Raw genomic sequence first — 143,121 nt, forward strand, 5'->3', positions numbered from 1 at the left:
TCCAGTTTTTTTCACGAAAACTTAACACGTAGCCTTATGTGTGGGACAAACTTCAAATACGTTTTTCTCAGCTTGCTGTTTTCCATTTAGGACATTTATGCGAACATGGGCAGTTCACACCTCTGAATCTGCTTTCTCTTTCTCGTAAAAGTTATTTATTTGTCATGCGACTTATAGCTGGTTTTTTAGGCCTACCGCGCGATGGCAGCTGACATATTTTGCAGGATCAATGTCAGCTCGAGCTCGATCTTTGTGTCTTTTATGAATTTTTTTACACAATTTTCTTTGAATTTTGGTTCAAATTGACACAAATCTTGCAGATGCCTTATTTACGCATTTTTTAGTTTGTTCTTTTTTAATGAAAATTGCAGTATTTGAAATATGCGTGTACATTGTTTCATTTCCATTACGTTCCACAAACGTTCCACTTTTTGCAGGCAGGCGGGCAAACTCCCGCCGGCATCAGCTGTCATCCTTGCGCTGATTTGTTTTGTTTTGTGCAATTTGTGCAAAAGGAAAAATCCGCCCCGGCAGCATCAGGAACCGGCAACTTTGTAACAGCAAATTATTGGATTGCTGCAACTTGTCCAACAATGATGGAAACGACCACAAACGCCGCCGGAGGAGAGCAGCTGCCGGGCAAGCGGTGGAACCATCTGCGCAAGATCTTGGAACGGTCCGGCCCGTTTTGTCCGCCGAACTTTACGGCCTCGACGGAGACGCTGGACTTTTTGCTGAATACGTGCAAGATTCTGGTCATTGGTAAGTTGGGCGAGTTTTGAGGTTTATTGTGTTGTTTGATTGATTTTATTTGTCTATGAATAGGTGCCGGTGGGCTGGGTTGTGAGCTGCTGAAGGATCTCGCCCTGATGGGCTTTCGGGACATTCACGTAATCGACATGGACACGATTGAGCTGTCCAATTTGAATCGGCAGTTTTTGTTCCGCCGAGCGGACATTGGCCGGTCGAAGGCAGAATGCGCGGCGGCGTTCATCAATGGGCGCGTTCCGGGATGCACGGTGACGGCGCACTTCTGTAAGATTCAGGACTTTGACGCGAGCTTCTACCGCCAGTTTCACATCATTGTGTGCGGGCTGGATTCGATCGTGGCCCGCCGCTGGATCAACGGAATGTTAATCTCAATGGTGGAGTACGAGGAGGACGGGTCGGTGGACGAAACGTCGATCATTCCGCTGGTGGATGGTGGAACCGAGGGATTCAAGGGCAACGCTAGGGTCATCTTGCCCGGGGTGTCGGCTTGCATTGATTGCACGTTGGATTTGTACCCGCCGCAGGTCAATTACCCGCTTTGTACGATTGCCAACACTCCGCGCCTTCCGGAGCATTGCATCGAGTACGTTAAGATCATCCAATGGCCCAAGGAGATGCCCTTCGGAGCGGACGTGTCCCTCGACGGGGACGATCCCCAGCATCTGACCTGGGTGTACGAGAAAGCCCAGGATCGGGCCAACACGTTCAACATCACTGGTCTGTCCTACCGGCTGGTTCAAGGTGTCCTGAAGAACATCATCCCAGCCGTGGCAAGCACAAATGCCGTCATCGCGGCCGCCTGTGCCACCGAGGTGTTCAAGATTGCCTCGAGCTGCTGCGAGACGCTGAACAACTACATGGTCTTCAACGACAGCGACGGAATCTACACGTACACGTACGAAGCGGAGAAGAAACCAGACTGCCTGGCTTGCAGTCAAGTTCCACGTCCGGTCGAGGTCACCGATCCCGCGACCATGACACTGCAAGATCTGATTCAGCACCTGTGCGACAACGCCGAGTTCCAGATGAAGAGTCCCGGGCTGACGGCCACCATCGAGGGTAAAAACAAGACCCTTTACATGGCCACGGTCAAGAGCATTGAGGAGGCCACGCGCAAAAATCTGACCCTGTCGCTGGCCGAGCTGGGACTGCAGGATGGGCACGAGCTGATGGTGGCGGACGTGACCAATCCGAACACGATTCTTATCAAGCTCAAGTTTGCCGGCAATGAGGTGGAGATGGCTTGAGGGAAAGTGAAGTGATATGAAAATACGATAAGGGAAGCGTTAATAAAATATTTCATTTAAAATGGAATGAGCTGTTTTTTTTCGATTGATTTTTTTTTCAAAAATAGGTTTTTTTTATATCTAATTAACCGTCTTTGCCAAAGTTTTATTAAAATCTATTTTAAGGTTTTCAAACTGCTTTTTACATTGATATTTTTACATTCGATTGAACATAAAATTTGCAAAAAAAAAACAGGGTGGCTACTCAAGTCGGGAAATCGGGAAAAAGTCGGGAATTCGCCAAAATCTGTCAAAAATCAAGAAGGTCGGGAATTTGTATTTTTTTTTTTTGTCAAAAAGTCGGGAAAAGTCCAGAATCCCAAGCATACTTGATTGAAAATTATTTTTCGAATCCTGAACATTTTTGGAATATGTTGTTAATTTATGGTCCCTTCATTCATCAACGTATTTGATAATGAAATGGCTATTTAAGGCATTTGACACAGATTTTCATAACATTTTATTATGAATCAAAAGATTTTTATATTTTTTTTGTTTATCAAACAAGAGGTAACATCTAACTTAATACAAAAACCGAGTTAATAGAAAGTAAAGCCTGATTTTAACGATTATGGCCAGCGTAAAGTAATGATCATGTTTCATTTTGTCACATTAATTGAATATTTGAAAAAAGATTCCAACTTGAGTTTGGCAATGTTTTTTTTGTGTTAAAGTTTTTTAATTGTTTAACTAAATTCAAGAATATTTTCAAATTTTTTTTTCCATGTGTTTACGTCGAATATTTTTGTTAAAATAAATTAAATACTGACAACTAAATAAATTAACATTGATTCAAAACTTCAACATCAATTTTTACAAAAATAAAAAGGGAACTTGAAAAAAAAACCTTTTTTAAAACGAATTCTTTGATATTTTTCTAAATTCTTTCCAGCAATCATGTTTTAAGCGTTTTTTTGATTTCAAATATAATAATATTAAAAATACATTAAATTCAGTTATGTTAACTTTTTGCCAATTCCAAATATCAAAAAAATATACGTTTGAAAATGTAAACTGAAATGATAAATATTGTTAGGCTTTCGGTTATTTTTCGAAGACTTAACTGTTTATGTTGCTACTCTGAATCAAAATAAAGAGTGCTTCCATTTTTAAAGTTTTTTTTTTTAATACATATTTTGTTAAGTTTCTTTTTTTTACGAAAATTGTGAATGGTATTTAAAAAATACAATTAGATTTTTTTTCCGATGGTCGATATTGATTTTTTTATAAAGATTTTTCTTTTTTTTTCTAATCATAAGAAAAAAATCGAAGTTGGCATTATAGCTGTCGACCCTAGCGTCGGCCACTATTGCTAGTACCAACCACTATACTAGTGTCTTCTTTTTAAACTATATGAACTTCGTCGCCCTGGGCTCCTAAGAGTTTGAATACAGCATGGAGTGACGGCGCCGGATACTCATATTTACACTTAGAATTTTGAAAATGTAAGAAATACTTATTATTTGAGTTTCTGGAAAAGTCAGGAATTTGAAAATGGGAGTTGAGTGGTCACCCTGAAAAAAAAAGGAGGAAGGTTATTCGACAAACGCTGTTTTTTTTCTAAAAATCTAATTTTCAACGAAAAATATTTTTTTTTGCGAATCCAAAAAACTATGAAAAAATACATATTTTTTCTCATATTTAGTTGGGTTAAAAAAAATGTGTTGAAAATACATATAAATTTCAAAACTAATTTCATGTTATAGCTTTTTGAGGGTTTAAGCAAAGAAATGATATTAGGCTTTTTTTGATTTATTAAAAGAATCCAATCATACATGTATGTCCATCCCATTTTTTCTCCCAATTTTTTAAAATTGCGGGAAGAATTATCTACAATGTTGATTCTTGGACTTCAACCTCGACTTCAACCTTATTTTTTTCAAATAATGATAGCTCGACAAGTTTTAGTTTGATTCTAAATGCTAAAAATTAAATCTTTTCAAAAAACGAATTTTTGCACGAGGTTTTGCCCTGTTATAAGGCATGATTCTGAAATTAAAAAATCCGATGGATTTGAAATATTTCACAAGGATTTAATTTATTAACATTCGAAATCGGAACAATAGTTGACGATCTTTTATTCATGGGATAATGAAGGCTAATTAGAAAACACCTAGCAAATGTATGTATCTTTTTCACTATTTCAATTGATTGCCAGAAACTATTTGAGCAATTCTCCATCAAAACCAGAAATGGATTTCATTTTGATTGTTTGATTTTGCTCAATCTTTATAGAACTCTCCCTATGACCAAAGAACCCATGTTGTGTCATTGGTTCGCCCATACAAAGCTTCATACAATTTTGCAGCTCGCAACTTTTCAGTCACAGAGAAGTTGCCGCCGATTCTCAAATTTCCCGATGTTTGGAAATAAATGTGCATTTCGGAAAAAATATAAATTTATCTCAATTCTCTAACAAGCATTCTGCCGTTCTACGCATAATTGTCCCATGTTCAAAAAAGTGCAACTGAGAAAAACGCGATTGAAATTTTTCGATCGATTTCTGTGTTTCTACGCATAATTGTCCCGTGGGTTCTTATTCGTCCTATGTGTCCCCAATCGCCCCAGTTAATAGTTTATCACTCTTGTTTATGATCCTCTTGCTATACAGTATGTAAACAAGACTCAATGCTTCGTATAACTAATGATTCCGTGAAAGAAAATACTTGGTGGGACAATTATGCGTAGAAGTGTAACGATGGGACAAACAGACTTGGTGTTGTTTTTGATGAGTTTCCGAACAAAGTACTAGATTTTATGGGTTTTTCGAAAAGTATACGACAAACTAAACTTAAAAATGTCAAAAGGTCACAAGCGTCAAAAAATGACATGGGACAATTATGCGTAGAACGGCAGCATTGTCTTTAAAAATACATTTTTATAATTTTCATGTTGCAAATTATTAATTATAAGTAATCCTGACATTATTTGACCGTACGTAGGGTGGCTCGACACGATCGATTTTCAGAACAGGAAAATGCAAATAGAGCAATTTTCTACGAAATCTGTCTTTTTTCTTCAATTTAAATTTTTATATTTTTTAATCCGACTGAAACTTTTTTGGTGCCTTCAGTATGCCCAAATAAACCATTTTGCATCATTAGTTTGTCCATATAATTTTCCATACAAATTTGACAGCTGTCCATACAAAAATGATGTATGAAAATTCAAAAGTCTGTTTCTTTTGAAGGAATTTTTTGATCGATTTGGTGTCTTCGGCAAAGTTGTAGGTATGGATACGGACTACACTGGAAAAAAATGATACACGGTAAAAAATTTTTTGGTGTTTTTTTATTTAACTTTTTGTCACTAAAATTTGATTTGCAAAAAAACACTGTTTTTATTTTTTTTATTTTTTGATATGTTTTAGTGGACATCAAATGCCAACTTTTCAGAAATTTTCAGGTTGTGCAAATAATCTTTGAGCGAGTTATAAATTTTTGAATCAATACTGATTTTTTCAAAAAATCGAAATACTGGTCGCAAAAATTTTTCAACTTCATTTTTCTATGTAAAATCAAATTTACAATTTTGATAAAGTGCACCGTTTTCAAGTTAAATCCATTTTTAGGTGACTTTTTTGAAAATAGTCGCAGTTTTTCATTTTTTTAAATAAGTGCACATGTTTGCCCACCTTTGAAAAAAATATTTTTGAAAAGCTGAGAAAATTCTCTATATTTTGCTTTTTGAACATTGTTGATACGACCCTTAGTTGCTGAGATATTGGCATGCAAAGGTTTAAAAACAGGAAAATTGATTTTTTCTAAGTCTCACCCAAACATCCCACCATTTTCTAATGTCGATATCTCAGCAACTGATGGTCCGATTTTCAATGTTAAAATATGAAATATTTGTGAAATTTTCCGATCTTTTCGAAAACAATATTTTCAAAATTTTCAAGTCAAGACTAACATTTCAAATGGGCCAAACATTCAATATTACGCCCTTTTAAAATGTTAGTCCTGGTTTAAAAATTTTGAAAATATTTTTTTCGAAAAGATCGGAAAATTTCACGAATGTTTCATATTTTAACATTGAAAATCGGACCATTAGTTGCTGAGATATCGACATTAAAAAATGGTGGGTTGTTTGAGAGAGACTTTGAAAACATCATTTTCCTGTTTTTAAACCTTTGCATGGCAATATCTCAGCAACCAAGGCTCGTATCTAAAAAGTTCAAAAAAGCAAAATATAGAGGATTTTCTCAGCTATTCAAAAATATTTTTTTCAAAAGTGGGCAAACATGGGCACTAATTTAACAAAAAGAAAAACTGCGACTATTTTCAAAAAAGTCACCTAAATATGGATTTAACTTGAAAACGGAGCACTTTATCAAAATTTCACTGGAGTACTTTTTGATTGCAAATTCGGTTTTACATCGAAAAATGAAGTTGAAAAAATTTTGCGACCAATATTTCGATTTAAAAAAAAAAATCAGTATTGATTCAATTCAATTCAATTCGGTTTTATTGGTGAATTATCAATATACAATAAGTTCTTTTGAAATACATAACAGAGTTTTGGAGTTCCTTTCAGCTGTGTGTTACATCATAATCCATTTTGGAACAATTGTTGCTTGTAGTTAAGGGGTTACCGAAAGTAAGAAAAAGATTAGAAAAAAAACTTACTAAAATTGCAAGGGAAAGGGGATAGAAATAGAGAAAGCTTAAAACTAGATCACAATTTTTTATCCTTTATAGATATGCTTGATCATCAGCTCCCCGAGGGCCAGAAATTGCTCCGCCTTGTTACGGCAGGTCCGAAACCGCGTCATCATCTCCCCCGCGAGAGCAAAGAACTCCGGCAGGGTAAAGAGATCTTCCCCGGTGACTTCTTGCTGGGCCGCATTGCCGCTACCGGCAGCGACCACGCTTGCAAACGACCGCCCCCATCCAGGAGGGATCGCTGGGTTGTCCGCTGGAACCGTACGCTGGCCAGCTGCAGGAACGGCTGCGCTCGTACTTCGCTGAGGAGGATGGGACGCTGCTGCTTTCTTCTTTCTCTTTTCCTGCTCCTCGAGGTAGGACTTCCGCGCGACGCATCCGCGGTAATTACCGGTATGATTACCGCCGCAGTTCGCGCACTTTACGCGCGGCTTGGTTTGTTCTGCATTTTCCCCCAAGTCCGCCTTTCGTGGCAGTGCGCACATCTCCGAGAGGTGTGACTCACCGCACTTCACGCAGCGGGGCCGGAGGTTGCAGTTCCGCGAGCCGTGGCCGAATTTCTGGCATCGGTGACATTGCGCTGCGTCCGTCGGATTTTTTGAGTAAAACCGCCAGTTTACCCAAAAACCGTCCAACGCCTTAGTCCGCCGCAGGTCTTGAAGTTTGACGGTGCCGCGATCGAAGTACAACAGGTACAGTGTGTGTGTACCTGTGACTGTTGTCTTCCGCGAGAGGACTTTTATGTCTCGCGGCGTTATTCCGACACCCGAGAGGTGCTCCTTGAGGACGGAGGTCGGGCGGTCTTGGTACCCCTGCAAGACGATCTTAACAGCGGTCTTCTGCACGGGGTCGAATGTGTAGAATTTGAAGTTTTTACGCTTCAATTTCTCCACAACTAGGTCGAAGTTCTTTTGGTCAAATGTGAACACTTGCACTGACGATTTACCTATTTTGAGGCAGTACACGAGGCCTTCCAGCTGCTCGTCAACATCGTCCGCCAACGTGTCCAAAACGAAAATTGGTGGTGGTCGTCGTTCCTTTGGAGTAATTACTTTTTTTGGCGAAATCACTTTCTTCCGTGTACGACCATCGTCGTCGTCGTCGTCGGTAGTGCTACCGTCGGTGTTGTTGTTGTTGCTTTCCTCGTCACTCAGTCTCGCGAACTTGTTACTGGTGGGAATGTTGGCGGATGTTGAAGCGCCATCGGTCGACGGATTGCCGGAAGTAGCTGAACGGAGCCTAATAGGGCTGCGATCCTGGACGCGGTAATTAGCGTGTAATAATTTCGGGTCGAATCCTTTGGCGCACACACTCCCCGGCGCGATGGCGGACGACGCGGCGTTGGGTTGTTTACCTTTTTGCACACGGCCGGTAGACGAACTTCGCGGGTTTTTCGAGGCCGCACTCGAACTGCCACGGCCACGGCCGGCCCTTGGCATGCTGCAGGAGCAAACTCGCGGCTAATCCCGGTAAATTACGGCGAAAAATTTCGAAAAAACGATGGAGCACTGAGCACTTGACTGCTGCTTGCACTCGTGCGTACACGGAGGTGTCAGTATTGATTCAAAAATTTATAACTCGCTCAAAGATTTTTTGCGCAACCTGGAAATTTCTGAAAAGTTGGCATTTTGATAAAAAGTTAAATTAAAAATCACCAAATATTTTTTTACCGTGTATCATTTTTTTCCAGTGTAGTCCGTATTCATTCCTATAACTTTGCCGAAGACACCAAATCGATCAAAAAATTTCTTCAAAAGATACAGACTTTTGAATTTTCATACATCATTTTTGTATGGACAGCTGTCAAATTTGTATGGAAAATTATATGGACAAACTAATGATACAAAATGGCTTCTTTGGGCATACCGAAGGCACCAAAAAAGTTCCAGTCGGATTAAAAAATACAAAAAAAATCGAATGACCGAAATCTGAGAGAACTGCTCTACTTTAAAAAATTAAGATTTTGAAATATCTGCCGTAGTACTGGCAGTGTTGGCAAGAAATATAATTTTCAGCACTTATTTTGAAATGCCTCTTTAAAAAACTCTATATCTTTTTTCAGAAGCAAGATAGGACCATACTTTCTTCGGGAAAGTTTTAGAGGACATTCAGTAATATATTTCTACGGTGTTAGCTTTCAAATTGAGTGAAAAATGAAAATTATAAAAATCAAAATGTAAAAATGGGGGTTTTCCCATAAAATTTTTAATACAAATTTGAATCGCTTTTCGGAAAGTCGGGTCAAAACCAATCGCTCCCAAATTTTGGGGGGTTGTTTGGGGACCCAAATGGAACCGGAAAATGCCTGTTCTGATTGAATTAGTCCATTTAGAAAATATCCCATAGAACTTCAAGCCAGCCTACAGTGTACAGTCCAGATTCGATAATCCGAAGGGTTGAAACTTTACCAAATCAATAAACATTGTTTAAATTTATGTCAGAATTAGTAAGTTCTTAAACTTAAACCACAGGTTCGCTCTTGGAGTTGTGCTCGCACCTGCTGACTATTTCGTTCATTTGGCGGTGTTAACTTTTTGGAATCAAGATTTTGCACGGCGTTGGAATACCTGATGATGAGGATCTGGTTGGCCGCAAATGTCAAGTGTAAGGCAAACGTGTGTGTACACGCGAAATTAATTAAAATTCAGCGCTTCTCTAGTTTGTCTCTTTTCTCTGGCTGGGCAGCAAAGCACTCGCTCGGACAAAATTAAAGCGCATTCCAAATATAGCCAAGTTAATTCAACAATGAATTATTGTGGCGTGCTGTCCACGCGAGAGATGAGTCAGTAATAATCGCGCCAAAAGAACAGCCCCTTCCATTTTAATTAACAACGGATGGGAGCACTGCTCGCCATGCGTTGCTTGAAAAAAGCTTCGCAACAACAATCAGTTATCACTTGACGCGGAAGGAAAACGCAACTTGTCGGATGCTGAGTCTCGTAAATATACATCTTTGGATCTAGCTTTCCTACACTTATATATGAATCGAACAGGCACGTGTCCTCGTTGAGAAGAGAGTAAAATTAAGTGGTTGACATTGAAGGATAACAGGGCAACTAGTGCAGTGCTGCTACAATTTTCCTTTTGTGATAGTGACCACGTGACTTCATGTAAACTCCTTATTTTAAACGACCGTGTGAATTATGCCTGCTTCAATTCAATTAAGTCATTTTGAAATTATTCCATAAGTGATCATTGTAAGGCAGAATGTCTAGCCATAAATGTATTATCTGTACTCAGTTATTGGGATGTCCAATTTATCAGTATGAAGTATTTAAAACATTTTCATTTATATTTGAAAGAACTTCATGAGCTTATCAGTCAACAAAAATTGTTTCGACATCCCAATTTTCTACACAATTTATTAATTGCATTAACAAGTTAAGCGCCGTTCTAGGAGTCAACCAGATAACAAATCCGAGTCATCGTCATCTTCGTCACGTCGCGTTGTTGTTGTACGGCAGGTTCTAAACTGGACAGCAGCAGCAGCATTCTATGCTAATAAATAATGCCTTATACTCGGAACGAATCTGTTCCAGGCCTGAAGCCGAATGCATTCACCCGGTCGCTCGCGAGCTCGCTCGATAATAAGTATAAAATTATTATTTTCCCAGGCCCGGCGGATCAGTTCGATCTAACTGTTCAACCGGTCAACAGAGTCCGGAGTAAAAGGTGACGCGGAAGTTTTGGGTTTTGTGCTTGGTTTAGTTTTGAAAAATTGCCGTGAAATATTGGGTGAGTGAATGAGTCACAAAGGAAAAGCGAAGTAAATCTGGATTTACATAACAAAAAGTTGATGAAGAAAAGTGATAAGCTTGTGGAAAAAAATATCCATAAAAAATCAATACGTTGAGCGGTGCTCTTCGAAAGCAGGATCCGGATTATCCGAAATTTAACTAGATGCTTTGGATATTCGAATGAACAAAACAATCTTTTCTCTTTTTAACATCAAATTCGAGTGATGCGACCCCATTTTAGTCAAATTTGTGTGTGTCTGTTAGATTATCAAATTAATTTTCTAAATATTTCATCACCGCCATTTAACCGCCATGTTGGATTTATAATTTTTAAATCACTTTTGAGTTGAGCACGTCGGTATTTTTTTCGTTAGTGGATTATCCGTAGTGATTTTATCCGAGGACGTCGGATAATCGAGTATGGATTATGGTATGTTTTAGCAGACCCAAAGTGAGAAAGCTTTGCTTGATTTAAACAGTGATTTTTGAAATGTTTCAGAAAAATTAAAATCAAGAAAACTATTGATTGGATTTTTAATGTAAAAAAATTAAACTGTTATGAAATTCTCTAATCTCTTTTATTTTTTGTTATGATTTTAAAATAAAGGCTAACATTTCAAAAGGGCTTAAAATGTATTTTTAGTGAAAGAAATACTAAGAAATGTCATTTAAAAAAATATTGCCATCAGTTTTTTTTTATGTAAAATTCAAATTTGCAATCGAATGGTACTCTAAAGAAATCAACACAAAGTTTAATTTTGACAAAACAAATCAGTTTTTCAGTTAAAAAAATATTGACCATGTGTCTTAAAAATATGTTTTCAAAAAGTTCAGAATATTAAATATTTTTTCAAGAAAAACTGAAAATTGTACATCAGGTCGCTGAGATACAGCGAATAGAAGAAAAAAGAAACAAAAAAATAATCAAGCTTTTTGAAGTCTCACCCAAACAGCACCCCATTTTCTTATACAATTCTGTTAGCAACTAACGGTCCAATTTTCAATGATAAAAAAAAAGTAAAAATATCGATGCCATCTGTGCTCTCTTCTATTAAGCATACTGGAATTCCTATCCCCTTAGAACAATACTGGAGTTTTTTTTTAAAAACGTCCAATAAACCAAATTTTCAGTTTTAGCTTTTTGGGTGTTTTTTAATACCCCTGACTCAGGGCGGTTTAAAAAACACCCAAAAAGCAAAAACTGGAAATTTGGTTTATTGGACCTTTTAAAAAAAAAACTACAGAATAGAAGATAGAGACATCGCTTTGTGAAATTTTCTGATCGCTCTTCATATTTTAATTTTTTTAAATTGCAAATTCAAGACACAAGAAAGACTTGATATGACCGTGCTCTATGGCCAATTAAATGTTAGTTTTAAGTTTTAAACGTTTTAAATATCTTTTTCGAAGAGATCACAAAATTTGACATTTTTTTCTGAGTATGATTTCTTTATTTATTTTTTTAAAAATAAAACATAATATAACTCTGCTTTAATTGTTTTTGTTAGGGCATCAGTTTGGCTCAAAAGTAGCGGGGTTATTTTTAATTTAAAATAAAACGGACTTTCGTTGTTTGATTTTTTTGTAAAAAAAAGTTTATTTAAAAATCTGGAAATTTCGCCAACTTGGCCGAAGACACATAGATCAGAAAATATATCCAAAGAAACATACTTTCGAATATTTATGCACCATTTTTGTATGGACAGCTGCCAAAATTGCATACAATTTTGTAAAATACGAACAATAAAATAAGACGAATACAAAAAAATTAAATTCATGAAACTGTTGATTTCGTAGAGAATTCTCCTGTTTTATAATGTTCTTTCAATCGTAAAATAGTATGCTGCTAAAACATTTATTCATTAAATAATAATTATTTTTTTTAAAGTATTTGTCGATTTCTTGTTACTTTTTAAACATCAACAATTAATTTTACACAATTTGAAAAAGATTGTTTTGAGAATTATGATGGGAAATATGATTTTAAAGGATCATACGAAATTATAGTTTAGTTTTGGACATTTCGGATTTCTATCATTTTACTTCTAGTTTTAAGAGCGAGTCCACGAACAGGGCAATACTCCTTTGTATGGGACGTCGTTTGGATCTCACCAATCTGCCTGAAATTTTCAAAGGTTGTTTGTACATATGAAACTAGCATCTGGCCAAAATATGAGCACTTTAGGTCAACGGGAAGTGGGGCAAATTGGGACACAAATTTTAAAGGTCCAAAAACGTCAAAAATCTTAAAAAGACTATAACTTAGGCAAAATTCTATTTAATTTCAAAATTCAAAATGCATCTGAAATCCAAAATGCATCTGAAAGGGCTTAAAAAATGCAACAAAATGCAAGGAGAAGCATCCCAATTGATTAAATCTAAAGGGAGTTATTGACATTTTAGTAAAAAAATAGCATAATTTTCAAACTCAAATAAAAAAGTGTTCCATCCAGATATCAACTCGGTTCGACCTGCAGCTTGTATTCGATTCACATTTATTGAAATTCAAGTTCGTTTCCAAGGATACTAGATGACACCAGAATAAAGCAGTTTCTTAATTTTTTACAAAATAAGCATTTTTATGCATGTTTCTATTGTGAAATTGTCTCAGGAACACGAATATGATAAAATTATCACCAGAAAATGGGATCTAAGGGGTCCCCCGAGCAAAAAATTACAGCCAAAAATTTCATTAAAAATAAAAGTCTATTTAATATGTTAAACTTCCTTACCCAAACCATTCTCAAGCTCAGATGGTAGTCCCAGATGTCCCCTACAAGCTGCAGGTAGATCCGAGTTGATATCTGGATGGAACACTTTTTTATTTGAGTTTGAAAATTATGCTATTTTTTCACTAAAATGCCAATAACTTCCTTTAGATTTAACCAATTGGGGTGCTTCTCCCTGCATTTTGTTGCATTCAGATGCATTTTGAATTTTGAAATTAAATTGAATTTTGCCTAAGTTATAGCCTTTTTAAAGATTTTTGACGTTTTTGAACCCTCAAACTTTGTGTCCCGATTTTCCCCATTTCCCGTTGAACTAAAGTGCTCATATTTTGGCCAGATGCTAGTTTCATATGTACAAACACCCCCTTAAAATTTCAAGCAGATTGCTGAGGTCGATGGGTATGCTTTGCTCGTGGACTCGCTCTTAAAGTAAAACATTTGAATCAGAATCAGAAGATAAAGGATGATGAACAAAGAAATAAATTATTTGTGTCGTTTAAAACTGACTGATTCATAAAAATGCAATAATATCGCCAGGCTCAAATCCCATGTATTATTCAACAATTAAAATCTTGATTAAAATTCTCTAAACGTTTGACGCATTTCTAAACCGGCCCCGCACCGGTACCGGTAGTTTTCCATCGAATTTATCAAATCGTCATCGTTGATCTCGATACTAAACGACACAATGTGAGTTTAGTAGTCGCTAATTCCAGTTGCACTGTGCAAAACATGATTCTTCAAACTCTCAAACAACAATGCAACGGGGCCTGCCCCTGCAGTCTGAGAATTTAATCGTCGTCGACGTCGTGATCGTAGGTAGAAAAGTAGCTTTAAAACGCATGGTGAATCATCGCACTGACTGATGGGAACTACTTAAATCAGTTTTATGAGCAACGACTCAACCGGGAACATGTGGCGGCACTAATCACGCGTGAACGAGATAAGCTCCGCCCATGTTCTCCAAACTAACCGTTTTAAAACATTCATCGTTTATAATGTTTCAGGTGCAATGAAGCTGTTGCTAGCACTGGTGCTGGCCGTGGCCACGCTACACCCCGTCCGAGGGTTTGATTTTGGTGATCTTGCCAAAAAGACGGGCGATGTAGCCAAGGTTGCCGTGAAGACCACCAAAACCCTGGTGGAAAAGGCTCCGGAGATCTTTTCGCCCGAGCAGCTGCTTGAGTTTGGCAAGCAGTCGATCGCCGGCGTGCCGCTGGAGGCGCTGGCCGCTACCATCAACAAGATTTGTTAGTTCTGCTTGAGGAAGAGGGAGAAACCGATCGGAGATAATAAAGTCTTCTTGATTTTTAAAGGTTCCATAGCCCTGCTGTCGAATGCAACCGAGTCGGAGAACGCGGTCAACGTAACCGAAATGAACTACGTGCTGCTGACCGAGGGAGACAACGTAACCATCCCACTGCTCGAGTCCGACGACCTGTGGAGTAATCCGCTGTTCAACGATTCGCACGATACCGTCATCCTGGTCACCGGCTGGACGTCGAACATCAACGGATCCAACAAGGCCATCGACACGATCTACAACGCGTACCGGGCCCGCGGCGGGTACAATTTTGTGGTTATCGATACGTCCGACTATGTTGACACACGTAAATTACGTTACAATCTAAGTCAAATTATTGCAGGACTTATGCTTTGAGACGATGAAAGAGCATTTATTTTTCTTTTTTCTAATTCGTGTCAGTGTACACTTGGTCGGCCTTCAATACTAACGATCTCGGCGTGGAACTAGCGAACGGATTGAAGGAACTGATCAAGTACCTTCCGGTGGAGAAAATTCACCTGATCGGTCACAGTTTGGGGGCGCACATTGTCGGTGCCGCTGGAAGACGCTTCCAGGACTTGACCGGACAAATGATTCCCAGAATCACCGGACTGGATCCAGCCAATCCGTGCTTCAACGAAGGGGAAGCCTTGAGCGGAATCTGCCGAGGTGATGCCGAATTCGTGGACATCATCCACAGCAACGCGAAGGTTCTCGGCAAGCGGGATCCCATCGGGGACGTGGACTTTTACCCGAATGGGTAAGATCAACAACAAAATCGCACCAACTTTTCAATAAACTAACCGTGTCATTTTATTCCAGTGTGGTATCCGTCCAGCCCGGCTGCCTGAATCCATCCTGTTCTCATGCTCGGGCCTGGGAGTTGTACGCGGAGACGGTCTACCCGGGGCAGGAGAACAACATGCTGGCGGTCAAGTGCAATTCGGTGCTGTCGCTGGACACCGGGGCCTGCCCGGGGAAGTCTATCCCGCTGGGATTCGCCTGTCCCAGGACGGCCAAGGGAAACTACTTCCTGAAGACGAGCGATCAGACGCCGTTTGGGAAGAAGAGTAGCTGAGTGATGTTTTCTTTGGATATATTTAACGTTGCTATCTAAGTCAAATTGCTGAAATAATTTTGTTTAATGAAGTTGCTACAACTATTTTTTTTATATTTATGATTTCGAATTCCGTTAACTCTTCAATAGAATATCAATCCGACCGTGCTACAATGTCTTAGTGGCATGCACCGGCAACGAACCGCCATATTTCTCTTAAAACAACGGAGAAAAATCAGTCGGCCTTGCATTAATATCATCGAAAAAAAAAAATATAATTACACAAGATTCTAGGGATCTACCAGATTATGCTTTCATTCTTAGGTATTAAGAATTTGCAGTCACTTTTATGCTTTTTTGTTGGCTTCTGTGATCAGCACGGAAATGGAAAGGAACGCAAAACTCCATATAAAAAAATGTTCGAGAAAAGTTCGATTTGAGTGCGTTTGTTACGGTGTGTGCGCTTGAGGTTCTTGGTAGAAAAAAAGATTAAAATATTTAAAATTCAAAAATTAAATTCAAAGGCTAAATAAAAATAAAAACTGAAATAAAGAATCTAAAACCATAAAATTATTAAATCCTCAATTTTTTTTAATTTATAGGTTCTTAGATTCTTAAATTCTTGAATTCTTTTTTTTTGAACTTTTGAATATCGTATTTTAAAATTTTCAGATTGGGTAATGTTTGTATTTAAAAAAATAGATTTTGTAAGTAAATGTTTAAATTTTTGATTTATTTAATTTCTTAATTTGAATTTTTATCCGCTAAATTTAGAAATTTTTCCATAAATTTGAAAAATAGTAAATTTTAGATTTTTTTTTAAAATTGTTTAAATTGTTGAGTGTTTGTGTTTTGAGTTTCAAAATTTCTGAGTTTTTGAGTTTCGAATTTTAGATTTTTCAATTTATGAATAGGTATTATTTAATTTTTAAGTTGAAAGTTTTTGAAGTTTTTAATTATTGATTTTCTTTTTGCCAAAAAATGCTCGGCAATTCAAGATTTTATTTTTTGTTTTTTTTTTGTTTTAGAGGACTTAAAAAAGACATGAGTCATAGTGCGTGATGGTGCAAAATCTGGTTTAAGAAATATACAATTTATATTATATTTTTTGAAAAATCGTGTTTTTGGAAAACGTCGAAAACCTGAAAAAATTAAATTATGTTTTAAAGCAAAATTGAACTAGCCATCGAAAAGAACTTTAATTTTTTTTTTAATAAAATGTATCGTTTTCAAGTTATAGCTATAAGGTAGGTATATAATTTTGATTTCTGACGATATGTCGGAAACTTTTGATACGATTTTTAATGTTTTTAAAACTTTTACGAAATTTTCTGATTTTTTCAATAACATTTTTCAAATTAAAAAAAAAATCAAAATTCAACAACTTCAACTGTTTTTCAACATTTTAAAATTCCTAAGAACTTTACTTTTTCAGGACTTTACAGTAAGGATGGAGTTGCATGAAAAAATCTTGTTTTTTTTTGGAAAATATTGAAAACTTATACAAAATAATAAAATAAATCAAAAGCACCCTTAAAAAAGCTTTATTTTTGAAAAAGTCTTAAAATTGATATTTTTACTTTTGAAATATTTTGATTGAAAAGATCAGAAAATTTCGCAAAAGTTTACTTTTTTTACATCAATTTGGACCCAAACTTTCCAAGATATCGTCAGTTGAAAATTACAGGCTACTTAAAAAAATCATTTTCATCGATTCGAATTCTTTGTAAGGCTGTAGGCCTGATTTTCAAATTCAAGAGAGAAAATTGCAGGATTTTTTTCAGCTTTACAAAAAATATTTTTTAGGGGTGCTTTTGATTTATTTTATTTTTTTGTATAAGTTTTCAATATTTTCCAAAAAAAAACAAGATTTTTTCATGCAACTCCATCCAAACTGTTAAGTCCTGAAAAAGTAAAGTTGTTAGGAATTTAAAAATGTTGAAAAACAGAATGCAGAATTGTTTAACTACTAAAATTAAAAAAAAATCTGATACTTATGAGACTTAAAAACTAAAAAAAAAAAACAAATAACACAGAATTATAAAATTTAAAATAACAGGACCCGTGGTGAAAGGGCATGCGTCGTTGCCTCTCACATAGTCGGCCTGGGTTCAATCCCAGATGGTCCCGGTGGCATTTTTCGAGACGAGATTTGTCTGATCACGCCTTCCGTCGGACGGGGAAGTAAATGTTGGCCCCGGTCTAACCTAGAGGTTAGGTCGATAGCTCAGTCCAGGTGTAGGAGTCGTCTCCCTGGGTCCTGTCTCGGTGGAGTCGCTGGTAGGCAGTTGGATTCACAATCCAAAGGTCGTCAGTTCGAATCCTGGGGTGGATGGAAGCTTAGGTGTAAAAAGAGGTTTGCAATTGCCTCAACAATCAAGCCTTCCGACAACTAGTTTTGAGCAGGAATCTCGCAATCGAGAACGGCAAGGCAATGCTGTAGAGCGAATAATGTAGATTTAGATTTAGAAAATAACAAAAAAAAATCATCTTCATAAAATTCATAAATTAACAATTTCTTTGATTCACAAATAAGAGTACAAATTAATAATCAATAAAAAAAAATGTTTAAAGAAGTGCAATAACCCAAGTTCTATAAAACTGTTACACATAGCACGTTTTTACACTATCAATCATTCGGATAGCTGATAAATTATCTACAAATAAAGGCCTTACACCATTGCACTAGATCTTCGTATAAAATAACGCTGAATCTTGCCAGATGATCGTTCTGTGATCAACGTAAGGTGTTGGAAAAAGTAATAGCAAAAGGTGAGTAGAGTATGCTGTTAAGAAAAAAAAAATAACAAAACAACTTAAACCTGACCAGCATTGCAGTCGCCATGACCAAGTCACTTCCGATTATTTTGCTGCTACTGGCCACGGCCACGAGCGGCGACGCCGTCAACTTTGGCAGGCTGTCCGGCCGGGTCGGTCAAGTTTTCACCAAAGACACGGCCACAATGCTCGGCAAAACCGCCAAGGGGCTGCTCGTGAGCGTTCCCACCGTATTTTCCCCCAAGCAGCTGCAGAATTTTGCCCAGCAGTCGATTTTTGGCGTCCCAGCGGAGGCCATTGCTGGCACGGTGAACAAACTTTGTGGGTTTTTTTTGGAAGATTTGTTGGGTTTGTTAAAATTATATATGATTTTTTCACAGGTTCTATGGCCTTGCTATCGAACGCAACCGAATCGAAAGTGTCGGTCGATGTGGACAGGATGAACTACCTATTGTTGACAGAGGATCAGAATGTTTCGATTCCACTGGCCAAGCCCGAATTACTTTGGGGCAATGCGTTGTTCAAAAAAGAATTGGAAACCGTAATTTTGGTAACAGGTTGGAAAACAAACATCGAGTGGGATCGTGGAATGAAACCAATTAAATCGATTTTCAACGCATACCATAAACGTGGCGGGTACAATTTCATCGCGATCGATACCGCCAACTTCGTAGATACGTTGTACACTTGGTCAGCTTTCAATACCAACGATATTGGTGAAAAGTTGGCCGAAGGATTACAAGAGTTTATCAAGACCGTTGATGTGGCCAAGATTCACCTGATCGGTCACAGTTTGGGGGCACAAATTGTCGGTGCCGCTGGAAGGCACTTCCAGGCCATGACAAGTAAGATGATTCCCAGAATCACCGGACTGGACCCAGCCAATCCGTGCTTCAACGAAGGAGAAGCCTTGAGCGGGATCTACCGCGGCGACGCGGACTTTGTCGACATCATTCACAGCAATTCGATGGTACTAGGAAAACGTGATCCCATCGGCGACGTTGACTTTTACCCGAATGGGTAAGATCAACACCAAAATCACACCATCTTCTTCATGCTTTTACTGTGTTAATTTATTCCAGTGTGGTGTCCGTGCAACCTGGTTGCATGAATCCGGCGTGTTCCCATGCGCGGGCCTGGAGATTGTACGCGGAAACGGTTTATCCGGAAACCGAAAATAGCATGCAAGCGGTCAAGTGCAATTCCCTGCTGGCGGTTCGGCTTGGATCGTGCCGTGGAAAGCGTATCCCGATGGGATTTGCCTGTCCCAAAACGGCCAAAGGGAACTACTTTTTGGAGACAAACAAGGACAGTCCGTATGGGAAAGATGGGAATCAATGAAAAAGTTTAATATCCACCGGAATTAAAAAGGTATTCGTTGTTTTTTTTACAAGATTTTAGAATTTAAATTTAAAATAAAAAAAAAAGGTTTTTGGCAATAAAAATACATTGTAACAGCATAAACATACCTGTTCCGGAAAACACATTACACTTTTGTACCCGACCCTCTCCGATTTCAATGAAACTTTGTAGACATGTTATCCTAGGCCTATATAAGCCATTTTTGTGTATATGGAGCCAATAGTACTCGAAAATAACATTTGAGAAGGGCGTAAGGTTTTTTTTAAATATTTTTGTATTTTGCAATTTAAAAATTACTGTATCTCGAAGCCGTTGCATCGTATCAAAAAGTGGTCAAAGACAAACTTGTAGGAAATTGGACGGGCTTTCTGAAAAAAATACACTGAAACAAAAATACACACCACTTCTATGAGATTTTTTGATTTTTAAGTTTAAAAGTTAAATTTCAAGGTGATGTCACGATTTTTTTTCGCTCAAAATTTTTGAGGAAATGGCCTAAAATGTTACAAAAAGACTCACTAAAAATGCAGGATGGTATGTCTCTCCTAAAAAAATACAAAAATCATTTACTAAAACTGTTTTTTTTGAAAAGTGGTCTAAACGTCAAAATTTTCAAAAACCGATAGTGGGAATCGATTTCCCAGACAATTTTACATAAAAGTCTCCATATTGACCATTGTCCTAAGTCCAATCCTTGGAAAGATACAGCGGTTTTAAAAATAAAAATGATGAAAAACTGTTTTTTGGTGGTTTTTGGCAATTTTTATATGACAGACTTGGTTTTTTAGTCTCGTAAATATTTTTACCGGAAAGCTCGTCCAATTTCCCATAAGTTTGTCTTTGACAGCATTTCAATTGGATGTATGGCCTTACAGATATAAGTTTAATTACATTGCTCATAACTGTAAATAGAATATTTTTTTCAGTGTGGTAGAAACCTGGATAGTAAATAAGCTTACATAAATAATAAAACAAGCTAAATTGACAAGCTGTAAAAGGCAAACTTATGGGAAATTGGACGAGCTTTCCGGTAAAAATATTTACGAGACTAAAAAACCAAGTCTGTCATATAGAAATTGCCAAAAACCACAAAAAAAAAAAAACATTTTGACGTTTAGACCACTTTACAAAAAAATAGTTTTAGAAAAGGATTTTTGTATTTTTTTTAGGAGAGACATACCATCCTGCATTTTTCGTGAGTCTTTTTGTTTCATTTTAGGCTATTTCCTCAAAAATTTTGAGCGAAAAATAATCGTGACATCACATTTAAATTTATCTTTTAAACTAAAAAATCAAAAAATCTCATAGAAGTGGTGTGTATTTTTGTTTCAGTGTATTTTTTTCAGAAAGCCCGTCCAATTTCCTACAAGTTTGTCTTTGACCACTTTTTGACACGATGCAACTGCTTCGAGATATAGTAATTTTTAAATTGCAAAATACAAAAATATTTAAAAACCTTAAGCCCTTCTCAAATGTTATTTTCGAGTACTATTGGCTCCATATACACAAAAAATGGCTTATATAGGCCTAGGATAATATGTCTACAAAGTTTCATTGAAATCGGAGAGGGTCGGGTACAAAAGTACCAGAAAAATTCCTGATTTGAGCTGGAATTGCTCTATGATAAAACTACAAGCAAAAAAAAACTTAAAAAACTAAAAATTAGGTTAGAGTACATCAAATGATCATTGTATAAACAAAGAGAAATAACTTAACTTAAAAACAAATGATGACTTCAACAAGAAGAATTCAAGTGAGAAAATGAACTGGTCAAGAAACTGTTTCTATCAAGTGTTCCTTAAATATTCCCTACACTATTGCTTGAAATCACTAATAGAAGTAAGATTTTTCAGACGATGAGGCAAAGCATTCCACAGACGTGCGCCCCGAACTACGAATGAATTCCCCAGATAATTAGTATGATGAGTTGGAATTAGAATGTGGATCGCAGCAACCGTGCGCGAAGTCGGAAGCGAAAATTTTTAGCTGTCGTTTTTTTACCCATTTTTTGTGTAAAAAGTATTTTAACATTATGAAGATCAACGAAAAATTTCTGATGATGGCCAGTGGAAGTTTTGGAAGCGGAGCTTTCGCGATTATCTGGACCAGCTCTCTTCAATTCCTCAAGTGTCGTCGTCGGATGAAATGGCAGTTTTGGCTAGATGAGGTCTGTTTTTTTTTATCAAGAATTTAGGGTCTGACGATCGGGACCCCACCCACCTGGCTGTGTTTTTTGAAGATTTGCTGTTCCTTGGTGAGAGCTTTCCATCATTATTTGCTATTTGACTATATCCCCCTTTATTATAATATAATATTATAAATTCAATAACCCTCCTTCCCCTTTCTCACTGTCCCATTTCCCAATCCCAATTTCCCCAATCCCAATTTCCCCAACCCCAATTTTCCCATTTCCACTTCCCCCCTAAAAATATAAATAATTGCCAATTTACACTAACACATCACACCCAACTTATTCGGAGAGTTTGGTACGGTATGTCCACGCATCCTTCCTCCCCTGTTGATTCTGTGAAATGTGGTCCGTTCACAGAATCTGTCTCTGCGGTTAATGCAACGCAGTAGGCCTGGCCGCTTTAATTTTTTTCAATACATTTTCGGGGTAACTCGGATGTACTGCAATTATTAATATTGACAAGAAAGAACTTAGGGCATAATCTAACCACAAGTTCTTCCAGGATGCTTTCTTCGGACTGGCTGCGCTTGTGTTCGATTAGATTAGATTAGATTAGATGATGAGTTGGAATTAGAATGTTATGTGTACGTTGTGATCTACTAAAGGAAAGTTCTTCATATAGATAAGTTGGCTCTTTGAATTTAATAAGTTTAAACAAAAATACAAGAAGCTGCAATTGAAAAGGCGTGGTCGAATAGTTAAGCTGTCCACTTTGTAAACGGATGATCATGGGTTTGATTCCCATCTGCTCCAACCTTCCATTGGATGGGGAAGTAAAACGTCGGTCCCGGCCTTGGTTGTTAGTCGTCCCCCTGCTATAAAGACTTGCAATCCAAAGGTCGTCAGTTCGAATCCTGGGGTGGAAGGTTCCTTGGAGTAGAAAGAGGTTTGGGTGCTCTCCCAATTCAAGCCTTTGAACTCCTAAGTTCGAGCAGAAAATTGCAATAGAGACCACAAAAGACCTGGGGGTCGTTATTGTGGATGGTTTGATTTATTTTTGACATTTAAATTTATAGTAAGTAGATAATTTAATTGCTAAAACATAAATTCGCAATTCGCAATTTTCAGTGAAAGAACAGGCCTTAACCTTAAAACATAAATAACACTGACAAAATAACATTGACCAAATCAGTATTCAGAACTGTTTTTCCCAAACTCAAAAAATGCTTCAATAACCACCCCACGCCGTGCCTAGTAGGCCCTACCTCCCTAGCAACGGTAACTTCGCGCCAAACACATGCAACGCGATCAGCTGGTGCCGTCCACGTGCTTGCCAGTGCGCCGTCTCCGCGTGCATCCGTTCGTTGCACAGCGCGACCGTCGCGACGCCCTGACTTTCCCTAGCAACCGTCAAACAATAACAAATCGAATTTCACCCCAAAAGTGTTCGCTTTTCACGAAAGGTGCTTCAATTTGCTCTCAAAACTGTTTAAATAGTGACCCCGCCATGGACTGGCGGTACATGCTGTCCGTGTCGCCGCACAATCTGGCCGACACGAGAAAGGACGGCCTGGCAGCGGATTTGGGCGCCGTTCCGACCGACCTGAAGCTGGACAGCAAAAGCTGCAAGAAACTGTTCCGGCTGGCCCAGGTGGTGCTACGCTTTCGCAACGAGCAGGTATTTTAATGAATGAAGTGGGGGCGGGTGCTACGCTTACAAATTTTTGTTGTGAATGAAAGTGTGCTGGTTGGTGGTAGTGTTGTAACCTTAACCTTGCGGTTTTTACTTGTTTTATGTTTTGTAGGTTGCTGAACTAAAGGACGAGCTCGAGCGACTTTGCCAGGCTGAGCGGGAACTGCGAGAGGCGCAAGGTAAATGTATCGTTTTTTTTTAACAAATTTGGTCAAGAATAAACTTAGAAGCTGATGTTTATTGATACTTAAACAATGATTCGATCGAATCGGGCCGTTGTGTCAACACATGTATTAGCAGCATATTGGGTTACAGACTGTTAAAAAGCTAGTTTAACACAGTTAAACAGCACTAACAGATTGCAACGGTCTCACATCCTTCAATACTTCGTTCGCTTTACCTTCGAGTAACTCGCCATTTCGCCATCGTCGTCCGAATCGTCCGAGTCACAATCGATAGACAGCACACCGTCACTTCCGTCCTCGTCCTCCTCGAAGCTCTCATCGAAATCGGACATAAACCCGGAATCCAGCGGACGTCGCTTCCGGCTGGCAGTTTCCTTGGTGATGAGCATCGCCCGCCAGTCCATCAGTTCCCGCGTCAAGCTTTCGACTTCTTCCCACGGAAATCCGGTCATTTCGTGCATCGTTTCGTTCCACACGGTCAGCACCGGGACGCACGACCTCGCGCAGGCCACACACGCCGCGGACAGCAGCGAGGGCCGCACGTTCGTCATCTTGATGTCGGTCAGCGTAATATCCAGAAACTCGAGGGCCAGCTCGATGGCGCGGGTGCGCCGTTGGTGAAACTGGAACTCACTCAACGGACCGCCAAAGTCCGCCGAATCGACAATGTACAGAAGCCAAAACTCGACGAAGGTGGCCGTCGTAGGGATGATGAGGTTCCAGTTGAAGAACTTCAGCAGGAGCACCTCGAGTACGGTGAAATCCGCGATCGGATATTGATTTTGGACCAGCTCGTTCAGCTTGGACAGCGATGGAACGCTCGGTTCGTTTTCTTCAATCTTGGCCGCCAGCAGAACGCACGTCAGGGCGACCAGATTGAGCCGGTTGTCGGAGATGTTGTGGTTGTCCATGAAGGCATCCAGCATGTACACGGCCAAATGGATCGTCGTTCGCCGCAGCTGCTCGTACTCGCCGACGCTGCGGATAAAGTTGACCATGACCTCGCGGTACCGCAGCTGGGGCGAAGTGTACCGCATGGTCAGCCGGCACAGTTCCGCATCCTGCAGGATGTAGATGATGTCCTCGCTGTATTCCGTTTGCTAGCGCGAGAAGAGTGCCAAGTTAAAACACAGGACATAAATCACAACCAAATTCCAATACCGTTGATATGTAGTTGCTGTAGCGTTCCATCGGTTCGGGGTTTCTTTTAAAGTTGCACTTATTAAAGATAAATTAAGTAAACTTAACATCTAAACTGGTGCTGATTCTCGCATGTTGCGTTTTTTCACCTCACAAGAATGTTCGCGCGATCGTTGACAACCGCGGAGGATGACAAAGTAAACACAACACGTTGACACAAACTCAACACTTTCATGTGGAAGTACTCATTTAATTTGATTAAAATCAATGTGCGACACTTTTATGAGGAGTTGTGAACATTGAATTTTAAATATGATAAGAACAGACAGGCAAAGACTCAACAGACAGATCACTAGAAAACGATACCCCCTACAAGCTCCAGGTCTAATCGAGGCAATATCTGGAAGGAACTCTGTGGCTTAACCCTTCATTTTGTTGCATTTTTTAAACCCTTTCAGATGGATTTTGAGTTTTGAAATTTAAGAATTTGGCCTAGGGTGCACATATTTGGCTAGTTTTATATGACAAACAACCCCTGAAAATTTCAGGCAGATTGGTTAGGTCGATGCGAGATGGGTATCACGGACGGACGGATTCCCCGTTAAAATTACAAAAAAATACTTTACTTGTGCTGAAAAGATCAACTTTCACAAAAAAAGACTTTTTCAAAAAAAAACATATTTTACAAATTATTTTTAAGTTACTACCGCCAACTTGGAAAAACCGGAATACAGTCTGAAAAGGTAAGGAGATTTTAAAGCAATAAATTTAAAAATCGGTGTTCTGTGAAATTGTTTTGTTCTGTTTATGTTTTAACCAAAGTCATTCAAAACATTATGCAAAAAAAAATGTCTAAATAGCTGTTCGTTTCATTTGTCCTGATTTGCCTAAAATGCCAGTGTTTGATGAAAAATAATTTGATTTGATTTTTTTTCAAAATTTTTAATAATAGAAAAACGTAGCTATCTCAATCTTTTTAAAGTATATAAAATGAAATAGAAAACAGAAATTTTAACTGTTTTCCCTAAAACACCAAATCAATGCTGATATATGCCGAATACAAATTAAAATGATTCAAAATGATTATCGATTATGATGTATTCATCTGTTCATCTATTTCCACAACCAAATCTGTTTTTTTTTTTTAAATTTCGGGAATTCCCGGGACAAATCATAAAAAATCCCGGGATTCGGGAATTCCCGGTATTGGAAAAATCCCGGGAATTTTGTCCCGGGAATTCCCGGGATGGACGCACTAGTTACGACTAAGGGGTTTTAATGTTGGTTTTGGCTGATAGGTTTTATAGCGGTTGTGACAGCTTTGATAAAGCCTAAAATGTTACTTGGGTATCCTCTTGCGCAAAATGGCTTGTTTCAGCCTGAGCCACATGGGAGGGAAGAAATGAACAGCCAACAATTCGCGGAACGGTCCCAAATCGAAGCCCTCGTTCTGGTCGACCCCGACTCCGGAAATCTTCTTCCGCGAAATGAACCGAGCTTCATTTTTGGAACACGTCGAACCTCGCACTTCCGTCCCATTTTATTTGAATTTGCTACGACTACGGACGAACACGCAACGCACCACGCAAATCGACGACGAAACTCAGAAAGCAAACTGTCAAGTGGAGCAAACTGTCAAATTTTGTTTTGACATTTGCGCTCGCGTTCTGAAGGCAAGCCGAGGAAAAATAATAAAAAGAGGAAAAAGAAGACCAGCTTCAGAATCAAAATGCTGGTGTCATGTCCGTTCGTCCGTGTGGGTATGCTTTGTTCGTGGACTCGCTCTTGAGAATTTAGTAATTTAGGAATTTAAAACTTTAAGAATTTCAAAAAATTTAAAAATTTAAGAATTTAAGAATTAAAGAATTTAGGAATTTAAGAATTTAAGAATTTAAGAATTTGAGAATTTAAGAATTTAAGAATTTAAGAATTTAAGAATTTAAGAATTTAAGAATTTGAGATTTTAAGAATTTAAGAATTTGAGAATTTAAGAATTTAAGAATTTAAGAACTTAAGAATTTAAGAATTTAAGAATTTAAGAATTTAAGAATTTAAGAATTTAAGAATTTAAGAATTTAAGAATTTAAGAATTTAAGAATTTAAGAATTTAAGAATTTAAGAATTTAAGAATTGAAGAATTAAAGAATTAAAGAATTAAAGAATTAAAGAATTAAAGAATTAAAGAATTTAAGAATTTAAGAATTTAAGAATTTAAGAATTTAAGAATTTAAGAATTTAAGAATTTAAGAATTTAAGAATTTAAGAATTTAAGAATTTAAGAATTTAAGAATTTAAGAATTTAAGAATTTAAGAATTTAAGAATTTAAGAATTTAAGAATTTAAGAATTTAAGAATTTAAGAATTTAAGAATTTAAGAATTTAAGAATTTAAGAATTTAAGAATTTAAGAATTTAAGAATTTAAGAATTTAAGAATTTAAGAATTTAAGAATTTAAGAATTTAAGAATTTAAGAATTTAAGAATTTAAGAATTAAGGAATTTAAGAATTTAAGAATTTAAGAATTTAAGAATTTAAGAATTTAAGAATTTAAGGATTTAAGAATTTAAGAATTTAAGAATTTAAGAATTTAAGAATTTAAGAATTTAAGAATTTAAGAATTTAAGAATTTAAGAATTTAAGAATTTAAGAATTTAAGAATTTAAGAATTTAAGAATTTAAGAATTTAAGAATTTAAGAATTTAAGAATTTAAGAATTTAAGAATTTAAGAATTTAAGAATTTAAGAATTTAAGAATTTAAGAATTTAAGAATTTAAGAATTTAAGAATTTAAGAATTTAAGAATTTAAGAATTTAAGAATTTAAGAATTTAAGAATTTAAGAATTTAAGAATTTAAGAATTTAAGAATTTAAGAATTTAAGAATTTAAGAATTTAAGAATTTAAGAATTTAAGAATTTAAGAATTTAAGAATTTAAGAATTTAAGAATTTAAGAATTTAAGAATTTAAGAATTTAAGAATTTAAGAATTTAAGAATTTAAGAATTTAAGAATTTAAGAATTTAAGAATTTAAGAATTTAAGAATTTAAGAATTTAAGAATTTAAGAATTTAAGAATTTAAGAATTTAAGAATTTTAGAATTTTAGAATTTTAGAATTTAAGAATTTAAGAATTTAAGAATTTAAGAATTTAAGAATTTAAGAATTTAAGAATTTAAGAATTTAAGAATTTAAGAATTAAGGAATTTAAGAATTTAAGAATTTAAGAATTTAAGAATTTAAGAATTTAAGAATTTAAGAATTAAGGAATTTAAGAATTTAAGAATTTAAGAATTTAAGAATTTAAGAATTTAAGAATTTAAGAATTTAAGAATTTAAGAATTTAAGAATTTAAGAACTTAAGAATTTAAGAATTTAAGAATTTAAGAATTTAAGAATTTAAGAATTTAAGAATTTAAGAATTTAAGAATTTAAGAATTTAAGAATTTAAGAATTTAAGAATTTAAGAATTTAAGAATTTAAGAATTTAAGAATTTAAGAATTTAAGAATTTAAGAACATAAGAATCTAAGAATTTAAGAATTTAAGAATTTAAGAATTTAAGAAGTTAAGAATTTAAGAATTTAAGAATTTAAGAATTTAAGAATTTAAGAATTTAAGAATTTAAGAATTTAAGAATTTAAGAATTTAAGAATTTAAGAATTTAAGAATTTAAGAATTTAAGAATTTAAGAATTTAAGAATTTAAGAATTTAAGAATTTAAGAATTTAAGAATTTAAGAATTTAAGAATTTAAGAATTTAAGAATTTAAGAATTTAAGAATTTAAGAATTTAAGAATTTAAGAATTTAAGAATTTAAGAATTTAAGAATTTAAGAATTTAAGAATTTAAGAATTTAAGAATTTAAGAATTTAAGAATTTAAGAATTTAAGAATTTAAGAATTTAAGAATTTAAGAATTTAAGAATTTAAGAATTTAAGAATTTAAGAATTTAAGAATTTAAGAATTTAAGAATTTAAGAATTTAAGAATGTAAGAATTTAAGAATTTAAGAATTTAAGAATTTAAGAATTTAAGAATTTAAGAATTTAAGAATTTAAGAATTTAAGAATTTAAGAATTTAAGAATTTAAGAATTTAAGAATTTAAGAATTTAAGAATTTAAGAATTAAGGAATTTAAGAATTTAAGAATTTAAGAATTTAAGAATTTAAGAATTAAGGAATTTAAGAATTTAAGAATTTAAGAATTTAAGAATTTAAGAATTTAAGAATTAAGGAATTTAAGAATTTAAGAATTTAAGAATTAAGGAATTTAAGAATTTAAGAATTTAAGAATTTAAGAATTTAAGAATTTAAGAATTTAAGAATTTAAGAATTTAAGAATTTAAGAATTTAAGAATTTAAGAATTTAAGAATTTAAGAATTTAAGATTTTAAGAATTTAAGAATTTAAGAATTTAAGAATTTAAGAATTTAAGAATTTAAGAATTTAAGAATTTAAGAATTTAAGAATTTAAGAATTTAAGAATTTAAGAATTTAAGAATTTAAGAATTTAAGAATTTAAGAATTTAAGAATTTAAGAATTTAAGAATTTAAGAATTTAAGAATTTAAGAATTTAAGAATTTAAGAATTTAAGAATTTAAGAATTTAAGAATTTAAGAATTTAAGAATTTAAGAATTTAAGAATTTAAGAATTTAAGAATTTAAGAATTTAAGAATTTAAGAATTTAAGAATTTAAGAATTTAAGAATTTAAGAATTTAAGAATTTAAGAATTTAAGAATTTAAGAATTTAAGAATTTAAGAATTTAAGAATTTAAGAATTTAAGAATTTAAGAATTTAAGAATTTAAGAATTTAAGAATTTAAGAATTTAAGAATTTAAGAATTTAAGAATTTAAGAATTTAAGAATTTAAGAATTTAAGAATTTAAGAATTTAAGAATTTAAGAATTTAAGAATTTAAGAATTTAAGAATTTAGGAATTTAAGAATTTTAGTATTTTAGAATTTATAAGAAAATCATATTTCGTTCACCAGATGCCTCAATACTGGACCAGCTGCAGGATCAGCTCCTGGACCAACGGCGGCTCGTCGAAAAGCTGGAAACCGAGCGCCACTCGAACCGTGCTAAAATCAAGGAACTATCCGAACAAATCGTCCTGCTCCAGAAGAGGAACGCCGAAAGCAGTCACTTTGGCAGCGAGGGCGAAGACTCGCCGGATGCTCTGTCGGAGATTGACCGCCAGCAGGAGCTGTACAACAACATTAGCATGAAGAACAAGCACATCAAGCGACTGCTGCGAGACCTCGACGACCTGGAGAAGAGGAACCGCTTTCAGATTGATACGATCAACAGCTTGCAGGTGAGCTTGAACGACGCCACTAAGAACCTGACGACGCTGACGGACGAGTTTGAGGAGATGAAGGCCGTGTTGAAAGAACAGGAAGTGATGATCGAGGAAGCGAACGAGAAGATTCAGAAGTCGGAGGAGCGGATCAGTGAGCTTGAAGAGGAGAAGACACGCTGCGAGGAAGACTTGGAGGACTTTTCGAAAAAGCTGGAAGATAGAACGATCCGTTGGAAGGAAGTTTTGGGAACAAAGCAGGCCGAACTGGAGGAAATCCAGGCAAAGTACGCGGAACTGCTGGATCGCTTCCCGGGGTATGATGTAGAAGCGGAAAGGAAGGAGTTTAAGAAGATGGCATCACGCTTGCACGAGAAAGATGAGTTGATCGAGCAGCTCGAGCAGAAAATCACCCTTCTATCACAGGAGATTTTAACATCTACCGAGCTGATGAATCGAATTTCGCAGGAGAAGGAAGTCGCTAGCAAGGAGACGGTGAAGGTGAGTAACTGTTGCGAGGGCAGCCGTCAACTGCTGGACAAAGCGAACAAACGGTGCGAAGAGCTGCAGGAAATGCTCGCCGGTGTCGAGGAAGATAACATGCTCAAGTCTCGCCAAGCGGTCGAAGCTATCGAAGCGCTGGGACGGTACGAAAGCGGCGAGGAAGGACTGGCAACGGCACTGAAAAAGATCAACCGGCTGCACGAGAAGGTGAACGTGCGGGATAAACAGATACGGGAGCTGGTGGCGGAGATCAACCTGGCGAACGAGATCGCGATGGAGAATGCTGTGTTGAGGTATTGATCATGGAGAAAGAAAGTTTTTTTTAGGAGGGTGATACAGTGAATTATTTTCAGAAAACGACTGGGAATCAGCGATGACGAAGCAATACCAACGCATTCCGTGCTGTCGAAGCAAAGAAAGATCGAGAAGGTGAACGAGCGGCTCGCACTGAAGCTGCGTGCATCGGAGGAGATGCGATTGCAGTTGAAGTTGGAAAAGAATGACTTAAAGTATGTTTTGAGGATTTTTGCATTAGAACTTATAAAAATAAAGTGATGTTTGTTTCAGGAGAAAATTGTTTCAAATATCTCAATCACTGAGCAGCCAAAGAAGCTCCGACAAAGAGAAGAATGATCAAGTGGAACCAAACGCACAGGAAAGTGAAGCAAATAACGATCAGGCGGATGCGGACGAGGTGTCCAGGATCAGTACCGTTGACGATGTGAAGTTCTGTGAGAAGTGTATGAAGCAGTACAACGTTCACGATAGTATGAAGTACTGCAAGGCGTGCATTTTTCGGCAAAGTTTCAGCTACTGCGACGGATGTATCAAGAAGCTGAAGGTCAATTTCAATAGCGAGGAGCAGTCGCTTCCACGGAGAGATAATGGTATGCTGGAGGAAGTGGAGAAGAAGTACGCTGCGGTGGTGGAAGAGAACGAAAACTTGCGCATAGGGATGCACGAAATCCTTCAGAAGCTGCGAGACTATGACGCAATGTCCAGCCAGATAACGATCGATACGTCAACGTTGGAGAGATTGCTGCATGCGCTGGACGCACGTAGTGTTAGTGGTTGGTATCATCCGGCGATGCGTCTACAGAACGAACTGCTGGCGACCAGAGAGCGCGAGTTGTTGCTGAAGGAACGCTTGAGCAAGCAGAGTACATCTCTGTCGATAGGAAGTCGAGACGATTCGGGGAATGTGTGCGATGATGACACGGCGGATATGGACCAGCAGATGGCGATTGTTGAGCCGACAGACTTCAGTGAGCAAGTTTTGTTAAAGTCAGTGGAGATTGATCGATTGAACGAAGTGATTGAAGAACTTAAGAATGAGCGAGATCGGTTGGTACAATCCAACGATGAACTCGCAGTGACGAAGCGGATGTACGAAGAACTGTTGCAGTTTACAAGATCAACTGACGATGAGAAGGACATACTACTGGTTGAAACACTGGACCGATTGAAGCACATTGAGTCGAGCATCTGCGCATATCAACGAAAAATAGACTACCTCAAAGCTGAGAATGATAACCTGCACAACGCGATGCGGGTTATCAAGGTGGATCACTTGAACGTTCTTCACGGGTTGAAGACGGAGCTTGCACGCAAGAGCAGTACGCTGAGGAAGATGGAATCACATTCGGAGTCGGTTGAGAAAAGTGGAAGCAGTTCAGAGTTGGATTCGATCGAGAGGTTAGAGGGAGAAATCGAGCGGATGAAGCTGGAAACTGCCAACTTTTACACGATCTTCCTGAAGAACATTCAAGAAGTGGACAAGGAAAATATGATTGAACTGGAGTATGATACATTGTCCAGGTTCGGCTTGGTAGATGCCAATTTAGCTATTGAGTTTATACCGAAGGAAGAGTTTAAGCGAACCAAGCATCAGCTACAATCAATTGAAGAGGACTTGAAGAGACAAACCATCAAAAACGGTCACCTGCAGGAACTGCTGAAAGTATCCCAGGAACAAATCCGTTCGCAGCAAACGCTGCTCTCGAAGTACGCTGACGAGGAGATCAGTCTGCGTCATTTGGTGGCCGACTTGCAGAGTTCTTCCAACGAGAAATATCTGCTGGCAAAGATTCAGAAAGAGCTAGATTTGGCTGTTGAACAAGTTGAGTTTCTGAAGCTGGATAATGCCAAAATGAAGCAGTCGCTAGTGGAAGCTACCTTAGAACTGGAGAAGGCGAAGGAACAGCGAACGCAACAGGAGTTGGACTTTATCGATCGGCAGAAGGATAACAGCCTGAAGATCAAGTTTCTAACCAAGAGCGTAAGGATCCTTCATGACAACTACAACGCATTCACGCCAACGTACGCGGTAACGGACTTTGTGAAACAGTACGCAAACCTGTTGGAGCAGAAGAAAGACTTTGTTCGGGAGCGGTTCGAGAGCCTGAATCGTAGTAGACACGAAGAGTACGAACGACTGTTTAGCAAGCTGAAGGAGAATCTCGAGGGGAGTCAGATTCAGGATAAGATCAATGTGAGGGACGAGTCGATTCTTTATGTAACTTGAACTTTAGCATTCCTTTTGTACTTTTAGTTGATCAAGTTTGAAAGCCAGTGTGAGTATCTGACAAAACAGTTGATACTGGCGCAGGACCAGGTGGAACAGCTACAGGAAGAGAACTCAAACTTGAAACTGAAGAACGTTGAAAACACTCAGCACTGGGACACCATTGAGCTGATATTCAACGGTGAAGGAAAATCTACGAAACAAAAGGACAAGTACTTCGACAAGGAAGTTCAGGTATCAGTTGGTAAGTAATGGCGATTACAACAAACTTGAGATATTAATGAAGATTCTTTGAACAGAAATCGACCACAAGTGCATCAACACCATACCGATCATCGACGACAGTCTGGCGGAGAAGCCTCGGATGGCAACGCCTCCAGCTACGCGTAAAACCTCCGAAGCGGCCCAGATGACGGATGAAGAGCTTAGCGATCCAGTGTCGGCTCCACCGGTCACGGTAACGATCACGAGCGTACAGCAAAGGTCGCTGGAATCCCAGCTAAAGCAAGCTATGATGCTGGCGTCAACCAGAAGTGCCCTGCTGTTGGAAAACGAAAGTCGTCTGATGGCATGCCACGGCAGGATCAAACTGCTGGAGAAGACCTTGGAAGATAAGGAGGAGCAGCTGCGGAGGGAAAAGTCCGACAGGGTTGCGTCCGGCGGCGTAGAGAAGCTGGACGACAATATTCTGAGCGTTAGTATGGTATGGTTTGTACGGAGAATTGTTTCAAGAACGATTTTTATTCCAGACGACAATCGGTTCGCTGCAGGGACTGCTGCTGGAGAAAGACACGACTCTTTCGAGGTATCAGGAATTGCTGCGAAACGAGCGCGAAGAACACTCGAAAGCATACGACGAGCACGTGGTCCAGATTAAGGCACTCAAGAAGGAGATCGACGAGCTGGAGCAGAAGGTGTACGACAAGCAGAAGCAAACGGACAACCTGCAGACACAGCTGCGGGATTTGAACGAGTATAAAATGCAGCAGGAGTCGGCTGCTGGCGAGCGGGAAGTTCAAGTGGTAGATAAACAATTAGAGAAGCCTGAACTGGTGTACACGGACAACATCATTGAGAATATTTATGAGATTGATCAGAAGAAGGAGGAGGAAATTGAGGCGTTGAAGGTTCAGGTTAAGGCAGTGGAGAACAAACTACGAAATGCAGAAGAGGAATTGAAGAAAGCACAAGTTCTAATGAGGGAGAGTGTACTGAAGGAGAAGAGACTGGAACGAGTGCTGAGGGAGAAAGAAGCGGAGATTGTGGCACTGAATGATAAGCTTGTAAGAGAACATGAAGACTACAAGGAACTGACGGAGAACGTGGCCAGTGCGCAGGAGATCGAACAGTTGCGCGAAATGCTAGAGGAGAAAGATCGTCACATTCAGGATTTAACGGAAACCCTCAGCCAATTCCACGATGATCAGCAAAAGTTCATGAACGATACGTCACTGCACTCAGCCGAGCAGGTTTCGCAGTTGAGTGCGGATCTCAACCGTAGCGAAGCGTCTAATCGTGTGCTCAAGACGCAGCTCGAAGCACTGAAGCGACAAATCTTGAGTGTTCAGCAGCGCGAAAAGCAATCTCGGGAGCTGGTGAAGACGTTGAAGAACCAACTGATCAAGCGTCCCGTCATTTCAATGAAGCCGGAGCGAACAACGACACCGCGCGAGGATCAGCTTGCGCGCAAGGTCCAACAGCTGGAGACGGAACTGCTGGACACGAAAGACGAGCTGCGCAAGCAAGTCAGCATCAACGAGAATCGACGCGCAAAGAACGCGGCAGAGCTGGATCTGTGGAACAAGCAGAAACGCTGGCAACAGATCGCCGAGAAGCTCAAGGCGCAGCTGAAGGAGCGCGAGATCGAGCTCGACAAGCTGAAAGTCCACTTCAACTCGGCCAAAGCAACCATCGGACGGTTGGAGCGTGAGAAGGCCCTGCTGGAAGGACGGGGTGCGGTTCGTGGAAGCAGCGGTGGATCGGGCACGAGTGCAAGATTCGTCGGATCCGACAGCAACAAGTACACGACGGCGGAATCGCCGGATTCGTGTACGACTGAGAGTACCGGTTCGGACGATGCCTGTACCGAGCTGAACACGTTCGCCCAGAACAGCAAGGAGATTATCGAAGCGCTGAAGAGTCGGATCGAATCGCAGCAGCGGCGGATCATAGCGATGGAGTTGGAGCGGAAGGTGAGATTTCGTTCATCAAGCTGTGAGTGTGATCCTAACCGGTTTTGATGAATTGACAGGGCTCCAACACGATGACGCACGAGTTTGAGAAGCTACAGGAGAAGATATCTAGTTTGGAGGCGCAGAACATCCGGCTGGAAGCGAAGACGCTGCAGCTGCAGCTCGACAACGATATGCTGCGTAAAAGTGACGAATCGGAGCGGATGAGGGGTCAGATGAAGCATCTCGAGGAGTAAGTATACATAAATTTAATTATGTTAGAAACTAGAATGACGAAGATGTTCTTCATAAAATGAGTTTTACTGAGCACTCACTCAGAGAGAGATTTGAAAGAGAAAGAAATAAATCTTCTCTCTTCTGGGAAACAGATAAATTGATAGCTCAACGAATGATATCAATGACCTACAAAAATTGAAAAAAGGCCGCTACATAGCAGCACTTATTTTAAATGGACAAGATAGGACAGAGTCAGATTTGCCAGCAAGATTTTCCACTTTTGCTCCTGAAAATTCTGTGGTGGATGTGATAAAGAGAAAAAACCGAAAAAATCATGGAAATTTAATATATGATAAAACGGTACAACCTAACCTCTAGGTTAAACCGGGGCCAACATTTACTTCCCCATCCGACGGAAGGCGTGATTACACAAATCTCGTCCCGAAAAATGCCACCGGGACCTTCTGGGATCGAACCTAGGCCGACTGGGTGAGAGGCAATCACGCTTACCCCTACACCACGGTCCCGACGGCAGTATTAAAAAAACACAAAAAGCAACAAAAAAATATTGACCTAAAAAGGAAGAATAATTATCACATTTTGTCAAACTTTAAAATAAATAAGTTAAGGAAAGTTAATTGTCTCATCTGTTAAGTCTGTGGTCATGTTTATCATATCGTACACGTTAAAGTAAATAAGTGAAGGGTGTTGTTTTTACTCAAAATTCCATTCAATTTTAATGATTTTGATTATCAACTTAGCCAGGCCCACAGTGTGATGTTTACCGCAAAGATAATTCTTTGGAATGGAAAGAATTTCAAAACAAATGTTCAGAATGCATTAAATTTCGATTTTTAAGTCAAATTAAAAAAATAACAAGAATTTCTTCATTTTCACAGCTACATCCAAATCCTAAAGGACGAGTTGGCCAAACCCGCCCAGCCGGCCTCCATCCCCCAGACAATCAACGTAGAGTGCCAACGATGTGCCCGGGCGGCAACCAGCGGCGGCGAAATTTCCGATTACAGCTCCAAACTCGAGCAAACCGTAATCGCCCTTCGGCGGGTCGTCGAAAAGCTCAAGGTCGAGAATAAGCAACTTCGCGACGGAAGACCCGGCAGCAGCGGCACCACCGCTTCCTCGCGGGATAGCTCTAAATCCGGGTCGCCCTCGAAGGAAGGCTACGATCGGCTGAAAAAAGACCACGAGAAGCTGCAGCAAAGCTACACGGAAGCGCTGAACCGCGTTGCGGCACTGCAAGTCGAGGTGGAGCTGCTTTCGAGTGCCAACTGTCCGCGCTGCAGCGAAGGGGAAAAGGGACGGAGGGACGAGGGTGAGCAGGACAACGAGTTGGAGCGGACGCTGGAGAAGAAGACGCAACTGTTGGAGAAGGCCAAGATTTTGCTGACGCGGGCAGCCGCCAAGGAGCGGTACTTGAAGGAGCAGATTGCGCTGCTGAGAAGGAAATGTTCAGATTTGCAGAACGTACCTGTTATCGATGAGATCAGCGAGTAGCGACGATGAGGATGACACTGCCAACAAATTTGAATCTTCACTTTTTTTTGATGTTTTGTGTGCGTTTTTTGTTGGGTTTGTTCACTCTTTTTTTCCTGCCACAGTCACTGAAGAAAAGGCACTTTCTCACTTTAAGGTGATCGCAAATACACGAGTACATGTTAGGAGTAACTTAAACAAAAATCAAGCGTGCAGAGTTATTTCTTCACATATCGCAAGCCTTAATTTAGAACGAAACAGAAAACTCAAAAGCGGTAAAACGAACGATTAGGTAGACTTGACTTGGGCCGGAATCTGGGGCAAACCGAACTCGTCCACCAAAATTCCGTCCTTGTTGGTGACGCTGTCCGCGCCCGGTTCCTTATCCGGGGCAGCCGGAGCCTTCACCACGTCGTCCAGATAGCTGGTGTCGTCGTCCAGCGCGATCTCATCGCCGAGCGCGTCCAGCTCCGCCTGCAGCTCGTCGTCGTCAATTTCCGGCATGCCGTAGGCGCGGCCCATCGCGTCCTGCACCTCTTCGGCCTGCTCCAGCATATCGGCCATGTCGTCCTGGATGTCCTCGATCTCTTCGATGTTGATCTTTTTGAACTCTTTCTTCATCGACTTCATGCCGTCCTTCATGGCCGCGACCGTCGCGTGGGTGTCCTTTAGGGTCTGCGCCGCAAAATTGGCCTGCTCCATGTTGTACGACTGGTTGCGCAGGTTCTCCACCTGGCTCTCGTACCTACGAGGAAGTTGCACGTTCAAAACATTTTTCAATATTCCTTAAAATCACAATACTCACTGCTTTCGCTGCTTCAGTACCCGCAGCGCCTTGGCCTTGACGGCGTTCTTGGCCGGACCCTCGCGCATCTTGGCCATCTGGTCCTTGTACTTCCGCAGCTCGGCATCGAGCGTTTTGACCTTGCCGTCGATCGTATCGGCGCGCGCATCGACCTGGAAGAATCAAATTGAGTCAATTAATTTCCCCTCCAAGGACAGGTGCACGATACACTAAATTTTGGGATGAGTCATACTGAGGCAGAGATTGCGTTTTAAATATTTAAAATTATCACGCTGCTTACCCCCTGAATACAGTCGTTGATGCTTGGGCCGGGCTCTTTGGGTTTGGATTTGCCGAATAGACGGTTCATTTTGTAAAATTTCCTTTAAATATCAATTAAAATGCTTAAAATGTTGACTGATGAAAATTTTCCACACAAAGTTTTGTTTACTTCTGTTTTGCGTTTCAGCTGTCAGAGAAAAACGCACAATGAAAAAAAAAAGACACGTTGAGGAAGAAACTAGTCATTTACTCATCGTTAGAGTAATGTGCACGTTAATTTGTGTTACCGGTTTCTAATTTGTAATGCTACATAAAATTAAATTTTGGGTACAGAAATTATTTAAAAAAAAAAATATTAAAAAAGTTCTTTTTCTCAACTGGAACTGGGACGTGGAGAGAGTGGAAATGGGAAATATACAAAAGCCTGCACTAGGTTTAAAACTAGGTACGCAGATGAAAAGAATGGTTTCAGATATATTGTCTTTTGCAAGAAGTAACATAACCAAACTTTTCGGTACCCTCAGCAAACGTCAAATCAATACAAAATTGCGGCCGGATCTTTTTCCGGATCTCTCCCGGAAAAGAACCGGCAGCAATTTTGTACGGTTTGACGTTTGCTGAGGGTGCCTAAAAAAGGTAAACAAATCACTTCGTGCATCAGCCAATAGATTACGTACATGGTAAGGAACTGATCGAAACTCATTGGCAGCAACGGTAGCGAATGCAAGCCCGAGAGGGTGAAGAAAAGTCCCATGAAAACGCTCCCTGCCGTTTGTAAATCTGGGTTTTGAACCCATTTCTTTTGAGCAGCATTCAGAACCATAATAAATAAATACTCGTTTTTCATGAAACCCTCAAGAAAATGTGATCTTGAACGAGCTCTGGACTTTATTTTGATATAGGCCAAACAACCAGTTGAGTTGAAAATATCTCGATTAAATTTTCAAAAGGTCCTATCTGCATAGGAAACCCATGAGGGATTGGTTGTTTTGAAAATTTAATCTAGATATATTCTATTTTGATTCTATTCTTGTTCGTTCAATAGTACGAACTGTTGTTAGATTTTCTAGCGATGGCCGAACGTGCAAGCAAAATCTTGTGAACCACCCCAAGTCAAGTTGACACTTCGGAGATTTTTGTGAAATAAAATAAAATAAAAAGATTCTAAGTAATCAAAAAATCAAAATAGTAAAGTTAAAACAATTGGGTCCTCGATTGGGTCCTAAAATGAAGTTTAAATTTGTGATATTATTGCTAATAACGATAAAGCTTATTTTTCTGAGTACAATGACCCTTTGAACGACCACAAAGGATTTAAAATGGATTTTTAATTGAAATTTAAAAATTAACTTCATGGTCCTTCTTGACAGAAAAGGTCCTACTTGACAGCTCGTTCCAAGGGGACCATAGTTTATCAATCGAAAAAATGGTGTCTATAGTAATTTTTTTTTGCAATAAAAAAAGTGATTAGAAATGGTTTTTAATCGTGTTTTTTACCGTTGTACATAAAAATTGACTAGGGCTTTAGTACCCAATAAACAGACATTTAAAAATTGAAAAATTTAGGAGTCAGACTTAAGAATTGTAAAAAAGAAAGAATTGGAATAAACAAAAATACTGGAAATCAAAAATTCTAAAACTCTTAAATTCCGAAATTTTTATAATTTTTATTTGTTGAATTCTAAAATGCCGCCGAACTGTTGTTAGATTTTCTAGCGTTGGTCGAACGGGCAAGCAAAATCGTGTGAACCCAATGTGAACCACACAAGGCTTTTCCAGGATGGAGGACCCCCCCCCCCCCAAGAAAAGTTGACAGTTCGGAGGTTTTTGTAATGAAAAAAATAAAATAGCAAGATTCTAAATAATCAAAAAATCAAGATAGTAAAGTTAAAACAATTAACAGACATTTAAAAATTTAAAAATTGAGAAGTCAGACTTAAGAATTGTAAAAAAGAAAGAATTGGAATAAACAAAAATACTGGTAATCAAAAATTCTAAAACTCTTAAATTCCCAATTTTTTATAAATTTTAATTGATGAATTCTAAAATGCCGCCAGAAAATCAGATTTTTTGGAGTCATATATTTGGTCAAAACATATTCCTTGAATTTAGAATTTTTAATCTTAGATTTTTTAAATGTTTGATTCATTGTTCTTTTCGAGGTTTTTTAAATATGAAATTTCAATTTCTTAACAAATTCCAATTGGGTCCTAAAATTAAGCTTAAACCGCAGATATTATTTTTTCACAACGATAAACCTTTTTTCTTAATATTCAGAAAAAATATGAATCAAGAGTTGAAAAAAAAATCAACAACAAGTTGAATGAACTACCTAATTATTTTGTATGCACTTCGGAAGAAACCGGTCAAGAAAAATTCAAATGGGCAGCAGCGGTAGCGAAAGCAAGCCAGAGAGGGTTAAGAAAAGCCCCAAGAAAACGTTCCCTCTCTTTTTTTCTCCCGTTCGTAAAGCTGTTTCTTGTCCCTCTTTTTTTTGAAGAGCATACCGGCCCTAAAAATGGAGCGAAGATACAATCTTTGAAAAAAAAAAAAAAAACGGAATCGACGTAACACCTTATAATTTGGCCCTCTTAAACCTTGCGGTTTCGTCAACGGATCCACAGGCGTGTATCGTTCTTTTTGCGACAAGACTCCGCCTCCCGGGTCTCCTAAGTGTGAAGGTATGGCACGGGGAGAGGGCACCGAATACCTATACTAACACTTAGAATTTTTGCGTCTGCCTCGGGATTCGAACCGGCGACCTCTGGATTGTGAGTCCAGTGCGCGGTCCGATTGATCCACACAGGGAGACAACAAAGATATTCAGTTGTATAAATCGTATTTGAGTCAATTTAATGCTGCGTGTACGTTCACATTGATTCAGCACCAAAAAGAGTTTATTCGCATGAAAAGTGACCCTTTTTTCACAAACGTACAACGCGCTGACAACAACAGCGCGAGTGTTGCATCAGCTGTCAAAGCAACGAAACTTCTTTTCTTTCTGCTTCGTTTCTCGCAAATTTTGCTTTAGTCACCGATTCGCGTTTCACCCTCCCGTCACGAATTAGCTTTGGATTAATTGATTAAATTAGTTTACCTGGTGAAAATTGTCACGCGTAATTGACTGCTAGTCGCAAGACAAAATTAATCGTTGAACGGCGAATGACACCGAAATTTGGGCCAGATTAACGACGGTAGGAATTTGCGAAAATCTTCCCCGCGGGCCCACTAGTTAAGCATCAAAACAAGCACGCAGTTATTCGGGATGGTTCTAGAATCAACGACCGATTAAAGTTGTCTGCGGATGAGATAGTTTGGGCTTAAATTGTACAATTTGAAATTTAGTTGGTTGGCTTCCAGATGTAGGTTTATCGATTTTCTTTTTAAATTTTATTATTGACACAATCGGCTGGTGAGAACGGGAAAAAAGGACTCGGCCACCTGTCGGAAGGTTGCCTCAAAACCCGAAAAGCTATCAAGCCGCAAATATGTTTCGAAATTTTGTTCGTGTGTTTGTATGTTTCGATAACACACGAGATGCTTCTTATCTTTAGGCAAAAACCGCAATCAACAAAAAAAAAAAATAGTTCTAGAAGTTAAGTGGGTTGAGTAAGTTAACAGTGATTCTTCTCTGTATTTTGTAGACGCAGACGGTAGAAGCAGGATGGCCCTTTACTGCTGGGGCAGCACGGTCCACGGCGAGCTCGGCCTGGGCGGAATCGAAGAAGAGCAGGTGAGAACCAATTCACCAAATACCTTTCTTAAAAGTCAGCGAATGGCCAAGAGATTTATTTGGAGACTCGGCTCTTGGAACTGCAGGTCTCTAAACTTTTTGGGTTTCGAATTCGCTATGGTCAATGAGTTGCAAGCTCGCAACTGGATTGGCCATGTTAGCTGACCAATTCTAGGTTTTTCCTGAGCAGCGGCATGTACAAGAAGCTGGGTATCGCCAAGATGCAGAATCGCGTATTCGGCGACCAGCCAGCGAATGTGCAAGTTGAGAGTAAGAGGCCGTTTCAACTACAGCATTATCAACGTGCACTGCCCCCACGAAGAAAAACCGATGATGAGAAAAAATATTCTATGCGCCGCGTAGTACGACGGATGTCTGCGGCAGAATGTGCAAATCAGCGCTCGGTTCGTAAGGGGGAAATGTTTTGACCGACAACAAAAGCTAAGAAAGCCTACACATAGTCACGAACGAAAACGACAACCGCTGCCGAAGAATGATAGTCAGGAGCACCCATTTTCCTCGAAAGGACATTCACAAAGCCACCTGACCAATGGACAAAAACGCAAAGCGACGGAATATTGACTCAGACAACTACCTAGTTGGAATTGACATGCACTAAAAGCTGCCGACGGTGTTCAACCAACGCCAAAGCTGGCGAGCCTCTCCGTACAACATCGCGTGTCTGGAGAACGGTGATGTGGCCACAGTTATGTGTAGCGAATCTGCCAGTTGAGAAGGAACTTGGCGCAGCCTCGCTCGAGGGTGGTTGGAGCCCCATGCGCTCTGCCACACTGAGTAGTACGGTCCGAATCAGTCGAAATGATAAGTACGACGACGAGTGCCAATGGATTTCCGCCGAGAAGAAGATTGCGCAAAAATGTAGCATTTAGTCCGAGCTAACGAAACGCGGAAGTTTTACGAGAAGGTGAACCGGACCCACAAAGGCTTCATGCCGTGAGCCGACGTGTGCAGGGACAATGCGGGAAACCTGATCGTGAACAAAAGGGAGGTGTGGGATAGGTGGAAGCAGTACTTCAACGAGCACCTCAACGGCGATGAAGCGAATGGAGGCGGCGTTGGAGTCGACCCGCAGCCGATGAACAGTTCCCAGCACCTGATCTGGAGAAGGTGAAGAGAGAGATCAGGAAGCTAAAGAACAACGTAGCGGCCGGCAAGGATAGGTTACCCAGTGAGCTCTTCAAATATGGAGGAGAAACTGGCGATTTTCAAGATCTGTGAGGAGGAGAAGCTTGTTGAGCAGTGGATTGATGATGTCGTCCCACCTCGTGGGGCCAGACGACCACGAGCAGCAATAGCAGATTATGCACGAGTGCGGATTCCCGGACAAACTGACTCGACTGATCAAGGCTACCTTGGAAGATGTGATGTGTCACGTACGTGCTTCAGAAGAGTTGGCGAAACCCTTCGGATCAATTTGTGGGTTTCGGCATGGTGATGGCATCGATAAAAGTTGAGCTTAAACTAACTAATAATTTGACAATTTTGCATTTTTTCGAAATCGAACTGGTTGATGCTCTGTTCTGTTCGAAATAAATTCATCCTACATTGGCTACTCCTTTCCAATTCCAGGTCATGACGCCGCGTGAAATGGACTGGAGCCAGGCGGCGAACGTGCAGCAGGCCGCCTGCGGGGGCTCCCACACGCTGCTGTTGACCAAGGACGGCAAGCTGTACACGTGCGGCAACAACGACCACGGCCAGCTCGGCCACGACACCAACAACTTACCGAACAAGCGGCCACGTATGTCTCAGTTTAGTATGTGACACTTTTGGCGCCCCAACTTCACACTTTCTCTTCTTTTTACTCACCCCCTTTTAGTGTAGCTTTCGGTCTTTTAACACTTTTAAGGAAATGTAACGACTCCCCCGAGGGTAGCTCGATTAATCGCGTTCTCTTTTCAATTCAGAATTCATCAGTGCGCTGGAGAACTACATCGTAACGCAGGTCAGCTGCGGGCTGTCCCACTCGCTGGCCCTCACCAACTGGGGCCAGCTGTTCAGCTGGGGATCGAACGCGACCGGCCAGCTGGGCCATGATCTGGACATGGTGAGCTACCCGGCCCCGCGGATGATCAAATCGATCGCAACGAAGACGGTGGTCCAGATCAGCTGCGGTCATTCACACTGCCTGGCTCTCACCAACAGTGGCGAGCTGTTCGCGTGGGGTGCCAACGAGTACGGTCAGCTGGGCCTGGGGACCACCGGTAAGAAGGTCCCAACGGCTACGCTCGTCAAATCGCTGGCCGGCATTCCGATTGCATTTATCGCCTGCGGCGGAAATCACAGCTTTGCCGTTTCCAAGTGAGTTCTTTCGAATTACATCAATCACAAGTTCAAACGTTGTCTCCGCCTAGATCCGGCGCCATCTTCGGCTGGGGCAAGAACACCTTTGGCCAGCTCGGCCTGAACGATCTCGACTCGCGGTGCTATCCGACGCAGCTGAAAACGCTGCGAAGTTTAGGCGTGCGGTACATCAGCTGCGGGGACGACTTCTCCGTGTTTCTAACGCAGGAAGGCGGAGTGTTCACCTGTGGGTTGGGTACCTTTGGACAGCTGGGCCATGGGACGCACGGTAACGAGATACTGCCGCGGATGGTGTTCGAGCTGATGGGCAGCAAGATTACGCAGATCGCGTGCGGACGGAAGCACACGCTGGCGTTCGTGCCGTCGCGCGGCAAGGTGTACGGGTTCGGGCTGGGAGGAGTCGGCCAGCTGGGCGTGGGATCGAGCGTGAGCTTCAACACGCCGCAGATCGTGCGGGGACCGTGGGTGAGTAGTTGGATTTTGGTGTAGCGATTGGTGACCAGTGGGTGTGTTCGATATCGGTGGGAGGGATATCGTGGTCAAGCAAGAAACAACCCATATGTCCTGTACAAATCGACATCCGACATCACTACATTCAAGATTCGCTGGAACAAGGTGTGGTGAAGCTGGAGTGCGTGAGCAAAAACATCCAGATTATAATGATCTCAGCAAGCCGTTGCTGGAAGAAAGGGAAAAAAACGTTACGGAGGCCTTGGGGATGAAACGGTTTCTGAACCAACCCGTGTTGGACCGAGCAGCAGCACAATGATAGACCTCTTTTTTCGAATATGGAAGGTGGAAACGCACGTATCTTGGAGTTGCTGAAAATGTTCGACCATGAAACAGTACGAATCTACATCGTAATAAGCAGCATTCACCTGTCCGAACGCAACAAGACCGAATTGAAGCCGGTATTTAAAAGTAGACCCAAACGACTGGTATGGAGATCATCTTAAAATGCTGGAAACCGTAAGAGACAACGCCTACCGGAAGTTTCAAGATCACCAGCCAATGGTTGGGATGCGTACAAACGATGCAGAAAACACTTCGTCAACCAAATTCGCGTATCAAAGAACTAGTTACTCGTCAATCAACAGTGAACTCAAGAGCTGCGATCGGGACTCGAAAAACTTTTGAAGTCACTGATACGGCTAGGCTTCTGAACAACTCCTTTGTTCGGAGTGTGGAAAAGATACATAAAGGGATTCCACTAACGACATTTACGCCTGTAAAAGGAGTGGCGAAACTAGATGAGCTGATGAGTGAGTTTGAGCCTAAGAAACCTGATGGAAACAGTGCGGTCCCTGACGGATTGTGCTGGAATTGGAAATGTCACAAAACGGGTCATGATGGTTGATTTGGACGTGGTTGCAGTATATCTGTTGGATATCGTGAACAAATCACTGACACGAGATGAATTTCCAGACGCATGGAAGAAGACTTTAGTTGATGGCGTTCATTAGCCGAACTGGTGTGCTACTGAAAGAACATTCTGGCTTCCGGAAGCATCATTCGTGTGAATCGGTGATGAATCTCCTGTTGCAGAAGTGTAAGCAGGGCATTGAAGAAGAAAGCATTGTTCTTTCAGTCTTAGTGGATTTGAAGCGTGCCTTCCAAACCATTTACAGAAAGAAACTGATAGGTGTTCTGAAGAAAAGCGGAATTCGTGGTGCGAAGTTGAAATGGTTTATCAGTTTATCCGGTTGTCTAGGTAAACCGGAAGCAGGTAACGAGCGAGCGCGTTCTCGTCAGAAAGTAGTCAATCTTGAAGTACCAATCGAATACAACACCCTTGTTTTTGTTTTTCGTATGAAGGAATGGATGGCACCACAATACTTGGCGGAAACCATGGTACGCGGAACGGATATCCATGAGCATGACACTAGAGGAGCTGATGATCTCAGATTGCAGAACTGCACTACCAGCTTCAAGAGGATGTAAAGACAACAACCAACATCAACGAGTTTAAACTGAGCTGCAAGGAGTCTGTAAGGCAATGGCCGTTCGAGTAAAAGTGATCCACGACGGTACTGTGACGACGAGCTCGTTATGACGGTCGGCCATCTTCATTATAGGTACACATTTGCATGGGATCTTTTTGGTCAGCACATGATAAATCTGATCAAAAGTAACGCGAATCATAAACGGAAGTGAAGTTACGATTACAGGACACACTCAAAGCACGAACTACCAGCTTCTCGCCGTACTAAGACACATGACGAACTACGGACACCACAACCTTGACGCCTGTTGACTTTTAAGTGTGTAGTAAATTTGTAGAATTTCGTTCAATAAATTTCGCGAAAGGGATAATAACGGCGCGAAGTTTGAATCGTTCCAGATCGATGCGGCCCAGTCGACGCTGATCGTCGGCAAGATCTTCTCCGGCGGAGACCGGTGCTTCGTGTCGTTGCTCAGCGATGCGAGCGCCGGTGAGGCGTGCGGTTCGGCTGACTTCCGCCTCTACAGCCCGGACACGCAAATCATGTCGTTGACGGCCGACGCGAGTCGGGAGTTGGCCGCGGTGCAGGCCGAGCAGACGCTGGATATGGACCTGATATCGCTGGTGGAGACGGTGTTCAAGAGTTTGGCGTGTTTCAACGCGTCTTGGCTGTTGCCGAATTACGAACACTTTTGCTGCACTTCGAAGCATCCGGGGGTTGACGTGGGGGCGGCCGAGGAGACGTTTGAGTGCATCCGGAAGATCGAGCATGACACGCTGAAGCAGTTGATTTGGGAGGCGATATCGACGGAGTTGTTAAGTTCGCTGGTTGCGTCGCCGGCGGACGTGGAGACGTTGAGGGTGTATCTGACGCTGCCAATGTATCACGAGTTTATAAATGCTAAGAACTACGCCAAGTTGCATTCGCCGTTCAGCCAAGCGGTTCAGAGCTTGCAGAAAATTCCGCTGAAGATTGTGACGCAGTGGTGGTCGAACCAGACGAAGGAGTACTTTGAGCGGTTGTTGGAGAATTTTAAGAATGTGGTGCTGTACATAATGGAGTTCAAGTTCCCGAAGGTGGTCGGTGGGGACACGCGGCAGGAGATCCGGTACGAGCCGAACCTGGCCGCGATGCTGAATCTAATGGCGATGCTGTACAAAATCAACCATACCCTGCGAATCGAAAAGCTGCCTTACGAACAATTCCACGTCAACGAGATCGACGACATGTTCGACATCCGGTTGGACTACGTGCGGTGGGTGTCGGACACCAACGGGACGTACTTTTCGCTGTGCAATTACCCGTTTGTGTTCAACGCGGCGGCCAAAACGCTGCTTCTGCAGACGGATCAGTCGCTCCAGATGCATCAGGCCATGCAGAGCTCGGTCAACCAGACGGGCATTCTGGCGATGTTCCTTCCCGAGGTACAGACCATTGCGCAGTACATTGTGCTGAACGTGACGCGGGACAACATCGTCCAGGACACGATCCGTGAACTGGCACAGTACACGGCGAACGACTTGAAGAAACCGATCAAGATTCGGTTTCACGGCGAGGAAGCCGAAGACGCGGGTGGAGTGCGGAAGGAGTTCTTCATGCTGCTGTTGAGGGACATTCTCGACCCCAAGTACGGCATGTTCAAGACGTTCGAGGACAGCCAATCGATTTGGTTCACCGAAGATTACTTCGAGAACGAGGACGCCATGTTTGCGCTGATTGGAATCCTGTGCGGGCTGGCGATCTACAACTTTACCATCATCAACCTTCCGTTCCCGCTGGCACTGTACAAGAAACTGCTCGGCGAGGAGGTTGACATTAAAGATCTGCGCGATCTTTCGCCCATGATGGCGCAATCGATGCAGGCCATCCTGGACTACGCCGAGTCGGACCTGGAGGAGGTGTTCGATGTGACGTTCTCCACGACGCGGGACTACTTTGGCGAGATGCAGACGATCGAGCTGAAGCCGGGCGGCGAGCGGATAAGAGTCACTCAGGATAACAAGTAAGTTTTTGCGCCCACTTGCAAACCAAGCTCACTGCTAACATCCCCCAACCTTCCAGACAAGAGTTCGTCCAGCTGTACATCGACTACGTGCTGAACAAGTCCGTCGAGAAGTCGTTCAACCAGTTCCGGTTCGGCTTCATGAAGGTGTGCGGCGGCCGCGTCCTCAAGCTCTTCAAGGCGCACGAGCTGATGGCGGTCATCATCGGCAACCAGGAGTACGACTGGATCGCGCTGGAGGAGAACGCCGAGTACAAGAACGGCTACCAGTCCGGCGATCTGCAGATTCGCTGGTTCTGGGAAGTCTTCCACGAGCTACCCCTGGAGGAGAAGAAAAAGTTCCTGCTTTTCCTCACCGGCTGTGACCGCATCCCGATTCAGGGCATGAAGGCGATCAAGGTAAGATCTACCCCCATCAATTTCTACCCCGTGATGAAACCTCCAAACTCTTGCCGGTAGATCTTCATCCAGCCCACCCCGGACGACAAGTTCCTGCCGGTGGCGCACACCTGCTTCAACCTGCTGGACCTGCCGCGGTACTCGACGAAGGAGAAGCTGCGCTACAAGCTGCTGCAAGCGATCCAGCAAACGCAGGGCTTCAGTCTGGTGTAATGCGTGAGCCAAATCTCACACGGACGTGATTTTGCGTTGCTTACGAGACTAAAATCTGAACAAAATTGTAAGTAAAATATATGGGCATGAAAGGCTTTCGTGAAAAGCGAAAAAACTCTACAAAATTGCAGCCAAGTGCAAGCTTTTCTCACGCCATCGATGTATGCAAGCTTTAACCAATTATAGCGGTAGTGTTTGGTAAGGTTGGGTGGGTTGTGTAACGATTAAAAAAAATAATAATTAACGACTGAAATTTCCCGCTCCACCTTCTCACTCTTATAGGTAAGAACCGGCGTAGGCATGAAGAAGTCAATTATAAAGTTTTACTGTAGAGATTGTTTCTTTGATTTGTTGCAAAAATGAGCCTTCTCGGAACCTAACAAACTAAAAAATATATATGAACTGGAATGTTGCTAATTAAATTAAAACTGCAATACATATAATGATTTTTTAACAAAGTCGAATGCCTAATTTCTTGAATTATTAATTTTCAAACGATATGATGTTTCCGCCCGGGGTGGTTCGGTTAGAATACCTCAACTGATCAAGAACACACCATTTTGCGATGCAGTTGTTGATTAGTTGTGTAATTAAGATAGAATGTTTATAAAATGAGTTGTTTGTTAGAGTCAGTTATACTATAACACGATACAAAATAAAACGCTTATTTTTTATTTCAAACGATTTGGTTGCAGTTGGTCAAGTAAAACATATTCGAAAATCCCTATTCTAATTTATTCTTTTTATTAGTATTTCAATAAATTTTATTTATTTTTCTCTTTTATCTCTTCTTTGTGAAAGTTTTCCTATACCCGATGAAATTTTCTCAAATTAAAGGTTTTTTTTATAGGTTTTAATCCGTGGAACAACTTTGTAGAACATCGCAAAGCGCTAGGAATTTATCCCGGAAAGATACAGGTAAATTTTTAGAGCACGTTATAACTTTTTCCCATACTCCAAAAAATATCCTGTATCTTTCCGGGAGTCAGCGATTGTCCACGCTCCATACAACAAATATTTATTTTGTATGGAAATTGTCCACGAAGGGGTGGGAGGGGAGGGGGCGGGTCCACGTAGTTTATGGATGGTCCTGTACGATTTTTTACATGGATTTTTTTTTAATTCGGGGTGAAATTACACTGCCGCTCTAATCGAGCCCGTCCCATGTGTAAAAACAGCAAGCCGAGAAAAACGCATGTCAAATTTGTCCCGCCCATAAGGCTACGTATTAGAATTTCACGAAAAAGTGGATTTTCTTCGGTTTTCTAGAACAAAGTACTAAATTTTATTGGTTTTTCTGATATTTACATGATTTCGAACAAAACTGCATCATTTTCTCAAAATTGACGAAATTACATATGGGACGGACTAGCTTCCGTCCGAAGTAAATTCACTTTTTCGAGAAATTCTTACACGTAACCTTATAACCAGTACAGTTATTCCACATATTCGGAACAGTATACTAAGTAGTTTCCTGTAAGTTTTTTGAAAACTTTTTCTTACTCTTGTCTATTCCATAGTTATAAGTAATAATTTTTCGATTGAATTACGATGTAAAACACAGCTGAAAGGAACACCAAAACTCTGTTGTGTACCTAAATGAACTCACTGTAACTTGATTATTCACAAATAAAACCGAATTGAATTGAATATACTAAGTAGTTAGCAAACTTTATATTCAATCCAAATTATTTTTTTATCAGTCAAGGATGCCTATTTGGAGTTGGGAGACTGGATTTATGGTGATTTGTCAACAAATAACAGTATTTATGTAAATTTTTCGAACGGTATACAAACTTTTTTGTTGCACGTTTTTTGATTTTTGTAATAGTATTTATTATAGAACATTTTAAAGGAATCATCTTTTCATGAGCTTTTTGTAGCAAAATGTTCGGCCTGAGTTTCCGAACAAAACGTAGTACTTGGTTTCTGTCAAACTTTAAATTGTTTGCATGTTTCATCACAAAATGTGAATAGTGCCCAAGGGGTGTGAATACTTTTTTTACATTCTGTATTAGCGCTATATATAAAGCGGAATCATAAAGAAAAACTCGTCTATTTGTATTCATATAGTAATGCATTCTTCTAAAACGCTCAACCAAACCACAATTTTTGTACTGTTTTACAGTTTGACAAATAACATTCAAAAGGGGAAATTCTGGAAATGCAAAAAAAAAAAAGGAATTCAACTCGTTTCCAAACTTGATTTTTTCAGCACTCATCATATTAATGCAACTCGGTAAACCTCGTTGAGTAAATGTACGACTCGGGCTGAGAAAGCTCCATTTTGCTACTTGTGGCATAAACTTCTTATATCATGGCTCAAATTTCAATAGAATTGAATCGTGTGAATTCAAAATGATCGGAGCGATTCAGCGAGTGTAGTTTCCAAACTTCACGTTTAACATTCCAACGCCCAAGGCTCCGAAAAAGTTGGAACGGTAACTTCAACTCAATGGTTCTCGGGCATAACTCAACCAATCAAGATGGTTCTTCTTTCCAGTGATTAGTTAGGATGTCTAGATCATTCTAGAACTTTGCAGAACTTAATTTGGTCAAATCTGTAATTTTTGCGAACAAAAACATCGTTCCAACTTTTTTTTTCGCGTATAAAAAAAAAATCGCCAAAAAATCCGCGGAGGCAGTCTTTTTAAAAAAGGTGGAACGCTGTTTTCGGTCGCAGAAATTATAGATTTGTTCAAATCAAGTTCTGCAAAATTTTAGGATCATCTGGACATTCTTACAAATCACTGGAAACAAGAATCGTCCCGATTGGTTGAGTAATGCCCGAGAACCAGCGAGTTGAAGTTACCGTTCCACCTTTTTTGGGAGGCTTGGGCGTCCGTGTAAGTTGGACATGCGTTGGGCGTTCCAGTGTTAATTAAATTCAAATTGGTGTATCTTGTAGATATTTTACTTATATGTTTATTGACTGGTAAGCTTTTTCACAACAAACCGTTATCATATTAATTTGCAAACATTTTTCATTTCTTTCAGTTATAACATCCCGATATGCACATGTTCATAGAACGATTTTCTACACCACACTGTCTACTCGTCTTTCCCGCCAGATAGCAGCAGCAGCAGCTTTTAATACCTATCTGCCAACGTTATGCTGCTTTTGACACTCTCCACGACATTCGCTGTTCCCAGTACGCTTCGCAGTCAGTCCGTCGCAGCTTTGTTTATTTGCACACATTTTGAAATTCTCCCTGTCAGTACTCGGTAGGAATTCGTCTGGTAAGCACGCGAAATCGGTTTAACTGGTTGGTTCAATGATTTGGGACTGTGTGTGTGTGTTTGTGTGTCTGTGTGCTGCACAACTACCACAGCTGGTAGATTTGGCAGCAAAAACAACAAAAAATCTCTCAAATTTTGACGTCCGCGCACTGCGGAGAAAATATTGTGCAAATTTTAGCATGATTTTCGAGTTTTGAAATTAACACCTATTTGCTGGTAGAACTTTACAATATCGATCGATACTGTGCTCAGAGGTGTTCGAGTGATTGTGTGGCGAGAAGGAAAAGGGTTTTCTAGGGAATACAGCCACGGCGACGACGACGACGACGACGACGAGACGTCGCGACGTCCATTCTAAGAGTTCATTAGCGAGAGCGATATACCTACAATATCGAGCACACAAAAGTGCAGCAGAACATCAGCAGTTGCACCAGTAGTTTCTTGCTCAAGGTTTTAATCGATCTGTTATAGATAAACCATTTGCGGTATTAATAGAGTCGAATAGTTTAGAACATTGTAGAACCTCTTTCGGATAGTTGTTTATGTCCAGTTTAGGACTGCTTGTAAGTCATAATCTAATTAAGTCAGCATTTAATCTTTGTATATCAATATTTTCTCCTCAATTAAGTCACAAAATAAACGCCGCATCGCAATCTCCCACTTGATTGGGAAGCAAAAACATCAGCGCAAGCAATAATAAGTAAATATAATTTATGTAATGCGTTCGAGAGGGGCTTGGGCAGGCTCTGTTGCTAATAGCTGATGCCAGATGTGCAGTTCAGCACAGTAGGAGTAGGTTCAGTGATATGTTGTTTGACAATTCCTTGTCCAAGTTCGCCGCACGTGAACTAAATTGAGCAGGACTTGATTGTTACTATCTCTACTATGGATCGCTGTGAAAGGTTAAGGTGGACGTGAAACTGAAAGTGAGTCTGATTTTTCTTTGTTGTATAACGCAGGTTGGTGTCAACAATATTCCCAAAAAAAAGTATGTGTCCTCCAAACAGTGCAAAATCATCCTCAAAAATGGGTGAAATCAAGTGAATCTCAGTGAAAAGAGAATTTTAACTCAAGTAAGAAGAAATTCTTAAACCAAAAAATTACCAAGTCGGAAGAACACGTCAGACAGACGCGAAATATCAAGCAAAATGGAAAGTGGTTCGACCTCGGTCGTACCAAACAAGACTGCGGCTGCACTGTTGATGGATGCTGCAATTGCCGCCATCAATGGGACGGCGACGTCGACGCCGATGACGCCAGGAGACGACGATGATCAGCCGAGCATATCGATGGACAATCTGTACCCGGCGCTGATCCAGTGCTTTGCCATCATAATCTGCGGGTGAGTTGGTTTTTGGTTTTATTTTTCTTTAGATTCTTAGCTTGTTCCAAAATCGTTTAACTTACGGATTCAATCCTGAAATATTTTGATTGTTTAAGGGACCATCCACAAACGTGGACACTTTTTTGGAAATCCCACCCCCCCCATCGTGGACAATTTCCATACAAATAAAATCTTTTTTGTATGGAGCGTGGACAATCGTGGTTTATGGTGTCCACGTGGTTTATGGATGGTCCCTTAAGGGTGCTACGGTGGTCCAAATCCGGGCTTCATCGGGGCAAAATCGACCCATCACTAGGCTAAATTCCAAATTTGAGCACATTCTGACCACGGGAGAAAAAAAAACTGTTTCAGTTTTTTACCTGTGGAATACGCAATAACTACTTTTTTTTTATAATTTCAATGAAAATCTTAGTTTTGAGAATTGGTAAGAACTAGTTTAATAACTTTAAGATAGTTAGTTTAGTTTTATCCAAGGTTATACTAAAAACAGAGCAAATAGTTTTAAAACTTCGTTTTTCGTTTTGAGGCATTTTTAAGCTTTTGTTTTCTCTTTTTAAATGTCCCTTAGGCTTAGTACTTAGGGGAACAGCACACAGTACTAAATTTTGTAAATTTGGAAGTAGTAATTTAGACTGAAAAAGTGACATTACACCAGAGAAGTGGTAAAATTACATATTTTCAGGGGTAAAATTACACATCTGACATAAAATATGTACCCCTTTCCAGATGTAATATTACCATTTTTTTTTATTGTGCATTTAATTCCATCATGCACCTAATGTTGGTCGAGTGATCAATAGCTCAGTGAGAAGTATGCAAGCAAGTTTCTTTGAATAGATTTGAAAAAAAGTTATTTAAATAGTGAAAATCATCAAATTGGATGAATTTAGAACCGAATCCTCAACCTGCCAAACATATGAGAAACTCCCCTACTAAACATAATATAACAAAATTCTTATATAAATCGAAAACTATCAGGACTCTGCCGTTTAGGAACGATATTTACTGTCACTTTTTTCATTTTGTCAAGCAAGAATATATATTAGGGTGTTTCAGCCAAACAAAAAAGTTCTCAGATTACGGCAAACCGAGGTTCCCCTTGTAGAGGATACCCATAGGGACACTCATGCCAAATATCAGCCCATTAGGTTGAGAATTGGCCTGTCCCCAGCGGTTTAAAGTTTACATGTAAATTGCTATGGGATTTTTGTGCTTTTCGTTCAATCGTTCCTACAGGTCTGGGGACAACATGGATTCACTCGGAATAAAGACAGGTGTGTAGGGGATGGTCCAATGAACACATTCCAGAAGGAATTGGGGTTGTCCATTCTGTCCCCAAGGTGCGCATTGGATCGACGTCCGGTGTCTCCAAAACCAACGATTCATCCTTCAAAAGCATCGCATTTCCTTAGTATGCTATGACGGCTAGGTGAAAACCACGACGCCCCATATCAGAGTGTATTCACGTGAACAATTGAAGATTTTTACATGCTTTTGATCAGCCTAACTAACTAGACTTCAAAGGTCCTTGTACTGTTTCATCAATCTAAACATTTTTTATTGGGTAAATTTGTGTTCAAGGAATATGAAAAAGAAAACTGTTGAAAAACTTTTTTTAACATAGGTAAACTCGATAAATTACCGAAATATCCTTGTATAGTCAAAACGACAATAAAATGAATGTGGTTTTAGCAAAAAACAAAGGTATTAAAATAAAAAAAGGAATTATTTTCGTCGTCAAATTCCGTAAAAATCCGTATTACACGAAAAAATCCATGGAAAATCCATAAAAAGAAAAATTAGAAAATCGATACAACATTAAATAATAGATCAAAACTCGAAACACGTAGTGAAACTATTTCTAGGAATTCATTGCATATTTTTTTCCCTGCAAGTCTCCATACAATTTTGCATACAAAATGGGCATGTGGAATGGAATATTTGAAAATCTGTATCTTGAGAAGCAATTTTCTTATGTGTTTCGTCTCTTCGACAAAGTTCTGATTAGGACTTTTCAGGAAAAAAATACTACAAAATTTCCGTATGGTTTTATTTCACTTCATATAACTTAAATTTAAATTTCCCAAATAGTTTCAGTCCACCGCAATTATCAAAGTCCTCAGAAAATTTCACTTCGGATACTCGAACCGATTTATTTTTCGTTGTCAATTGTAATCCCAAAAATGCTCTAAAGTGATGGCGGCCAACATATCAAATCTACAACAGAACACTAATTTGGTATCTTGGGACAACTAGAATCTCAAGGATCACTGTGGCTTAAGGGTAGAGTACCCCGCTTGAGACGTGGGTGATATGGGTTTGAATCCCGTCTGTGATATATGGTATTTATTTTCGGTTCAAGAATACATTTGGAAATATAACTAACAATATACCACTAAAATTTTACTAAAATAAGTTCGCAGAATTCGTATTTAATGTTAAAAGTAATAGAAAAAAAGATTTTTGTCCACGATTCGATTATTCTAAGTTCCATCCAATTCCATCCATCAACCACGTGGACACTTTTTTTGAAATTTCAGATTCCTGCTTCTTCAATGAGGAAATTGTCCATACAAAAAAAAAAAAAACTAGTGGGTGGACAATCTACAACCCCTTAGCCCTTTATTACCCCGACCAGCAACAAAAACTTCAATAAAAAAAATTAATGGTGAAAAACAAAGATTCAACATAAGTCTTCTGTGTTCCTGAAAAAGGGTTATCATCTTGTTCCAATCGAAATCCGCTCTAGAGAACCTCTACGTGTGAATGGTTCCAAAATGAGATTTTTTACAATTCCGCACCATTTCCATTTACTTCAATGACGCAAATGCCAAAATTCCTGAAAGAATAGAGAGATGTTCGATTTTAATTTGTGTTATTTTGTACAAAAGATGAAAAGTAAGTTTATTTGGAAGATAATAAGTTGGTTCTTCCATCCAATTTGCCGATTCTTATTTTAGAACTTTATAATTATGCCAAACTGTTTACTGAAACCTTTTCAATATTTCACTTCCTACAATTTTCATTGCGAGCATCTCTAGCTAGGTGTTGAAAAACCACACCACTCGAAGTGATGACGCAGATGAAACTCGGATCAAAAATCGATATTTGCCACTTGTTGGCTGCTGCTGCCGCTTCCTGGCGCACGACTTCTGCACCGGGTTTGACTTCGTGCGTGGCTGATTGCGGGGCTGTCATGTTGGTACCTTATTTATATGCGGTTTAATGTTTGCTGTTTGGCCAGATCGCTATATGAATATCACGATATCTGACTAGGATATGCTCCGTTTCAAGGTTACTCTAGTTTGTTGTACTTTACTATCGATTGAAATTATGATTAATAATTAATTTTTATTAAAAACGTTACTTAATACACCTTTAGGTGGTTGGTGCCTTCCTCTCATTTATAGTGATTCCAACCCCCCTAAAGCAGGGGTGCTCAAAGTTTTTGGAGACCGGGCCAAATTTGAAGCTCAAATTAGCTTGCGGGCCAAATTTACAAAATAGGTAATTAAAAAAATGAAATTACTTCATTTGTATTTTAAAAACTAAAAAACTACATCTATCAGTTGAATTTTTTTGAAATTTCTGTTATTTTTACATAACATTAATAACATTTTCGTTAGTGACATTTTCGTTAATAACAATTCCTTTAAAAAAATAAAAGAAAACACGAAATGACAGTTTTCTATCAGTATTGTTTATTTAATTGTTTTAAGTATTTGAAAAAGTTTATTTAGTTGATTGTACTTGTGTTTTCATTAAATTTTAAAGGATTTTTTTACAATTCGAAAATGGTGAAATGTAATCTTTATGAAACGGCGTAATTTTATCTTTGAATTAAGTGTAACTGAAGAAAAGTCGTTTTGAGCTAGAAATCCAACATTTCAATGAAAAAATGTTTAAAATACCCGTAAAGTTGATTTGCAATCTTTATATGCAAAAAAAAATAAGATTCGACGAAAAAAAAAAACATTATTGCGAAAAACACTAACTGCATTTTTAATGGAGCACTTCCATTCGAGCAGTTTTTTTTCTTTTTTCTACAATGTATTTCTTATAGGAGAACTGTCATTTCTACCACTTGAATCCGGAGCTCCATTGATTTCAGTTGATTGCACTTAAATTTCCATTGATATTTTGAAGTATTCTGAAAAAAAAATTGCGTCAATTTGAGCCAATTTTTAAAAATGAGTAGTGAGGGGAGGTTTGGTCGACAAAAGCTTTGTAAAATATTCGCAACAGCCTTATTCCTCCGATTTCAATATTTTATCTGCCTGAATAAGATGGTAGTCAATCAGATTCGTTATTCAGCAGTCATGAGTTTGAAACCCGAGGAAAGTTTGATGGTCAGTTCATAAAAATGGTCATTATGACTTTCAAACTAATATGGAATACTTATATATTTTTTGCAATTATTACAGATTTCTACCTAGTCAAATTTGAACGTTCGATAAACATTTCCAAAAATGTTTGATGAAAGTTTTGACGATATTTACTTGTCTAACTTACATTGAAACGTGTAAAATTGTTTTAATTATTAAGATTTTTGTTTCGTAAAATGAGATCAATATATTAATAAATCATTAGTTTTTGTTTTGACAAAAAAAATATCACCTTATTTTTTTTAAACCCCTGATTTTAAAAAAAAGTATGAAATCACTTTACAAGTGTCCCACGGGCCATTTTACATGACCATTCAAAATTGGTCCGCGGGCCACAAAAAACCACCTTGCGGGCCACGTTTGGCCCGATGGCCATACTTTGGTCACCCCTGCTCTACACGGCTTTTTCGTGGCGATCAGACCCGACCAGTTGAGGTTATGTGAATTCAGACCATTTTTTAAACTGCTTGTAATTTAAGATAGGTAAGTCAGATCTTGAAAATTGTTACTCCACCTAAAAGGTCTTCTCATATGCTTTCTAAAAATATATTACATGTGAGGGTTTCATGAAAAAACCACCCTTTTTACCATAATTTTGATTTAATATGAAACAGTTTTTTAAACATAACTTTTTAAATACATGATAAAACTGCATGAATTTAAATAGCAATTTAGGGGACGTTAAGACGGATCGATTAAAACCATTCCGGCCAAAATCGGTTGAGCCTGTGACGAGATATTCCAGTGACATTGATTTGGTACACATTTCTACATACAGCCAAACACACAGACATTTGCTCAGCTGGTGATGCTGAGTCGATATGTACAAAAGATGGTAGGTCTAGGAGGTCTAATTAAAAAGTTCATTTTCCGAGTGATTTTATAGCCTTTCCTCAGTAAGGTGAGGAAGGCAAAAAAAGATTATTCCTAATCCTAGAACCATACAAAACTTATTTTTAGTACCGCCACGATGACTTGCGAAATTCAGCAAATCATCACTTTGTACTAACAAATCAACCACAATTGCAATTGTGGTCAACACCTTTTGTGAACCCACGTGCTTGACCTACACCAAAAAGGAGTATAAACACTAATTCCAATGAGTAAGCGAAATTTCCAAGTCTTTCCACAAGTACAAGTTGCCCTTCGCCGGAGTGGATTGTCAACACTGACTTCACCAAAGCAGGCAAAGCAAAAACATTTCTTCCATTTCCGTTTCACGACTGCACAGCTAAAAAAGTAGTAATCCAGCTGCGTGTAAAACGCCTGGGTGTAAAATAAATATTGCATTATTTTATGCAATTTTATGTAATTTTACACCCAAAAATATGTAGCCCATCAGTATGGGATACCTACTTGACCGAAATGTCAAGCTCATATATGCGTGTATCCTAACAGCTATTCATCGGTCTGATGGCCGAGTGGGCTAAGGCGCCAGTCCTTAGTGTTGGTGCTGGGTATGAATCCCGTCGGTTGCAACTTTTTTTTGTGTTTGCAAAAATTGTACATGCAGTGTGTAATATTAAGTGTTTATTTTGACGAAGGTGATGTGCATGCTTTTGCATGCGATTTTACCATCGGATTTTTTGCTGTGTGGTGCGGCAGATTTAAATCAATCAAGTAACGATACCTCTCTACAAACGGACGACCTTGCCTGTCAGCATCCATTAGTGGTCAATAGCCTGTCCCATTTTGAGGTCATGTCGAGGAATTTCAGGTGCTCACTTCTTAAATGATAGATTATGATGTTAGGAACAATGTTTTCTTAGACAAGAAAAAATAATAAAATACTTTCTCGCACCCCCTAGTCGATTTACTGAAAAAAATCACTTTTTTGAACAAATTTTCTAAAATCGCTTAGAATCAATGCAAAAACTGTTTCGATCAGGTGTGTATTATCTTCAAACGATAGGTTTTTGTCCATAGATTAAGATGCACTATCAATATTGGACCAAAATTTAAGTTTTTGGACTCTCCCAGGCGGATTTGTGTCGAAAAAATCGCATTTTTTCGAAACTATTTTCAGAAATGTTCATTTAATTTAGGGTAGCCTATTTTTCCCAGTGAAACCAATACATGCAGCTTGTAGGAAATTTCATGGCGAACATTTTTCCCTCTGAGAAAATGCAATTTCGACACTCCAGAGCCGAGATATTTGAGTTTTAGTGAGGAAAAAAGTGCCGATTTTCAAAATTTCTCAGAATTCAGAAGCAAGGCCTACTAATTACACGATGTAGCAAGCATATGTCTCAAAGGTCAGGGTATGCTTTTTTATAGTAATTTTGGCCGCTGAATCCGAATCTGAAATCAAATTTCGTGTAAACAGTGATGTTTTGGAGCTACACCCTTTTAGAATGTTATTTGCGTGTTTAAGTGGCAGTTTTTGTAAATATTGATCGGTTTGTTCTAGAGTTCGTATCGAGGTGCTCCGATTTGGATGAAACTTTCAGCGTTTGTTTGTCTATACATGAGATGAACTCATGCCAAATATGAGCCCTCTACGACAAAGGGAAGTGGGGCAAAACGGGCATTGAAGTTTGAATTTTCTGAGGATTTCAAATATGACAAAAGTGAGACTAAAAAGTGCCGCTATGGATGCCTACAGGACAATAACTAACGTTGTAAAATGTTTGTTATAGAAAAATCGAAAAACTGTGATTGGCCAAAAAGTTATTACCGTAGGCTTATAGTCCATGAAATTCCCTAACTTTTGAACTAAAAGAGTATGGATGGTGGAGGCTGTTGCAAAAAGATATTGAGGTTTAAAAAAAACCATTTTAACAGTAATTTGCAAAAGCTATGAGAAAAAGTTAAACCAATCCTGGATGTCTATGACCCATTTTGAAGTGCTTCAAAAGACCTTTCGAATGCATCTAAGAGAGTGGGAATTGATGAAGTTTTACTAAAATGCGAGCAATTTAATTATAAGATTTTTTATGTTTTTTACCCCACTTCCCTTTGTCGTAGAGGGCTCATATTTGGCATGAGTTCATCTCATGTATAGACAAACAAACGCTGAAAGTTTCATCCAAATCGGAGCACCTCGAAACGACCTCTAGAACAAACCGATCAATATTTACAAAAACTGCCTCTTAAACACGCAAATAACATTCTAAAAGGGTGTAGCTCCAAAACATCACTGTTTACACGAAATTTGATTTCAGATTCGGATTCAGCGGCCAAAATTACTATAAAAAAGCATACCCTGACCTTTGAGACATATGCTTGCTACATCGTGTAATTAGTAGGCCTTGCTTCTGAATTCTGAGAAATTTTGAAAATTGGCACTTTTTTCCTCACTAAAACTCAAATATCTCGGCTCTGGAGTGTCAAAATTGCATTTTCTCAGAGGGAAAAATGTTCGCCATGAAATTTCCTACAAGCTGCATGTATTGGTTTCACTGGGAAAAATAGGCTACCCTAAATTAAATGAACATTTCTGAAAAAAGTTTCGAAAAAATGCGATTTTTTCGACACAAATCCGCCTGGGAGAGTCCAAAAACTTAAATTTTGGTCCAATATTGATAGTGCATCTTAATCTATGGACAAAACCCTATCGTTTGAAGATAATACACACCTGATCGAAACAGTTTTTGTATTGATTCCAAGCGATTTTAGAAAATTTGTTCAAAAAAGTGATTTTTTTCAGTAAATCGACTAGGGGGTGCGAGAAAGTATTTTATTATTTTTTCTTGTCTAAGAAAACATTGTTCCTAACATCATAATCTATCATTTAAGAAGTGAGCACCTGAAATTCCTCGACATGACCTCAAAATGGGACAGGCTAGTGGTCAACTTATGTACGAGATACAATAAAGTCCTGCTGCAGGGTGGCCTCTGATTGGCTGCTGATCTTGCGGTGAATGTTGAGCAGCTCGCACTTAACTGGAAATATCGACATGCCAAATATGAACGTGTAGAGATGCTTAAGAACTACAGTTATTATTATTTATTTTGAATAGGTCATGTATTGCAAGATACAAAATTTTAAAATGACAAAATTCCCCAAAAATATTCCCACGAACCACCCTAATATTCCTGCGTGACAAAAGTGGCAAAATTATTGTTTGTTTGTTTGGTCCAATGCAATACCCATGGCCGGCAGCGAAATTATGGGAAAGTATACTGTATAATTTGAGTTATTGGTGCAGATTGGTTCAAAATCGTGTGCTGTTTCAAACAAGCCTACAACATCCAGTACTTTGTTCTAGAAATCAGGAAGAAATCCAGTTTTTTCGCGAAAACTTAACACGTAGCCTTATGTGTGGGACAAACTTCAAATGCGTTTTTCTCAGCTTGCTTTTTTTGCATATGGGACATTTATGCGAACATGGGCAGTATAGTTTGTATAACAGGCTTGGAATAGGGGAGAAAATCGTGACGTCAGAAATGAACTCAAAGTGACTTTAACATTTTGGCCTAGTTTGACAGCTACATTGTTCCCCGGTTTTCTGTGGGAGAGAAAAGGAGGCGAATACTTTATGAAAATCATACCTGTCAAAATTCCTAGCCTCAAAATTTTGTCGCGAGTTGCTTTTCTCCTCTATACAGCTTATCTTAGTCCCTGGTTTTTGGTATTGGCATCCTATGGCCCATTTCAGAATGGCAGAGAAGCTGGTCAAACCTGGTGGCCAAATTTCGAGGTCATCGGATATTGTCTGGCCCCTCCTAATCATAGAGCAAAAATCCGAATTTCAGACCTTTCCAATGAGAAAAAAAAGGTTGAGGATCTGACAACCCTTTCGAATCTTGTGGGTAAAGCACTAAAAAAAAAATCGCTAAAAATCTCCCAGAACGTTTGTCAAACTTCCACTTTCGAACCGCTCACCTCATGGCTTACCTTGTCAACACGACGACACTTCCCAGTACTGTTTGCTGCCTTATTTAAATCAATCTTCATTAGAGCACTTTACCGGTGTCGGTGCAATGCAATGCTGCTTGCGTTAAACAAACACTTGCTGAGAGATGTCATCGGACACTATCAGACAAAGCAGGCCACTTTTCTCGTCCGCCGATGTCCAGTTTCTAAGTGAAACCGCCTGGGGAATCTGCCAGTAGTGACCGTTAGTCATCCCAGAAAAGGGAAGCCAGAGTCGTCGGCATTGTCGTCATCACAGCCACTTATGTGCAATTTAGAAGCACTCTTGGCTGATTTATGTTTGCGTGGAAGTTTCTTTAACAATTTAAGAACTTTTGATCGAATTGTGACTCATTTTCAAATAATCGAATATTTTGTTGTCTTAAATAAGTATTGCAATTCAAATTATCGTCACACGTATGTTCATTGTAAAATATTTATATCATCTAGAAAACGAGCAAAAAAAAAAAAAAAAACGCAATTCAAATGCACTTGTATCAACAATATGGCTAACGCAGAATAAAAACAACCCAAACTGTTGTAGACTTGTGGAAAATTGCTTCCTGTCCAGACAGCAAAAACGGCTTATAATTAAGTCTGGGTAGTTTCACAGTTAACAGCCTATTTGAACAATTTTCAATTTGTGTCGGTTGGCGTAATCACATTAAGTGAAAATGCAACTTTCTCAATCAGCCCTCCGGGATCGCGATAAAGGTTGTTGCAGCGAAAAGTGTTCGCAAAATGCCGATTGACCGCACGTAAATTATTGTTTGCGTTGACACAACTGCAGTTAACGGAGAGAGCTGCTATCTATATGGGCATGAGGAATGGCTTAGGGATATTCCGGGGAAATTAAATGTATTAACTTTCAGAAAGTCATTTAAGCTACTGATGCAACTTATGGATGGATTTGGTCAGACTTCTTAAAAAAATCCTGATTTGATTTTCTAACTACTCGAACCAAAAGTTTTTTCTTGATTTAACCAGCACTGTGAAGTGCAATAATTTTTGAAAGTTCATGTAAAAATGTAAAAATAGGCTCGGAAAATTTACAATTTTTTGAAACAATTGAAGTGCATTTTCCTAGGATGTTTTGACTTATTATAATATATTTTGAATGTTTGTGAAATTTCTGTTAACAGCGGCAAACAGTTTTTTTTCACCAAAAATATTTTTTCGTTATAAACAAGATTTTGTCAAAACTAATGATTAGAAATTTAATATATATCATATATTTTTCGTTTTTTTTTTAATTTTTTTTTTAATATCATAAATATTGTAATTTTTTGCTTTCAACATTTCCTTCAACAAAAATTGAATGGATAGAAGGTTTACATATGAAAGAATACCTAATTTTGTAATATTTTGTGATTTTTTTTTTCATTCTTCAAAACATGAGCAGTTTTTTAAAGCATGAGAAAATTTTTAATCAATACAATTTTTAATGATTTTTTAGTCTTCCAAAATAATTTATTCTTGATCCTGTAATATATTTGGGCATAGGAATCTCCCTACTTCAGAAATCTTCCAATATTATTTTTCTTTGTTTCAATAATATTTTTGGTGAGTTTTTTTTATTCATTCAAACATGAGCAGTTTTTTTAAAGTTTGTTTGTTTTTTTTTTTAATTCAGACATATTTTTTTATTTTTTATATTCATAGTTTCGATTTTTTTTAGTTCTTTTACACTTTCATACGCTTCTTTTAAAAGTTTGAAAAAAGTTCTTAATCCAGACACATAATTGTATGTATTTAGAATTATTTATTTTTGTTTCCTATTTTTTTTCCAATCTTGCAAACATGAGTTCTAGAGTTTTTTTTAAAGGCCCTATAAGCTATTGTGTTTCATATGTTTATAGGACCTATTAAAAAAAACTCTATGGTTGTTCTTTTCAAAAAGTAACGATTTTTAAGTTTGACTTTGTCAATCCAACGGGGTACAAACTTCAAGTAACCAACCACCAGGGGTTGAGTGTTTAAAAATCTAGATTAAATTTTCAAAAAGTCTTATCTGCATAGGAAACCCATGACTCATTGGTTGTTTTGAAAATTTACTCTAGAAATATTCTTTTCGATAAATTTATTTTTTAGTTTTTTTTTATATTAAAATAATTTTTTTTTGTTAGTTTATTTTTCAAACTATCAAAAAAAAAAATAGTTCCATCAGCTGAGTCTGGGGGTTGAAATTTTGTAATATGAAATTCTGCAAATTTTTATGACCCAATCTTACCACTGCTGACGGTTCTTTAAGAGTTTATGTAATATTGTGGTGGATACTTATGTAAAATACCGAATTGGATTGCAATCAATGCATTCTGATACATCACAGACGTTAAAGCGGCCAGGCCTACTGCGTAAAGTTTATCGCAGAGATGATTCGTTGAAGTGGGTTGTCTTTGAGCATGGAATGTTCATACAACCACATAATTCTGAATCTACAGGGAAGAAGCGTGGGGACACACCACCAAACGCTTCAAGTTTTAGTTATAGGCAAATATTTGTTGGGAGCACCATGTTAAGAAGTTTTGGTGGTCCGGGACCCTGGGTTTTACTGCTTGGTAAATTTATTGCAAAATGATCATAAATTGTTGACAGTAAATATATTTTCTATTATTTTAAAATAATTTCAAACAATTTGAAAAGAAGTACTCAAAGTTTTTGTCAAAGTTATTTCATGTACTTTCGTTAATATATTGAAACAATAGACACTAAATATTATTTTGTAAGCTTCGGACATGTTTTAAATAAAATTCAATATCATGCTTTAGCCGCAATAAGTAAGGAGAGATTTTTGTTAACAGTGATTTATAAAAACTTTTAAGCTTATGTTTTAACTTAAAAAAAGAAAAAGAAAAAAATAGAAACATAAATTTACTGGTTTAATATAAAATGATAAAAGAAACAAAACAGAAAAATTATCTCTTTTTTATATCTCATATGAACTATGAAGACATTAAAAGCGCATCGCTGTATTTTTCCTTACATGATAAAATCATTAGCCTAAACAAGCAACCGATTACTTCAAACCGCGCAACTCTGCTGAACAACTTAGCACATGTTTTCAACAACGATCATTGTTCTATCCAGGTGCTCAAATGTCTCCACGACATGTGACAACATTAGGCGCTCACCGCGATAGTGCAAATTACATGTTGCGTTTTATGTCTCGTAACGATTGCTAACTTTTCCACCCTCTCTCTCTCTCCCTATCATTGCTTGCAGATACCTGGCCGGTCGGCTGAACATCATCACCAACACCGAAGCGAAGGGCCTCAACACCTTTGTCGGCACGTTCGCCCTGCCGTCGGTGATCTTTCTGTCGCTGGCCGAACTCAACTGGAGCACGGTCAATTGGAATTTTCTGCTCTCGATCTTGATCTCGAAAACGATCGTGTTCCTGGCGGTGGCGATCATCTCGCTACTGGTGGCCCGCCCCGTGAACTATGGCCGCGCCGGCCTGCTCGCCATCTTCTGCACCCAGAGTAACGACTTTGCGATTGGGTTTCCCATTGGTGAGTTGGTGAGGCGGGTTGGTTGATCGTGCGTTACTAAAGCGTGTTTTTTTTTCGCTTTCAGTCACGGCTTTGTACTCCAAAATACACCCGGAGTATGCGTCGTACATCTACCTGCTGGCGCCGATCTCGCTGGCGATCCTCAACCCAATCGGATACGTTTTGTGTGAGATTTCGAAGATCAAAGCAAAAGCGGCCGCGGAAAATGAGCCCATTGAATCTGCTAATGGCCGCCGGCCGTCGGTTCCACCGTGCTCCCAGATGGCGGACTCGGCCAACTCCAACCGTAAACTTCTGAAGGGCAAAGTTCTAGTCGTAGTTAAGATTATCGAGTCCGTCTTCTTCAACCCGGTGCTGTTGATGACCGTGCTGGGTGTGATCGGAGGTCGCATCTTCCAGAACGGTCTGCCAGTGTTCCTGTCTAGCATTCTGCAGGTCCTAGGCAACTCCTTCTCCGGAACGGCCTTGTTCTTGCTAGGACTGCGAATGGTAGGCAAGGCAGCTACCCTGCAAGGTCCTGGATTTATCCTACCCGGCATTCTGATCATTGTGAAGTTACTGGTGCTACCGCTGGTGACACGTCAAACGGTCAACATTATGAACGCCGGAGCCAACTTTTCCGAAACGACCGATCTCAGCACGTTTGGCTTTCTGTACGGAACATTCCCGGCCGCCCCAGGAGTCTTCGTTATCGCCTCGCAGTACAACATGGACGTGGACTTGATCGCGAGCAGCATGGTTGCGTCGACCTTCATCAGCGCACCGTTGATGTTCATCTCGGCCAAGATGATCACGATCACCAACCTCAATCCGTCCGACTATCTCAACGAGCTGGACAAGTTCGCCTTCGACATCAGCATCGTGGCCATTTGCTGCTCCGTCTGGATGCTGCTTCTATTCACCCTAACCCGAAGGGTCAAAAAGATGCCCCATCGAATTACGGCCTGTCTGATCATTTCGCAGCTGCTCTGCAACATTGGTGTGATCATGTGGTCAACCCTGGAACAGACCAGCGGTTGGCGAATGTACGTCCAGTTTTACTTCTTCACGATCGGCTGCTACAGCAGCCGGCTCTGGACCGCGTTCCTCGCAATCACCATACTCTTTCTGCAATGTCGCAGTTTGTGCTTCGTCCTCAAACTTTGGCCACTCTTCGTAAGTCAACAATCTCAAACCAACCCCAAACCCCACACTAACACCCGCATCCCCCCATTCCAGATCGCGGCAGCGTGGGGCCTCCCAACGCTCATCGTCTCCCTGCTGTTCATGCTGGACACCAAGAACATCACCCCCACCGAGAAGCGCAACCCGAGCTTCCAGTACGGCAACGCGCAAGCCGCCATAGCCGTGTTTCTGCTGGTAATGTGCTTCATCGTAACCGTGGGTTGTCTCATTCTGCACCAGCGGTTCAAGAAGCGCCACGAGCGGTACATGGCCCTCTCGCGGGAGGTTTCGTCGCCGGATGCGGACACGGCGACCGTGGTCGGATCGACCAGCTCGGTGGCCAATTTGATCCAGGAAGCGGCCAATGGAAATGGGATTCATCGGAGGAGGCATTCGGTGACGTCGAGTGATGATGAGATACTGAGGGGAGGGGATACCGATGGAGGGTGTAACGGGGGTGGAAATGGGTGCTGTTCGTCGAACAGGGGTACGGTTCGTTCCGTGGTGGACATTGAGGATCTGGTCGCGCAGAGGAGTATCAACAATGATATTGAAAAGTGAGTATTGGATGATAGTTACAACAAAATTCTTGGAATATCCTCGGGGCTACTCTTTAAAATCATCACTAGGCTAAATTCCAAAGTTGAGCTCATTCCGATCACGGGAACCCCTCCCTCAAATCGCTTGAAGTTTGTATGGGAAACTTGGTCAAAATGTATGGAGAAAAGCAACTGTTTCAGTTTTTTACCTGTGCAAGGCACAATAGTCGTCCAATCTGTATCAATTCTCAGATGTAGGATCTTCATTAAATTTAGAACAACTTTCCCGAAGACACCATATTTTTATTTTTTTTTGCTGAAAAGTTATTGTCTTCTGAAAATGACCATTTTTGTTCAGGGGGCTCTATGTCGATCTAACAGTCTTCGAAGGTTTCTTCTTCTTGTCGTCGAGAAACTTTTTCCGCGCACGGAAATTCGCCCTGTTCCTTTCACCACAGTTTGCGCACCTTACGCTCGCTTTGTGCTGCTGGACGTTTTCCCCCAGCTTGTCTTTCCGCGGGAGACTGAGAGATTGCAGTTTTTGGAGCCGAGTCCGAATTGTTGACAGCGGTATCATTGTCTTTAATTCGCCAATTCCCGATTTCTGGATTAGTCTTTTTTTGTGTGTCTCTGATCGATTACGTCACGGCACACATTCCCGTGCGCGATGGCGGTTGACGCGGCATTGGTTTGTTTACCTATTTCGACTCTGCCGGTAGACGAACTTCGTGGGTTTTTCGAGGCCGAACTCGAACTGTCTCGGGTTTTCGTAGAAGGGAAGAGTAAGACACTCGGAAGAGTAAAACAGGAATTGTTGTTTGTCTCGATGCTGTGCACGGAAAGAGGCCGCAGCCTGGCGTGCAAGCTCTTTTATTAAACCTTCAGCGTATAGAGTTATCTAAGCCCGAGCTCATGCACACTAGCGCCCCATTTGTTTTGCTGGCGGGTACAAAATTTAACCTCAATCTTTTTCGTGTACGTACACGCAATACATGCGCACGTAGATATCTCTATTCATTCCACTAATACCGTTACAAGTAAAGAGAACGTCAAATGACATTTCAACGATAGGGCGATACCTATCACTAATCACGATCAATTCTGGAGCAACATTTGAAAAGGGCGCATAAGCATTTTGACAGCTAGAACTATTTTGCAAAATCCGAGCCAACAGGTAACTATTTAACAAAACCCGCACCGTTAGAAGGTTGCTGGGAAGGCCAGCTATTGTTTAACACATCGAGTTTTGTGAAAAAGTTACCTGTTGGCTCGGAATTTGCAAAATAGTTCTAGCTGTCAAAATGCTTATCCGCCCTTTTCTCGTGTTGCTCCAGAATTACGGTGAAAAAAATCGAAAAGTTTGAAGAGCTCCGAACACATGACTTTCAACGGCTAGTGTTGCCAGTGCTTATAAAATTCAATGAATAAGATTTAATTAATAATTATGTATTTGAGCTTTTTGTAAAGTGCTCTGCCATGACTTAGAATGTCTTGCTAAAAAGATTTATTTTAGGAATATTGGCAAAAAATATTATCAGAAATTTTACTTTATAGACATTAGTCGACATTGAAAATATTCTGAAATTAAGAAATAAAATGCAAAATCACAATTATGAAAAAAACTAATTTACAAAAAAAAATTATAAAATTATTTTTTGCAATTCCGTCGTGAAACTACTTACTTTTCCTGTCATTCTTGAACGACGAAATAGCCTACTTTTCTGAACCAAAAATAACAGAATCGAATAGCAACAGTTTTCAAATTAAATGCTGAAAAGTTCTACTTTTCAGCACTAAAAAAGGTGCTGAAAAGTTGAACTTTTCAGCACTTGTTTTGAAAAGTAACACTTTTCAACATATTTTTGATTTAAACGATTTATTGACAAAATACATGAAAATTTGACTTAAAATTTCACTCAATGGGTGTTTTTCGGAAATGCAAAAAATGTTGTATGGAACTCGTTGCAAAACTTGATTTTTTCAGCACTCTTCGTATTTATCCAACTCGGTGAACCTCGTTGGATAAATGTACGACTCGTGCTGAAAAAATCCTCTTTTTGCAACTTGTTGCATAAACTACTATTTCATGCATCTGAAAAAAACCACATTATCCAAGTAAAATCATTTCAAAATACAATAAATCTTTTTAGCGAGGAAACCATCACCTCTAGCGGCATGTGCTCGGCCCAGTTCAACTGTCCATCGGCGTCCAAGCAGCAGTGCCAGTCGCTGATCGACCGGTACCGTGAGCACGCCCGCGACGGCCTGGAACCGCTCGAGTTTGACAAGAACGTCGACGAGCACCAGACGCTGAAGCACATGGTGCTGCTGATTTTGCTGCTCTGCTCGATGTTTGTCGGACTGGCAATTTCCGTCTGGACACTGATCATGGAGGGAATGTCGGGGATCTACGTGGAGCTTACGTTTTTGGACGCGTTCCTCAACTTTGGCCAGAGCATCATCGTGCTGGCGGTGTTTATTACCGATACCGGGGAGTTGCTGCTGCCGTTGCTCAAGTTCTGGCGCAAGGTCTGGTACGGAGCGAACATGCTGCAGCTGCCGATTTGGAGCGAAATAAGTACGGAAACACGCCACATTTGCGACCAGTTTACGACGCATCACCTGGAGAACTGCAGGAAGGCCATCGCAAAGGATAAGAGGTTTGATTTCTTAATGTTTGAAAAAATAAATACTGTTAAATATTAACATATTTTACCTTGTTCCAACAGATGGCGCATCAAGATCTACAAGAAGGTGTTTTACGGCAACGTCTTTGTCGACTGGTTGCTGGAGGTCGGACTGGCCAAGGATCGCTCAGATGCAACGCTGTACGCGCGCCGTCTCATCGACGGCCGGGTACTGCGGCACATCAACAACGTGTACCACTTTCACGATCGCAACCTGCTGTACACGTTCTGCGATCGGTTGTAAAGGAGGTGTTAAAAAAAAGAGTGATCTGACATCAGTAGCCAGTATTTTTGGGAATATTTTACAAGCAAAAGACACACAAAAAAGCAAACGAGGATGCCAAGCTGAAATGCAGCAGCAATTTTAAAACGGGAGAACGAATCGGAAAATGAAACAACTAGCAAGGACGCTGTTACCAAATGAAGACGAAACTGGAAAGTATTGTGATGACCATTGTTTAATTGTACACGCAGCCGGTACTCATTTTTGTTGAATAGTTTTATTTTAAGTAATTTATTTACACACCCGCTGAAGGTAGTGAGCTGTGAAAGGAAAGTTAAGTTGTAAATATACCTTTTATTTTTCGACAGATTAGTTTGAATTTTGGAAATAAATATTGATGCACAAAGTGCGAGCAAATAAAACATAATACAAAGTAGATATTTCCGCCCTAGTAAAGCTTGCTTAAAGGTTCTCAACAAACTAGATGATGCTTAGTCAAATAAAACAATATTTTAATAAGAAATATACTATGTGCATGCTTATGATACAAATTTTCAGCTTTTTTTTTATTGTTTGATGACAAGCCATAACATAAAAAAATGGTATCCGACTTTTTAATAACTGACCTTGACCTACCTTGAGATGTACAACAATTGAAGAGTCCTGCTAATCAAAAACTGACTCTAAAATTCAAATTAACTTAAATTTCATTTTAAATTTCGTTTTGCTGAAATTCAAAAACTTGCTTAAATTTAAACCAAAACCGCTTTTCAAACTAAATTTATTCATGATTTTTTGTTAAGTTCAGTATTTATCAACATTCAAAATCAATTTCCTTTCAGAAAAAAATTCTTATTGCCATAACAGAGAAAAATGTCTCAAGCCAACCCTTGATTTCTTAGCAGAATGCGGACAATTTGCTCTGAATCGGCTATATTGAATGTTGCCTTTTTCTGAAAAGTTTTATTTTTTCCATACCAAGAAGGTATTTTTGAACAACTTTTGTTCTACAAAAAACTTTACTTCTCTTGTTTTATGTTTTGCTTGTTTTATGTTTAAGTATTTTCATTTGCATTTATCTTGTTTAGTTTATGTTTGTTTCTGATAGTATTTGGCTTATTCTACCACGTCCTATCATTACCTTTTGTCTTTTTATTTTTTTCTCATGTTTTTATAGTATTTTTTTAAAAATATTCTGCTCGTTTTTCACATTTTCTACTACAGAATACCATTATCATTTACTGCAAACTTATTTTTACATAAAATATAGAAAATGTTAGTGAAAAGCAAAGGCCGTTGCAAATATTTTTAAAAGTTTTTGTCGCCATCAGGGGGCAAAAAATATTCTTTCAAAAAACTTCCAAATTTTAATGGAAAAAGAAGTCTAATGAACTGAAAACAATTTGAAAAGCATTTTCCTGCGATTAAAATCATATTTAGCATGTCTGTGATCGATCAAACATATTTAGATTTTTTTGTGAAATTCCGTTGCACAGTAATACAAAAAGTTTTTTTAGTTGAAAAAAAAAAAGGTTCGTCAATGCTTAGATATTTTGAAAACTAATGATTGCAACACAACTGTGCAGGTGTATAATGCATTTTAAAACTCTTTTATCAATAAAATGTGAATACTATGCGCCCCCATTCCTTGACTTTGGCCAGAGTCCAAAAACAAAATTTTCAAATGCTTATATCTCGGAAACCAATGTTCTCTTTGAAAAAAACATAACAAATAATAAAACAAGTTAACAAAAATGGTTGAATATTGAATGTTGAGCTTTTTCAAATGTGTGTCCTAATTTCAAACATATTTTAGTTTGTCATTTATCTGAGCAAATAACATTCGAGTGGTTGAACAAACGTTTCACTGTAAAACTTGTTTTTTAGCACTCTTCGTGTTTATCCAACTAGGTAAATCTCGTTGAATAAATGGACGAAACTAGGATAACTTAAAAACGCAAGCTAGAATTAAAACGTTTCATTGAAAAAGTTCTTCGTCAAAATAATAGAACAATCTGTTAATCCGCGATGTACAAGCTCTAAGAACATTTTAGAAAATTTGATATTTTGAAAACTAATGATTGGAACACAACTGTGCAGGTGTATAATGCATTTTAAAACTTTTTTATCAATAAAATGTGAATAATATGCCCCCCCCCCCCATTCCTCGACTTTGGCCAGAGTCCTAAAACTAAATTTTCAAATGCTGCAAACCAATGTTCTCTTTGAAAAAAACATAACAAATAATAAAACAAGTTAACAAAAATGGTTGAATGTTGAGCCTTTTCAAATGTGTGTCTTAATTTCAAACATGTTTTGATTTGTCACTTATCTGAGCAAATAACATTCGAGTGGTTCAACAAACGTTTCACTGTAAAACTTGTTTTTTAGCACTCGTCGTGTTTATCGAACTTAGTAAATCTCCAGAGTCTCGGCCCGAAACTTCAAACACGAACAAAAGCAGCGAACCGAAGATTGGCAATGACGTTTTGGAATTTTGACAGTTTGGAACGCATGAATTACCCCATTATCGATTTCCCGCATGGGTGATGTGGAAATTGTTGCACATGGCTGAATTTGGGAATTTTGCAATTTATTTCAATTTATGCTAAATTTCTAAATTTAAACACGAATCTACAGCGAATCGATGTGAAAACTAAAGATACACTAAAGGCACGATGATTTGATGTGCAATCTTGATCAGAATCGCGATAAAAGCGGTTTAAATTAAAAAATAATAATAAAACAAATTCTGATCTAGAATTTAACGAAATTTTGTCTGTTTTGTAAGGCTTAATGTTATTGCACAATGGTTATAGAATTTTTTACAAAAAAGTAAATTTTTCGGTTCGTCCACAAACAATCTCATGTTTGTAAACAAACGACGCCATATTGCCAATGTTGTTCGGTAGCTCATATCAGGCCATCGCCGGGGCCCTGTAAATCTCGTTGAATAAATGGACGAAACTAGGATAACTAAAAAACGCAAGCTAGAATTAAAACTTTCCATAGAAAAAGTTCTTCGTCAAAATTTCGTCAAAATCAACTGCCCAAATTTTTTTTTCGAAAATTTTAGTTTTTCCCGTGTTTAGGAGGTCCATTTTGAGCAACTTTTGTTCTATGAAAAACTTCACTTCGATTGTTTTATGTTATTCTTGTTTTATTTTTAGTATTTTTATTTTCATTTATCTTGTTTAGTTTATGTTTGTTTTTGGTAGTATCTGCCCTATTCTAACACCTCCTATCATTACATTTTGCCTATCTATTTTTTTCATGTTTTTACAGTCACTTTTTCAATTTTTACTTGTTTTTCACATTTTCTTCTATAGAATGGCACCACTATCATTTATTTTGTAAACAAATGCGTAGAGGCATAGTCTGAGACACTACAAAAATTACTGCATACTTATTTTTACTTAAAATATAGCAAATGTTAGTAAAAAACACAGCCAAAGTTGACCCCTGAAAAAATTACATTTTTAAAAACATTGGCAAAGTCACATAAAACAAGTAAAACTTCCAACCTTAAAATTTTCTAAAATTTTAAGAGTTCTTCTTTCTAATGCATTTTAAAGATCAAAAATTGGTTGAAAAATTGATTTTTGGCGATTTTTCAGATCGAAGCACGTCTAAAGGCGGGGTTAGGTTGTAGAGGGTTAATCCGCGATGTACAAGCTCTAAGAACATTTTAGAAATATTGATGTAAAAAGTGTCACAAAATACGATTTCAGGTACGCAATGCTTTAGCGATAATTTTCAAGACTTTAGGATGGATTCGATTGAGCTACTTATTCTCTGATGTTGCTTCCAACATTATTTAAAAATGCACAAAATAAAAAATCTCTTATTTTTGTATGCTTCCGATCACTAGCAAACAAGGTAAGTATAATGGAATTACTCACCACCTACCAGAACGAGTTGCATTGATGAAACGTTCGATGCGGTAAAAACTTTTTTTCCATTTCATCTAATCAATTATTAATTTTGCTTAAATGTCCTTGTTTACAACACCGTCCGCGCGCCCGCAGTTCTACTCCGCACGACCTTGGCCTCTCCAACAGGTGTGGCAAAAATACGATGTAGACGCATGGTCCTCCAACCGCGCAACAGTTGTCCACGTGGTTTTTTTTGTAGGGCAAGGTCATTAGTTTTGACCTAGTTTGTCTGAAACCAAGACGATCACAGGATTGTTTGGTCGTTAAAGATTTTCTTGTTCTGCTGAAATTTGGCTGGTGAAGAGTTGTTTTTGTGATTCTCGTTGAAAATTTCATTTTTTTAAAGAAAGAAGATTAAGGATTCACCTCAGTCATGGAGATTATGGAAGAAGGAAATCTCATGGACAGGATTCCGATCCTGCTCCAGCGAGACTTGGAGTATTACGAGGTACTTGCTGGGAATGACACAGTAATTGTTATGTAATTCAAACTTTTTTTTTCACCTGAAGGCCAACCAAAAAGTGCTTCAGGAGAATATCTGTCCCGGAGTGGTCGGTGGCAAGCTGGACTTTCCGCGGTCTGCTTCGTTTGCGTCGGTGAAGATCGTCAAGTGGTTGGAGGATGAATACTTTGCCGCGTACAGAAAGAACTCGGGATTGTTGGATTTGGACGACGTCCTTCGGGATAATCAGGGCAAAGAGAGCGACGATGCGGCCGGATGTGGCGGTATAGTTAAGTCTTCGGATCCAGAGAAGTTTGTACTGTTGGTGGTAAAATCAGTGGACAATATGCTGGAACATCTCCACACGTTGTCCCAGGAAGCTTTGGATCACGCTGACCTAACTGTGCTGACGGCCACGATTGGCGCCTCGGCCTTGATCAAGAATAGTTTGTTCATTTGGCTGGGGTGTGTTACCAAGAATGTGTGTCCGCCCAAGGGTGACGAGAAGGGAGGATCGTTGAAGATGAGCTACAAACAGTACTCCGAGATGACGGAAGCCCTGGCGGAACGACTGCTGGATCTTCACTGCAGGTTGTTGACCATGTACATTATACAGGACGCGGACAGTCTCCACTGGGAGAGTCAACATCCGTTTTTTGAGTCGGAACGAGGATCGTACACTGTCCAGCTGTGGTGGTTATACATGCAGGGTACCAAGCAGGACCTGTGGAGTTCGGTACCTCCGACGATGGCTCAACGGGTCTTTGCCGGCATGCTAAACGAAACGCTAACGGTGCTAACGGTACGCTATACGCAAACGGTACCAAGTCGCGCTCGGTCAACGCTTTTACTGGTGGACATTTCAAACATTCTACTCTGTGCCGGAGTTCTGTTGCCGGCGATCTGCGAAAATGGCGAAGCGTTCGTGGGACTTAATATTTCTAACCAAAGCAAGATCATACGCGACATTCACTCCAAGTGCCAGGAACTGTTTTGCTGTCTGCTGCTTCGAGGAGTCCCACTTGGTGTTTTATACAAGGTAAGATTTGAACACGATCGACCCTCAAAAAACGACACAATTTTCGGATTTGCAGATCACCAAAAAAGGCGTTAACTCGATCGCCATGTTTAACCAACGCCAGGGTCTCATAACCCCGTGGACCATTTTCGCCCTTCCAAAACTCTTTCCCACGAATCAAAACGGTCACTGGGCTACGCGTTGTTCAGAACTACCTACGAACACCGCACTCTCGCTGGAGCTTAAAGTACTGCTGGCGGCCCCGCAAGCCAACTGGTGGTTGATTCTCAAAGCTCTACTGATGAGGGAGGCCCACTTGTCTTCGCTGATATTTCACCACTTGATCAAGAACGTTCCATCGGGGGACAACTACATTAACAGTTCCAAGCAGCCGTCGATCAACCGCGAGAGCATGTCCCGCAAGTGCGATGGCTTTCTGTGCGGACTCGAGTGCAACGATATCGTGCAGTGGTCGCTGGAGCAGAAGGGTGAGTAGATTGGAGATCGTCAATCGGTACTCTTGCAATCTTATACTTTCAGATCCCATCGGTCAAACCAACTACCAAGTGTTGATGGGTCTAACCTACATCGTGATCATTGCCGGCAAAACGTCGGATGTAAACAGGACGCTCATTTCCGCGCTGGAGAAGAGCAAACTGAACGACTGGGCTTCCTGTCTGGATCGTCGCCAGGTGTGGAACCAGAAGAGACCGCCATGGTTGGAAGCCATTCTGCACCTGGTCTATCCGATCCTGGACCCGATCATCCACATGCTGGTCGCGGCTGTTCAAAACACCGCAAGTGTCTACCAGGCAATGTCCCTGTCGTTGTCTTGCTTTTCGGAAATGTGGGACTGCATTCCGGACTGTTTGTACACGGTGGTGACTTGCTTGATCGAGATTCTACCGGCGGAGATCAGGCCGCTGGGTGATTCGGTGTTGATCCAGGTGTTGTACATGGCTCTGTACTCGAAGTTGCTGGAGGCTGCCGAGAGTGAAGCGGAAGCCGAGCAGAAGGAGCAGAAAGAATCAAAGGATTCGCAGACTCCGCCGGCACCGCCTCCGGAGGGTTACGTCTCGACGATCAACATGAAACCCAGATCGGTCATTTGCCAGACGTTGGCCGAAGCGATCTGCTTCATCGACGAGGATAACAAGCACACCGAGCAGCTGAACTCGCTGATCGCGCAGGCCCGGGAGAGCCAGCGGGCGGCCAGTACGCTGGAGACGGAGATGGAGGAAGCGGTCGGGTTGAGCTTTGCCAGTACTTCCAAGATCGACGAGCTGGATGCGTTCGTACATCATACGCCAAGCGTTCGCTCGGAGGAAGAGTTCGACGTGGAGAACGCGGAGTACATTGCGGAGTTGCTGGTCAGCGATGTGGTTGTGAGTGCCGTTGGAAAACTTAGTATGAAGGTAGGGGAAGGTTCTTTGAATGATCTTATACCAGATTAAACATCTTCGAATTCTAGATGATCTATCAATACATTCGAAAGAACATTGAGTGGATCTTGCAGCAGCTGGGGGTGAGTGACGTTGAGGTGAATCCTCAGCCTAACCCCGGCCAGAACATCAAGGAAGAGCAGCAAACGCTGATCGACATAATGTTCCACATCGGGAATCAGTCCTTCGATCAGCTGCTCAGCGGTCAGCTGGACATCGATTACAACAGCTGGTTCCAGACGCCGATGTCGATGAGTGCGGAAAAGGCATGGCTGCAGGTTTCACAGCGCTGGGAGTTCCAACCGTCGGCAAAGCTATCCGTCCATGAAGCTTTGATGGTGTCTTTTATTACTTCTGTGCTGAAACCCTAGACGAATCTTGTTATTTGTAGTTGATAGAGGTGTAGAATCGATTTTAACAGCTTGTTGCACCACCCCGAACCCGAGCAAGGAATCAATCCTTGTTTCGTATGTTTATTTCCCCCCCTTTTTACAGTGAACTCGACCAACAGGACCGGTCTCATCGGTAGAAATGCCTCCCCTTTCGGAAAAGGTTTTGCCAAAAAGCGCGGCAAAAGTAAACATAAAACGGTGCGCGGTACCGACCGCCCGTTCCAGCCTAAGTATCCTTTGCATATTTTATTAACCGATTTCCCGTCAATTTAACTACCACCACTGCAAGCTGGCCAGGAGAAGTGTCCCGGAATCGAACCCTCCGGGACCCATTCCCGCAGCTTCCGCGTGCTGACGGAGTATTGTTCATGAAAATTAATGTTTTCCATTTTATGTCGGTTTCAATTTGAGCAACGCACGTACCAAACTCCACTTTGCACTTTAGAATTGTGTAGCAAAATTTTGGATGAAGCTCTAACGACGATGTAGTGATGAATATTTAATAAATCGAGCGTTTTATTGCTGTTTCATGCCTGTCGCAATTACTTGTTCGAAAAGCGTCCTTAGTTGTTCAGCTCTCGAGTGTTGGAATTAAACTTCTAAAATGACTCAGCGTCCCAGTCTAACCCTATTCTCAAGTTAGAGCAGGGGGAATGTTTCCTGCCTGAAGTTTTACTAATTAACTCTGTCTATGGCGATGAAAATGACTAGCAATTGAAGAAAGCGGCGTCGCAAGTCAAATTTTCAAATGTATTTTTTTGCCACTTGTAAGCTTTAGCAATTCATCGTTTGTTAAATTTCCTTTAAATAGGGGAAAGTGGGGCAAGTGTAACAAGCTAAGGAAATGCTCGTTATAACCCATTAAAACGTTAAAAAATCTGTCGGATTTTTTTTATAATATTCTTATTCCAGATCTTGACTAAGACTTTGAAAGAACAAGTTTTGAGGAGCGGCCGTGGCTGACTGGTTACGGTGTTCGCTTTGTAAGCGAATGGTTCTGGGTTCGATTCCAATCTGCTCCCAACGAGAAAGTTAAGAACATAAAATTTGAAATGATGAATATGAACGAAAAATCAATGTCGCTCGAGGCGGGGTTCGATCCTCCGTCCTTTGGATTGGTAAGCAAAAATGCTAACCACTAGGCCATGACGACTTGGTGAGCGTAGACTGGAATTAGGAATACTGTTACAGAGAGCGAGTTGTGGCGCTATAACCACGGCAAATAGAGTCCAGGGCATTCGTGGAAATACAATGTCCCATCCCAGAGGGTCCCGGAGTACCCAACCTTCTTAGCATGGTGCTCCCAACGAATACAACCAAATCTCGGAGCGTATGGTGGTGTGTCCCCACGCTTCTTCCTCCCCTGTCGTTTCAGAATTGTGTTGTTGTTCGAACACTTAGTGTTCAAACTCAACCCAATTACGAGTCATCTCTGCGATACGCAGTAGGCCTGGCCGCTTTAACGCTTGTGATGTTTCAATGCATTCTGATGCAATGGCGCACTACAGATGTAAATAAATGACAAGAAGAGTGCTGGCGTAATCTAACCTAAGGCACTCTCCAGGATCCCTTCGAAAGATTGGCTGCGCTAGGTTCTGTTTAGATTAGATTATTATTAGTTTTTAAAAAATCCTGTTTTTTAATTAAAAAAAATGATTTTAAAATTTTTGATTTTCCGTACGTTCTACTCAACTAGTGGGGCAAGACGAACAACCCGTTGGGGCAAGAGGAACAATGCATGAAACAACATGTTAATTTGCTAACAATTGAACTGTTATCACTTAGATACATCAGATTAGAATGTATTTGAAACGTTTCTTTAATTTTTAGATTAAATAATAATATTTTACTAAAAAATTGATCGTTTTTACGAAAAAAAAATATTACTTAGATGATAAATAGTAAATTTTCATAATATCACTATATTTTGTATGGACAATTTTTTTAAACAATTGTTTATCAGTTTTTAAGTACTTTTATGTATTTATTTCCCAATAAAATATGTTGTTGCAGCAATTCGTATTTTTTCCATACTAAAAATTCGTATGGTACACTTGCCCCACCTGAAATATTTTTTTAAAAAGCTCTCAACAAAAATAACCAAAAGTTAAATCATACTTTATAATAGGTGCAAGTCATTGGTAGGGACACTACTGATCTAGGAAAAATAGCATTTTGATAAAATGAGCCTTAAAACGAACCCTAAGCCTTATTTTGTACTTTCCAAATATTATAAGAAAACAAAGGTTTTGAAAAAAAACTTCATTAAATCTTATGCCCCGTGGCGTTTACGTCGTTTTGGCGGTTATGTGGTAGTAGAATCAGCTAATTGCATTGCTAGCAACAATTCCTCATACTGGAAATAATCAAAATTGTAAAAATTACGGCCGTACGAGCGATTGTTCCTCTTGCCCCATCTACCCCTTTATATAACTGCCTCGCAATTTTCGGTTGCGGATTTTATTACGTGATACAGTCCAGACTCGATTATCCGAAGCTTCGGTTACCCAAAGTTTCGATTATCCGGAGTTCGATTATTCGAAGGTTTGTATAGGATTTCGGATAATCGAATCGCGAACAAATATATTCTTTTCGTTTTATTTCTTTTTCTTGATTTTATACATCAAATTCGAGTTCTGCAACCCCATTTTAGTCAAATTTTAGTAGTTGATTGTCTATTAAGTAATAAAATGCATTTTTTCAGTATTTCTTTACCGCCATATTGGCCGCCAACTTGGATTTAACCATTCTAAATCACTTTAACGTAGTTTAGGGGGCATACTTAACCTCGACAATCAAAACAACTATTTTTTTTTTCTTGATTCGATTATCCGAAGTGAAATTTTTCCGAGGCCTTCGGATAATCGAGACTGGACTGTAATTGAATTTGTATAAAATATTCGAACTGTTCAAAAAGATTCGGAAGGATTCTTATCAAAATGGTTTTTGAATCTTTAATTAATTTTAGGTTTATTGACTAAAACTAAAAAAAAAATAACTTTTGAAAATGATTCTTTGAAGTTATGGAAAATGTGACTAATTCTCGTTATAGTCGGTTCTAAAATTCCATGCAACATGTAGCAAAACCATCGCAGCCATGTCACGCAACATTTTCAAATGTTGCAGCGGTTGCTCCTAGTGTAGTACTAGAATACCTGCTGCGCGACACGATACTTGTTTGCCGTTGCTTGAATGAGGATGAGAGTTCAGTGCAGCAGTCAAAATACTCTCAGTGTCGATTCGACATCTGGCGATGAAAGTTTAGCGTTCTTATGTTCAAAGTTGACAAGGAGACGCATGGTTAATTGAAAAATGCGTATTTTTGTAAACATTCGTTCAAGCTTTGATATTTTTTCATATTATAATTTTGTTAGATTCTCTTTTGCATTTTTCCATTAATTGATTATTTAAAGTGTTAAACTACTTGACAAAATATGTTTACCATAGAATGAACTTTGAACTTGGCATTGTTTTTCTTTCAATACAGCCAAAAACAAGAGAAGAAGCTACTCGTCTGACGCAGAGACACGCGAAGTGATCTAAAATTATCTGATTTCGGGTAATGTTCGCTAGAGAGCCGTACTTTGGCCGAGCTGCCGATGGCTAATGACACTTGAACCAGTCGCGAAACAATGTGCTTAATTTGATGCGATGAGCACGAGATTGCATGCGCTCTTCTTTTTCGCGGGGTGATTCTCGCTAATTAAACAGTGTATCGGCGATTGAAATAATTGAATTGGGAATGGGAAAAAGATTTGAGAGGCATTTTAGAAGGGATCTTGTGGATTTTTTTTTTAAATATTTACTGCTAAAAGAGCCTGAGTTTCATCAGTTTTTGAAACATTTATGTCATAACTAAAACATTTTTTGTACGAAATTGTACATTATGGTGACAAGAGAAAAATGAAAATTTAATTTAGAGAAAAAATTTGAACACACTCCGTTTTCCGATTCCTTTCCATAAATTTATACAATGTTTACAAGCTACAAGTTGAAATCATATTTTGTCAAATAAAACGATTTAAGAAACTTTCATAGAAATCATTAAAAGGTATAACCAACTTGAAGCCACATATTTCCGATACACAAAACTAATCACGTGGAGTTGTTTGCACACGTTTCTTTTGTTATGTTTGCACTGGTTGTTGTCAAAGGACAACTTTTTAGGGTTAGAAAACAATAGTTTGTACTTTTTCAAAATTATAATTGTGTATTTAGAGCCATATTTGTTCCGCGCAAATATTATTTTCGATGTTAATTAAAAACATATATGATAATAGGTCAAATAAAGGTACATGAAAATTCCCCAGGGTGCCACAACAGTGAAAATCACCCAACCCACAAAAGTTTCAAACTCCAAACGTAAGTAGAACGTGCATTGTATGCATCGTGACATTCGAACCCGGATTGTCACGTATTGTTGCTCAACCTGTCACAGGCTGAGACGTTTAACGTTCGCCCAGAGATTGTGAACCTATACCTACCTACAGCTGGAAACTTTCTGTCGTGTGTTCGAGAGGACAAACAACGTTACGCCCATACATTATAGCCGAGCGGTTGCAGGTGAAAGATGCAACACTCTGGTTAAAATTCTATTATCATCCCGAGCTTTCCGCTAGGTAAACAGGGAGCAAACATGTTCTTTGGAAATGCAGCTCACACACAGAGACAGGGCACACATACAAGAGCCCATACTTTTACGTAAATGCCACCGCCGGTGCAATGTCTGTGTATGGTAATGAGGGAAACGTTCGATTTCCTCTTGTCGGAAAATATGAATTTCAGCAGAAAAGACGCATAAATCTTAGGACGTAATACTGAATAAATTATGATTTTTCAAATATCATCACATTATTTTTTAAGGCCGTTATTCAAAAAATATATCTATTTCCAGAATAAATTTATAACTTTTTATTTTATTCCCAATCCATCGATCTGTGACTTCCAAGCCTTTCCGCTGCAGGATAAAACAAAATATCATTCTATAAATTATGGAACGAAAAAAGAGGCGATCAACGGGGCTGGTTAATCTCTGTAACGAAATTCGTGGCAGCGATCAATTTGAATTAATCTTCATAAATACACTATCGGCTTCGGAGTGGGTGGTGCAAACGGATAGGGTGGTTCATTCATCGCTGCACTATAGAACAGCTCCGACGGCGACGATGGGTTCAATATTGAAAAATATCGATTGATTGTGGCGTTCGTTATCCGATTACGATGGGTGTATTAATTTGGTTATTGATACAGTTAAGCGGGAATTGGGAGCCACTGATTAATGTTTAATAATTCGATGGATTTTTGATTACCGTTTCGAACGATAAGTTATACTTTACAAATGATTTATGTCTAGAGCTATGTTCTTTTTTAACCGTGTTATTTTATTTTCTTATCTTGATGATTTTTCCACAAAAAAAATCATCACGGAATATCCAAACCAGATTTGCCTTCAGTTCACAAGATCAGTGATGAAACCATAATGTTAACCGTTGATTGGAAACACAGCAAAAACAAAGTTTAATTTTGGAATGTTGAAAATTTGGTAGGTTGAATATTAACTCTTTTTTGAGTAATCCACCAACTCACACAGCAGTTGCCCCGACCCCTCTTCGATTTGCGTGAAACTTTGTTCTAAGGGGTAACTTTTGTCCCTGATCACGAATTCGAGGTCCATTTTTTGATATCTCGTGATGGAGGGACGGTACAACCCCTTTCAATTTTGAACATGCGAAAAAAGAGGTGTTTTTTTATAATTTGCAGTCTAAAACGGTGATGAGATAGAAATTTGGTGTCAAAGGGACTATTAGCATAGCATAGCATAGCATAACGGGTCTGCACCACGCTGTAGGGGGTGCCACAATGGTCAATTCAATATTCTTAGACAATTTGATTGCTGCCCGGTACAACTAGAGGGTGACGATTCTCGAGATTTTCAATTTCCCGGGAACCGAGAGTTGAATTTGGCCATTTCCCGGGAATTCCCGGGACCCGGGAGTTTTTTTTTTCTACGCCAATAGTGGCAATAATTTCTTTTCAATCAATTACTTATTCTATGAAACGTTAACTTCAGTATCCTCTTTATATGAGGAACTATATCTACCTTTTGATTATTTTTTTTCTGAATCTGCAAATGCAAGATCGTTTCTTATGATTATTGGGACTCAAAATTGTAGTTTAAATATTAACGAATCTTTATTCGCACTGAGTGATTTTTCAAAAGTTTCACAAGCTTGTTGCAAGATTTTTGTGAAGTAAAATAGCTGATATATAATTTCCCAGAATCGAGATATTTGCAATATGATAAACAACGAATAAAAAACAACAATTTAAACTTGTTTTTTTGCCTTTTTAGGGTCAACTGTATATATTAATTTAAGAAATATTTTCAGTTATCAGGAAACCCGAATGTTCAAAATTGTTTTCCAAAATATATTTGAATATTGAGGTTAACGTGAAACAAAATTCGACTTATTGATATCAAAAAAGGAAATTACCTTGATACAGCGAAATTATCCTAAGGATGATTGCTATGCTCGAGAGAGGGTAAGGAAATTGAATTTACTTTGAAAAAGCTTTTCCCTCTTATAGAAATAATAAATAAAAATAATTTAAAAAACTTTAGATTTCGTTTCTGGGGTGTAACTGCTAAATATACTTCAAGATAAATTTTGGGGTCCAATTGTTTTTGGCTTCTCTCAATTATAGTTATTGGAATTTGTGACAAGTTAAATTTTAGACTTTCTGAATAAGAAGGTCAGAGAAGCATTGGTTTATTCGAACTTGGACATAGAACATTGAACTTCCAGTGTTCTAAACATTTGAGAATTTCTCAAATAATTTTCTGATTAGTTTATATAACTTTGCTTCGATAAAATAAGTATAAAATTTCCCGGGAGTCTCGACCAAATTTCCCGGGAATCGAGAGGTCCAAAAATTGTCGATTTCCCGGGATTTTTTTCCCGGGAGTTCCCGCTCGTCACCCTCTAGGTACAACCAAGAATATCTAAGAACGCAAATTTCCACACTGTGCTCCAAGGCTACGCCCATACAGTCCCGTGGGGATTTGGGAGGGGATGTTTTTGTTGTTCACTAGTGGCAAAAGTGCAGGGAACCCATGCGACTTTTAAAAGTGAACGGAATATTTTTGGGAGGTTTGGAATGGGGGTAAGGGGAATTTCATCGGGCCGATGAAAATGGTTGAGTGCGTAATGTATTTAATGATTTGAATGTTTGTAAGTGTAAATGTGAGTCTGTAGTGTATTATCTAATAAGCATATAGTTTTGTAATAATGATAAATAATAAATATAATGAATATAGTAAATAAAATAAATATAATAAATACAATCATGATGATTCCAGGAAGCTGTAAAAAAAAACAGTTATTTAAAATATAAATGCTCCAGATGGTTCCCACGCTGTTTTAGAAAGTTTCGTTAATTTAAGCAGTTTGATCATATATGGTATGAGGAGATGGTATATTACAGGAAAGGAATAGGATAAGGAATAATATGAACATTTAAATAAATCATATAGTGAGTAGACAAATTTAAATGTAGACATTTGATTTAAAATAATTCCAGGAAGCTGTAAAAAATGAAAATAATTTTAAAACTAATACTCCAGATGGAAACACAAATAAAACAACAAAGACACAAGAATCCTAAAACGCGGCTTCGGACCTGCCACATAATTCGACATGAACACGATCACGAATACAGCACAAAAAGAACGCCACAAAAATCCATCTTCCCGGCGCTGCTGCTCACACGATAATGACGCGCAATAATATTCATTAGCACAATGACCCCCCTCACCGCATGCATGATATGAACACGATCACGAATACAGCACAAAAAGAACGCCACAAAAATCCATCTTTCCGGCGCTGCTGCTCACACGATAATCAAATTTGGTGTCAAAGGGACTATTATGTAAAAATTGACGCCCGATTTGATGGCGTACTCAAAATTCCGAAAAAAACGTAGTTTTCATCGAAAAAACACTAACAAAGTTTTAAAAACTCTGCCATTTTTCGTTACTCGACTGTAAATTTTTTGGCACATGTCATTTTAAGGGAAATTTAATGTAGTTCGAATTTGCATTAACCCAGAAGGGTCGTTGTTTCATTTAGAACAAAATTTTTCATTTTAAAATTTCGTGTTTTTTCTAAAGTTATTTTTTAGAGTGTAACAATGTTCTACAAAGTTGTACAGGACAATTACAAAAAATTGATATATAAACATAAGGGTTTTGCTTGTAATCATCACGAGTTATCGCGATTTTACGAAGAAAAAAGTTTTGAAAAAGTTGGTCGTCATTGATCATGGCCGTTCATGGTCACCCAAGACAGACACGGACGACAAAACAAGGAGAAACGCAAAAAGTTACCAAGTTAGGGTTTTCAACACATTTTTTAAAATTTCGAAAGCTAGGGGAAATATACCCTTTCTAATCAAACACCTATCTTCGTCATGAGTTTGATGCTCGATTAAAGCTCCAAAAAACTATTTAGGCTATAAACTTACCAGCAACAGCACCGCCTCAAGTAAGCACGCAAATTTATACCATTTACTGGTCAAAAAGATCAAATTTAGTGCACTTTTGATCATAATTTCTATTTTTCGAGACCATTTCTCTTCATTTTGGTGGCACACACATCCACACGCAAGATGAGAGGTTAACTGCTTAACGAAAGTCGCCATCAATATTTTTTCACTTGCGCTAACGATTTCAAAGCGCTTAAGATATAAAATTGCTTCCAACTACCGGCATCATGTTCTTTTGCACATTAGTTAGTCACTCACTTGAAAAATAATCCCGAACATGTAGATAATTAGTAAGCGCCATCAAAAAAACAAACGCGCCAAGTCTTTTGACGTTTGAATTTTGACGACCAATTCCAATCGAAGGCTGAAGAAAACCGAGCGAGAAGCGAAGGCAAATAAAGAACAAAGGGTGGCCACCAGTAGCGCCTGTTGGAGTGAGCCAGTGCTGCCAGGAAATTCTCTCTATAAATGCTACTTTGCGATGGTGTTCGCTTAAAATTTCATCAATTTTGGCAGCACTAAGCAGACCCAAAAGAGCGCTGGAAGAAAAAAAGAACTAAGCTGAAAATAGGAAAATAGGCGTGGCCCAATGAACTCGACTGATTAGAATGCATTTTGGGAAAATTTTGTTTTAAGTGCTTGTAAAAATAATAGCATAACTTTTAATAAAAGTGCAAATAAACAGAAATGTTCACAAAAAGTTGCTCTACTCGTTGGTGTACTTGGTTTTAGTAAATTTCAAGGAACACTCCAGATTATCCAGCATCAATCAAACACGACCGCTTATTAGGCTTAAAATGGGTATATTTCCCCTAATTAACAATAATTTCCAAAGCTATGTTGCTTTGAAAGTGTCATGATTTTCTCATGGCAAACGCATTTGAATTTGTTTTGTTTGTGTAACATAATTTATTTATTTTTTAATATTTTCAGTACCGTAAACCGGGGTGACTTTGATAGGATTTCAATTTGTTTTCAGAATATTTTCCAACAGGTAAGGTTTTTCTCAAGATTATTATTTTTAAAACATGTACTGGGGTAGACTACACAAAGTCCATGCACTATTTCGGAAAAAAGTTTTTTCAATAATGTTTAGAAAAATGATTACGTTTGAAATTCTTAGTTTTAATTCCAGGGTGACTTTGATAGTCATAGTTTTTCTTGTTAAAATCATATTTAAGATGTTCAAACTTTATTTGTACGCTAAATGTACCATCACTAAAGTAGCTGATATAGTTTTGAAGAAAAAAAAAACCAATGTTTATATTTAGTTTACTAAGTTTATAAGCTTTTTAGCAAACTACATATACATTTTAGGTAAATTTGTTAAAAAGTCGGAATTTTGCCTGAAATTTGTTAAAACTAGTTTTGTTTATAAAATTATCGATTTATATTGCACTTTACACTGAATTCGAAGCACGAATAACAAGTTTTCACATTTTACATGAAATTTGTTATACTGAAATTGCCTATAAATTTAGAGATTTCTTTTAATTGTGTTTCAAAAACACATATTATTTATTGTTTACAAGCTTTTTTAACCTTCTCCTAGTGGAAAATTTTCCAAAGAATCCGAAAATGCATTCCGTTTTCCGATTAAAAATCATGTTCATTGAGAAAATCATGACACTTTGAGAAGTTTAAAATAATGACTTTCATCAACATTTTCTTAACTATACTTAACTAACTTTTTAAACTTGTCAACATTTTATGAAAAGTTCTTCTTGAGGTACTTTGAACACTTCTCTACCACGTTCAGTATGTTTCTAAACCATCCCTTACGTATTTTAATTGTACTCTTCATTTTGCGGAAAAATCGCAAACCTATCAAAGTCACCCCGTTTTACGGTACTTCAAATTATATGGAATTAAACAAATATTGATGAAGCATAAACTCTTATAGTGGAATTCCTACTTTTTATGAATTCAATTTTGAATGGATTTCAAGCAAAATTGTTGTTTTGTACATTCAAAATATAAAAGATTTTTGAATTATTTAAAAAATTAAAATGGATCTAAACGCAGGGGAATGCAAAAACTTTAAATACCTAACTTTGTAGCAGCCTAAAAATTCTTACATAAAATTTCAAAAAATAAATCAAATTTACTGCATTTACCACCTGGAAACTTGCAGCCTCAAAACTACTTCCTTGACATGTGCTCTTCGGGCCGATGTGTTTGGCTTTCGGCACACATCACACTCCACACACGCACACACAGACACGTGCGCGCCGCACGCCAAAGATGGAGATGTTGATGTGCTTTTATAACCGTGCTAAATTATAATCAACATGCAAACGAACACGCCCAGGCCAAAAGGTGCCCCTTTGAGTGCGGTAGTAATTGCTTGCACAGGGCAAAAAGGATGCCGGCGACAGGAAGGGTTCTTGGAGAGAAGGGGCGGAAATTTGCAAATTGCAACGCAAGTGTGCACTTTCGCGTGCTCGTGTGCGCTCACGTCGCGATTGTTTGTCACACCCTCGCACGGTGTTGACAGCAGTGTCACACCGGCAGGTAGTAGGTTGGCAACAATTAAAAGTTGCATTTTTTTGCTAAAAAACAAATGGAAAACAAGAGAAGAAGATGAGAATTTTACGGAAAAAAGTTGAAAACGTATGATCACGGTTAATTTTTTTTGAGTTTTGTTTTAATGTTATGTTGAAATTTTTTAAACTTGGGAGCTTGACTTATTTTTCCATTGACATTTGATTTTTTTTGTTAAATTGCTGCACTTTGTTTACAAGTGACACAATCTCGGCTCTCGGTCACATAATACACAACGCCAAATTGCAACTGCATCAAGTGGAATACACAGGAAAACGTGAAAAGCTCTTAGTTACATAGAATGCTTTGCAGGAAAATTGTTGTGTGTTGAGTGCATTTTTCGCGCGAGCGTTTTTCAAGTCACATACACACTCCATAATCGCTTACGTGGGATTTATGAGGTGGAAATGTCTGCAAGAAAGGAATACTTGGGAAGTGATGGATTGAGGAAAGATGTAACACTTCTAGTGACATGATGTTTTTTTTGGAAAGAAATAGTTTCATGCTGCTTTTTTTGATCTGCAATGTGCTTTGAATGTAGTTAAACATTAAACAACAAAAGAGCAAAAATCTCTGAACACTAAAAAAAATCCTTTATTTATTTTTTTTTTGTAAAGGTTGGATTCTCAAAATACTTTTTTTTAATTCATAATAACAGAAACAATTTGAATAACATCGAGAATCTGTTAACGTAGAATTGTTATTAGATAGTTTATTAACATTTTCCCAAAATAAGGTGAAATTTACTTTACGTTGGGTCAAATGAAATTAAAATGATGCTCAAATACATAGATAGGGTCAAAACAAGTCATTTAACACTGTTTCACTGCTACTATGTTTGAAGTAGAGAATTTCAAACATTTGGGTACTTTTCGAACAATTCCAACAAAAATATAAAAAAAGTTGATTTTTCGAGAAGTAATTTTTGGCCAAAACGTACCTCAACTGTAGACAGCTGCCAAAATGTCAGGAATTTTTCCAGGAACGATTTTTTTTAGCTAACTCATCTTCATCCCCTAGACAACACTTTTTACAGAATTTAGTTTCATAGTAATAGTAATAGTAATTTTATTTGACAACGATATCCTGGTAATTAGATTTTTTATCAGTTTAATTGAGAAGAACCTGAGAAATGATAATATCCGTAACAAATCATTTTGACCCAATTTCACTACCAGACCCAATGTCACCCCCACTGACGATATCGAATCGAAAAGCACGAGTTTTTGATAAAGTGCATGTTTTGGAGTTAAAGTAATTTTTAGGTTATAATTTTCGGAAATTTTAACATTTTGGGTATAATATTTTTGAAAACCTGAGAAAATTTCCTGTAATTTTCTCTCTGAGACTTTGAAAATCGGAAAATTTCACAAAATTTCAAATTAATGAAAATGAGTTTTATCTAAGAGTCATCTAATAAGCCTTTAATTTTTAATTGATGATATCACAAAAACTAAAATATGAAAAGAATTATCTATTTTTCAACATTTTCAAAAAAAAAAAAAAGAAAAACACTATCTTCAAAAAATTATATCTCAAAACCAGATTTTGCACCATCATGCTCTTTGGCTCAAAAGATGTCTTTATTAGTCCCCTAGAACATATCACAAAATTTCGAAAGTCTCTACAGACTTTACACTACACTAACAAACGAACAATTAAAAAAATACTTAATGAATCAAACCATATTTCATTAGCCCGATGAAATTCCCCTTAACCCCCTTCCAAACCTCCCAAAATAAAAAATCCGTTCACTTTTAGAAGTCGCGTGGGTTCCCCGCACTTTTACAACCAGTGAATAAAAAAAAATCCCACTCAAATCCTCACGGGACTGTATGGGCGTAGCCTTGGAGCACAGTGCGGAAATTTACGTTCTTAGAGATTTTTGACTGTACCGGGCAACAATCAAATTTTCTAAAAATATTGAATTGACCATTGTGGCACCCCCTACAACTTTGCTGAAGACACCGAATCGATCAGAAAATTCCTTCTCAAGATACAGAACTTCATATATTTACATACCCATGTTGTATGACCCGCCCCCACAATTGTACGGAGACTTGTATGGAAAAAATAATGAAGTAAAATGACTTCTTTTGGAACCGGGAATCATTCAAACAAATAAAATCAAAGAAAAGTCGATTTGCGCAAACGGAGAAAACTACTCTCCTTATTGATGATTCAAAATAGAAATTTAGCAATGTTGTTTCGTTATTACTGTATTTCAAATTTACCTTCACATTTAAAAAAAATCAATTCATATGGTGACCATTTTGAATAATTTCATGTTCTTATTAGAACTTTTAAAATAAGGATAGACATTGAGATTTAGCCTTGTTATTTGACAAATATACTTTTGTGTTTTGTTTTTTTTCTAGATCCAGCCTTATGTTCGAAAAGTGTCTGATTATATTTTTTGTCTCACCTTTTCCAAAAAGTATTTAGTCGAGAACGGTCGAATAATAAAAAATAACCTTACAATTAAAAGATATATTTTCAAATTAGGTCGTTGCAAATATTTTTCAAAGTTGATAAAAAAAATTGATCTGAATATAATGATAATAATGTTTAGTATGTTTGGGCTCGTTTAAACATATTTTAAATTTTTATGAAATTTCGATGTACAGCATCGCAAAAAAAAAATCCGCATCAAAACTTCAAAAAATATTTGCAGCGGACTTATTCAATTGAAAAGCGTACAATGATTTTGGAATGATAATAGCTTTGCTACCAGCAAAAATTTGCAACAGTTTTGGACGATTTTGAACATTTAGTTCTTCAATATTTAAATATTTTTGTTGTTATATGTATGGCCAAACAACCCTTAAAATCAGGTGGATTAGTTAGGTCGTATTCTAACCAATGGATTTCCGTACTTTATAAATAATACGTTTTATCCTAAAATAATATCGTACTATTCATGGAAATGAAACGATAACAGATACGGTATCACCCGATTGAATTTTCAGATGTTACGATTTTCGCACAAACGTGTTTATTGAGCATGACAAAAAAAACACCGAAAACATTTGAACTATGGCCAAATGGACTCAATTCGGGTGTATATCAATAAAATCAATTTAATCATCTGGAGTGGAAGATAATAATAAAACACATCCCATCCAACATCAACAGCTCGAAACAGTCCCATGTATCGTGCCAGATTACAGCTCACCAGGTTTGAAACTGGGAAAACCCTTGTGTAACAACAGCCAGTGTAGGACGCCATCGATACAAACAGCCACCCAGTTGAAGCTGTCCACGCGCCGGCCGGCCAGCCGATTTCCGTTTTTGGGGCGAACCTGATGCGGAGGCTTTCATTGAGTTGGCATGGTTCCAAAAAAAGAGGACGAAAAAAAAAACACGGAATCGATGGAAGTTTCGAAATTGGCAAGCTACGATCGGACCAGCTCGAGACAACCCGATGAGCTCATGTGTCTCACGAGGCCGCACATATGGCCGGTACAATTTCACTTTTATTGGACCTATTCGATGCTAAAACGGTTCGATTTTTAATTAAAATCCTATAGTGGCGTCGTTTTCAGCCACTTGCCATGATGTTTTCGCGCTAGCAAGTCATTAGCTTTCAATCGCCAGTGAATCGCGTTAAATTTTATTGTGTCGTTATCAAATTGGAATTTTCTTTCGCTGTTCTTGGTTTCTTCTATATAGGACCGAGGATGGTATGAAAGTTTTCTTGATTCTTGAATAAAGTGAACAAATCTGCATGAACAATTAAAAAATGATTTTTTAAATGGTGGTTAGGCCGTTGCAAAGATTTTTCTAAGTTTATGTCGCTCCCCCCCTTCAAAATCGGTTCGAAAAATCAGGGGGCAAATTTTTTTTTTCGAAAAACTACAAAAGTTTAAAGCAAATAGAAGTCTAATCAACGGAAAACAATTATAAATGCATTTTCCTGCGTTTTAAATCATATTAAGCATGTTGGATTAAATTGGATTGGATATTTTAAAAACTAATGATTACAAAACAATTGGGCAGGTATAAAATGCACTTTAAAACCCTTTTTTTATTCAAATGTTGAGAACTTAGCTTGTTATTTCAATTTTTATATTTTTTTTTATTTTTTTGCCCTCCCCCCTCCCCTTGATCTCGACCAAAATCGAGGGACATAAACTTCAAAAAGTATTAGCAACGGCCTTATTTAAATCTATAAATTTGATTAAAAATGTTGGAAATTTTTAAATGTAAGTTGAAGTTAAAAGTTACGTATTGCAAAAAAGAAAAAATAAACATAAAAAAGATCAAGTAAAAAAGAAAAAAAACCTTCTAAATTTAAGTGAAGTTTAAAAAGGATCCATAATGTATGGAGCGTTACGAAGGTTGATAGCAGCTACAAACAAGACAAAAAAAAAAAACATGTAATATGTTGCTAATCGTTCCTTTGATTGATGAAATATTGTCTTGCAGTTAATAACCATTATGAATATAAAGTTTTCTTAAGTTTTATCAATTCATTTCCTTTTTTGACGAATCACAGCCATTTGACCTTAAATGTAAAAGAATGATACATTCGTGGTGTTTTTAAATTCTTAGAGAATAATATTTTGATATTTAAAATTTAAAGAATTGCATATCAAGAAGGTCAGGTTCCACGATTATTTTTTTATGTGAGTATTTTTTTTAATTTATTAAAATATTTTTTTCATGGATATAAAAGTTTTCCAAATAAGTTAAATTAAATCGCAAGGTAGATTAAGAGTCTTCAAGATATCGTCATTTGAAAATGAAGGCTTATTTGGTAACATTTAGATGAAAAAAAAACTTATTTTTCATAAGGGGTTTTCGATTATTTTTATCTTGAATTGAATTTTTAAACCAACACAAAAGCGTTAAAATTAAAAAAATCTCTAAAACTTTCTCAAAGAAAGTATTGTACTACTGTCGAAGGATTCGTGCATAAACCACGTGGTCTTTAAATTTGGAATTTTCAACACCCCCACCCTCTTCTGCGTGGCTTTTTCTCCGTACAAAATTTGGTTCAAAAACGACGTGCGGCAAAATAGCACGATGATGACTATTTTTTGAAATTTTGTGTTCTTTAAAACAAATTATTGAAAAAGGATCTTTGAATGTTCATAATGAATAAACATTTTTTTTTGATTTTTTTTTTCGAAAATCGATTTGAATTGAATCAACTTACACTTCAATGCATTTGGTTTTACTTGAGAAATTGAAAAAAATAAACTGAAAATACTTAAAATTAAATATTTATAATTTTAAATTCTCAGAAAATGCAATCTATTTGTTCTCTAATAAAAAACGTTAATTAATCCACCTTAAGGTGGTTGGTGCCTTCCTTACATTCATAAAGTGAATACAATACACAGCCTCAAACACGTGCATAAATAACACTAACTTTATCAAAATATCTGAGATCCGGCCTAAAACAAGTGTATTAGGAACACTAAAGTACGTATAACTTTTGATAGGGTTGTCAGATTTTAAATGTTTTGGACTCTTTGGAAAGATCTCTTGATTACCCATCTAACGATATGTCGCATGGTAGACACACGTTTTCATCAAAATATGAGAGATCCGGCCTCTACAAAGTGTATAAATAACACTTAAGTGCTCATAACTTTTGATAGGGTTGTTAGATCTTCAATGTCTTGGACGCGTTGGAAAGGTCTTTTAAATACCTTTCTAAAAATGTTTTTCTTACAAAAACCACCCTTTTTACAATCTTCCGAACTTTAGTCAAAATCGTTTTTTTAGCATAACTTTTGAAGTACTTAACTAAACTCCATAATTTTTAATAGCGACTTATGGGACCCGAAGACGGATCGAATGAGGTCATTACGGACAAAATCGGTTTGGCCAGTCTCAAGATAATCGAGTGACAATTTTTTGATCAACATCCCACCACACACACATGCATTTGCTCAGAATTTGATTCTGAGTCGATAGGTATACATGAAGGTGGGTCTACGAGGTCGAATAAAGATGTTCATTTTTCGAGTGATTTTATAGCCTTTCCTCATAGAGATGAGGAAGGCAAAAATGATTGTCAAATTTTTGGTTTCAAAAACTTTTGAGATATACTGATCTTGAAATTAAATATATTTTTTTCATAAGTTATAACCATCAATTCCATTTACATTTCTAGATTAAATTTTCAAAACAACCTATCCCTCATGGGTTTCCTATGCAGATAGGACCTTTTGAAAATTTAATCGAGATTTACAAAATTCATCAAGCTTAAATTTCCTTCTTCCAAAAGGTAAACCTCATGTTATGAAACGTTCTGTAAAACATTGTCTAGCAGTTGAGTGACACCCGGACATGTCGAGACACACGTGGACAGGACAGAACAGGACACCTCATCCAGTGATGACTGCCACCGGCAGTGACTGACGGAAGCCAGTGGACCGGAAAAGAGGGGTTTGTGTTTTGTGTGATAAATTATATGATAGATGTCGCTTTAATCACTGGTGGAAAATATTTAATTAGCGAAGCTTTTTAGGTGGTGTCATTTTAAAGCAGTTTAATTAGAATAATTGGTAATGAAATCAAATATTCAGTTCATGTGAGCATGTTTTACAGAATATAATTGGACATAATTAGTAATTAAGTGAAAAATGTTGAGAGTGACAAAACCATCAATCAAAATGTTCTAAATTTTATGAAGTGAAATAAAAAAAAAACAAATTAAAATGCATTTAAAGTTTCACAACGAGTGCCCCAAACAATCGGTAAACAAACGTCAGACTGCCGGTTTCGTTGTCTGCAATTTGAATAATTCATGCAGACATTTCATCCCATTCCAATTATATCTATTGTGATTGCATTTGGGGGGAGAGGGAGAGCCCAAATCGAACGTGGATATGGGCCGTGGATCGAATCGATTAATGTTTTATTCATGGTGAGAATCCGTTTTATCGCGTTTAGAGCGAAACTTGGTTTTTTTCGTCGCCGCCATCATCCCTAGCATATAAACAGCCTCCGCGATTGAACTAACAACAATGCGGTAGTGGGCATATTGCACCCCCGGGAGTGCAATTTAGACCTCTGTGCAATGCGGTTATTTCCGGTGCAGTTTTGGTTTTGGTTTAAATTGACACATTTTGCGGTTCCCGGGATTACATGACCTCAAAAGTATTTTTTTTTTGGTTTGAGGTTAGCAAAGTTGTAATTGAATCATGTTTAAATTGTTGCCTTTTTGCTTTATATGCTTGATTACTGAAAAAAAATCAAACTCAATAAACCACGTAACGTACCGACGTAAGAGGCCCATTACACCGGCTTACAACAGAACAGCAAAGTACATCGTTAACCTGTTCACCGGCATGGGGTGTAATCGTTCAACGGAAAACTTTTGCTGGAAAGCAATCAAAATCTCACTAATTAAAACACTCGAGAACAGCGCAAAGATGTATAGTAGATAGATACACTGCCACACAAAAAGAGGTTGGTACTATACCTGGTAGAGACCAAGTTGTGTAATAAAATGAAACAATATTCTGTTCTCTTCTCTTGCCATGCTTGAGGAAAAAGTACTTCTTCAGGCTTTGGATCGCCTTCTGGTGTCTCCGGGAGTTCGTGATGATATTGTGCCGCAGAACTCTGCAAAGTTGTAGAGTTTCGAGTAAGTTTCAACGAGCAGAAAAATGAGCTGATTTTGGATGGAAAGTCGTGAACAAAGTAATTGCTAACTCTTTCCATTTTTTTGGTAAACTATGGTTATGCTTACAAAACTAATGACAATTCCTTGTAGAGGGTTACTGTCAGCGATGGAATAATCATCATCAAAAGAAAATCATTGGACGTTCATCAAGAGAAAAAATCCGAAGGGAGCATGGCTCTTCTCTCTCGCGCACGAAAGATCGGTAAAAGGAATCTAAAAAAAATCATCATCTTGATTATTCGGCGGAATATCTTTTTCACTACTACACTTGCAAATGTAACGTCACACGTCGAAATATGACCTGCCACATTTTGTAAATGGGCAATGTGTGTAAACAAAGTGAAATAAATAATTTAAGTGGTGCTGACAAGGAAATTCACAAAAAATCATCAGCAGATTGATTTTCTTGGAGAAGTTCGGGAGCGATTTTCTTCTGCGTGATTTGCCTCCTCTCTCTTTCGCGGGTGAAGAAAATTCGCAAGCGAAATTGATTTTTTTGCGATTATTCCATCCCTGGTTACTGTCCAATGCTTTTTAAAGATACACAATTGGCTAATAAACCTTTTTTGGCGAATTTGAGGCAGGGGTTGAGTCTACAGAGTTAATTTCAAAATAGAAAACAGAATTTTAAATGAAATAAACAACAAATTGCTCATCGATTTTTTCTAGCTTAGAAAAAAAAAAACAATTTTGTTATCTAATTTAAAAGCATGTTAGCGTTAGAAAATTATACAAAAAGTTGGTATTTTATTTTAAAAAAACATGAAAACCCATTTTACAGCATTCATTTTGGATGTATCAGAATTAAGGTCATCTTTCTAAAACAATCGAATAAAACCAAAAAAATTATAACGAAACATTTGTGAGAACAAGTGAGGTTACAGTGATTGCAATTGAGCTAGCAAAATTGTTTTATCAGGCTTCGTACCTAGAATAGAAGCAAATAAACCGGTTCTCAGAAGGCTTGTTGCATAATATTGTTTACTGGTCTACAGGCTCCTGGAAGCTTTAAAATATCATGATCGTTAAATTAATCTAAAATATTTTACCTGAACAACTTTGTTCTCTCATTGTCAAATGTCAAAAGAAAAGAAAAAAGTCGCATGAAATGCATCCCGCGATGATAATCGCTCCAACTTTCGTGGAAATGCTGGCAAACAAATTGGGAGCCATCTTTTCTGGCCTCCATCGCATCTCTCTACCCACCCGTGTAGAAAAGAACAATAGAGATATCATATTACACTCATCTCGATCTCTCGCTTTCAGTCTGCACTTTTTAGAAGGAGCAAACTTTTCCCGGAGCTTCCACTGCAGCCGCCAGGGGAGGAAAAAGGAAAACGATTCAATCTTCCGTCTCGTTCTCGCTTTGATACCGAGCCCCGCCATGGCAGTCTGTCGGTGTCATCTCGTTGTTTATGAGTTTACCAGTGCCCCGTCCCCTGCGTCCTCGCGACTTCCGTATGCAAAGTCTGGAAAATGAATACCTACCTCTTTTTCAGCGTGCTGGCGGGGACTTTCAGCCATTGCCCCTAGCAGCATGAGGGCTGTGGTTATTGCACAAATTTGCAGCATGGTAACTGCACGAAATTGTGAATTTTTTTGCTCTTTTCTATAAAAAATACTTATTTTGTGGAGCCGAGTCTAACATTTGAAAATGTAAAAAAAAAAGTGTTTTTGGTTCACTCAACAATTCATACATTTCTATGTAGCAATAAGCAGTCGAATCCACGAAATTTAAAACCAAATTTGTAGGATTTTTTAAAAACCATTTATTGTTTTGTATTGCTCAGTATTTTTAGAGCAAATTTTTGCATCCAAACAATTATAAAAAATCTGGAATGACCATATGTTCGATATTTTTCAAAAAATCATAATTTTATCAAAAAATAACGACTTTGATATCAGATTCTGCACCATCCTAGACTCTAGCGCCAGATATGCTTTCTTTGGGCCCCTGACATACCTAAAAACGAATTTATAAATATAAAAAAAAACAAACTTTTGTTTTTGGAATTTCACTTTGTTTATTTTCCTTGAAACTGTTTTAAACTTTTTTAAGTCCTGTCCCATTTTGTTGAAATTCTAGAATCAAGTCTTAAATTTGCAAATGGCCAAAATAAGAGTTCCAGCCGTTTAAAAATGTACGGCCGACATTTAATGCATAATATATTTGTTAATTTTGTGGTACAATCATTGTCGTCCTAGTTGGCAATCATTGATTAATGACGATTTCCATAACTCTAAAGGAATGGGATAATCGTTACCAAAAGGAATCAGCATGTGTATGGTACTATTCTAAACAACTTGTTGAAGGAATTTTGTCAAAATATTGAAAGCGACGTAAAATTTATATCTTTGAACGAAATAATGACAATTATGGAAGTCTTCACGTTAAAATCAAATCAAAGATTTTTTTTTTGTTTTAGTAGATTCCAAAAGTCATCCGTTGAGCTATGGAAATTTAATAACCTTTTCAAAAACAATTTTTTCGTTTTTGAAAAGTTTATGAAAAATTCATAAAAAAATCTTAAATATTTGAAAGTATTGGAAATGTCTTCTTAAAACATAACAACATTATTTTTTAAAAGCTGTCACAATATCCTCTACAATTTTCATATAAAAAGCATAATTATTTAGCCGTCTTTAAAAAAATAGTTCCAATTGAAAGTAAAAGAGGTATTAAACAATGACAAACAAACAAACAAACTCGCACTTTCCACATTTGACATTTCGCCAAACTTGCAAATTTGTTTGGGGCAAACTCGCAAACAAAGCAAAATGTACACAGTAAAAATAGTAGTTAATCAGCTGCGTGTAAAAGGCCTGGGTGTAAAATAAATTTTGCATTATTTTATGAAATTTTATGTAATATTACACCCTGAAATATGTAGCCCATCAGCCCATTCTTCATCGGTCTGACGGTCGAGCGGGCTTGGGCGCCGGTCCTCACTATTGGTGATGGGTTTTAATCCCATCGGTTGCAACTTTTTGTTTTGTGTTTACAAAAAATGTACATGCAGTGTGTAATATTGAGTGTCTTTTATGACGAAGGTGATGTGCATGTTTTTGCATGCGATTTTACCATCGGCAGGCAGCATATCAAAGGTAAACAAACAACTTCATAGCAACGTATGTCAGCCCAGCAAGTTTTCGAAGTCGATTGTGGATGACGGCCGTAAGTTGCGTACTTTCCCAAGTAACTTATCAATTTTACTTTACTTACATGTTCTTTGCTAAGTGATTGTAGATAGGCCATTAACCATTTGGTTAAGGGAACGTTATTTTATTACGTAACGCAAAAAAAAAGATTTTTGGACCCCCGCTCTCCTCGACAAAATTTCCATACAAACTTTAATAATGTTGTATGGAGCGTAACACTGCGTTACGTAAGAAAAGTACACTCCCTAACCCACTGAGAAATGTATCGACCCGATCAGTCTGATGGTAGAATAAAATCGGGCTGACGAAGGCCGATCGAGGCGTTATATTTCCCAGTGGGAATCTACGCCGGGTTAGGGTGTTCCGAAAAGTTGTCATTTTCGTCAATTTTCAGGAAAAAAATACATTTTTATAAAAATCATAGTTCCTCGTAGTTTTAACCCGAATTAAGCTGTCTTGGAAGCAAATGAAAGGTGATTAGTATGAAATTCAAGGAACAATAGTTTCGAGTTTCGATAATTCAGACTAACATTTGAAAAAGCCGTATGAAACTTGACTCGACTGTAACTAAACCAAAGAGCCTATGTTTAAAAATATTGTTATCCGATTCCTCGGGAGATATCATAGTCTAAAATGGGAGGAGCTCATAAACAGGTTTCCGAGATATGATTTTTGAAAATATAAAACTAGGTTTTTCTCCTAGCAACAGATACAGGTTGCTTCAAACTGGTCTAAAATGTAAAAATAAAGTTTCAAACCAATTTTAAATCTTTCTTCGGAAAAGTTTTAGCATTTTTTTCAATTTGAAGGCTATCATATTTATCATATGAAAAAAAAATGAAAATTACAAAAATAAAAAAAAGGTGGATTTCCCATGCAAAATTTGAATGCACTGCCGAAAGCCGGATCCGCTCAGATCGCTCCCAAATTATATTAGGGCCTAATTACGATCAGGAACAAGCTGTTTTTATTGAATTGCACAATTTTCGAAGATTTTCCATACTAAGTGAAGTCACTGTAATGTTTATTTCTAAATCAATCGTAGCAATTGAAAATATCTTTAAATGTTATTTGTAAGCCTAACATAAACTTAGATGACCTTTCAACGATAAAAACCTTGTTTGGAATTTGCTGAAAATTTGTTCAGAATATATCGAGTTTCCACTTCAAGCAGCATCCCTGTTCCACCGATTGTCCAGTCTTGCGCGTCGTCGTCGTCGGTTTCACTGGACGCCACCTCCCGTGGCTAGTACAACAAGCTCCCTAGGGGGGAAACGGAAGGGAGCACTCTTCCTCATGACTAGAATATGTTGGCATGTTAAAGCACAAAAATACCATCATGCTTCGATGAGTTTTTTCATCTACTTAGCAAGCACAAAAAGCACAGTCCTCGGAACCCCGCTCCCCAAAACAGGGAGCGCATGTGTTTCGTCGTTTGTTGAGCTTTTGGAAAAGTCTCCACTCGTGTGTGTGTTTGTGTGAGAGACTGTCGTGTTTTTCCGGAGCATTTTCCTTTGCTGCGTAAACGTTATCCTTTTATCTCGTGTCGCCTTTTGTGATACGTTTTTTTTTGTTTTGTTTCGAAATAGTTTACCAAAAGCACGTGAAAATGTGAGGGGAAAGGGGGAAAATCGTGCTTTTTGTCTCGGTTATGAATTGTTTCCAGCTGCATTTTATCGCAAATGCATCGTGGAATGTGAAACAAGTGATTTGGAGAGAGGGGCTAGTTGCAACAACTATGCAGTTGTGGAGATTGTTTTTGGCCATCAGCAATGGCAAATAAATCAATCATCAATAGAAAACACATTATGCTTTTTTTGCTGTTGTTGGATGGCAGACTGTCAGTTTCAAATCAAACTGAGTTCGTTAGTTAAATTAAATCTTATTAATTCTAGAGATGCACAACTTATTCAATATACCTTAAAAAATCCAGTCACGATTTTAATTATAAAATGTTATTTATTCCCAACGTCAAACCAAGTCCAGCTTGGCTGACCTCTTGAATTCCCGGTATCACGCCGTGATATGCAATTGTTTTCAATTAATGAATCCATTATTTCTCGACTAGGGCTCTCAGCAAGACCCATAGCTATGTTAGTACGCAAATTCAATAAATACTTGCCCGACTCAGCAGGGTGTCGTCAAGCGCAGCTTATCCATCCACTGCTGGTGGACCGATAATCCCTGTACAGCTATAACAACTGAGTTAGTTCCACGAGCTGGGACGTTCATCGGTCGTGTCCAGCGTAGACAATGTCGTCGCTGCCGGTTTGGGGCTTCTCGATTTCTGTTGAGAGATCAGCACCGTAAATGCTATGCAAATAGTGTGTCATCTTGTACCAGAGTGTTCTGCGCCTTATCCTGTACACTGGTTCTGGTCTGAGCCTCACAACATGGTGTCCAATCTCCCCCTGGAAGGGATGCTGAAAGGTCTACCCGTTTTGGTTATTCCGTTGCATCACCATGAGACACAAATCGGCTCTTTTGCGGCACTTTTCCATAGTATTTTTTTCTAATAGCAAGGCCGTTTATCTATAGCTACTGGAATTATTCAAGTTACTGTAAATGAGAGTATTATTGCAAAACATTTTTTTTTTAAAACATATCGGAATTCAGTACATTAATTGAACATAAATCACCATGCGCCTCCAGCAAAATGTACTGGGAATTCATTTCGATGGAGAAGCATGGTACTTTGAGCTCGTTTGATAAACCGGAATCTGATAACTTAAAAAAGAATCATTTCTCAGAAAGATATTCATGATATGTTTCGTGAAAACATCTTCTTTGGTTTGTACCTAGAAATCAGCAAAAAATCTGTTATTGTAATTAACACAGCGTAACAAAAATTTTTTTTTTGTGATTAGCAGGACGATTCAAAAAACTCCCCGAGGGATCGGCTTCCTGAACACAATGCAACCTGGCCCATGTCTTAATTGTTACCCTAGCTCGAGATATTCAATGCAGAAGTTTTGCATATGAATCACCCCCCGTCGAAAAAATATTTTTTATTTTGTTTTCACTGTAACTTAAGTTCTATTAGGTCTTTTTAGATGCTTCTGGTGTCATTAGACGGTAAATTGTTAGAAAAACCCAAAATATGGTCCCATTGGTCGGTTCCCGTAACCGGTTCCGGTGGAAATCCGGATTATTGGCCAAAATTGTGCGAAATCTTCAAAATTTTGAAATTTGTTGCTCTTTATGCGAAAAAAACATACTATTGCTTCAAACAATCAATACAAACTCAAAAAATGGTTTGTCCAAGCATATCCGAAGGTGTTTTATCGAAAATGTGGCCATTGAGAACCGGTTCTGGCCAATCCGGATCCGGAAACTAGAAAACATTTAAGCAGTTTTTTTTTTCAAAATTCCTATGTGCCAGACAATTTAGAAAAACAAATGTGGTGTTGAAGCATTTTTTGCTACTCTATACTTTCAGAATCCCAAAATATGGCCAAGGGGCCAATGGGAACCTGTTCTGACTGTCCCGGATCCGGGAAACAGTGGTCACATGACATTTTTATTGAATTTATTAAAAAGTTGTTTTAGTTACCAGAATTTCAAAATTCCTTGAAAAAAAATCTGAATTTATTTATAGCCAGAATCAGAAATGTGGCCATCGGGAATCTGTTCTAAATGTTCCGGATCATGAAACCAGTGGACACTTGACAATTTTATTTAAAATTAAAAAAAATAAGTTTAATTTTTTTTAAATTAATCTAAATTTTATCAAAATTAGATTCAGACATGTAGCCAAATGGCCAACCGGACCCTGTTTATATATTTCGGATCAGGGAACCAGTGGACAAAATTCAAGATTCCTGGAAAACAAATCAGATCAGAAATTTGGCCGAGTGGCCAACCGGATCCTGTTTTAAATGTTGTTAAAATATTGTCAAATATTTAGTTAAGAAATTTTCAGGATTCCTTAAAATGAATCTGAATTTATTTAAAATCAGATTTATAAATGTGGCAAATGGGAACCTGTTCTAAATTATCCGGATAAGGAAACCAGATGACACTTGACATTTTAATTAAATTTATTTAAAAAAATTACTGGATTTATAAGATTCCTGTTCTATTTTAAATTTATTTAAAATTTCTTTGACATTATAATTAAATTTGTTTTAAAACATAGTTACTGGATTTATAAGATTCCTGTAAAAAATATGAATTTATTTAATATCAGATTCCGAAATGTTGCCAAATGGCTGATGGGAACCTGTTCTTAATAATCCGGATCAGGAAACCAGTGGACACTTGACATTTTAATTAAATTTATTTAAAAAAAACATAGTCACCGGATTTATAAAATTTCTGGCAAAATTCTGAATTAATTAAAAATTGTTTTGACAATTTAATTTCATTTATTTTAAAAACATAGTAACTGGATTTATCAGATTCTTCGAAAAATCAGGGAACCTGTGGACAAAATTCAAGATTCCTGGAAAACAAATCAGATCAGAAATTTGGCCGAGTGGCCTACCGGAACCTGTTTTAAATAAAATAATGTCAAATATTTTAATTAAGAAATTTTCAGGATTCCTTAAAATGAATCTGAATTTATTTAAAATCAGATTTATAAATGTGGCTAATGGGAACCTGTTCTAAATAATCCGGATTAGGAAACCAGTTGACACTTGACATTTTAATTAAGTTTATTCAAAAAAAGAGATATCGAATTTATAAGATTCCTGTTTAAAAAATCAGAGTTTATTTAAATTTATTTTTACATTTTCATTTAATTTATTTTAAAGACATAGTTACTGGATTTATAAGATTCCTGTAAAAATCTAAATTTATTTGAAATCATTTTGAAATTTTAATTAAATTTATTATAAAAATAATTACACGACTTAAAAAAAGATTCCTGTAAAAAATATGAATTTATTTAATATCAGATTACGAAATGTTGCCAAATGGCTAATGGGAACCTGTTCTTAATAATCCGGATCAGGAAATCAGTGGACACTTGACATTTTAATTAAATTTATTTAAAAAAAAACATAGTCACCGGATTTATAAAATTCCTGGCAAAACTCTGAATTAATTAAAAATTATTTTGACAATTTAATTTCATTTATTTTAAAAACATAGTAACTGGATTTATCAGATTCTTCGAAAAATCAGAATTTATTTAAAATCATTTTGAAATTTTAATTAAATTTATTTTTAAAAATAGTTACTGGACTTAACAGATTCCTGGAAAAAAATCAGAATCTATTTAAAATCAGAACCAGAAATGTGGTCAAATGGCCAATTGGAACCTGTTCTAAATAATCTGGATCATGAAACCAGTTGACACTTGACATTTTTATGAAATTTATTTAAAAAAAAATACTGGATTTATAAGATTCCTGTTAAAAATACAGAATTTATTTAAAATAATTTTGAAATTTTTGTTAAATTTATCTAAAAACATAGTAACTGGATTTATAAGAGTCCCTGAAAAATTCTGACTTTACTTTAAAATTATTTTAACAAATTAATCAAATTTATTTAAAAAAAATGGTTACTGGATTTATAAGATTTTTTCCAAAAATTCTTTTTTTATTTTAAATTATTTTGAAATTTTAATTAAATTTATTTCTAAAAATAGTTACTGGACTTAACAGATTCCTAGAAAAAAATCCGAATTTATTTAAAATCAATATCTGATGTGTGGCCAGATTGTCAATTGGAACCTGTTCTAAATAATCCGGATCATGAAACCAGTTGACACTTGACACTTTAATTAAATTTATTTACAAAAGTTACTGGAATAATAAGATCCCTGTTAAAAAAACAGATTTTGTTTAAAATTATTTTGAAATTTTAATTAAATTTATTTAAAAAAATAGTAGCTGGACTTTACAGATTCCTGGAAAAAAATCTGAATTTATTTAAAATCAGAACCAGAAATGTGGCCAAATGGCCAATTGGAACCTGTTCTAAATAATCTGGATCATGAAACCAGTTGACACTTGACATTTTTATGAAATTTATTTAAAAAAAATACTGGATTTAAAAGATTCCTGTTAAAAATACAGAATTTATTTAAAATTATTTTGACATTTTTGTTAAATTTATTTAAAAACATAGTAACTGGATTTATAAGAGTCCCTGAAAAATTCTGACTTTACTTAAAATTATTTTGACAAATTAATCAAATTTATTTAAAAAAAAATGGTTACTGGATTGATAAGATTTTTCCAAAAATTCTTTTTTTATTTTAAATTATTTTGAAATTTTAATTAAATTTATTTTTAAAAATAGTTACTGGACTTAACAGATTCCTAGAAAAAATCCGAATTTATTTAAAATCAATATCTGATGTGTGGCCAGATGGCCAATTGGAACCTGTTCTAAATAATCCGGATCATGAAACCAGTTGACACTTGACCTTTTTCTTAAATTTATTTTTAAAAAATACTGGATTTATAAGATTCCTGTTAAAAAAACAGAATTTATTTAAAATTATTTTGACATTTTAGTTAAATTTATTTAAAAACATAGTTACTTGATTTATAAGAGTCCCTGAAAAATTCTGACTTTACTTTAAAATTATTTTGACAAATTAATCAAATTTATTTAAAAAAAAACATAGTTACTGGATTTATAAGATTCTTCGAAAAATCAGAATTTATTTAAAATCATCTTGAAATTTTAATTAAATTTATTTCTAAAAATAGTTACTGGACTTAACAGAATCCTGGAAAAAATCAGAATTTATTTAAAAACAGAATCTGATGTGTGGTCAAGGGGCCAATGGGAACCTGTTCTGACTGTCCCGGATCCGGGAAACAGTGGTCACATGACATTTTTTTTGAATGTATTATAAAGTTGTTTTAGTTACCAGAATTTCAAAATTCCTTGAAAAAAATCTGAATTTATTTATAGCCAGAATCAGAAATGTGGCCATCGGGAATCTTTTCTTAATGTTCCGGATCATGAAACCAGTGGACACTTGACAATTTTATTTAAAATTTAAAAAAAAATAAGTTTAATTTTTTTTAATTAATCTAAATTTCATCAAAATAAGATTCAGACATGTAGCCAAATGGCCAACCGGACCCTGTTTATATATTCCGGATCAGGGAACCAGTGGACAAAATTCAAGATTCCTGGAAAACAAATCAGATCAGAAATTTGGCCGTGTGGCCTACCGGAACCTGTTTTAAATGTTGTTAAAATATTGTCAAATATTTTAATTAAGAAATTTTCAGGATTCCTTAAAATGAATCTGAATTTGTTTAAAATCAGATTTATAAATGTGGCCAATGGGAACCTGTTCTAAATAATCCGGATTAGGAAACCAGTTGACACTTGACATTTTAATTAAGTTTATTCAAAAAAAGAGATCTCGAATTTATAAGATTCCTGTTTAAAAAATCAGAGTTTATTTAAATTTATTTTTACATTTTCATTTAATTTATTTTAAAGACATAGTAACTGGATTTATAAGATTCCTGTAAAAATCTAAATTTATTTGAAATCATTTTGAAATTTTAATTAAATTAATTATAAAAATTATTACACGACTTAAAAAAGATTCCTGTAAAAAATATGAATTTATTTAATACCAGATTACGAAATATTGCCAAATGGTTAATGGGAACCTGTTCTTAATAATCCGGATCAGGAAACCACTGGACACTTGACATTTTAATTAAATTTATTTAAAAAAGTTATTGGAATAATAAGATTCCTGTTAAAAAAACAGATTTTGTTTAAAATTATTTTGAAATTTTAATTAAATTTATTTTAAAAAATAGTAGCTGGACTTTACAGATTCCTGGAAAAAAATCTGAATTTATTTAAAATCAGAACCAGAAATGTGGCCAAATGGCCAATTGGAACCTGTTCTAAATAATCTGGATCATGAAACCAGTTGACACTTGACATTTTTATGAAATTTATAAGATTCCTGTTAAAAAAACAGAATTTATTTAAAATTATTTTGACATTTTAGTTAAATTTATTTAAAAACATAGTTACTTGATTTATAAGAGTCTCTGAAAAATTCTGACTTTACTTAACATTATTTTGACAAATTAATCAAATTCATTTAAAAAACATAGGTACTGGATTTATAAGATTCTTCGAAAAATCTGAATTTATTTAAAATCATTTTGAAATTTTATTTAAATTTATTTTTAAAAGTAGTTGCTGGACTTAACAGATTCCTAAAAAAATCTGTTTATATTTAAAATCAGAATCAGAAATGGGTCAAATGGCTAATGGGAACCTGTTCTAAATAATCCGGATCAGGAAACTAGTGGACACTTGACATTTTAATTTTATTTATTTATTTCCCCGAGGGTCCCGGAGCACCAAAACTTCTTAGCATGGTGGCTCCCAACGATAAATTGCCTAAACAAACAGGAACGTGAGCGGGGGATCCCCACGTTTCTTCCTCCCCTGTAGATTCAGAACTGTATTGCTGTTTGAACATTCGTGTTCAAACTCAATCCAATTCAACGAATCATCTTTGTGGTAAACTTTACGCAGTTAGCCTGGCCGTTTTAACGTTTGTGATGTTTCAAAGCAATTTATTGCATTGGGGCACTGCAACTGTTAATAATGACAAGAGGATGCTACGCGTTAATCAACCTAAGGCATTTTCCAGGATGCCCTCGAAAGACTGGCTGCGCTAGGGTTAGATTAGATTAGATTAGATTTGATTAAAAAAATTACTGGAATAATAAGATTCCTGTTAAAATAAAACAGATTTTATTTTAAATTATTTTGAAATTTTAATTGAAATTATTTAAATAAATAGTAACTGGACTTAACAGATTCCTGGAGAAAAACTGAATTTATTTAAAATCAGAATAAGAAATGTGACCAAATGGCCAATTGGAACCTGTTCTAAATAATCCGGATCATGAAACCAGTTGACACATGACATTTTAATTAAATTTATTAAAAAAATACTGGATTTATAACATTCCTGTTGAAAAATAAGAATTTATTTAAAATTATTTTGACATTTTAGTTAAATTTATTTAAAAACATACTTAATTGCATGATTAGAGTCCCTGAAAAATTCTGACTTGACTTAAAATTATTTTGACAAATTAATCAAATTTATTTAAAAATAACTTAGTTACTGTATTTATAAGAATCTTCGAAAAATCTGAATTTATTTAAAACATTTTTGAAATTTGATAAAATTTATTTAAATAAATAGTAACTGGACTTAACAGATTCCTGGAAAAAAAACTGAATTTATTTAAAATCAGAATCTGATGTGTGGCCAGATGGCCAATTGGAACCTGTTCTAAATAATCCGGATCATGAAACCAGTTGACACATGACATAAGAGTCCCTGAAAAATTCTGACTTTACCTAAAATTATTTTGACAAATTAATCAAATTTATTTAAAAAAAACATAGTTACTGGATTTACAAGATTCTTCGAAAAATCTGAATTTATTTAAAATCATTTTGAAATTTTAATTACATTTAATTTTAAAAATAGTTACTGGACTTAACAGATTCCTGAAAAAAACGCAATTTATTCAAAATCAGAATCTTAAGTATGGCCAAATGGCCAATGGTAACTTTGTCTAAATTATCCGGATCAGGAAACTAGATGACACTTGACATTTAAATTCAATTTATTTAAAAAAAAGTTACTTGATTTATGAGATTCCTGTTAAAAAATCAGAATTTATTTAAAATTATTTTGACATTATAATTAAATTTATTCAAAAAAAAATATTTGACTTAATAAATTTCTGCAAAAAATCAGAATTTACTTTAAATCAGAATCAGAAATGTTGCCAAGTGGCCAACCGGAACGTGTTTTAAATGTTGTTAAAATGTTGTCGAATATTTTAATTAGGATAATTTCAAAACTCAATAAAATGAATCTGAATTTATTTAAAATCAGATACTTTCTGATTCTTATTTAAAATAAATCAAGATTTTCTGCAGAATTTTTTTAAAGTCGTGTAATTATTTTTAAAATAAATTTAATTAAAATTTCAACATGATTTCAAATAAATTTAGATTTTTACAGGAATCTTATAAATTCGATATTTCTTTTTTTAAATAAACTTAATTAAAATGTCAAGTGTCAACTGGTTTCCTAATCCGGATTATTTAGAACAGGTTCCCATTGGCCACATTTATAAATCTGATTTTAAACAAATTCAGATTCATTTTAAGGAATCCTGAAAATTTCTTAATTAAAATATTTGACAATATTTTAACAACATTTAAAACAGGTTCCGGTAGGCCACACGGCCAAATTTCTGATCTGATTTGTTTTCCAGGAATCTTGAATTTTGTCCACTGGTTCCCTGATCCGGAATATATAAACAGGGTCCGGTTGGCCATTTGGCTACATGTCTGAATCTTATTTTGATGAAATTTAGATTAATTAAAAAAAAATTAAACTTATTTTTTTTTAATTTTAAATAAAATTGTCAAGTGTCCACTGGTTTCATGATCCGGAACATTTAGAAAAGATTCCCGATGGCCACATTTCTGATTCTGGCTATAAATAAATTCAGATTTTTTTCAAGGAATTTTGAAATTCTGGTAACTAAAACAACTTTATAATACATTCAAAAAAAATGTCATGTGACCACTGTTTCCCGGATCCGGGACAGTCAGAACAGGTTCCCATTGGCCCCTTGACCACACATCAGATTCTGTTTTTAAATAAATTCTGATTTTTTCCAGGATTCTGTTAAGTCCAGTAACTATTTTTAGAAATAAATTTAATTAAAATTTCAAGATTATTTTAAATAAATTCTGATATTTCGAAGAATCTTATAAATCCAGTAACTATGTTTTTTTTAAATAAATTTGATTAATTTGTCAAAATAATTTTAAAGTAAAGTCAGAATTTTTCAGGGACTCTTATAAATCCAGTTACTATGTTTTTAGATAAATTAAACAAAAATGTCAAAATAATTTTAAATAAATTCTGTTTTTTTAACAGGAATCTTTTAAATCCAGTATTTTTTTTAAATAAATTTCATAAAAATGTCAAGTGTCAACTGGTTTCATGATCCAGATTATTTAGAACAGGTTCCAATTGGCCATTTGACCCATTTCTGATTTTAAATAAATTTAATTAAATTCTGATTCTGATTTTAAATAAATTCAGATTTTTCGAAGAATCTTATAAATCCAATTACTATGTTTTTTAAATAAATTTGATTAATTTGTCAAAATAATTTTAAGTAAAGTCAGAATTTTCAGGGACTCTTATATCTCAAGTAACTATGCTTTAAAATAAATTTAACTAAAATGTCTAAATAATTTTAAATAAATTCTTATTTTTTAACAGGAATCTTATAAATTCAGTAATTTTTTTAAAATAAATTTATTTAAAATGTCAAGTGTCAACTGGTTTTATGATCCGGATTATTTAGAACAGGTTCCAATTGGCCATTTGGCCACATTTCTGGTTCTGATTTTAAATAAATTCTGATTTTTTTCCAGGAATCTGTTAAGTCCAGTAACTATTTTTAAAAATAAATTTAATTAAAATTTCAAAATGATTTTAAATAAATTCTGATTTTTCGAAGAATCTGATAAATCCAGTTACTATGTTTTTAAAATAATTGAAATTAAATTGTCAAAATAATTTTTAATTGATTCAGAGTATTGCCAGGAATTTTATAAATCCGGTGACTATGTTTTTTTTTAAATAAATTTAATTAAACTGTCAAGTGTCCACTGATTTCCTGATCCGGATTATTAAGAACAGGTTCCCATTAGCCATTTGGCAACATTTCGTAATCTGATATTAAATAAATTCATATTTTTTCCAGGAATCTTTTTTTAAGTCGTGTAATTATTTTTATAATAAATTTAATTAAAATTTCAAAATGATTTCAAATAAATTTAGATTTTTACAGGAATCTTATAAATCCAGTAACTATGTCTTTAAAATAAATTAAATGAAAATGTAAAAATAAATTTAAATAAACTCTGATTTTTTAAACAGGAATCTTATAATTTCGATATCTCTTTTTTTGAATAAACTTAATTAAAATGTCAAGTGTCAACTGGTTTCCTAATCCGGATTATTTAGAACAGGTTCCCATTAGCCACATTTATAAATCTGATTTTAAATAAATTCAGATTCATTTTAAGGAATCCTGAAAATTTCTTAATTAAAATATTTGACATTATTTTATTTAAAACAAGTTCCGGTAGGCCACTCGGCCAAATTTCTGATCTGATTTGTTTTCCAGGAATCTTGAATTTTGTCCACAGGTTCCCTGATTTTTCGAAGAATCTGATAAATCCAGTTACTATGTTTTTAAAATAAATGAATTTAAATTGTCAAAACAATTTTTAATTAATTCAGAATTTTGCCAGAAATTTTATAAATCCGGTGACTATGTTTTTTTTTAAATAAATTTAATTAAAATGTCAAGTGTCCACTGGTTTCCTGATCCGGATTATTAAGAACAGGTTCCCATATTATGGGTCTCGTGGCGCAGGGGTAGCGGCTTCGGCTGCCGATCCCGATGATGCTATGAGACGCGGGTTCGATTCCCGCCTTATCCACTGAGCTTCTATCGGATGGTGAAGTAAAACGTCGGTCCCGGTTTCTCCTGTCTCGTCAGAGGCGCTGGAGCAGAAATCCCACGTTAGAGGAAGGCCATGCCCCGGGGGGCGTAGTGCCAATAGTTTCGTTTTTTCCCATCAGCCATTTGGCAACATTTCGGAATCTGATATTACATAAATTCATATTTTTTACAGGAATCTTATAAATCCAGTAACTATGTTTTAAAACAAATTTAATTATAATGTCAATGAAATTTTAAATAAATTTAAAATAGAACAGGAATCTTATAAATCCAGTAATTTTTTTAAATAAATTTAATTAAAATGTCAAGTGTCATCTGGTTTCCTTATCCGGATAATTTAGAACAGGTTCCCATTTGCCACATTAATAAATCTGATTTTAAATAAATTCAGATTCATTTTAAGGAATCCTGAAAATTTCTTAACTAAATATTTGACAATATTTTAACAACATTTTAAACAGATTCCGGTTGGCCACTCGGCCAAATTTCTGATCTGATTTGTTTTCCAGGAATCTTGAATTTTGTCCACTGGTTCCCTGATCCGAAATATATAAACAGGGTCCGGTTGGCCATTTGGCTACATGTCTGAATCTAATTTTGATAAAATTTAGATTAATTTAAAAAAAATTAAACTTATTTTTTTTTTAATAAAATTGTCAAGTGTCCACTGGTTTCATGATCCGGAACATTTAGAACAGATTCCCGATGGCCACATTTCTGATTCTGGCTATAACTAAATTCAGATTTTTTTTCAAGGAATTTTGAAATTCTGGTAACTAAAACAACTTTTTAATAAATTCAATAAAAATGTCATGACCACTGTTTCCCGGATCCGGGACAGTCAGAACAGGTTCCCATTGGCCCCTTGGCCATATTTTGGGATTCTGAAAGTATAGAGTAGCAAAAAATGCTTCAACACCACATTTGTTTTTCTAAATTGTCTGGCACATAGGAATTTTGAAAAAAAAAAACTGCTTAAATGTTTTCTAGTTTCCGGATCCGGATTGGCCAGAACCGGTTCTCAATGGCCACATTTTCGATAAAACACCTTCGGATATGCTTGGACAAACCATTTTTTGAGTTTGTATTGATTGTTTGAAGCAATAGTATGTTTTTTTCGCATAAAGAGCAACAAATTTCAAAATTTTGAAGATTTCGCACAATTTTGGCCAATAATCCGGATTTCCACCGGAACCGGTTACGGGAACCGACCAATGGGACCATATTTTGGGTTTTTCTAACAATTTACCGTCTAATGACACCAGAAGCATCTAAAAAGACCTAATAGAACTTAAGTTACAGTGAAAACAAAATAAAAAATTTTTTTCGACGGGGGGTGATTCATATGCAAAACTTCTGCATTGAATATCTCGAGCTAGGGTAACAATTAAGACATGGGCCAGGTTGCATTGTGTTCAGGAAGCCGATCCCTCGGGGAGTTTTTTTAATCGTCCTGCTAATCACAAAAAAAAATTTTTTGTTACGCTGTGTAATTTACGTGCATGCGAAAGGCTTGAAAATTCATCGATTTTTCTAAAATAATTAAGGCCGTTGCAAATATTTTTTTCAAGTTTATGTCTCTCGACTCTGACCAAAGTCAAGGGCCCCTCCCCTGAAAAAAGTGTTTAAACCCTTTCAAGCCTGATGGGTCATATATGACCCAAAAATGAAAATTTTCAAAACTAGCCTATAATTTTCGTATGGTCTTAGGAATCAATTTCCCATCATTAGAATAAAAAATATTTTTTCGAAAATTCAGGCTCGAAAGGGTTAAAATGCATTATACACCTGTCCAGTTGTTTTGTAATCATGAGTTTCCAAAATTTCTAGGTATTGTCAAAACTTTATTTTTGTGAGAAAAAAAAAGTATTTGCGGTGCTGAACATTTTTAATTCCATAAAAAATCAAAACCAAAACAAGCTTAATAAGATTATCAATGCAGAAAAAGGCATTTTAGATTGTTTCGAGATGATCGGACTTTCTATTTTCATTGAAATTTTCCAGTTTAATGAAAAAACAATTTTTTGCAATTCCGTCGTGAAACTACTTACTTTTCCTGTCATTCTTGAACGATGAAATAGCCTACTTTTCTGTACCAATAATAACAGAATCGAATAGCAACACTTTTCAAAATAGATGCTGAATAGTTCTACTTTTCAGCACTGAAATGGGTGCTGAAAAGTTGAACTTTTCAGCACTTGTTTCGAAAAGTAACACTTTTCAAATTTTTTTTTGAATTAAACGATTTATTGACAAAATACATGAAAATTTGACTTAAAATTTCACTCAATGGGTGTTTTTCGGAATTGCAAAAAATGTTGTATGGAACTCGTTGCAAAACTTGATTTTTTCAACACTCTTCGTATTTATCCAACTCGGTGAACCTCGTTGGATAAATGTACGACTCGTGCTGAAAAAATCCTCTTTTTGCAACTTGTTGCATAAACTACTATTTTTGCCCCCTGATTTTTCGAACAAATTGTGAAGAAGAGAGATAATATTTGCAGCGGCCTAAATTGGTTTTGTTTAAATCTTTTTATTTGTATTTTTTGAATTTCTTTGTTTTAAACCACAGTTGTTTTCGAGGCAACCTTTGGAAGAAAAAATAGTCATCGCTACCTTCAAATGTGTTTATTTAGGAAATTATCTCAGCTTTCCAATGCTCAAAAAGCGAAATGATTAATCGAGAAATTTCTGAATTGTCTATTTTTCAAGTTTCAAATCCCTTCATTATTTATTAGAAAATTTTTAAAAACTGTTCAGGAAACTTGTCAAATGATGTAATTTATGTGTCAAATACTCATCAAAATGTGCAAAATATGACAAGAAATAACCTTGTAGAAGGTTGCAAACCGCATTTTTTTTGAAAATATTACGCCCTTTTGAAATGTTAGTCTTGATTTTAAATTTTCAAAAATATTTTTTTTCGAAAAGATCGAAAAATTTCACGAATGTTTTATATTTTAACATTGTAAATCGGACCATTAGTTGCTGTGATATTGACAATAGAAAATTGTGGGTTGTTTGAGTAAGATTTAGAAAACTTCAATTTTTCTGTTTTTTACCTTTGCATGGCAATATCTCAGCAACTAAGGGTCGTATCAACAAAGTTCAATAAAGCAAAATATAGAGAAATCTCAGCTTATCAAAATAGTAGTTTATGCAACAAGTTGCAAAAAGAGGATTTTTTCAGCACGAGTCGTACATTTATCCAACGAGGTTCACCACTGATGTCAAATTTTCATGTATTTTGTCAATAAATCGTTAAAATCAAAAAAAATGTTGAAAAGTGTTACTTTTCGAAACAAGTGCTGAAAAGTTCAACTTTTCAGCACCCATTTCAGTGCTGAAAAGTAGAACTTTTCAGCATTTATTTTGAAAAGTGTTGCTATTCGATTCTGTTATGTTTGGTACAGAAAAGTAGGCTATTTCGTCGTTCAAGAATGACAGAAAAAGTAAATAGTTTCACGACGGAATTGCAAAAATATTTTTTTCAAAGGCGGGCAAACATGGGCACTAATTTAAAAAAAATGGTAAGCTGCGACTATTTTAAAAAAGTTACCTAAAAATGGCTTTAACTTGAAAACGGTGCACTTTATCAAAAATTCACTAAAGTATTTTTTGATTGCAAATTCGATTTTGCATCGAAAACTGAAGTTGAAAAAATGTTGCGGCCAATATTTCGATTTTTTTTTAAAATCTGTATTGATTTAAAAAATCATAACTCGGTCAAAGATTTTTTGCCCATTCTGGAAATTTCTGAAAAGTTGGCATTTGATGTCCTCTAAAACATATAAAAAAAATATTGTTTTTTTTTTTTTGCAAATCAAGTTTTAGTGACGAAAATTAAAATTAAAAATCACAATTTTTTTTTGTCGTGTATCATTTTTTTCAGTGTAGTCCATATCCATACCTACAACTTTGCCGAATATGCCACATATCATTTTTGTATGGACAGCTGCCAAATTTGTATGAAAAATTATATAAACAAACTAATGATGCAAAATGGCTTCTTTGGGCATACCGAAGGCACCAAAAAAGTTTCAGCCGGATTAAAAAATACAAAAAAATCGAATGACCGAAATCTCACAGAATTGCTCATATGTGAGACGTGATTTTTTCGGAAAGCACGTCCAATTTCCCATAAGTTTGCCTTTGACCACTTTTCAATTGGGTCCTAAAATTAAGCTTGAATTACTGATATTATAGTTCACAACGATAAAGCTTATTATTCTGAGTGCAATGACTCTTTTTACTTTACAAAGGATTTAAAATGGATTTTTAAAACAATTTAAAAATATTAACTTCGCGGCCCTTCTTGACAGAAAAGTTCATACTTGACAGTTTAGGGGAACCATAGTTGATCCATCGAAAAAATGTTGTCTTGCCTTGTCAATTTTTTTTTGCATTTAAATGAAAAAAAGTGATCAAAAATGGTTTTTAATCGTGTTTTCAGCCGTTGTACCTAAAAATTTACACAGGGCTTTACTGCCCATGTTCACATAAATGTCCCATATGCAAAAACAGCAAGCTGAGAAAAACGCATTTGAAGTTTGTCCCACACATAAGGTTACGTGTTAAGTTTTCACGAAAAAACTGGATTTACTCCTGATTTCTAGAACAAAGTACTGGATGTTATCACCTCCGTGTACGCACGAGTGCAAGCAGCAGTCAAGTGCTCAGTGCTCCATCGTTTTTTCGAAATTTTTCGCCGTGATTTACCGTGATTAGCCGCGAGTTTGCTCCACCAGCATGCCAAGGGCCGGCCGTGGCCGTGGCAGTTCGAGTGCGGCCTCGAAAAACCCGCGAAGTTCGTCTACCGGCCGTGTGCAAAAAGGTAAACAAACCAACGCCGCGTCGTCCGCCATCGCGCCTGGGAGTGTGTGCGCCAAAGGATTTGACCCGAAATTATTACACGCTAATTACCGCGTCCAGGATCGCAGCCCTATTAGGCTCCGTTCAGCTACTTCCGGCAATCCGTCGACCGGTGGCGCATCAACATCCGCCAACATACCCACCAGTAACAAGTTCGCGAGACTGAGTGACGAGGAAAGCAACAACAACAACACCGACGGTAGCACTACCGACGACGACGACGACGATGGACGTGCACGGAAGAAAGTGATTTCGCCAAAAAAAGTAATTACTCCAAAAGAACGACGACCACCACCAATTTTTGTTTTGGACACGTTGGCGGACGATGTTGACGAGCAGCTGGAAGGCCTCGTGTACTGCCTCAAAATAGGTAAATCGTCAGTGCAAGTGTTCACATTTGACCAAAAGAACTTCGACCTGGTTGTGGAGAAATTGAAGCGTAAAAACTTCAATTTCTACACATTCGACCCCGTGCAGAAGACCGCTGTTAAGATCGTCTTGCAGGGGTACCAAGACCGCCCGACCTCCGTCCTCAAGGAGCACCTCTCGGGTGTCGGAATAACGCCGCGAGACATAAAAGTCCTCTCGCGGAAGACAACCGTTACAGGTACACACACACTGTACCTGTTGTACTTCGATCGCGGCACCGTCAAACTTCAAGACCTGCGGCGGACTAAGGCGTTGGACGGTTTTTGGGTAAACTGGCGGTTTTACTCAAAAAATCCGACGGACGCAGCGCAATGTCACCGATGCCAGAAATTCGGCCACGGCTCGCGGAACTGCAACCTCCGGCCCCGCTGCGTGAAGTGCGGTGAGTCACACCTCTCGGATGTGTGCGCACTGCCACGAAAGGCGGACTTGGGGGAAAACGCAGAACAAACCAAGCCGCGCGTAAAGTGCGCGAACTGCGGCGGTAACCATACCGGCAATTACCGCGGATGCGTCGCGCGGAAGTCCTACCTCGAGGAGCAGGAAAAGAGGAAGAAGAAAGCAGCAGCGTCCCACCCTTCTCAGCGAAGTGCGAGTGCAGCCGTTCCTGCAGCTGGCCAGCGAACGGTTCCAGCGGACAATTCAGCGTTCCCTCCTGGCTGGGGGCGATCGTTTGCCAGCGTGGTCGCTGCCGGTAGCGGCAATGCGGCCCAGCAAGAAGTCACCGAGGAAGATCTCTTTACCCTGCCGGAGTTCTTTGCTCTCGCGGGGGAGATGATGACGCGGTTTCGGAGCTGCCGTAACAAGGCGGAGCAATTTCTAGCCCTCGGGGAATTAATGATTAAGCACATCTATAAAGGATAAAAAATTGTGATCTAGTTTTAAGCTTTCTCTATTTCTATCCCCTTTCCCTTGCAATTTTAGTAAGTTTTTTTTTCTTATCTTTTTCTTACTTTCGGTAACCCCTTAACTACAAGCAACAATTGTTCCAAAATGGATTATGATGTAACACACAGCTGAAAGGAACTCCAAAACTCTGTTATGTATTTCAAAAGAACTTATTGTATATTGATAATTCACCAATAAAACCGAATTGAAAAAATTGTACTGGATGTTATAGGCTTTTCTGAAAGATCTCGCGATTCTGAACAAAACTGCATCAATAACTCAAACACGATGAAAATGCATATGGGACATTTATGCGATCAGGGGCAGTTTAGGACCCTTTTAGAGGTTGTAGGATAGGTCCCTATACTACCAATAAAAAATAAAAACTTTACAATAAAAGTAAATCTTTCCAAGTTCCTGAGGGGAACACCCTTGAAGAGTATCGGGGCCGGCATTTACAAAGCGGATTCAGTGGCTGTTTTTTTTACTCAACTAATTTTAACATGTTAAGGTTAATGTTAACATTCCATAGGTCGCCTTCCTAAGGTGTCGTTGATAAGGTCCAGTTTGTGTCGATACACTACCTTCCCTTTACTAAGCAATCCAATCCAGAAGGGAAATGATCACCATTTGTGTTGGTCCGAGCCGGGATTTGAACCCCGATCTACCGCTTATTAGGCGGAAGCGTTACCACTGGGCTACGTGGCTCGGTCATACCATTAATAAAAAATAAAAACTTAACAATACAAATGCTTATTAAAATACAAAAATTCAATGAAGTTAAACATTAAACACGTAAAGTTTTCTTGCAATAAAAAGTGTTTTAAATATCCTCCAAAACAGAGAATAAAATTGTTCGTAGCAAAATTGTGCAGTTTGGGTTTAAGTCATCAGTTCTTTTAAATAATTCGAATAAGTAATTCAGTAATTCATGACGTATAAAATTCAAACCACCAAACCTGACGGTGCTCTCGAACGAAAAAAAACCGTGCCAATGAATCCTGGCTGTGCCTCAAAACCTTATTTGCCAGACCTCGCGCTTTCTCCTAGCGCTCATAATCCCTAAATATTCCATTGAGCACTTTCGTAGGCAGTGACACCCCGCGCACAGCCTTGCAATCTCGGTAGCATCTCTCCAAAGGGAAATTCCGTAAAAAGCTCGGCGTGCTTCTGAGCTGCCCTCCGCTGTCGTACTTTGGCGGGAAGTCTTCTCCTGGTGGCCTTTCATCTTTTTTTTCTGGCGACGCGTCGTAACAGAGAGCCGCGAGATGCGATTCTGTGCAAGGCAATAGTTTACGGGTTTTCCAGGGGAAAATTGGAAAAGACAGGGTGCATTAAGGGAGAGTGGGGATTGTTTAGTATTTTAAGTAGTTATTTGAAAACATTATAAGTATTTCTTTGTTAACATAATTCCATTGCTTCACAAATAATTGCTTACATAAAGTAAAGATGACAACTTAAGTAACTCCAATTTCCTCCTCAACATAAGCGGATCCCGGGATCAGCAGGGTGTTCAGCAACAGCAATCATAAAATATGCTCTGCACTATTTGTACTAAGCTGTGGTCGTCGGCGTTAGGCAGCCTCAATCTGGTTTGGCGGGTGCCATTTTGTTTCCCGCCATGTTTCGATAGTAAATTATGCCTAAAACAAGACACGTGAGTTGTGGTCGATCGCTTATGCTAGAAGCAAGCGTTCGGGTTTCTTTGAGATGATATGAAAAACTGAGATTTGTCTGATTTGTCCGAATTAATGTAAATTTAAATAAGTATTATTGATTATTTTCAAATATTGTTCATGAATTGGCATTACAGAAAGTAAAAATTAAGCTGAGAAAATTTAAAATTAAAAAACTTTCCCTAACATTTGGAAAAGATCACAAATGGTGTTTTCAGCTATTAATGCAAGCCCTAAACATTAAATTTTCACAGCTCTCATTCATAATAAATCTTTTCATATCCATCATTTACAGACAGATGACAATTCTCGAGGCACCAATCATCATCTTCCTACTGAGGCACGCTACAAGAGCACTTTTTATGGCAACCGCCATTATGGCACGTCACTGTCATAAATGACGAAACATATTTCAGCATTGCTCTTCCACTTCCTAACCTTCCTCACTCTCATCGACCCAGACGACATTAACTGTGTAAAGTTTTGCAAAATGGTGCGGTCGATACGAAGTGAGTGCCGAACATTTAGTGAATTATGACTCCCGAAGGGGTTGTTCCGGCAAGAAGAAGGGATGGCGTGTAAATTGGGCGCTTCCGGGCGTCAAAATTTCCTCGTGGTCCGCAGGACACAAGGCCAAAGTTTTGTGGTGTGGTTGTTTGTCGTCTCTAGAGATGGTATTAACTAAAGTTTCGTCCCTTTGTCCCTTGCTTTCTTGTCAGACAACTTGGCTGGTAAATACCTAGCAAGTTTACGGTGCAAATTGAGCTACTTTCTGCCCAAGAGCAAATTTTGACACATTTTGGCTCCGGTGAAGATGGTGAAGTTTTCGAGTGACATTATTAAAGGATAGCTGGATCAGGTTTGATGTAGGCTGCTGCTGCTGGTAGTCGTTAAGGAAGATGAAGCTAATCAAACTGAATATTTTATATTGATGGATTTGCATTGATGGCGTGGACACACCGGAGCTGTTGGAATTGGTTCTGGTTTAATTTAAATTCTCCACATCATGGTTGATATTCAACCAAAATTTAGGAATATTAATAATTTTTAAGCTTTGGTATCAGGAGTAACTGTTTATTCAAAAAATCTAGTCTAACTAAAAACTAAAAACTAAAAACTAAAAACTAAAAACTAAAAACTAAAAACTAAAAACTAAAAACTAAAAACTAAAAACTAAAAACTAAAAACTAAAAACTAAAAACTAAAAACTAAAAACTAAAAACTAAAAACTAAAAACTAAAAACTAAAAACTAAAAACTAAAAACTAAAAACTAAAAACTAAAAACTAAAAACTAAAAACTAAAAACTAAAAACTAAAAACTAAAAACTAAAAACTAAAAACTAAAAACTACAAACAAAAAACTAAAAACTAAAAACTAAAAACTAAAAACTAAAAACTAAAAACTAAAAACTAAAAACTAAAAACTAAAAACTAAAAACTAAAAACTAAAAACTAAAAACTAAAAAACTAAAAACTAAAAACTAAAAACTAAAAACTAAAAACTAAAAACTAAAAACTAAAAACTAAAAACTAAAACTAAAAACTAAAAACTAAAACTAAAAACTAAAAACTAAAAACTAAAAACTAAAAACTAAAAACTAAAAAACTAAAAACTAAAAACTAAAAACTAAAAACTAAAAACTAAAAACTAAAAACTAAAAACTAAAAAACTAAAAACTAAAAACTAAAAAACTAAAAACTAAAAACTAAAAACTAAAAACTAAAAAACTAAAAACTAAAAACTAAAAACTAAAAACTAAAAACTAAAAACTAAAAACTAAAACTAAAAACTAAAAACTAAAAAACTAAAAACTAAAAACTAAAAACTAAAAACTAAAAACTAAAAACTAAAAACTAAAAACTAAAAACTAAAAACTAAAAACTAAAAACTAAAAACTAAAAACTAAAAACTAAAACTAAAAACTAAAAACTAAAAACTAAAAACTAAAAACTAAAAACTAAAAACTAAACAAAACTAAAAACTAAAAACTAAAAAACTAAAAACTAAAAACTAAAAACTAAAAACTAAAAAACTAAAAACTAAAAACTAAAAACTAAAAACTAAAACTAAAACTAAAAACTAAAAACTAAAAACTAAAAACTAAAAACTAAAAACTAAAAACTAAAAACTAAAAACTAAAAACTAAAAACTAAAAACTAAAACTAAAAACTAAAAACTAAAAACTAAAAACTAAAAACTAAAAACTAAAAACTAAAAACTAAAAACTAAAAACTAAAAACTAAAAACTAAAAACTAAAAACTAAAAACTAAAAACTAAAAACCAAAAACCAAAAACTAAAAACTAAAAACTAAAAACTAAAAACCAAAAACTAAAAACTAAAAAACTAAAACTAAAAACTCAAAACTAAAAACTAAAAACTAAAAACTAAAAACTAAAAACTAAAAACTAAAAAACTAAAAACTAAAAACTAAAAACTAAAAACTAAAAACTAAAAACTAAAAACTAAAAACTAAAAACTAAAAAACTAAAAACTAAAAAATAAAAAATAAAAAATAAAAAATAAAAACTAAAAACTAAAAACTAAAAACTAAAAACTAAAAACTAAAAACTAAAAACTAAAAACTAAAAACTAAAAACTAAAAACTAAAAACTAAAAACTAAAAACTAAAAACTAAAAACTAAAAACTAAAAAACTAAAAACTAAAAACTAAAAACTAAAAAACTAAAAACTAAAAACTAAAAACTAAAACTAAAAACTAAAAACTAAAAACTAAAAACTAAAAACTAAAAACTAAAAACTAAAAACTAAAAACTAAAAACTAAAAACTAAAAACTAAAAACTAAAAACTAAAAACTAAAAACTAAAAACTAAAAAACTAAAAACTAAAAACTAAAAACTAAAAACTAAAAACTAAAAACTAAAACTAAAAACTAAAAACTAAAAACTAAAAACTAAAAACTAAAAACTAAAAACTAAAAACTAAAAACTAAAAACTAAAAACTAAAAACTAAAAACTAAAAACTAAAAAACTAAAAACTAAAAACTAAAAACTAAAAACTAAAAACTAAAAACTAAAAACTAAAAACTAAAAACTAAAAACTAAAAACTAAAAACTAAAAACTAAAAACTAAAAAACTAAAAACTAAAAACTAAAAACTAAAAACTAAAAACTAAAAACTAAAAACTAAAAACTAAAAACTAAAAACTAAAAACTAAAAACTAAAAACTAAAAACAAAAAAACTAAAAACTAAAAACTAAAAACTAAAAACTAAAAACTAAAAACTAAAAACTAAAAACTAAAAACTAAAAACTAAAAACTAAAAACTAAAAACTAAAAACTAAAAACTAAAAACTAAAAACTAAAAAACTAAAAACTAAAAACTAAAAAATAAAAAATAAAAACTAAAAACTAAAAACTAAAAACTAAAAACTAAAAACTAAAAACTAAAAACTAAAAAACTAAAAACTAAAAACTAAAAACTAAAAACTAAAAACTAAAAACTAAAAACTTAAAACTAAAAACTAAAAACTAAAAACTAAAAACTAAAAACTAAAAACTAAAAACTAAAAACTAAAAACTAAAAACTAAAAACTAAAAACTAAAAACTAAAAACTAAAAACTAAAAACTAAAAACTAAAAAACTAAAAACTAAAAACTAAAAACTAAAAACTAAAAACTAAAAACTAAAAACTAAAAACTAAAAACTAAAAACTAAAAACTAAAAACTAAAAAACTAAAAACTAAAAACTAAAAACTAAAAACTAAAAACTAAAAACTAAAAACTAAAAACTAAAAACTAAAAACTAAAAACTAAAAACTAAAAACTAAAAACTAAAAACTAAAAACTAAAAACTAAAAACTAAAAAACTAAAAAACTAAAAACTAAAAACTAAAAACTAAAAACTAAAAACTAAAAACTAAAAACTAAAAACTAAAAACTAAAAACTAAAAACTAAAAACTAAAAACTAAAAACTAAAAACTAAAAACTAAAAAACTAAAAACTAAAAACTAAAAAAAAACTAAAAACTAAAAACTAAAAACTAAAAACTAAAAAACTAAAAAACTAAAAACTAAAAACTAAAAACTAAAAACTAAAAACTAAAAAACTAAAAACTAAAAACTAAAAACTAAAAACTAAAAACTAAAAACTAAAAACTAAAAACTAAAAACTAAAAACTAAAAACTAAAAAACTAAAAAACTAAAAACTAAAAACTAAAAACTAAAAACTAAAAACTAAAAACTAAAAACTAAAAACTAAAAACTAAAAAACTAAAAACTAAAAACTAAAAACTAAAAAACTAAAAACTAAAAACTAAAAACTAAAAACTAAAAACTAAAAACTAAAAACTAAAAACTAAAAACTAAAAACTAAAAACTAAAAACTAAAAACTAAAAACTAAAAACTAAAAACTAAAAACTAAAAACTAAAAACTAAAAACTAAAAACTAAAAACTAAAAACTAAAAAACTAAAAACTAAAAACTAAAAACTAAAAACTAAAAACTAAAAACTAAAAACTAAAAACTAAAAACTAAAAACTAAAAACTAAAAACTAAAAACTAAAAACTAAAAACTAAAAACTAAAAACTAAAAACTAAAAACTAAAAACACAAAACTAAAAACTAAAAACTAAAAACTAAAAACTAAAAACTAAAAACTAAAAACTAAAAACTAAAAACTAAAAACTAAAAACTAAAAACTAAAAACTAAAAACTAAAAACAAAAAACTAAAAACTAAAAACTAAAAACTAAAAACTAAAAACTAAAAACTAAAAACTAAAAACTAAAAACTAAAAACTAAAAACTAAAAACTAAAAACTAAAAACTAAAAACTAAAAACTAAAAACTAAAAACTAAAAACTAAAAACTAAAAACTAAAAACTAAAAACTAAAAACTAAAAACTAAAAACTACACTTGACACTTGACACTTGACACTTGACACTTGACACTTGACACTTGACACTTGACACTTGACACTTGACATTTGACACTTGACACTTGACACTTGACACTTGACACTTGACACTTGACACTTGACAACAACGAAAAATGATAACCCGAATAAGCTTAAATATTTCAATTACCTAGTAGAGTGTTTATTGAATTAATTTTTTTATTTGATAATTAAATTCTCGTACAGAAATTACACAGTTCTGGAGCAACACGAGAAAAGGGCGGATAAGCATTTTGACAGCTGGAACGATTTTGCAAATTCCGAGCCAACAGGAAACTTTTTCACAAAACTCGGAATGTAAATCAATAGCTGGCCTTCCCAGCTACATTTTAACACTGCGGGTTTTGTTAAATAGTAACCTGTTGGCACGGAATTTGCAAAATAGTTCTGGCTGTTCAAATGCTTATGCGCCCTTTTCAAATGTTGCTCCAGAGTTCACCACAATCAAAGGCCATCGCAATCAAGGTTTTCCAAACAAAACACACAGCAAATATCGCCACCAATTCAAACTCACCGTGATAAATTACCGTTTGCACATCGCAATCGTCAAACCCAACTCTGCTGTCACAGAGCGTACACAGATTAGCGCGCTCAGGTCCGTAGAATTCGCGCTAATTGATGTCAAAGATCATTGACGACTCAGCTGGTATTGTGTGCATTACAGTGAACATGCGCGAAGTTGTGTAATTAATTTCCTCTTAAATCGCCGTCCTGAGAGCTGTTGAAAACAATTTGTTGTACTCAAAACGGGGTTCCTTCCTCAGCCAAACAATTGCGAGCGCATTCAAGTTTCTAATGGTCCAAATTTGCATCCCATTAACGGAGTTCCGATTCCAGATTGAGAGGGCGAACGGAGGGCTGCAGTTGGAAAAGTGCCAAGATATTAACGCTGGCCAGCGGGTCTCCTGCGTTGTTTTGCTGAATGCAACCAACCGAAAACAATTCCAACAGACATTCGGAATGGTTTAAGCATGTAGTGCTTTTGAAGATAGATTAAGGACTTTAAATGAATTAGATTTAATTATTTTATTTCCGGCAGAAAATACTTCAAACTATTTGACATCACTGTTGACATGTGTCAAACAAGAGCAGTGTTGCCAAACAGATTCAGAGAATAATGTATATGACGTCATGAATTTTCTTCTATGGCGGCAGAATGCAGAGTTGGGCTCCAGGCTGGCAAAAAAAACTTTAGAAATAAACAGCTTTGTAGTTCATAATCAGGCGGAAAGCGAAACGAGAAAGTATAATTGCATGCTTTTGTGCTGCTGCTGCCATTGCTGTATGATTAATGGCGTTGCTCTAAGAGACAATTGAACGGTGGATTCTAAGGTTGGTGAAGTTTTGTGCACTTTATAAGTCTCACCAACAAGCACTTTGAGTCTTGTTTTAAAACGATCCTCTCAAAAACTTGCATCGTATCTATCCTGAACAATTGTTCATTCATTTTGATGAATAGATATTGTTGAATAGAGATAATAGTCCACATTTTTTTAAGGTCGTAATAAAAAGAAAGTTTTTTTTTTCTGTTTGAGTATTAAGACACGGAATCCTGATTACAAGGACTATTGTATCGTGTTACCCATTTTTACTGTTATTAAGCATTTCCAGATCTATAACACAGTCCCTATTGAGAGGGAAAGTGCTGTTCCATCCAGATGCTGTAAACTCCTTTCCTTGTGCCTTGTGCGCTATGTATCGCTAGAACCGCGGTGACAATTTTTTCTCGTCATTTTTCAAGCTCTTCCCAGCAGCTATTATTTGCCGCGCGGGGTCTTGTAAAGACAATTGTCTTTTTGCGGTGCTACTTTTGCGGTGTTCCCTTTGCTCTGATCTGGACAATGCGACTGGACTGCAGTGCAATACCGATCGGCTGGGCATTATTTACATGCGAAGACACGAGGAAAGTATTTTGGGAATGAGGCGCAAAGGAATATCCCAAGATAGATCACATGCTTGAAGAGCACGTGAAGCAACCGTTTTATACTCATACGGTTGCTGCTACCTCTGAACTTAAACCTAAGGCTGCCACCCTGAGAAGGACCCATGACTTTCCGCTTATGAGGCGAAACCCGTAACCATTCGGCCACAGGAGGTTGGCTAAAAAGAAAGTTTATACATAACATTTCATGTAAATTTATTTCTTTGATTATTTTTTTATCAAAATTGATAATTTAAAAAAAAGTATTCCTTGTATGAACTACTTCTCGCCAAACTTCTATCTACCTAAAAGACATCCCAACTGCTCAACCACTCTAAACCCCTTTTTACCAACTCTCGAGAGCAGTTTAACTACTTGAGCAGAGCTCGTTTGGTTCCACTTTTTATTCCGTTCTGTTTCCTTAACAATATCAAGCAGCAGCAGCAGCACCCAGATCAGCACGCATTTGCCGATGGGTTCCGTTCGAAATGGAATTGGATAAACTTTAGCGCAAAGTTTTGCCGGGAATAATTGTTGGCAACTGTTTGTTCGGAGTAAAGTTTTAACTTCACAGACTACAACACAGAATGGAAGCGCAGTTTGAACGACGACGGCGACGATACGTAGCCTGGGAAAGTGTGATTCTTGGGGCGAAGCCAATGAATTCAAAGAGAGTGAGCAGTTTCTTTGTGGAAATGTGTTTTATCGATTTCAATAAACGTGTGAAGTAGAATATTTTATTGAATTACATCGGATGTCGTTTGAGAATCCAAGGTTTTGTGAAACCCATTTGCCAATACTTTGTTCTTTGTTACGCTTTGCTCAAATTTGTGTGCTGTTACTATAGAGGAGATGAAGCAGGTTATTAACATAGGATTCCCCGTACATTATATCCCAAGTAACATTTTAGGATTTATCATAGCTGTTAAAACCGCTATAAAACCTATCAGCAAAAACCAATATTAAAACCACTTACCGCCTGTTAAAAACCAAAAGGACATCCGCAAAAGGTTGTTACGGCCTGTTTATAAAACCTTCATAGGAGTTCAAGGCTTTACAACTGAATCCTAACAACCTCCTCAAATCCTTAATAAAACCTTTGTTAAAACCTAGTAAGGAGTTATGGAACAATGACATCTCATACGTCTTCAAACGTCTTATACCAGGGGTGACCAAAGTAAGGCCCGCGGGCCAAACGTGGCCCGCGAGGTCATTTTTTGTGGCCCGCGGACCCATTTTGAATGGTCATATAAAATGGCCTTTTGACGCATCTTTAAGGTGAAGCCGTTGATCATTTTTAAAGAAAATTGATCATCACTCTAAAATGCTCTGTGTTGAATCCAATTTTTCGAATTTCTGCACCAAAATGAATCAGCATGTGCCGATTGTTGCCTTCTTGAAGCCACTGAAGGAACTTTTGATCAGAATCAAACGTGTTTCAAAATTTATATAATGTTGTGCTACAATCACTGACGTCCTAGTTGGCAATCATTGATTAATGACGATTTCCATAACTTTGCAAGGATAATCGTTACCAAAAGGAATCAGCATGTGTAGGGCACTATTCTAAACAACTTGTAGAAGGAATTTTGTCAAAATATTGATAGGGACACACAATGTATATCTTTGAACGAAAAATCCTGGCAATGATGGAAGTCTTCACGTTAAGTGATTTTATAATTCCTGGAAATTAAGGTTAAGTTTATGCCTATTTTAACACGTTTCGTAACAGGTTTAAATGTGGTTAAAAAGAGTAAATTATGTCAAAATTTTCATCAAATATTTATTGAAATTTTATTAAAATTGAAGGAATAATTTACGAAAAAAAAGCAAATATTTATAATTATGATTGCACAAAATTTAACAAAATAATTACACACTTTTACAAAGTTTGTGTCACCCCTTCTAAAATATATTTAAAAAATAAATAAAAAAAATCAATTTAAATACAACTTTCAAATTTTGATTATATTTGTGAAATCACGATTTCAACAATCGTGATTTCACAAATATAACGAAAGTTGCAATGAAAAGCAGATGAATAATGTTTATGTTGGTATTTTTTATCTTCTGATTTTAATAAAAAAAATCCAATTGATTGGAGGCTTTTTTGTACAAAACTGTTTTTTTTGTTTTCTAATATTTTGTTTTTAGTTTTATAGATTTAAATTAAAAAAAAAAACATTTTTTCGCATATGGCCCGCAAGCTCATGTGAGCTTCAAATTTTGCCCGCCAATCCAAAACCTTTGAGCACCCCTGTCTTATACCAAACTGGTTTTATTCTGGCAATACATATTTAAGTCTACGTCTTGCCAAACGATATAATGGAGATGGTTGTCAAAGCATATTCCTCGCAATTCGTGGTTCAATTTCAGCTGTGGCTATGCTAACGATGTCAGAAATTCATCATAAATGTGTGTTTTCATCAAATTTTTATCAAAGTTATGCTTTTTCTATTGTTTCTGGCGCGTTTAGCTTCATATTTAAGCAATGCTATTTTGCTACTTTAAATGCTCTTTTAGGAGCTTATGGTTTTAAGTGAGCTTTTTGCATGCCTGGCACTTGACAGCTACACCACTCTTGATTTTAAAGAAGCATGCAATAAAACTGTTTGGCATGGCATTGCGATTTGGGTTTCGAGACTCTCTTAAAACTTTCATAAAAACTTATTGAAAACCAGTTGGGTTTTATTTTCACCAGGTTTTATGTATGACGCGTTAAACCTCGTTTGAACCTATTAAAAACTAGGTTGTGGCTAATTGTTTTAAAAATGTTACTTGGGTAGGACTTAGAAAAAAAATCTGGAAATGCAATCTTGTTTCATATGGTCCTATAAAATATGTCTAGTACACAGTCTCACAAACAGAAGGTTCAGCCCGGGCAGGTGGGAATAACAAAACGTTAAAATAAATGACGTCTTTGCAGACTGAAAATTAAACGGGACAAACATTGAACGAAAAGCTCCAGGAGGATAAGGCAACAAAGCAAAAAAAAAGTGTAAATTTGGAAGGTGTAATTTTAGAAGGTTGAATATGACCTCTTTTATGATGTAATTTTACCTCAATTTAGACTGAAAATGCGACATTACATCAGAATAGTGGTAAAATTACACATTTTCAGAGGTAAAATTACACATTTTTTCTGACATAAAAGATGTACCCCTTTCCAGATGTAATATTACCATGATTTTTTTTTCTGTGTATCAAAACTTTTATAATAAGCATAAATCATTGATAAATCCCCAAGCAAATCAACAACTTGTTCAACAATTTTTTAAGTGTCCATATCCCTAGTTGTTATTTTTTTATTCTGCTTAATATTTTAAGAACTATAGAAAATTTTTAACCGATTTTGCAAAGGTTATTATTTTGGCAATGATATATGGTCTTTATATCATTTTTTTTTTATGAAATAGTGAAGAATTTGAAAGTTGATTTTTTTTATTATTGATCCCCCCAAGGTAATTCATAATTTGTCAGATTTTTTTAAACTGTGCTCATGGAAATATTTTATATATATTTTATACTGCTAGCAAATATATTCAAGTTTACTAAAAAAAATTAAACAATGCTAAAATTACAGACTTAACTAATTGCTTTCATGTTTTGGGAATTCTTTGTTTATCATATTTTACGTTCGATAATCTTGTTCTACTTTGTTACATAAATAACACTCACGGTTTAAACGCAAATAAAACCACTTTGTTTTTCGAAACTGAGTGCAAACTACCCTCACACGCTCGTAGGAAAACTGAGCATGGAAAAAGACACCATCGTTGAAATTAAGTTCATAAATCACTATACTTGAAGCTTTTCTTTCAATGGCTTGGCCGTCGTTGCTTGGTCGTTGCCTTGGAGGCAGGAAGAAGTTAGTCCAGTACCGCATCTTTCTGATTGAATTAAGTTTTTTCTTCTCTTTTTTGAGCGTTGGTTTCGGAGCATTCATTTTTTCTTTCTTATGGAAGTTAAGTTGTGTAAAGCTAAGTAAATGCAAATCGTCGTGAATTGTTATTTTAAAATAAATTCAACAACATTTTCTTTTCGGGCAGTAAAACAAAACCATTCAATCGAGTGTTAACAAAGTTGAACCCAAGATCAGCAACATTTTTGTGACCTGTTCATTTCCCGTTGAATAATAATCCATCATTTTCGAACCGGACCCCACTTTTTGCGGTGCCGGCAAGCAACAGCTGGTGTACTTTTGTACAAATGTTATTTTGCCTCGTTGAACCACCTACCTCCCCAAAACCAAAAGACCACAATCGATTTCATCAATTAAAATGCAGTTAAAATGGACTGCGCAAAAAACAAAAAAAAACAGACTTGCGAGTTTCACTGCACCGTTTATTCCAACATGCGAAAAACGGCTTAAACGGAAATCGGCACCGAAAATAAAATTCGAGCACATCATGAATGCATCAATTAACTCATAAAATCAGTTGCCACTCACGCAATTGACCTGGTGGGTGGCATGTTGTGGGACTGCGATCCGATTCGTTTCGATCGACTGTATTCGAAAATATTGTGAATTGTTTCAAGCGCCGTAATTGTTGCCCCACAGTGAAACAAGTAAATGAAAATGTTTGTATTATCAACTAACTGGTGCGTTTTTCGAGGTTTGAAAATCAATGTTTGCTTTTGTAGTTACGATAACAAGCGCTGTTTATGCAATGCAGTGAAACATTATCGTACATATCCAATTAGAAGAAGAACGCATTAAAAAAAAAGCATTAATAATAGGGTAATTCTCTACCAACTCACACGAAATCGGGAAAAGTTGCCCCGACCCCTCTTCGATTTGCGTGAAACTTTGTCCTAAGGGGTAACTTTTGTCAGTGATCACGAATCCGAGGTCCGTTTTTTGATATCTCGTGACAGAGGGGCGGTACGACCCCTTCCATTTTTGAACATGCGAAAAAAGAGGTGTTTTTCAATAATTTCCAGCCTGAAACGGTGATGAGATAGAAATTTGGTGTCAAAGGGACTTTTATGTAAAATTAGACGCCCGATTTGATGGCGTACTCAGAATTCCGAAAAAACGTATTTTTCATCGAAAAAAACACTAAAAAAGTTTTAAAAATTCTCCCATTTTCCCTTACTCTACTGTGAAAAATTTTGGAACATGTCATTTTATGGGAAATTTAATGTACTTTTCGAATCTACATTGACCCAGAAGGGTCATTTTTTCATTTAGAACAAAATTTTTAATTTTAAAATTTCGAGTTTTTTCTAACTTTGCAGGGTTATTTTTTAGAGTGTAACAATGTTCTACAAAGTTGTAGAGCAGACAATTACAAAAATTTTGATATATAGACATAAGGGGTTTGCTTACAAACATCACGAGTTATCGCGATTTTACGAAAAAAAGTTTTGAAAAAGTTACTTTTTGCGTTTCTCTTTGTTTCGTCGTCCGTGTCTGTCGCGGGTAACCATGAACGGCCATGATCGATGACTACCAACTTTTTCAAAACTTTTTTTCGTAAAATCGCGGTAACTCGTGATGTTTATAAGCAAACCCCTTATGTCTATATATCAAAATTTTTGTTGTTGTCTGCTCTACAACTTTGTAGAACATTGTTACACTCTAAAAAATAACCCTGCAAAGTTAGAAAAAACACGAAATTTTAAAATGAAAAATTTTGTTCTAAATGAAAAAATGACCCTTCTGGGTCAATGTAGATTCGAAAAGTACATTAAATTTCCCATAAAATGACATGTTCCAAAAAATTTTACAGTCGAGTAACGGAAAATGGGAGAATTTTAAAAACTTTTTTAGTGTTTTTTTCGATGAAAAATACGTTTTTTCGGAATTCTGAGTACGCCATCAAATCGGGCGTCTAATTTTACATAAAAGTCCCTTTGACACCAAATTTCTATCTCATCACCGTTTCAGGCTGGAAATTATTGAAAAACACCTCTTTTTCGCATGTTCAAAAATGGAAGGGGTCGTACCGCCCCTCCGTCACGAGATATCAAAAAACGGACCTCGGATTCGTGATCAGGGACAAAAGTTACCCCTTAGGACAAAGTTTCACGCAAATCGAAGAGGGGTCGGGGCAACTGCTGTGTGAGTTGGCGGAGAATTACCCAATATTTAAAAAGAGAGAATCATTAGGCCATTACAAGTTTTTATAGTAATACAAGACAATCCAAAAATTAGACTAGGATACAAGTCGAATTAAAGTTGAACACTTAGAACATACAAGTTAGCATGAGTCACACCGCATCGAATATGAAAATTAACACTCATTTTCTTAAAAACAACCTGAATGACTTGAAAAAATCATCGAATTTAACCCTCTACAACCTAACCCCGCCTTTAGACGGGCTTCGATCTAAAAAATCGCCAAAAATCAATTTTCCAACCGATTTTTGATCTTCAAAAAGCATTGAAAAGAAGAACTCTTATAGGTAATTTTAGAAAATTTCAGGGTTGGAAGTTTAACTTGTTTTATGTGACTTTGCCAATGTTTTTAAAAATGTCATTTTTTTAGGGGTCAACTTTGGCTGTGTATTTTACTAACATTTCCTATATTTTCAGTAAAAAGAAGTATGCAGTAATTTTTGTAGTGTCCCAGACTATGCCTCTACGCCAGTGTTGGCATTATCGCACCCTCGCGAGAAAAAAATCGTCTCTCTCGAGTTCTCGCCGCGAGTCCCGAGCTGCCGACAGAAACTCGCCGACTGCCCGTTCTCTCCCCCGTTCGCGAACGGGCTAGCTCGCGAGAAAGAATTGCCCGTTCGCGAGAAGTAAAACAAGTTGGTAACGAAGAAAAAAACAACACAACTATTGAAGTTACACTTCTTTACCATCGTGTCGTTCGCATTCATAAACCTGATAAACAAATTGCTATCTTGGAACGAAAGGCTAGCACGAGGCGCTCGCGAGCGCTCGCGGCGAGAGCGAGAACGCGAGAAAAAAGGCGAGCGCGAGCGAGAAGAGAAAAGGACTACAAGTTCTCTCCCTCGCTCGCGAGTGAGAAAAGCTTTCCTTCTTCTCACTCGAATCTCAACACTGCTCTACGCATTTTTTGCAATTTAAATGATGATGGTGCCATTCTATAGCAAAAAATGTGAAAAACATGCAAAAAATTGAAAAAGTGACTGTAAAAACGTGAAAAAATTTTGATAGGCAAAATGTAATTATATTAGGTGGTAGAATAGGCCAAATACTACCAAAAACAAACATTAACTGAACAAGATAAATGCAAATTAAAATACAAAAAATAAAACAAGAAAAACATAAAACAAGAGAAGTAAAGTTTTTCGTAGAACAAAAGTTGCTCAAAATGACCTCCTGAACACGGGAAAAATAAATATTTTCGAAAAAAAAAATTAGGCAGTAGAGGGTTAATGCTTTTCTATTCGAGTTTGAACAACAATGATAACGGTCGTTACCCTTTGCCTAGAATGGTTCCGTAAACCATTCACCCTCGCAAAAACTATTCAAATCCAAGCAAAACTTTCTTTGGAGATTTTCCCTTGTCCCTTTTAACTTTGGAGAACTTCCCTTGTCCATCTTCTAAATTCCTTATTCTTGTCTCCTGGTATTTGGTGTAGATGGTACTGGAAGGCTGTCAAAGTGTTTGAATTCTGGTTCAGGTTTTTTTCAAATTACAATTCCTATGCATCTTGGGCTTAGATAACCAGGAAGATGGAAACTTTTTTTTAATATTTGAATTAAGTAAAGGTTATTTGATTGCAAAATTCAATTTTAATTCCAAAATGAAAATTGCTCGCTGATAATGGCAAAATTAATTAAATTTATTGAAATAACATTAATTGTATGTTATTATTCCAGCACTAAAGACTTTGGATAATGATAAACATTCCTATCTCAACTGGCAACAAAACCATCTCATTTCATATTTGCAAACAGATTCTGCCCAGACAGCGAAGCCCAACTTTGCAAATTAGATTTGACCAATCTCGGAGTGATGCCACGTGATAAGAACTTTTCCTTGCCATTATCCGAGCCGGAGACCTTGTTTTCGTCCAATTGAATTGACTTTTACGAATTTACCTTGAGCAAGTCACTGCCCAAACATCTCCGTCCATGTCAAAGTTGTGGCCCCCGGAAGTGTGGACGGTCTAACTTTCTGCCTCTTCCGACCGGAAGTATTGCACCTTGTACGTACCTCGTTGGGGCAAGGATTTGCTGAGGCCAAAAATTAACCAGCAAACTGACCCCACAGACTGGGAGAAAACCTTACCCCAGGATGTGCGGAGAACGGAAAACTTTTCAAATCGGTGTTGGTCCTTTTGTGAAGCTGTGTTTTACCGTAAGCTGGGGAGGTTTTGGTAAATCTTTTTGTTAATAAAATCATTCACTAATGTTAGCTGGTTGTTACCCTTCACAGTTTGCACACTTTACCTACGTCTTGTCGTCTAACAAATTTTCATGTGACTGTATTTCACGGTACGGAGTTTCCATCCAAACGAGGAGATTCCTGGAAAAAAAAAGTCTGGACTAAACAATTGCCTGCAAAACTCGTGTTTCATCTGATTTCCGTTTTCTCTGCGTCAAACAAGATAAATTAGATTAGAAGTCCAGAGATCGACCTTAACTTTTTTGCATTTTCAGGGCATCCCGTCCCAGAAAATCCGGAGATGCTGCGGTACAGGAATGTGTCCGGACGTACACGTTACGTATGTTTAACTAATGACATACAATAACGTTTTTCCCAGGGTCGATGCAGAAGCTGTGTTTCCTCTTCTCTTGAAATACCCTTGTATGGCAGCAAATCTGGGCAAGCATGAACATGGCATGTACCCAGATATTGTTGGCCGTTTCTGGGGGATTAGTCAGCAGCATTAATCACGGATGTGAACTTGACCGTGCTCAAGCTTGGGTGTGGAGTCCCGTTGGTGACCGGATTTCTGGTCGCCCGCATAAAGTTTTACTGTAAACCAACAGTAGATTTTATGGTTATCACACGATAAATTCTATGGTTATTTTTACCATGATTCTACAGTAGCCTTTATGTTTTTTCACCATACCCGAGCAGGGGTAAATAACACGGGAATACCAAATTTTGGTATTACTTGGGCAAATAACAGGGACCAAAATGTACCCTTGGTTGCCCAGTAATAGATGGTAAAATACCATGAAATCATACCAAAATCTTGTATGTATAAGGGCACAACAATACCAAACCATGTTATTCCAAGGGTAAAATAATACCTCAAAATAGAACCATTTCAATACCAAGTTGAGGTCTTCTGGATTTTTGAACATTGCTTGAATACCAAAACTTGGTATTACCATGGTTTTATTTTTAGGTATTCCCGCGCCCTTGGAAAATCATATTTTGGTATTTCTGTGGTCTTTCACATACATGATTTTGGTATGATTTCATGGTATTTTACCATCTATTACTGGGCAACCAAGAGCACATTATGGTCGCTGGTATTTGAACAAGTAATACCAAAATTTGTTATTTTCATACCATTTTTAGTGCAGCAGTTGCAGTTAGTGAAAAAACGGAAATTATTCATATGCAACAGCCAAATCTACTCACCTGATGATTTCATGTTGTTATTAGTGATATTCTTCACCACACCGAATGCATTTGTCATTGATGAACGGCCTCTGCTTGAAGTTCTTGAAGCTTCTGAAAAATAACAAGATTGAAAAATAAGTATTATTAAAATGAAACTGAATTGAAATTCATCAAAATTCATTAATCCTTCGATTGACTCGTTTTTCAAAGTATTTGGTTATCCCGACTTAGAGATATTTCAACGTTTTTGAAAAAAATATTAGTGGGTGTATCACACTAATTTTTAAAATCATCTTTAACATTTTTGGGTTTCAAGTCATTTTAGCGCAAAATTAATTAACTCGTAAAATTTTTTAACAAATTTCCCATAGTTTCAGAGAAAATTGATGAAACCTTTCAATATTCAAATAATACCAAAATGTGCCATCCTGACTTAGAAAATTTTCCACAATTTCAAGTCATTTCTATAGGGGGTATATCGAAAATGTTTAAAATCAAGTTTGAAATTTCCGGTTTTGAATGAAAGCATTCGCTTTGAGACATCATTTTAGCGCAAAATTAATTATTTTGTCAAAATTGGTCAAAATTTTCCCATAGTTTCAGAGGAATTTGATAAAACACTTAAATACCAAAATAATACCAAAATGTGCCATCCTGACTTAGAAAATTTTCCACAATTTCAAGTCATTTCTATAGGGGGTATATCAAAAATGTTTAAAATCAAGTTTGAAATTTCCGGTTTTGAATGAAAGCATTCGCTTTGAGACATCATTTTAGCGCAAAATTAATTATTTTGTCAAAATTGGTCAAAATTTTCCCATAGTTTCAGAGGAATTTGATAAAACACTTAAATACCAAAATAATACCAAAATGTGCCATCCTGACTTAGAAAATTTTCCACAATTTCAAGTCATTTCTATAGGGGGTATATCAAAAATGTTTAAAATCAAGTTTGAAATTTCCGGTTTTGAATGAAAGCATTCGCTTTGAGACATCATTTTAGCGCAAAATTAATTATTTTGTCAAAATTGGTCAAAATTTTCCCATAGTTTCAGAGGAATTTGATAAAACACTTAAATACCAAAATAATACCAAAATGTGCCATCCTGACTTAGAAAATTTTCCACAATTTCAAGTCATTTCTATAGGGGGTATATCAAAAATGTTTAAAATCAAGTTTGAAATTTCCGGTTTTGAATGAAAGCATTCGCTTTGAGACATCATTTTAGCGCAAAATTAATTATTTTGTCAAAATTGGTCAAAATTTTCCCATAGTTGCAGAGGAATTTGATAAAATACTGTAATACCAAAAGAATACCAAAATGTGGTGTTCGATCATTGACAAATTCTGCAATTTTGCAATATCAAAACAATACCTTAAATTGGTATGATACCACATTTTGCTCTTGCATAATCCTTCAGACAAATTTTAAAGGGTCCATGAATACCAAAATTTGGTATTGATACCAGAGAATGGTATTATTACGCATTTCCCTTGTTATTTACCCATGCTCGGGTAGAATATATCTTATTTTGGGAAATTACTATAAAAAAGGGGTATTGTTAGGCACAGTCACCATAAAAATTTCGACTTTTCCCCATACAAAAAAAAAACCAAAAACTATATATTCTACCGTATTTTCATTGATGCCTTTTCCGTCCAAAAAATTACCCTGACCATAGAAAACATCATACATTTATAATAAAAACAGTAACCATTACAATGGTTTGCATAGTAGATTCACAGTTCTTCATGGATTTTTCCATACTAAATAGTACGGTTTAAACTATATTCGTACATTGAAATAACTAATAACTACAGTATGATTCATTGTATTTTCATTGTATTTATTTTTTTCTCTCCACTAAATTGTACTGTAAAACATATATTTATACATTGAAATCAATGGTCAATATGGTAAGTTTTATTGTATTTTTATAGTTTTTTTCGTAGATTTAAAAAAATTAGTACTTTTTTTCCGCGTCGTTTTCTTTTAATATTCTGCTTCAATCCGAACTTTCTGACGTTGTTAAAAATGTTTGTAGCCGGTGCCGGAACTACTGCTTCGTACTTGGGATGAACTCTCGCGTATTTATGAAGCACAATCCTCAGTGGAATAGGCCCCTGTAAAAGAGAAACACACTAAATTAGACATAGGGAATATTTTCATATGTTTGTTTCGGTACAAATGCTATTAAATTAGCTGTTACTAAAATTCTAAAATTCTAAAATTCTAAAATTCTAAAATTCTAAAATTCTAAAATTCTTAAATTCTAAAATTCTAAAATTCTAAAATTCTGAAATTCTAAAATTCTAAAATTCTAAAATTCTAAAATTCTAAAATTCTAAAATTCTAAAATTCTAAAATTCTAAAATTCTAAAATTCTAAAATTCTAAAATTCTAAAATTCTAAAATTCTAAAATTCTAAAATTCTAAAATTCTAAAATTCTAAAATTCTAAAATTCTAATATTCTAAAATTCTAAAACTTTAAAAATTCTAAAATTACTTAATTCTTAATAACTCAATTTCCTAATTTCTTTATTTTTTAATTTCTTAATATCCTAATTTCCTAATTTTCTAATTTTCTTATTTTCTAATTTTCTGATTTTCTAATTTTCTAATTTTCTAATTTTCTAATTTTCTAATTTTCTAATTTTCTAATTTTCTAATTTTCTAATTTTCTAATTTTCTAATTTTCTAATTTTCTAATTTTCTAATTTTCTAATTTTCTAATTTTCGAATTTTCGAATTTTCGAATTTTCTAATTTTCTAATTTTCTAATTTTCTTATTTTCTAATTTTCTAAATTTCTTATTTTCCAATTTTCTGATTTTCTAATTTTCTAATTTTCTAATTTTCTAATTTTCTAATTTTCTAATTTTCTAATTTTCTAATTTTCTAATTTTCTAATTTTCTAATTTTCTAATTTTCTAATTTTCTAATTTTCTAATTTTCTAATTTTCTAATTTTCTAATTTTCTAATTTTTTAATTTTCTAATTTTCTAATTTTCTAATTTTCTAATTTTCTAATTTTCTAATTTTCTAATTTTCTAATTTTCTAATTTTCTAATTTTCTAATTTTCTAATTTTCTAATTTTCTAATTTCCTAATTTTCTAATTTTCTAATTTTCTAATTTCTTAATTTCCTAATTGCCTGAATTCCTAATTTCCTAACTTCCTAATTTCCTAATTTCTAATTTCCTAATTTCATTATTTCCTAATTTTCTAATTTTGTTATTTGTTAATTTCTAAATTTCTAAATTTCCTCATTTCCTAATATCCTAATTTCCTAATTTCCAAATTTCCGAATTTCCTAATTTCCTAATTTTGTAATTTCTTAATTGTTAAATTTTTTAATTTCTTAATTTCCCAATTTCCTAATTTCAAAATTTCCTAATATCCTAATTTTCTAATTTCCTATTTTCTAATTTCTAAATTTCCTAATTTCCGAATTTCCTAATTTCCTAATTTCATTATTTCCTAATTTCCTGATTTTCTAATTTCCTAATTTCCTAATTTCCTAGTTTCTAATTTCCTAATTTCCTAATTTCCTAATTTCCTTATTTCCTGATTTCCTAATTGCCCAATTTCCTAATTTCCTAATTTTCTAATTTCTAAATTTCCTAATTTCCGAATTTCCTAATTTCCGAATTTTCTAATATCCTTATTTCCCAATTTCCTAATTTCCTTATTTCCTAATTTCCTTATTTCCTAATTTCCTAATTTCCTAATTTCCTAATTTCCTAATTTCCTAATTTCCTTATTTCCTAATTTCCTAATTTCCTAATTTCCTAATTTCCTAATTTCCTAATTTCCTAATTTCCTAATTTCCTAATTGCCCAATTTTCTAATTTCCTAATTTCCTAATTTCCTAATTTTCTTATCTCCTAATTTCCTAATTTCCCAATTTCCTAATTTTCTTATTTCCTAATTTCCTATTTGCCCAATTTCCTAATTTCCAAATTTTCTAATTTCTAAATTTCCTAATTTTAGAATTTCCTAATATTCTAATTTCCTAATTTCCTAATTTCCTAATTTTCTTATTTCCTAATTTCCTAATTGCCCAATTTCCTAATTTCCGAATCTCCTAATTTCCTAATTTCCTAATTTCCTAATTTCCTGATTTCCTAATTTCCTAATTGCCTAATTTCCTAATTTCCTAATTTCCTAATTTCCTAATCTCCTTATCTCCTAATTTCCTAATTTCCTAATTGTCAAATTTTCTAATTTCCTTATTTCCTAATTTCCTTATCTCCTAATTTCCTAATTTCCTAATTTCCTAATTTCCCAATTTCCTAATTTTCTTATTTCATAATTTCCTAATTGCCCAATTTCCTGATTTCCAAATTTTCTAATTTCTAAATTTCCTAATTTCCGAATTTCCTAATTGCCTGAATTCCTAATATCCTAATTTCCTAATTTTCTTATTTCCTAATTTCCTAATTGCCCAATTTCCTAATTTCCTAATTTCGTAATTTCCTGATTTCCTGATTTCCTAATTTCCTAATTGCCTAATTTCCTAATTTCCTAATTTCCTAATCTCCTAATTTCCTAATTTCTTAATCTCCTAATTTCCTAATTGCCTAATTTCCTAATTGCCTAATTTCCTAATTTCCGAATTTCCTAATTTCCTAATTTCCTAATTTCCTAATTGCCTAATTTCCTAATTTCCGAATTTCCTAATATCCGAATTTCCGAATTTCCTAATTGCCTAAATTCCAAATTTCCTGATTTCCTGATTTCCTAATTTCCTAATTTCCAAATTTCTTAATTTCCTATTTCCCTAATTTCCGAATTTCCTAATTTCCGAATTTCCTAATTTCCGAATTTCCGAATTTCCTAATATCCTAATTGCCTAATTTCCTTCCAAGATTCAGCATTTTGAGATTCGGTCTGATGAGCAGCTCTATATGTTTTCATTAAATACAAAATTATATGAACCTTTGTAATAATCAGTGGCATTCAAATTTGCAAATTCTATTATTTTATTTATTCATCAAAACAAATTTAACACAGGCACCGTGCCAATAAACGTCAAACGCTACTTTCTGTTTCTGTTATTTTTCAGTTGCGTACCACTCAACAAAATTCTTTTCGTGACCTTTTCCTTGACCGTTGTTTGGACGTTCACCGTTGAGCATCAACACACAACTTACCTAACGATTTTCGCCTCCAGACGAAACGACCATCCTGAACAAATCCGGCCGGAAGTGTCCGCAGCAGGCGCCGGGCCTGGTAGAAGAAACCCTGTAAAAAAGAGAAACACACACAGTTTGTTCAGACCATTGCTCTCGCAAGCTTGACCTTGACCATTCTCTTTTGAACATAACCAAACTTGTCCGCACCCTCAGCAAACGTCAAATCAAAACAAATTGCTGCCGGATCTTTCTCCGGATCTCTCCCGTAAAAGATCCGGCAACAATTTTGTATGGCTTGAAGTTTGCGGAGGGTACCAAAAAAAGGTAAACAAATCACTTTGTGCATCAGCCAGTAGCTTGGGAAATTTGTCTGAAAATGCCTGCTGCTGTTGCGGGTGCGATTCCGCCCTCTCCAAGTTCAACAAAACTCCTTATACTCACCCAAATATGAAAAAGTTCCGCCATCCCAGAGCCGTTCCGGTTCGGTCACCCGGCAAATTTGTCCAAGACCGTGTTGGACAAACGCCGGATGTTGCCTTTTTCACGAGCACACGCGATTTCACTAACACTTTTTCGATTAAACAGCGGCCAAACCTCGGGCCAAACACAATCCACACAAACAGGATCGAACACGCGAAAGATTGAAAACAAATGACAGCTCGCCATGGTACGTTCGTTGGGGGAGCGTCGCCCAGTTTAGGTGTCATGGTGTGTTCGTTAGGGAAGCGTCGCCCAGTTTAGGTGTCATGGTGTGTTCGTTTTGTGATCTTTAATATTTTTTGCCGTTTCAATTATTGAATAAAAATGTTTAAATGTTTAAATGTTTAAATGTTTAAATGTTTAAATGTTTAAATGTTTAAATGTTTAAATGTTTAAATGTTTAAATGTTTAAATGTTTAAATGTTTAAATGTTTAAATGTTTAAATGTTTAAATGTTTAAATGTTTAAATGTTTAAATGTTTAAATGTTTAAATGTTTAAATGTTTAAATGTTTAAATGTTTAAATGTTTAAATGTTTAAATGTTTAAATGTTTAAATGTTTAAATGTTTAAATGTTTAAATGTTTAAATGTTTAAATGTTTAAATGTTTAAATGTTTAAATGTTTAAATGTTTAAATGTTTAAATGTTTAAATGTTTAAATGTTTAAATGTTTAAATGTTTAAATGTTTAAATGTTTAAATGTTTAAATGTTTAAATGTTTAAATGTTTAAATGTTTAAATGTTTAAATGTTTAAATGTTTAAATGTTTAAATGTTTAAATGTTTAAATGTTTAAATGTTTAAATGTTTAAATGTTTAAATGTTTAAATGTTTAAATGTTTAAATGTTTAAATGTTTAAATGTTTAAATGTTTAAATGTTTAAATGTTTAAATGTTTAAATGTTTAAATGTTTAAATGTTTAAATGTTTAAATGTTT

General features: G+C 36.3%; 9 protein-coding genes and 1 long non-coding RNA gene across 13 annotated transcripts; 7 read left to right on the forward strand and 3 right to left on the reverse strand.

Moving 5' to 3' along the window:
- The first annotated feature begins 484 nt into the window (after positions 1 to 484).
- LOC120413247 (nedd8-activating enzyme E1 catalytic subunit) lies at positions 485 to 2,085 on the forward strand. Its single transcript, XM_039573976.2, has 2 exons — positions 485 to 762; positions 826 to 2,085. The coding sequence occupies exons 1-2, from the start codon at positions 594 to 596 to the stop codon at positions 2,016 to 2,018; spliced, it is 1,362 nt and encodes a 453-aa protein (XP_039429910.1). The 5' UTR covers positions 485 to 593; the 3' UTR covers positions 2,019 to 2,085.
- An 8,778-nt stretch (positions 2,086 to 10,863) lies between these two features.
- Positions 10,864 to 15,634, forward strand: LOC120413210 (vitellogenin-1-like). The gene is made up of 5 exons (XM_039573929.2): positions 10,864 to 10,888; positions 14,195 to 14,437; positions 14,504 to 14,797; positions 14,893 to 15,232; positions 15,295 to 15,634. Exons 1-5 carry the CDS (start codon positions 10,879 to 10,881, stop codon positions 15,548 to 15,550), a joined length of 1,143 nt encoding a protein of 380 aa, XP_039429863.2. The 5' UTR covers positions 10,864 to 10,878; the 3' UTR covers positions 15,551 to 15,634.
- Positions 15,635 to 18,195: 2,561 nt separating this feature from the next.
- On the forward strand, positions 18,196 to 19,789 carry LOC120413209 (vitellogenin-1-like). Of its 2 annotated transcripts, none has more exons than XM_039573927.2 (4): positions 18,196 to 18,301; positions 18,360 to 18,628; positions 18,688 to 19,327; positions 19,390 to 19,789. In XM_039573927.2, the coding sequence occupies exons 2-4, from the start codon at positions 18,373 to 18,375 to the stop codon at positions 19,646 to 19,648; spliced, it is 1,155 nt and encodes a 384-aa protein (XP_039429861.1). In that variant the 5' UTR covers positions 18,196 to 18,301; positions 18,360 to 18,372; the 3' UTR covers positions 19,649 to 19,789. The 2 variants fall into 2 exon arrangements, with proteins under 2 accessions (XP_039429861.1, XP_039429862.1); XM_039573928.2 differs by having other exon boundaries at positions 18,227 to 18,301; positions 18,368 to 18,628.
- Positions 19,790 to 23,100: 3,311 nt separating this feature from the next.
- LOC120413179 (centrosomal protein cep290) lies at positions 23,101 to 37,073 on the forward strand. The gene is made up of 10 exons (XM_039573892.2): positions 23,101 to 23,478; positions 23,606 to 23,672; positions 29,811 to 30,915; positions 30,976 to 31,131; positions 31,190 to 33,113; positions 33,174 to 33,390; positions 33,446 to 33,840; positions 33,896 to 35,338; positions 35,398 to 35,570; positions 36,454 to 37,073. The coding sequence occupies exons 1-10, from the start codon at positions 23,308 to 23,310 to the stop codon at positions 37,067 to 37,069; spliced, it is 6,267 nt and encodes a 2,088-aa protein (XP_039429826.2). The 5' UTR covers positions 23,101 to 23,307; the 3' UTR covers positions 37,070 to 37,073.
- On the reverse strand, positions 23,712 to 25,032 carry LOC120413180 (cyclin-J). Its single transcript, XM_039573893.2, has 2 exons — positions 24,840 to 25,032; positions 23,712 to 24,778 (listed from the first exon to the last, which is right to left on the reverse strand). The coding sequence occupies exons 1-2, from the start codon at positions 24,867 to 24,869 to the stop codon at positions 23,873 to 23,875; spliced, it is 936 nt and encodes a 311-aa protein (XP_039429827.1). The 5' UTR covers positions 24,870 to 25,032; the 3' UTR covers positions 23,712 to 23,872.
- Positions 37,074 to 37,191: 118 nt separating the features above from the next.
- On the reverse strand, positions 37,192 to 38,299 carry LOC120413181 (charged multivesicular body protein 5). The gene is made up of 3 exons (XM_039573894.2): positions 38,134 to 38,299; positions 37,854 to 38,005; positions 37,192 to 37,793 (listed from the first exon to the last, which is right to left on the reverse strand). The coding sequence occupies exons 1-3, from the start codon at positions 38,200 to 38,202 to the stop codon at positions 37,337 to 37,339; spliced, it is 678 nt and encodes a 225-aa protein (XP_039429828.1). The 5' UTR covers positions 38,203 to 38,299; the 3' UTR covers positions 37,192 to 37,336.
- Positions 38,300 to 41,150: 2,851 nt separating this feature from the next.
- LOC120413177 (probable E3 ubiquitin-protein ligase HERC4) lies at positions 41,151 to 49,413 on the forward strand. Of its 3 annotated transcripts, none has more exons than XM_039573889.2 (8): positions 41,151 to 41,308; positions 41,759 to 41,847; positions 43,438 to 43,624; positions 43,776 to 44,169; positions 44,223 to 44,637; positions 46,499 to 48,117; positions 48,177 to 48,516; positions 48,577 to 49,413. In XM_039573889.2, exons 2-8 carry the CDS (start codon positions 41,779 to 41,781, stop codon positions 48,727 to 48,729), a joined length of 3,177 nt encoding a protein of 1,058 aa, XP_039429823.1. In that variant the 5' UTR covers positions 41,151 to 41,308; positions 41,759 to 41,778; the 3' UTR covers positions 48,730 to 49,413. The 3 variants fall into 3 exon arrangements, with proteins under 3 accessions (XP_039429823.1, XP_039429824.1, XP_039429825.1); XM_039573890.2 differs by having other exon boundaries at positions 41,158 to 41,308; positions 46,514 to 48,117; XM_039573891.2 differs by having other exon boundaries at positions 41,158 to 41,308; positions 43,438 to 43,609.
- A 3,559-nt stretch (positions 49,414 to 52,972) lies between these two features.
- Positions 52,973 to 71,233, forward strand: LOC120413182 (integral membrane protein GPR155). Its single transcript, XM_039573896.2, has 6 exons — positions 52,973 to 53,311; positions 65,780 to 66,069; positions 66,134 to 67,224; positions 67,288 to 67,790; positions 69,923 to 70,432; positions 70,502 to 71,233. The coding sequence occupies exons 1-6, from the start codon at positions 53,118 to 53,120 to the stop codon at positions 70,701 to 70,703; spliced, it is 2,790 nt and encodes a 929-aa protein (XP_039429830.1). The 5' UTR covers positions 52,973 to 53,117; the 3' UTR covers positions 70,704 to 71,233.
- A 3,608-nt stretch (positions 71,234 to 74,841) lies between these two features.
- LOC120413212 (uncharacterized) lies at positions 74,842 to 78,438 on the forward strand. Its single transcript, XM_039573931.2, has 5 exons — positions 74,842 to 75,065; positions 75,127 to 76,098; positions 76,154 to 76,565; positions 76,618 to 77,492; positions 77,549 to 78,438. Exons 1-5 carry the CDS (start codon positions 74,991 to 74,993, stop codon positions 77,888 to 77,890), a joined length of 2,676 nt encoding a protein of 891 aa, XP_039429865.1. The 5' UTR covers positions 74,842 to 74,990; the 3' UTR covers positions 77,891 to 78,438.
- A 59,944-nt stretch (positions 78,439 to 138,382) lies between these two features.
- Positions 138,383 to 142,434, reverse strand: LOC120413211 (uncharacterized). Its single transcript, XR_005604921.2, has 3 exons — positions 142,145 to 142,434; positions 141,722 to 141,812; positions 138,383 to 138,688 (listed from the first exon to the last, which is right to left on the reverse strand). It is a non-coding gene; the product is annotated as an uncharacterized LOC120413211 (long non-coding RNA).
- Positions 142,435 to 143,121: the final 687 nt, after the last annotated feature.

The sequence above is a fragment of the Culex pipiens genome, chromosome 3 (genome assembly GCF_016801865.2).
Source record: "Culex pipiens pallens isolate TS chromosome 3, TS_CPP_V2, whole genome shotgun sequence".
NCBI lineage: Eukaryota > Metazoa > Arthropoda > Insecta > Diptera > Culicidae > Culex > Culex pipiens.

Excerpts from the sequence above, each read along its gene's own strand:
- LOC120413212 (XM_039573931.2), top strand. The coding sequence starts at position 74,991 with ATGGAGATTATGGAAGAAGGAAATCTCATGGACAGGATTCCGATCCTG. Across the intron at positions 76,566-76,617 it reads GTGGTCGCTGGAGCAGAAGG|ATCCCATCGGTCAAACCAAC; the intron begins GTGAGTAGATTG and ends TTATACTTTCAG. Across the intron at positions 77,493-77,548 it reads TTGGAAAACTTAGTATGAAG|ATGATCTATCAATACATTCG; the intron begins GTAGGGGAAGGT and ends TTCGAATTCTAG.
- LOC120413210 (XM_039573929.2), top strand. Across the intron at positions 14,438-14,503 it reads CGCTACCATCAACAAGATTT|GTTCCATAGCCCTGCTGTCG; the intron begins GTTAGTTCTGCT and ends TGATTTTTAAAG. Across the intron at positions 14,798-14,892 it reads GTCCGACTATGTTGACACAC|TGTACACTTGGTCGGCCTTC; the intron begins GTAAATTACGTT and ends AATTCGTGTCAG.
- LOC120413209 (XM_039573927.2), top strand. The coding sequence starts at position 18,373 with ATGACCAAGTCACTTCCGATTATTTTGCTGCTACTGGCCACGGCCACG. Across the intron at positions 18,629-18,687 it reads TGGCACGGTGAACAAACTTT|GTTCTATGGCCTTGCTATCG; the intron begins GTGGGTTTTTTT and ends ATTTTTTCACAG. Across the intron at positions 19,328-19,389 it reads GTTGACTTTTACCCGAATGG|TGTGGTGTCCGTGCAACCTG; the intron begins GTAAGATCAACA and ends AATTTATTCCAG.
- LOC120413180 (XM_039573893.2), bottom strand. The coding sequence starts at position 24,869 with ATGGAACGCTACAGCAACTACATATCAACG. Across the intron at positions 24,779-24,839 it reads ACAGCAACTACATATCAACG|CAAACGGAATACAGCGAGGA; the intron begins GTATTGGAATTT and ends TTCTCGCGCTAG.
- LOC120413179 (XM_039573892.2), top strand. The coding sequence starts at position 23,308 with ATGGACTGGCGGTACATGCTGTCCGTGTCGCCGCACAATCTGGCCGAC. Across the intron at positions 33,114-33,173 it reads AGATTCAGGATAAGATCAAT|TTGATCAAGTTTGAAAGCCA; the intron begins GTGAGGGACGAG and ends TTGTACTTTTAG. Across the intron at positions 35,571-36,453 it reads CAGATGAAGCATCTCGAGGA|CTACATCCAAATCCTAAAGG; the intron begins GTAAGTATACAT and ends TCATTTTCACAG.
- LOC120413177 (XM_039573889.2), top strand. The coding sequence starts at position 41,779 with ATGGCCCTTTACTGCTGGGGCAGCACGGTCCACGGCGAGCTCGGCCTG. Across the intron at positions 41,848-43,437 it reads GCGGAATCGAAGAAGAGCAG|GTCATGACGCCGCGTGAAAT; the intron begins GTGAGAACCAAT and ends TTCCAATTCCAG. Across the intron at positions 48,517-48,576 it reads AGGGCATGAAGGCGATCAAG|ATCTTCATCCAGCCCACCCC; the intron begins GTAAGATCTACC and ends TCTTGCCGGTAG.
- LOC120413247 (XM_039573976.2), top strand. The coding sequence starts at position 594 with ATGATGGAAACGACCACAAACGCCGCCGGAGGAGAGCAGCTGCCGGGC. Across the intron at positions 763-825 it reads GTGCAAGATTCTGGTCATTG|GTGCCGGTGGGCTGGGTTGT; the intron begins GTAAGTTGGGCG and ends GTCTATGAATAG.
- LOC120413181 (XM_039573894.2), bottom strand. The coding sequence starts at position 38,202 with ATGAACCGTCTATTCGGCAAATCCAAACCCAAAGAGCCCGGCCCAAGC. Across the intron at positions 38,006-38,133 it reads TCAACGACTGTATTCAGGGG|GTCGATGCGCGCGCCGATAC; the intron begins GTAAGCAGCGTG and ends TGATTCTTCCAG. Across the intron at positions 37,794-37,853 it reads GTACTGAAGCAGCGAAAGCA|GTACGAGAGCCAGGTGGAGA; the intron begins GTGAGTATTGTG and ends ACTTCCTCGTAG.
- LOC120413182 (XM_039573896.2), top strand. The coding sequence starts at position 53,118 with ATGGAAAGTGGTTCGACCTCGGTCGTACCAAACAAGACTGCGGCTGCA. Across the intron at positions 66,070-66,133 it reads TGCGATTGGGTTTCCCATTG|TCACGGCTTTGTACTCCAAA; the intron begins GTGAGTTGGTGA and ends TTTCGCTTTCAG. Across the intron at positions 67,225-67,287 it reads TCAAACTTTGGCCACTCTTC|ATCGCGGCAGCGTGGGGCCT; the intron begins GTAAGTCAACAA and ends CCCCCATTCCAG.